This window comes from Empidonax traillii, unplaced genomic scaffold (genome assembly GCF_003031625.1).
Source record: "Empidonax traillii isolate 1590-97213 ecotype Southwest subspecies unplaced genomic scaffold, ASM303162v1 scaffold247:size2371522, whole genome shotgun sequence".
Classification (NCBI taxonomy): Eukaryota; Metazoa; Chordata; class Aves; order Passeriformes; family Tyrannidae; genus Empidonax; species Empidonax traillii.
This window is the reverse complement of record NW_020955440.1, coordinates 40771-170106: the sequence shown is the minus strand read 5'-3', so window position 1 is coordinate 170106 and position 129336 is coordinate 40771. Positions and strand designations below refer to the sequence as shown.

Sequence of the window (129336 nt, the reverse complement as noted above, 5' to 3'; positions counted from 1 at the left end):
AAATCTGAATGACTGTGTGATGGAACCTGGCCCATTGCAACTTGAATTCTCCACAAGCAAATGCCCCATGTGATTTGGCAGCTGGGTCAGAGGCTTTTCCCAACAGGCAGCTATCTTATTTCAGGAGCTAGGACAGGTTGCTTGCACAGAAACAAACTGCTGGGTACCTGGAGCTCACAGTGCCTGACAGCCTTCCCCATTGTGTAAAAATTCATATAATATAAGCTGTCTTAGATGCGGACTTAGTTTACCTAGCAGAAACCACTGTATATGTTCACAGCATGCTCAGTCCTTTTGAAAAGTTGGCAAGTTTTAATTTCTACAATGTCCTATAACTTGAACTCTAAGCCTAATTAGGCACTATGAAGAAAACAGGAATTTCCATGTTATTATTTACTTTTTCCACTTTTAATTTTACTGAATTAAAACTGAGCTCTATAATAAGGAGCAGGAAGTGGTTATCTCCTGTGCTCCTTTTTCTGGACCATTATTTCACAAAATTCAATAATATGTACTATTACTCCTTTCCATTCTAAGGACACGGTCCCAAGAATTTTAATTTCTTTGATATAAGATCTTCCATGCCTTCCCCAAGTTCTCACCTGCTTTTTGATAACCTTTCCTGCATTAGGAACCTATTCACAGTGCAATTCCTACCTTTGTGTACATCATCTTTTCTGTGTATTCTTCTGTTTTTGGCATCTCTCTATATCAGGTTGAATTTTTCCACAAACTATAGGGCTCTTTCTGGCACCAATATTGCAAACTTATGGCAGGCACTATAAGGTATAGACATTGATTAAATTTTCTGCTTCAGTGATATGCTGATGGGGTGGATTGACCTTAGCTGGACATCAGGTGCCCACTGAAGCCACTCCATTCACTTCCCTCATTCTAGATAGGAGAGAGAAAACATAATGAAAAGCTTATGGGTCAAGATAAGGACAGGGAAAGATCGCTCACCAAGTATGGCCATTAGCAAAACAGACTCATTTTGGGGAAAATTAAGTTAACTTACTATCAATCAAGTCAGAGTAGAGTAACAAGAAATAAACCCCAAATCTTAGAACACCTTACCCCTACGACTCCCTTCTTCCTGGGCTTAACTTTACTCTCAAATTCTCTACCTCCTCCAACTCAGTGGCGCCAAGGTTGGGGTATGGGGGCTGCAGTCAGTTCATCAACATTGTCTCTACTGCTCCTTTCTCCTCTGGGGAAGGACTCACACTCTTCCCCTGCTCCACTGTGGGGTACTCCCATGGAAGACAGTCCTCCATGAACTTCTCCAAAGTGTGTCATTCCCATGGGCTGCAGTTCTTCATGAATTACTCCAGTGTGGGTCCCTTCCATTCCCCTGTTCCAGTGTGGGCTCTTCCATGGGCTGCAGGTAGATCTCTGCTCCCCCATGCACCTCCACAGGCTGCAGGGGCACAGCTGCCTCACTAAGGTCTGCACCACGTGCTGCAGGGGAATCTCTGCTCTGGTGCCTGGAGCACCTCCTGCCCCTTCTTCTTCACTGGCCTTGCTGTCTGCAGAGCTGTTTCTCTTACGTATTCTCACTACTCTCTCCACCTGCATGGGTGACACACGTGGCACAGGTTTTTTCCTCCCCCTTCTTTACTCTCTTATCCCAGAGGTGCTACACTATTGCTGCTGGGCTCAGCCTTGGCCAGTGGTGAGTCCATCTTGAGCTGACTGGCATTGGGTTTATTGGACATGAGGGAAGCTTCTGCTGGCTTCTCATGGAAGCCCTCCCTGCTACCAAATCCTTGCCATGTAAATCAAATAGAATCAGTTTGGACATCTTGATGCTGACAGGCTGAGAAGGACTTGAAATTAGCTAAATGAATGGGCCACAAGGCAGCAAACACATCTCCTTGGGTTTTACTCCAGTTGTAGCTGTGATTTGCGAATTTTTCTACCTTGCTTTTCAGTAAACTCCTTCCTACATCACAAATGTACAGGAAGGTCACCCACTGTGAGCTGTTTGTGATGTGATCATTTAATCCTCTGTTTTACCTTCTGTTTCCCAGTTAATTTTAAATCCATGTCATTTCTTCATTCTTCACTTGCTACAGCTTAATTTTTTTCTAGTAACTTTGTGTGAGACATTTCAAAAGTCCCCTGAAACCTCTTGATAACACATTTCCTGTGAGCATGGAAGACACAGACAAAGGAATGTTGTCTAAGATAAAGCCAACTGCAGGTTTCATGCTGGCAAAAGGCACCTTTGCAACTCAGAGAGAAGGTAAATCTTGTGTACATGTATTCAGGTCCTTAGGGGGCTCCCAGTGGCTGTCTTAAAAGTACATATGAGCAGCTTAGGACCACCTGTTCTCTTGCTGACCTTGAGTTTTTTCTCCCCATTTCTCACTTTCTCAGTTTTGCAGAAGACAGAATTCATACTCCCTGCTTCTCGTTTTCAGGGCTCCTTGTGTCTGTAGGTTGAATCCAGCTTCTGTAAGCAGAGGGAAGCAGACCAGGGCAGACCAGGTGAGAATTTGCAGGTACTACAGAGAGTAGTAAAACTCCTCCTCTCCCTGCTGGAAATACCCATTTTGGACCATGTTATGGTTACACAGCCTGTTTCCAGAGTATTTCATCAGTGCACTATGTGCTCATTTAGCCCACCTACACATCCTTCTGTCTCCATCATTCTGATGAGTGGGCTCCTGGCTTCTAGGAGTGTGTAGCCACTCCCTGGCTGACAACTACAACTTGTGCCGCTCAACTGTGCCCCATTTCTGTTATTCCCTTCCTCACATACTTTCCATGCAGTGCCTCAAGGACTCCTCATACCCTTAATATGTTCAAACAACAAATTTAATCATGAAGTTAATGAGAAAGAGCATTTTCCACTCCCCCCTGAAGCTGCAAGCTTTCTTGAAATCCTCATCCAAAAACCCATTGCTTCAATCATCCCTCATTTAGGAAATGCAAGCTTGCAACCATCACAATCATCACAATCCTTTCACACGTGAACGTACACTTAAAATCTGGCAGCACATTGCTCTGTGCCACAGCAGTTTGTACTGGCATGTCTTCTGACATTTCAGTCTTTACAGATAATACCTCGACTTCATCACTAAGGAGAACAAGTAAGCCTGTGGCAGGTGCATCCCCATCAGTGAAAGCTGCTATCAAGAAATTAAGCTTTCCCAGAATACATTTATCTTCCCTCTTTCATCGATTGTTCCCTACTGATAGGGCAGAGGCAATAACACTGACTGTTGAGTGTAAACCCACTCTTTTTCCATAAAAATTCAGGCACTTGGCCGTTGAATGCTATTTTAGCACTTGTCTCTCCTGAACATTTGGTCTCCTTTATTGATTTTGATAGGACAAATCTCCAAAGTCTCTGGAGGCTAGTTGTTTAAGAAACCCCTTGCATCTTGGTGTTTGGTCACATTGCTTTGGGTTTAAGGCTTTCTTTAGAATATATTAATAATTAATATTAAAAAATTAATTAATAAAATATATTAATATTTTAACAGTTCATTTGCCATTCCCATGCATTACCTGAAAGTGTGTCCAAAAAACCTTGGATGCCCACACTGCCCACAATACCTCACCTCCTATACAACATGTGTACCAAACCCAAGCATTTGGTACCATCTCTTTGGGCTTGCCCTTTGCATTGAAGTGAAGACCTCTACAGTAAAAACAACTGTTTTGAACAAAGACCCTTTGAAAAGCAAACTTTGACTACTACTGCAAAACAGGTTTCATTAACTCTTCTAGCTGGTAGCAACTGTTGGAATTGAACACTCATGCTGTGTCCTGCCTCATCCAGGCAGAACAGCTCCAGCCAGCCTGCTCTCTGCTGAAGGGCATCCCCTCAGAAAATGGAGAGCACAACTGCGTTGAGGCAATTGAAATAAAAGCCTTAATTTAGTAAAATTGTTTAAACTCGGTCTTTTGAGTACGCTGTGCAGATGGCCCACTGTCAAAATCTGTGTCTCCCTCCACTAGCTGAAGCGGTAATAGCCCTAAAGTACTATTTGAGATAATGAACATGACAATATCCCAAGATACAGGTCATAGTCCCATTCGTGTCTTGAGGCTCTAAAAATCTGCTCCGTCTGTGTATCCCTTGTGGCTGCAAGAGCTGGGCATAGCGTTTCACCTGGGTGAAAGCCTGCTTCATCTTACCAGCACACACGGCAGCTTGTTGTTCTGCAGCGCCACGTTCCACACCGCACCTCAGGGATGCTTAAAACTAATTTATCATCCAACTAGGCACAGCATGGGCTGAGCAGCAGAAAGGACTGACATCTCTAATTTGGTACAGGGCCTGCTTTAAAGTTGCTGCCGCAGCTTAGACGGAGAAACTGAGTGGGAAAGATGCTTCTCCACATTTTCAGACTTTGAGCTGGAGCACACAGGGGCACTGAAGGCGCACATTTGGCCCTTTCCATGGCCTACTGCCTGAAACATTACAGGCTCCTGTGTACCTTCCTGAAGCCTTGCAAAATGTGAAACAGAATAAAACTCTTCCATGTACTCTTTTCCACACAAAATCAATCTAGGAAAGAAATGGGGAGAAAGGAAGATATGCAAGGGGCTAAAAGGGTGGGCACACCCCATCAGAGAAATGATGATCAACAAAGGGAAGGGGATGAGAGGCTCTAAAGCAAGGTAAGCAACTCAGACAAGTTTCATGGCTTTTTCTTAAACTGAGATGTGGGCAATTCTACTTTTCTAAAGTTATTGTAAACAATTGTCCTTTTCTTAAGACTATTGTAAAATTACCTAATGACAGTTTTTAACTTATATTCCCTGCAAACTAAGTATTATTTTTACCTAAAATGACAGAGACCAAAATACTCTTATATAGGAACTTCACACTTACTGGGATCTACCTGTACAGTAATTTCTGACAGGTGATGGAAAATGGCCTGAAAAAAAAGCAAAAATCTTAGTGCTTCCCACAGGAACAGCCACGTTTTCTGCCAGTACTGTAACATACTTCTGCACTCATTAAGAGTTGCAAATTGAATCAAAACAAAGGTGTGCAAGAGGCAATTTCAGCACTGTTCTTTGTATAATCCCAACAAATGACAGTACAGATCAGTGCTGGCTTCGACAGGACACTATCACTTCAGGAGATACTCAAAGCAGCCCATCAAACCTACTTTATTCTCCATTTTCTAGGGCAATGTGAAATATTTTTCTGCAAACTAAGTGCATATATACACCTTGACTGTTTCACAGGAAGAGTGTTTAAAGTAAGCACAGTGTAATTAAATGCCACACCATGAATCTATTTTGTGTACTGCGGTCTTAGATAAGGCTGTTTCTAGCTATCAAACATTTTTATGTCTTCTAGAGACAGAGATTAAAATAGGCCTTAACATAATTGGTAGCAATGATCTAATACTTTCAGCTTAAAGGTTGCATTATTGTAGCTATAAAACAGGTGAGAATGCATTTAAATGCTGAATAGAATTGGTTTGTTAACTCTTGCTCAGGTAATAGTGTTTTAAGACACACTATTTTTTAATAAGCATATATGAAACTACCAATGACATTAAAAATAATCGTTAGCAGATTAAAAATGTCCAGCAAGCGAAAAACAGAAGATGAAATTCTGCCCAAATCATATAGTTTAATAAGAATCAAACAAATGGTAGAGATTTTTCATGTAATTTATATTTGACACAAGTACTATACACTGGTGTGTGGGCACTTACAAAAATAGAAATAAAACCCATCTCAGGTCTTCTTTAACAATTCTTCAACCATTTTACTGAACACTTATGTACTAGGTGTTACGGAAAGCAGTATAAAAAGAAATCTTTGTATTTGAAGTGAATTGCTATTCACAGTTAGGCCTTTGCTTGAAGCTGATACAACTGTCAGTAATCACAAGAGATGTGAGACAGGCCTGCTATTCAACAGCACACTCAGCATCCCACCTCACCATGCTGGTTCCAAGTGATCAAAAACGTTAAAAAAACTAATATAAACCAACTGCCAAAAAATTTAGTGGTTCATAACTCATTTTCAACCTGAATGAGAACAACAAACGCAAGTTGCTTTGTAGCAAGCCACTATCAGGGCATAACTATGGATTTTTTTCTCACCCTCTACAAGCAGAATTCAAAGCAACAGTTCAGATTTAAATGCAGGAAAAGTATAGAGGTGCATACAGAGACGTAGTCTGAAGCTTTAGAAGTCTCAATTTCACATGGAGGACTCCACAGACTACCTAAACACACTCTAGCGGTATAATCTGAAGATCCCACACAAGATATTAACTTCTCAAACTGAAAACAATTCTTACAAAATTGAGCCAAGGCTTGATGAGTCTCTAATCAGACCCATGAAATGGGCAAAAACATCATTGGTCACTGGCTTTACATCCAAAACCTCCTGAAACTTATCAACTGTAAAACACCCCCAGGTTGCTGTATGGGATTGATCTGCCCTGAAAATTAACATAATGTAAAATATATGATAGAATCACAGAATATCCCGAGTTGGAAGGGACCCACAGCAGTCATCGAAGTCCAACTCCTAACCCTGCACAGGACCCCCAAGGATGCCTCACAATGTTCTCCAAATGCTTCTTGAATTCAGACACGCTTGGTGCTGTGACCACTTCCCTGGGGAGGCTGTTCCAGTGCCTGACAACTCTCTGGGTAAAGAACTTCTTCCTAATATCCAAGCTAAACCTTCCCTGACTCAGCTTCATGCTGTTCCATCGTTCCTGTCACTAGTCACCAGAGAGATCAGTGCCTCCCCTGTGCTTCCCCTCACGAGGAAGTTGTAGACTGCAATGAGGTCTGCCTCCTCCAGGCTGAACAGACCAAGTGCCCTCAGTTATTCCTCATAACAGTTTCCTCTCAAGGCCCTTCACCACCTTTATTGCCCTCCTTTGGACACTAAGAGCTTATTATCATTCTTATATTGCGGTGCCCAAAACTGCATGCCTATTCCAGGTGAGGCTGCCCCAGTGCAGAGCAGACTGGGACAATCCCCTCCCTTGACCGGCTGGCAATGCTTTGCCTGATGCCCCTCAGGACATGGTTGGCCCTCCTGGCTGCCAGGGCACTGCTCAGATTCAACTTGCCATCGACCAGGACCCCCAAGTGCCTTTCCACAGCACTGCTCTCCATGCTCTTGCCTGTACATACATAGAGGGTTGCCCCATCCCAGGTGCAGAATCCAGAACTTTTCTTAAACTTCATATGGTTTTTAATGGTTGATTGTCCAGCCCTCTTATTTCTCAAGGTCTCTCTGCAGAGTCTCTACATCTTCCAGAGACTCAAGAGCTTCTCCCAATTTAGTAGCATCATCAAACTTGCTTAGTATTCCTTCGAGTCCTGCATCCAAGTAATTTATGAAGATGTTGAAGAGCACAGGGCTCAAGACGGAGCCCTGTGGAGCCCCACTAGTGACAGGCCACCAGTCTGATGTCACCCCATCCACTGTTACCTTCTGTGCTCCACCCATGATCCGACTGCTCACCGACCACATGATGTGTTTATCCAGCTGTGTGCTGGGCATTTTGTCCACAAGGATTCTGTGAGAGACAGTATCAAAAGCTTTGCTGAAAAACAAAAAGATTACATCGCCTGGCTTTCCTTGATCAACCTGGTGGGTTACCTTGTCATAGAAAGAAATCAGGTTTGATAAGCAGGACTTTTCCCTAAGAGCTGCGCTGGCTCTGACCAATGACTGCGTTGTCCTCAGCTGTTTTTCCATATGCCCATGCTAGTACTTTTTGTAAGCTGCCAGCATTTCCAAAATGCAGTTAGTCTGCTAAATATAGGCACCTAAAACTGGTCCTAAATCACTTCCTGAAGTTTTTTGGGTTTTATACTTTCTTTTTTCATCAACAAGAAGGGGATCCTTAACTGACTAGACTACATTTTTGTGTCTGGAAATTACAGTAAAAAACCTATGTTAAAGATGGAAAAGAGCTAGAGTTTGGTCCAAATCCATACCAGAGGCTACTATGACAAGAAAGGGATTTGGAAAGTGGAGGCAGACCAACTCCTAGGAAATAAGCTGTTTAAGAAATCCCAGACATGTACTGAGGGACCAAGGTGGTAGTGTGATAACCCATTCATAATAAGGAAAAAGATACCCAGACAGTTTTCTTCCGTTTAATATCAGGTGGTGTTATAAACTGCTAAACCCAGACATCTTCACATTATTACACTTGATGCACCATAAAACAGGTTTATGTTACAGTGTAAGATTCACTATTATAAAAGTTGCAGAGACCTTCACACACAAGTCTTTATTTTTAACTCCTCTTATTCACATCCAAAGCCAGTAATTCTTATCTGTGCACAAACGGAGTATTTTCTTCTATCTTCTACAGTCGCTTTCCAACCAACCAGTTCTAAACAGCAACACCAACACTGGTAGTGAGAAATCAACTAGTAAGTGCCATGGCAGTCATTTGCTCAAGTCACACACACTTCTTGCTGGATAGCCGGTTGTGGAATTTTACTGTCCTCTGTCTTTTCCTGCCCAGGAACCTGGCACACAGTCTTTCGTTTGAATAACCGTAGACTTAACCGTAACAAGTCACTGTCCATTGCTGCGGAATTTGTGTAAGTTTGTTTTGTTGCACCCTGTTGAAATGAAAAATGAAAAATTAAAAAACAAAGAACTGAAAAAAATGCCTTTTAACATGCAAACTGAGACATTAACCTCAAGTACTCTCAATAATTAGAGGTTTAATCATACATATCCACTAGAAAAGGCTTTGAGAATTAATGATTTTTCTATTAGCATGCAAGATCATAAATTTACTGCAGTAGCAAAAATGGCTAAAGTAATTTTTCTTTCAATTTTAACTTGAATTCTTACAATTCTTATAAAAGTATATGGAATCTTTAAGTAGGAAAATTATTTAACAACCGCCTTTGAAATTGTATGTTATCCAATTACTTCTTCATGTATTCTCTAGATATAGAAAATGTATCTCCAGAATTTAAATGCCCAAATGAGAAGAAACAGCACTTACCTCTAGTCTTAAACTTAATCTCTCATTTTAAGTGAAAAATAAACACCCTACAACCTCTCTTAATAAAAGTCTCTTAATTATTTATAGGACTAGGTCTACTTCAGGACAACAAACACAAAAATTATCTCCCAAGAGAAATGCTCTGCTTAGTGGAATCCACGCTCTGACCAAGCACTTGTAAGCAAACTACTTGCCTTTTCATTCTTCATCAGCTGCTTACGAATTGCAGAATCTCTCCGAAAGCACAGCGCTTTGCAGCAGGGACCCAGATTACTGAGAAGACCTGCTCTCTCTTCTTTTCGTCGAAGCGCAGCCATGTTCAATGCCCCCAGTTCATGTTCAAAAAGGTTTTCTGCATCTAGAAAGAATTCATGGTTGCAGAGATTTACATATACATGGTATTTCTGAACAGCAATATATAGTTATATGAAATTTCTTAAAATTTTACTATTTGTATTTCTGCCCTCTAAAAAATATTGAGGTTTGGGAAGAAAGGATATTAGTTTATAAAATAAGATTAACAAATCCTTTGCCATTCAAAGAGAAGGATAAGCTTCAGCACTGGAAAGCAATATTGAGACAGCAATCACTGAGAAGCCTAAAAATCAAGTGACAGGTCTGGACAGAAGACAGGGTATGATTTATGGTCAGACCTGTGTGATGGAAGAAAGGTGTTTACCACTTGCATTAATCATAAAATAGTCTAATTTTCACTTCTCTGCAAGACATCAGATAACCGTACCACTATCAACACGGGGTTTGTATGACTTAACAGAAGAGAAATAGAACTATCTAGAATAATTCTTTTATATGTGGTGGATGAAACTGGAGAACAAGTCAAGAGATGCTAATGAACTACTCCTTCCTACCAGCTCACCTAACGCATTTGTTGACAATACTCAAAGTGAGAGCCCCAAAGCACATTTACCAGGAGAAACAGTGTGCAGATAGAACAGTTCTACAAGAGGTGGATCCTGAGGAGAATCTTGTTCTGCAACAAGTCTGTTTCTATGAAATGCAGACAAAACTGAAAAGAGTGGTTGGACCACAGGTCATTGATTTATAACTCTTTTACAATAAACAGGAAGATTATGATACTATAGAAAGGGAAAAAAAAAGGTAAGGTATGTGGCTAAGTCCAATCCAGCTGTCTCTATATAGTAAACTGGGAGTTCAGCAGGGAATTCAACACCTCACCAGATATGTCATGAAATCTGGGGAAAATATAGCATCTAAAAGCACAGACTGCTACAGCAGTTCAGCAATATACATACAAAAGAGGACAAAGATGCATTTTTAAACCACTCAGAATTAGGATGAAACTCAGTAAGACTAGTTTTTAAACAAGGTGAAAAGAAACAAAAAAGTTACACGCAATGAAGGGCAGGTTAAAGAGAACTGCACTGAAGTCATCAAGACAACCTCGATGGTCCATCAAAAAATGGAAATAAGTGACAAGACACAAAAAGGTCACTTCAAAGGTAACACAGACAGCTTGCAGAGACTTCCTGGGTGCCAGATGTTTGCTGAGCATATCTGGCAAGTAAGCATGTCCATATCCTTACAGAAAACAATTGCATATAATAGGTAGAGGGCAAGTCAGCTGCAAATCTCAGATCCATTGCATACTACAGATTTTTGTTTCCAAACAACAACCAAAAAAAGCAATTAAAAAACTACACCCCCAAACAACCTATCATTTCCTTTCTTTCTGCATTTCAGAGTATTAACAGAAACTTTTCATCATCAACAAGAACAAAGATGGGAACAGTAAACTCAGGAATAAGACAGGGAAACAAATTATACCACCATGAGGAAGTCCAAAGTGAAAATGCTGCATTTTCACTGTAAAACACACTGAACATATCTAGCTTGAATTAATTCACTTTTTAGGGCACTGTATTTGTGCCTTTCTTTAGAATACATGTGCTGTGGCTGTGTAATCACTACACAAAGAACATTCACCTGGCAGATTACAGAGGAAGTGCATAAACTTGAAACCCTGCTGGCAGTTCCATGTGTAGCAACTTCGATGCACGAGACACTGCACATACCAAAGGGGCATCAAACAGAGGCACTTTAAGTTCCCCTTCCTCTCCTGAACAAAGTTCTCCTGAATCCAAGTATACTTAAGACAGTCCAGCAGCAGTGCTGGAGAGCCTCCTATTACCATAGGGACTTTGTTTATTTCTAGGGAAGCATGCAAGGACTGCAGAGATTATTTCGGGTATCATTTTAAACAGCCAGGTACAGTGATTCTGTGCAGTTGCTGTTGCAAGGAATCCCTGGTAACAAGTGTTCAATTATAAAGCAAAATTAGAGCTTACAGGAAGAGAGAGAGACATAGTTTACACCTTTACCATATCCGTTTGTATACTCAGGAAGACTCAATACTTACTGACTTGAGAAAAAAAAAAAGTAGAAGCAGTAGCAACAGCCCAGGATTAACAGTTATACGATTTAAATGGCTCAAACAAGCAGTGGCATTGATGGAGATTAGCAGGGTTAGGAAAAGTTTTGGGTTAGTTGGTGGGTTTTTTTTCCCACTTATCTGAGACTGTGAGGTTAACAAGACAACTGCATGAAGAATAATGTAAAGAATTGAAAGGTATTGTTTCAAATTAAGAACTAGAATTTACAGCGTAAAAAAAATCAAAACAATACGAGCTCCACAGATACTATTATTTATAAACCATAATTTTCTAACATTTAAATCATGCAATAATTTGCACAGAGATCTTAGAGAAAGCAAATATTTCATACCCCTAAAAAAACCATTCTACTACGCAAGTTGTGGCAAGCAGCTCAATTGTTTTCAGCGATGCAAAGAGAAAAATCAATATTCTTTCTCATGCAAAAGTCCTGCTTACACTAGAGAATTGTAGGAAGCAGCACTGGTATAATTCATGTCCATCCCATCTCTTAAGCATGTCTTAATGACACACACTTAGTCCAAATTCTAAACCCGTGTATTGAATTTCCCACTTCTAGCAGAGGTATAATATACACATTTCACTTAGTGCCTTCATTCTGACCCCAAAATCCCTGTCTATGAATTCTAGAGAGATCCTCAGAATAAAAATAAGATGATGGGCAGTAGACCTTCAGAGAAAATAAGAAATTTTACTTTTTTTTGTTGACATTACTATTAGTTCATTGAAAAAGATATTTAGCTCTCTAAAACAGTACTGACACACTTTGGGCTAGGGAAACATGAATGGTCTCACAAAAAGAATATTCCACTAAGATAAAAATTTTTCGTTTTGGTTATTAGTCTAGACCTCCTCACCACTGCTGGAGTGCAAACACTAATTTGACTGACGCTGTTGTATTACATCCTGTAATTTTCACACAATACTCATTATACACTTTCTGTAGTCTTTGAAACCTAAAATAATGAACTAATGCACATTTCATTAGGACTTTTTCACTAAGCACAAAAGACAGTTTCATCATTGCAGAAATTACCTTTAGGTTTTTCTAACACTCTCTGGCAAGTCTCTTTTATTTTGCTGAAGAGCTCTGGTCCCGCCAATCGCTTGGAAATGCCAACTCTCAACATAACAGCACCTGGTGTGAATTTTAAAAGAGCAGCCCCAGGCTCACGTGGTTCTTTTGGTTGCTTTGGCATAAGACTGGACCAATCTACATCTATAACATCCACTGGATCTGCAAAGATATTGACAGAGAATAAGTTATCACATCATCACTCCTTTACCACAGTTGATTAATTTCACATGCTGTGTGTGTGTACATCATTGCCTCCTAAAAGAAATATATACTAGATGAACATTGTTTTAGCTCTCTTGGACTCTGAAGGTAAAAATATCAAAACTCACTTAGACAGGTGGAAAAAAGGAGCATAAAAAAATAAACCTTCATGGATTAAAAAAAACCAAACCAAACAAACCAGTCCTAACATCTGCTTAATTTTTATTGTAATCCCTTTGTGAAAGGCTGCTCAGGCCCTGCTTAGCCTGCAGATTTGGACATAGCATTGGCACGTTCACAGAAGTTACAGTACAACTAAACATGCTAAGACAAATTCAAATTAAATGCTTAAAAAGCTAGTTAGTATTTCAACTTTCGATGCAGGATTTTTTTTTTTTTTCCAAAGAAAGATATGCTGTTTATTGAATAACCACACAATTGTGCTTCTCTAATATATTTATCATAGAAAATATAAACACCGATCATACAGCCCAGATTACCCAACTGAACTTAGGACAATTAGAAGATTCTGTGCTTCCCAATGCATTTGGAAAACATTCAAGCACAGACAGAATCTGATCATAAACTGCACTCCTAATTCAGAAATACTGTCGACATCACAACAGCATTATATGCCAGCTGATCTGTTCTTTCTATTCAAGTAATTATAAAGGGGGGTTGATATACTTTTACCAGGCATCTTCTCATCCTCCTGTTGATCCTCACGCTTTTCAGCATCACCTGCCAGAATTTCATCCAGTTCATCATCACTGATTGGCTCGTATTCTCCAGCACCAGAACCCAGTGACTGTACATCATTAGTCTTTGTTTCATCCTCTCCTCCTATAGAGATACATACTGTCACTTTAGAGCAATCATATTTGTTTTCTAAACACACTTTAAGCTGCCTGAAGACAAAAAGGTTTAGCAAACTAAACTGTTAACTTTTAGGGACAAATATATTCAACATAAAACCAGGTATTAACCCAGAAGTTATTTCTCCCATACACAATGTGGCAGTTTGAATTTTATGTACATCAGTAATTTTTTTTTGGTGCAGTAGCAGTCAAATTGCACACAGATGGCCATATTCACAAGAAACATGTTGATTATCTGGTATCTGACACGTAATTTATAATACAAATCTAAGTTGCTTTTGTACATTAATACGAATTCAGGATTCAGTCCCACAGCACTAGAAGTAACAAAACTCCAAACTACAGAAAGGTAAGAGACATCCTGAATCATGCACAGAGTTTTTAGACTCTTTGTGGCAGTCACAAAAAGAGCTTCTAAGCCATGACAAACTTCCTCTAGTTGTTGTTATCCTCCCATCCATCCACACACTATATCTGTTCAGAGATACCAGTGCTGTATGTGGAAACGTTCCTTAAGACTTGTGAACACAAGAAACTCAAATATTGTATTTTACAGTTCACAAAAGGAACACCTGAAGGCATTCTGTCACCTCCAAGACTAAAAGATCTGACTCAAGCTTTCAAAAATCCTATTGTTCTAAACTCAGGCTTTCCTATGCTTCTGCACCATGGTACTGGCAAGGAGCTGTGCCATACAAACTGGACAGAAATTACAAGGATCCTCCCCTGTGGATGACTGTTCTAATATCTTCCATCTCCCTGAGCCAGAAGGGAACCTGCTTCCATTTTAAGTTCCTCTCCCCGCTTTTTTTTTTGGCTTGCCTTCATAAAAACTACAGAGGGAGAAGAAAAATATCACCTCAACTAACCTAAAAATCAGCACAGAAAAATCAAATAAAAGACATGCTATCAGAGCATAAATTAACTACTCAGACCACCTGGCAATGATTTGGAGGAAGCATATAGCGTCTTACTCATTATTTAAGCCTGTTCCCAGAGCAAACACATTAAGGTTCAAAACATTACAATAATTTTATTATATCCTGACGCATTTAGCTAGAATATATACTATAGTAATTCATCCAAGTAAATACCAGATACCTCCTTAACATCATCAGATTTGGAAACTGTATTTAGTTTTCTAACAAGTTTTTCCTTTTTTAGAAAGGAAAATAAGGTGATCTGCAGCAGATTTCATTTTGTGTCTTACAACTTGAAATATTCGCTGACTGTATGATCCATCTTCTGCATCCACACTGATCTACCAGATACACTAGCTCACCAGTACTACCTGTTTGGACCCATTAAAAAATTTAGTGTACTAAGCAATTAAAAATAATAATTCATAATTGTCAAGTAAATAAAAACTTTGATTTTTGAGTCAAAGCTTGATAATTTCTGGACTATAATCCTATCATTACCTTTACCACTCTTTAGTGGAGATATACTTTCATATTAATTCTGCATTAAAAACTCAGCACACTACTCAGCTAAAAGGAGCAATGTAAACAGGAGTTACAAACTAATGAAAGACAATGAAGTACACTAAACCTTAGAAAATCATAAATATGCTATATATATAGCATGCTTTAATAAAACAGAATGCCATCTCATATTTTACAAGCGATATTTTTCTAAAAAAAACAAAAACCCAAACATCCTAAATATAACATAACTTCCTGCAGATCAATTTTCAGAGAATTTAGAACACAATTTTTAAAAAAACAGACAAAAGAATACACATTAAAACACTCAGAAGTCTTTTGAAAGGCTAGACCTAAGAACACATTTAACATCCACAGCCTGTTTATGTACAGGTGCCCTTTTGGAAACAGGTGATATATCTAAGAATAGCCTTTATTATCTCTCTTCTGAAGCTACCACATTGTACTCTCAGATTTACTCATATACCACTCCTTTCCTCTAGCTTAAAAACAGTTGATCTGTCTATTATGGCAAGACAGAGCAGACTTTTCCAGGTTCACTCCAAATACTATCTTTGTCAAGTGCTTCCACTCCACAGGTAATCTCCATAAATGCAATCTTCTCAATTGTATTGGTCAACCCTAATGACCACTTTGTGACTACTCATGAAGGAGACACAAGTAACAAATATTCCTCATCATCCTCTTGAGATAGCATTTAACTGCCCAAATTAATAATTAACACTACAGATAATCCTTATTAAGAATGCAAACACAATGAGCATAACCATACCCATATACCAGTTACTCTGGGTTTAGACTTGTTTCTTTTTTGTTGTTGATTTGGGTTAGAAGTACTTCCCAACTGCCTATCCATGCAGAGCTCAAGCTTCTAATCCATGTGACAAACTCTTAGAATCTGTCACTTGTTTGCCCCTTACATACTTTATTTGTCAATCCTAAGCACATCTTCCGCAGGATCACTAGGGCCAGCAAACTGAAGCCACATTTACCTCGGGAAAGCTATTTTTGGACTGTTGTGCCACGCCATACAGATGTTTCACCTACTAATTAGACAACAATTTGTATGATAATAGGGTCCTGTACAAAAAAGCCCCAAAGAACAGTTTCAAGTCAACACTTTTTTTCTTCACTCATTACCTATCCCTTCCAAAATGAGAAATAGATTGTACAATGACATAACAGGGCAATCAAATGTTCATGGCATCCTTTAGCAAACTGCCTAATCAGAAACATTACACCTTGGTGAAATTATGCTTCTTTTCCTGTTAATTTAGAAATTAACAGACAACACTAACAACAATTAACACTACGGAAGACGCTCTTCACATTTCTCTCTTATTGTGTCTGCTTCCACAGCAGAGAAGCTGAAGCCAACAAACCTTTGAGTAGAAAATTATTCTAATATAGCTCAGTTCAGCACAATGCTAACAGAGAAAGAATAAAACATTTGTCAGCCCGGGTTCTTTCCCAGAATATCTCACCTTCTAAACTCTCTACCTTTTCGGCCTCATTTCCATCTTCAAAACCTTGTAAAGGTCCTAAATCCTTGTCTGCTTTTTCCTTCTCTGAAGCTGCTGAATCCCGACAAACTCCGTCAAACTCCTTTTCATGATCTCTGTCCATTTTTGTTTCACTATGCTTTGTCGACTCCTTTTGAGAGGAGATGTCAAGAGTTCTCTCTCTCTCTCTTTCAGCAGTATCAGGCAGTTGTCTGTCTCTCTCTCTCTCCAGCTCCCGTCTTTTCTCCCTCTCTCTCTCTCGCTCTCTGAGTCTCTCTCGTTCCCGGCTCCTTGGCCAGTCTTTGTCAATATCTCGGTCCCAGTCTCTCTGTCTTCCCTCTCTCCTGTCTCTCTCTCGTTCTCGATCGTGGTCATGTCGATCTCGGTCCTGAAGCCTTTCCCTGCTATCAAAGGACCCCGATCTGGAATGGACCTGACGATCTGATTCAGGAGAACTTCTTCTTGAACTGTGGCTTCTTGAATCTTGACGATCTGGATAAAATATTTTGAATATAAGCATGACTATGACACATAAATGCAATACCATTTTACTAGACCAAAGCATTTTAAATATTCAAGTATGAAAGTATATTTCTCAAAAATATCATCTTCAAATTAGTAATGCTTTCAGACTGCCTACAGATTTAGCATCACTTAAACATAAGGTGACTTCTCCCAGTTCCAAAAAAAGAATTGCAGTGGCTACTTTCTACTATGACAGAAGCCAAACTGAAGGTACACAATTTTAAGTCAGAAATTTAGGCCCGGAAAAAAAAAATCACCTCAAAATTCATATTTTTCAAAACATGTCTTCTAAAAGCTAGGAATGCCTTAGTTAGCAAATTACGAATTCAGAAAAACAATTTTAGGCATGTAACCATGAGGAGAATAGAGAGTAGAAATGCTTTAGGAGAAAGATATTTCCCTAGTGATGCTCTTTAAATTTTAAAAGACTTTACCTATTTTTTTATACATGAAGTGCACAAATAAAACAAGTCAACTGTCATTATTTTGGTTTGCAACAAAGACGACTTCCATGTGCACTGAAAGTATGCCTAACAAGAACCACAACAGATTTACCTGATTTTGCATAATTCAGGAAATTCCATATAAAAATTAATGCTAATAATGAATTTAAGCACATAATTCAGATGATAAAACTACCTTGGTGTTCTGTTAGCACAAGCATTTTCTCTTTCCATGAGGTTTTTTGTCCTACAAATTACTTTATTCCCCAGACAGAATGAACTGAATCTGAGTCAATGTTTTGGTATAAACAAAATGGTAATCCTGCCCGCTGAGGATCAGCTTTTCAAATGTGATAACACTTGCAGGACTCTTAATTCATTCAGTTTTACAGTGAATGGCACCTCCCTCTCTGTCACACTAATTAGAGCCGGGCAAGAATGATTTAGGATTTGTACACAGAATGACAGTCAGTCTCACTAAAATGTATCTTATTACCTGAAGATGTGCTGCGACTGGGTTCCCCTCGTTTCAACTGATCAATTCTAGACTTCCGTTCAGTGATTTCTAAGTTTTTCTTCTCTCTGTCCCTGTCCCTATCTCTGTCTCTAGAGCTACTGTGCAGGATCCTCTTCCGTCCAGTCTGGTCATCTCCACTGCGATGCGCTGACTCATTGGAAGGGGATCTAAGTCTGCTCGAGGCATGGCTCCGATTGCTACCAAGGCTGCTGCTGCGCTTCTGATCCACAGGTTTACGATGTGGTCCATCCTCTATAGTAACATGAGGGGCTTCCACCTTTTCTCCCCTCGTCCTGTGACTTTTTCTATGGGAATCATCAGTGCTTCTTTCTGGAACAACAATGTCACCACGTTCAGGAACATCTTCATCTGACCAGTCACTAAATGTTGTATCTTCTCTTTTTGTGGGGACTTCTGCCACAGCTTTCTCAGGTGGTGCTTCAACCAATTCATCTTTAGTTACAGGAGGGGTTCTTGGACCTTTTTTCTTTTTATGGTGTGGAACAATTTCTTCATCAGAAACTTCTGAATCACCCTTGGATCTCTTCCGCTTTTTCTCTACATTTTTCCTTTTCTGACCTTTCTTGGGTGAAAAGACCTGGCTTTCCTCAGTTGTTGATTCATTAGTGTACCTTTCAACCCCACTGTCATCATCTTTCTTCTTCTTTGTGGCCTTTTTCTGTACCTTAGACTTCTTCTTGCTGTCATCATGCATTCTATCAGAAGCATCTCTTTCTTCAGAGGGACGGTGTCCAAGATTTTCCTGAACCCTGGACCGGGAGCCTTCTGAAGCATCTGGTTGTTCCCTTTGCTTATCTGCTGAAGAAACCCTCTCTTTAAACTCTGGTTCTTCATAACGCCGGGAACTTTCCTTTCTGTCCGATTTTCGCTCTTCTTCTTTCCAGCGACTCTGCCGCTCTTCTGTAACATGAGAGGGGCTCAGTGACCGAGATTCCTGAGGCCGCACAACCTGGCTCAGAAGTCTGTGCTTTTCATCTACAAAATGTGAAAAAGAATGTAGTTCTATTGTGTAGGAAGGAGAAAGTGTGAGCATTTGGTGTCAATTAAAACATATAATCCATGACTTCAGTGAGATTTTTAAAATTTTTCTACTGCTGCAGTAACAGACTATTTCCATTTTGGTAAACATGCATCTTAAACAGTGGATGTGGAAGTCACAACACGTAATGACAAAATAAAAGACAAACAAAGATTCAGACAAATGGTAGTTCTCATAAAAATACGAGGAGAGAATTTACAAAAACTTTCCTCGTGTTTTTCTATTTCAGATTGCAAGTTATTTTCCACAGACACAGGGTAAGCTGGATCCAGCTGCAGAGATAGCCCACTCCCACTTACTTTTATCATCTCCACTGTTGTAAGCATCACTGTCAGGAGAGTGATCACGGCGACGTTTGGGTGACTGACGAGGACTTGGACTGCTTTCGTTTCTGTGACGCTTCCTGCAGAACAAATATGTACCATCGAAGTTCTTCAGGAATCTATGAATTTATCATCATTACAATCCCTGAAGTCTAAGCACCTCATACAGAAGACAACACATTTAAAGATGCCAGGAAATTTCATAGTTTTTTAAGCTGTCATTCCAAAACAAAGTGTGATCAGTTTTTTGAGCATAGTGTAAGACACCTTAAACTAAAATTCAAAGATTTAAGGCAACTACCTTTTCATCAAAAAGTTACAAAAGACTATAAAGGTCAATTTTTCCTGTGGCAATGATCCTTGCAGCAAGCTGATCCCAGCTGGAAACTAAGTTCCCACCCAGGTGCCTGCTTACTTCATCCCCTGTGGAACCCATATTAGATTACTTTTAGGAATCCACAATTCCCTCACAAAAAAGCTACTACTTATTTCCAAGCAAAGTAATCAGAAGGGCAACATTGTTTTGCTCATTACTGATGGAACAATGAGAATTTTATTGTACTAAATGAAAAAAAAAAGAAAAAAGCAAATCAGTGCTACACACTAAAGTAAGCACCACCCATGAACCTGGGATATTTTTCAGGCCTTCAGTGGTAGCCTTCTGGTATTGAAAATATAGTAGTGCAAAGGGTAATGCATGTTCCATAGCATTTTGATGAATAAAGTCACAAACCCTGACCTAGTTAGCTGCTATTTGACTTTCAGGCTTCAAAAGGTACCACAGTCTTCTATTATGTTTCCAAGAATGCAAGCATTACTAAAGGCAAGGCCATGCAGGCAGACTTAGAAGGGAAAATGACATTGTCTGACACCACTGTTAGCTCCTGAGTAGCTCCATGATTCAGCACTAACAAAACACCAGATTAACTTCACCAGCATAGTACCGATTTGGGGGCCACCAGTATGTGCCACACAGATGCAGAGGAGACACAGTGCCAGACCAGGCCTCTGCATAAACAGGATGCCTTCTTCCTTATGATACTCCCCTGTTTACTAACTTAAAGAATTCAACAGTAAAAGACTGTCCTTTTTTTTTTTTTTTTCCTTTGACTGAAGTAACACTTGGATCCACTCACTTGGATTTTCTTTCCTCATGGACATCTCTTGAGCTTCTTTCTTCTCGGATATCTTCTCTCTTATCCCTGCGGTCTTCCCTTCCTTTTTCCTTGTCATCCCAGTCTCTCTGGCGGTCTCTTTCTTTATCTCTGTCTCGACCTCTCTCCCTTTCGCGTTCCCGCTCCCGATCTCTTTCTCGTTCTCGCTCCCTTTCGCGTTCCTCACGCTCCCGTTCCCGCTCCTTCTCCCTCTCCCTCTCTCGTTCCCTTTCCCTGTCATGGTCCCTGTCTCGGTCCCGCTCGCGATCCCTGTCTTTGTCCCGCTCTCTCTCCCTCTCCCGTTCCCGAGCACGATCTCGTTCCAACTCTCTTTCTTTCTCCCTTTCTCTCTCCCGGTCTCTTTCTCTTTCCCTTTCCCGATCCCTCTCCCTTTCTCGCTCTCTCTCCCGGGCCCTTTCATCTCTCCTATCATCAGACCGATCCACCCTTCGCTCTTCTCTTCTTTCATCCCGCTCGAGATCATCACTTCGTCCTTGATGTCGTACTGGCGAGCTTGCCCTCTGGTCTGCCAAGAGAAGCAGGTTGGATTACCAAGTGTTAACGGAATACACGCTGCTTCCACCACACTAATAAAATCACAAGACCCTTTGTTTTGGCAATCTAGATATTGGTTTGCATTAACTGAAAAGCAACTCCCTGCAGAAACTTGAAAATTCCCTTTGGGGAGGAAAAAAACCAAAAAGCAGAACTAATTTTGAAAGACTTTTCAATATTTAGGGAGTGAGCTTTCCTCTGATAGTTAAAAAAAAAAAAAAAAAAAAAAAATTTATTTTCTACCAGATTTTTCTGGACGGCTTCAAAAGATAAATATATGCTTAAGAGTCTAGCTATTACTATTGCATTACTCAGTGATTTCAAATCTGATATAAGACCACAAAAAGCTGTGAATTGTCATATACGAAATGTTAAGACTCCTGCACAAAAATCTGACTTCCTAAACCTATCAGGAGTCATGTGCTTTACAAGTACTCAGACTATTTATAATACATAGTAAAAGCTTCTGCAAAGTAAGAAATAATCTCATTGCTGAAGGAGATCCAGCACAGAAATACACAACCAAACCCACAAAAAAGAGAGAAGCAAGGATAAGATACGGGAAGCAGAACTGAATTTTTTCATATGTATTCACTGCAGAGTCTTAAAAGTTTTAGAATCTGAGTTTTTCATTGTTCAAACAGCAGATTAGAGTCAGAGGGAAAACTAAACATATGTAGAAAATTACTGATCCAGAAGGACAGTGCAATCTGATTTAATTGAACTTACTCTCCGCAGACTTACCTACATATTATTAATTACATTTTGTATATTTTTGAGTTTTTCTCTAAGTTTTGACCACTTCATAGTAATTTCTATGCTTATGTTAGTAGTATTTGAGCCACAATAAATCAATAAAACTATTTTCCTACAATATATATTAAAAGCACTTTAAAAAAGAGCAAAAAATGGCACGAACAGAGGCTGGTATTTTTCGGTCCATTACTCTGAGGCTGAAAGTGCACTTTGCAGTAAATTGAGACAATGTCCACCGGGCAGGAGTAGGAGGAGTTTGGACAGGACTAAATCAATAAAATGTGCATTTCCATCAGTGTAATCAATTTTCATCTCTGAGTGAATTAACAATGATTTAGTGCTCCCCTGTTACCAGGTAAAATTAAAAGCCAACTTGAGTGACATTTCTGCCATGGATATAACACTTCTTTTTTAAAAAGGAAAATCATCAATCCATGCAATCAGTTCACTGAACAGGTTTCACATTCTTTTAATGGTGCCTATAACATTGTAATATGATTTACTGTGCATACTAAGTATTAGATTTTATAAAGAAGTCCTGTAACTCCTATTTGTTATGTCAGTTTTGTTGACAAAACATCTATATGAAAGTCTTCTATGAATCAAATACTGCAAGTGTATTAGACAACTAGATGTGCACAGTCAGCACTTCTTATATGACTTCACTTTTTGAAGTGCTGTTTCAGTGGTTGTTTGGAATACTTACATATTTGCCCTAGTTGAAGAAAGACAGCTCAACTTTGCAAGCTTGCATTTCAAAATCACACTAAAAAGATTTCTTACATATCAGGGAACTAAGTACCAACCAAAATCTATCTCAATTTTTCTTGGAATGACAAATGTTAGAACTGTGCTCTAATTATGGAAACTGTGTCTTAAATTGCAACTCTGTAGAGGATTTACTATTACAGAAGTGGTCTAAATTTTTAAGGAAGACAATACATTTTCAATTCAAGCTCTCTATATTCCCTCCCCCAGAGGGAAACACAACCCATTCAAAGCAATGAAATCCCTTGAAGAAGTATAGTTTGTTTAAAGACTACTTGGATGAATAAACACAGAAGGTTCCAAAATCTAGCCCTAGGGCGAAAGAACACAGTATTCACGCATACATCGCCCATGAAGATTTTACTGCAGAAGTTAACTTATACTAAAGGATAGGACTAGTGTCAGTGTGTGGTGTCAAATGAGTTATTTTTGAATCAGTGACATGGAGAAAGAACAAGAAAGGAAAGGGAGAGAGAAACATACACATATATATGTATACATTTAACTACACATGTACGTGTAAAAATGTACATTAAAATACCTCTTTCTCTGTTGTCACGCCTATCCCTTTCACCATGTCTTCTTTCAAAGGAGGAATCCCTTGCTTGATCTCTGCTGTCATAGCGATCCCGATCAGCATAGCTACTCCTTGACTCCCAGCTGTCATGGTAGTTTCCACTACTGCTGTGACCATCAACCTGGGATCCTCTAGTCCCTCGACTTCCTAATAGAGATGTAGCAACATAAAACATGAGCTTCCACATGTAAGGAAATCCACTGGTATTTATACCAACTAAAGCAGTAATATCTAATAAACTTGAATTAGCAGTTCACAGACAGGGTTTGTAGCATCAAACTCTACTTAACCAACAAATCAAATATGTTTTAAAGTTCTAATTTTCAAACTGCAAAATCAAGACTTTCTAAATCACCAGCCCCTGGTCACAGCACAAGGTCTCCTGACTAGAAATATAACAGTCCAAAAGCCAGTTCACATTTATTCTGAGTAGGATGTAAGCTTGCAGACAGCACAACAAGAATAATCAGAGACAGCAGAGATCCCTTTTCCTGTAAAAATTGCATGTCATCTCCCTAATGAAAATGTCACAATAAGCCTGAAGAAGCAAAATGTATTACAGAATGATTAAAAGGTGGTAAGTGAAACTATTTTTTAAAGTGCATTAGACTTCCAAAAATATTGCCAAAGATTAAAATCCCATTTTTTTGGGGATCAAGCAAGAAGGGGTGAAGGGGTGCGGCGGAGAGAGGTGGGCGTGTGTGAAAGATAGTTTTTCAGGTACCTAAGACGTGGTTGCTTTTGAAAGAAGACAAAAAACCCACTGCCCAGGGGAAAACCCAAGGTTGCAGAAACATTAGAGTGGTGTAAGGGTTAGGGTTTGTTTTAAAATGACATGGCAGAAAATCCATGTTATGACACTTTAATGAATGGAGAACACAAAAGTGCTATGAATTTCAACAGTAGTTTTAACAGCAATAGAATTGAACATAATTTTAAAAGCTTGAACTATCTGGCTTCCATATCAAATATTAAACAAGGCAGTATGAATGCAAACATTCAATCTCCAATGATGGGGACACATGAATTTTTTAAATTATACAATACCTTTGTCAGATAATTCTGGCCCTCTGCCTCGACTTCTGCCGGTTCTATCACTTCTGCTCTCATTTCTGGAGTCACTTCTGGAATCATTCCTTGCTTCAGCACGAGAGCTCTCCTCTCTGCCATGGGATCTTCCATAGCTGCGCAAGTCCTCTTGATACTGGTCATCCTTTTTATGGGCATCACGACTCTCTCTGTCTCTGTAGTCATGGGAATCCCGTGTGGAGCGTGAGTCTCTCTGATCACGACTGTCTTTGGTATCTCTGCTATAATCCCTCGTATCTCTGGAGTCTCGAGTATCTCTGGATTCCCTTGGCTCCCTCCGATCTCTGTTGTCTCTTGTGTCCCTCCGATCTCTTCCATCACGAGACTCTCTGTCATCTCTATGATCCCTGGAGCTACTCTGCTCTTGGTCATAATCACGATCATCTCTTGTTTCTCTTTCTTTTTCTCTTTTCCCTCTAGTTTCTGTAAAATGTTTAAGAGAATGTTATACACCCAGTCTGATGAGAGCAGGGAAAAATTTAACACACAACACTAAAACAGTATAGTAAAAAATACTTATCACATAGAGTGAATCAAAATTAATATGTAAATTGGAGAAGATCATGTTGGATATATATCTACACATTCAGTAGGCGTTAAAGATGTTACTGTGAATACAAATCTCTACAAATATCTGACTGTTCAAAAGATAGTAACTATAATCACAAAAAATTCAAAGATACTAAAGAGTAAGCACACTTCAACAACTTTAAGGCAGGATCATTACTTTTCCAATCACAAGTTTCTCTTATTTTCTACATATACACACTTTCAGAAAATTTGTGCTATATTTAGACCGCTTGAAAGGCCTCAATCCCCTGCCCAAGTTTGGGTTTTTTAAATACATATTTAGAATATTGCTACTACAGCAAGGTAAGTTTAGAGCCAGTCTAAAATAAAGCTGACATATGTACTCTTTGTAATCTGTCTCTTGAGAGAAACAGCATGTTTGTTCATCACATATTGCGCCACTAGCTCTACAGATTTCCTGAGGGAATGACTGTTTCTTTGCACACACCTCATTTAATGTCAATTAAAAAGACAACAGACAGCAATCACTGAGGACTGGATCTGGCCACCTCACAGAAAAGAGTAATAGTTACTTATGAGTATCCTGCTGAGAGAACTATTTACCTACTGACACCACCACTGCATTACATAAGAACAACCTAGACAGATACCTACAGTATTTTTACAATCAGTCGAGCCTACATAAGCAGTCCTATCAGGAATACTCCTATGCACTGTTCCTGAAAACAGCACCATCAGCACAGGAAGAGTAAGTACAGCTACTATTTTCTTCACCCCTAGCCATTGGGATGGGTGCAGGCAATGCTGCAACTTGAAAGTCAAATTTCAAAATGCAATTTGCCAACAAATAGAAATCATTCTGAAGTGCCATTTCTTATTCATACCATCCCGCCTTTCGTGGCGCCTATCGTGAGACTGTGAAGTCCGATCGCGATCATGTCTTCCCTTTTCTCTTCCAGGAGATCGGTGTCTTGAAGGACTTCGCTTCCTCTGAGGTGGGGAGGAAGAGTGTGGGGGATAGGGAGAAGATGATCGCCTTGCAGGTGGCGAAGTTGTCCTTTGATAGGACGGAGAAGGAGTTCTTTTGCGGTGTGGGGAAGGAGAATGTCTTTGTACAGAGGAACCTGACTGTGATGAAGAGGAATGATGTCTGGAGGATATGGGAGAATGATGCTGACCTGATGGGGAAGCAGATCTGCAAGGAAGAGTTAGAACAGGCAGGCGTGTAATAATTTGACTTGAAAGGTTCTTAACATACCATACAAAAAAGCAATTAAAATTATTTGCCTATTCTCTACCCTCTGATGTTTCTACAAAACTTCAAACCAGTTTTCCCTCTAGGTTGCCATGGATACCCCTCCAAAATACGCTTATCTTTAAATGATTATTATTTATTATTCAAGAACAGTTTGTCCAATCAAAATTATATTACATACCTACCAGAATGCTTTCCTGGGGAAGAGAGGAAGAAGTCAGGAAAAAAAACATTATTTTTGTTTACAACAGCATTGAATTTTTTTCAAAAGCAAAAGTAGTCTCCTTCCTACAATTTATTAAAAAAAAAAAAAAATCTTACAAAAATCTTTAACCAATTCAGACTTGGATCCAGAAAAACCCGTACACAGAGCTACTCAAAATTTTAGCAAACATGACTTTTTTCTCTAACAGGGAATATTCTATCTATCTGATAGAATAAAATGTACATGGAATGCCTCTGATCTTCAAAATCCCATCACTTAATTAAATATCATTTACACAACAGCAAACAAATTTCCTCATAATATGTTATTCCATGCACAGTCTAATGTGGACAAACACACACTTCCAGTTTTTGGGCTCAGTAGGGTTTTTTTTCTCCCCCTTATCAGCATCAAAATAACTTGCAAGTATCTTTTTCTCATGAAATATGCACTGCCCTTAACTCCCAACTTCCTTCCACTTCACCAAACTCCAGAGATTAAGCAGAGAAGAGGAGGAGTTAGGAAAGCCACACACAGACAATACATCTCCAAAAACTCCACCTAATTTCAAGTCCCTGCTTTTGAATGTCCTGTTTGGTGACTTTGGTGACTTCAAATAAACATCTAGATCCAAGGAGCAAAGCTTTGGGAAAAGAATACCAAGTGAAATCAGTGGCAACCTGAGGTAGGAACTCAAATCTGTAAGGATGTCTCTTTTGTGTAAAAGACAACACAGATTTCATTACAAAACCAGATATATTCACCAAAGAAAGCACCTTGACTTGACTGCTGAAGCATTTCAGACTTGTCAGTTTACAGAAGTCAAACAAAATTTTCCAGAGTACTCGAAGTAAAACTTTGTCAGCATCAGGCATGACTGACAGAATCCAGCAGACTTTCATGTCTTTAAACTAAGACTACACTTATTTTTCCCCATGAAACCATTATTTTGAAACAGGGAGTCACCAAAATTGGCTTGCATGGAAGGCTTTCAATGATACAAAGATAAAACATTTAAAAATATCCTTTCCTGCTTCTAGTGGAAGGTCCGTTTATCTTCTCTGCTTAACATTCCCTTGCACAACACTTGACAGAAGCAGGCAATGACAAGCAAAATACTGCATTTTGTGCACTGGTAGGGCATGGGGAACTGAAGGGTGAGCACTACTTAGCAACAAATAAAACATCATGTGTTATCAACATTATTCTCATGCTAAATCCAAAACACAGCACTGTAAGCAGCTACCAGGATAAAAACAAACTCTATACCAGATGAAAACAGAACAGTGGAATAAGTCAGTTCGACTCTGGAGTTAGCAAAAACACAGAGAAAAGAGAACTGAAGAGGTATTTTTCAGACTCTGTACTACTGCCAGCTGCAGGGGGAATGGGCTGCTTACTGTCTTCCCTATAAAGAATCCAATTATAGAAAATGTCCATCAGTGACATCTAGCTTAAAACAATTCAATGTTGTTCCAGCTGAATTGAGTCACCACAGCAGCAAAAGAGCTTGCTTACAACTCTTAGGATTGCTGAATGGATGGGTTTTATTTTGCTTCTTTAATCAGCATGCAGATATATAGGACATCTGGAGCTTCCCTCCCACCCTTCAACAGAAGTGCAGAAAGCAAGAATGTCTCCCTTTCTATTATTCAAACCCAGGACTACACTAGTATTTAGCACTGCCATTCTAAACCTAAGCTTACACTCTTTCAGGCCAAAATAAGGAGCCTGCTCCATTCTTTTTATTGGGTGGTAAATAATTTTTTCTCAAGTCCCTAGAACTAGCAGCATGTTATCTTCCCTAAAGCTTCTAGCAAGAAGCTTCATGTTATACTGCTTAGCCAATTGTGCCTGCTTCTCAAGAAAGATGTGAAGAGCCGGGGGAAGGTGTGGGGAACAAAAAGCTCCCAAAGAGTCACAGGCGGACTCTGCCTCATATCAGACTTCTAAGATTTTACCTGAAGACAAAACATTGGAGAGGAACTGATAAATAGAAGCCTGCACCATGACTTGTGATCTTGACATGACAGGTACCCTCAGGGTAGTAACTTGGCAAAAAACCCCTAGTCTCAGAGTTCAAGTGTTTGAGGCACAAAACATATTCACAACAGACACATATAAACAAGCAGTCAAATCACCAGAGAAAGTCTCCAAACTAGTACTAAGGGAAATAAAATCCATGCAATTGACCTCCCCACCTGCGAGAGGGTGAGAAATTATGTTTGTGAGTGGTTGACTTGGCTGGTGCTCGAGAGGTTTGTCTTCTCCTTGCAGCAGGTGGTGAATACTCCCTGGAAGGGGAAGAATTACTGCCAGAATGATCTACAGGACTAGGAGAACGCTTCTGTCTACGGGAGCTTTCAGAGGGATCCCTGGGAAACATAAACAGCAGCTTGTTTAACAGGTGTAATATGGCATTAGTACATTTCTGAGAAACTACAAACACCTCCAAGACAGAATCCGTGATTACAATATCGAGAACTATTTTATGGAATCATTTGTTCCACCTGTAATTTCACATATGAAATTAACTTAAGCTAGCAAAAGTAAAGAAAGCAAAATAGGCACTAAATTTCTTGCTATACTGGACTGTGAAATACAAAACTAGAATATGGTAAACCCAAAAATATTTTCTTGTAATTTTGCCTAATATTTCACATGACAATGAAACAGAACTATCAGTGGAGAAATATATTGCTACCTTATTTAAAAATTTCTGTAATATCGAAACTTTGAGAAGCCTCAAGCTCACTCACATTTTTAAAGGCTAATCCCAGCTGTAAATGAAAGCAATCTGTCAGAACCTTCAAATATTTCACTTACTGTACCTCAGGCAGATTCGACATTACTACTTCATTTTTATTATGTAGGGAAAAAAAAGAAAAGACAAAAATCCAGCACTGAAATAAAAAGCTGTAGTCACCACAGCAATACCTGATTACAGTAGTGACAAGCACTGTCCCAATCCTAGAATGTTCTTTTCTACTGCTTGCAACTTCCTTCCAGTAACAGTGTGCAAGCATGAGGGAAATAATATACTTTATAGTAAGTATTGTATAATTTATTTAATTAATTAAAAATACACCATTCACTGTTCTTCTACTCCTTAGGCTTTGCTATGTCAGTTACAAAGTAAGGCTTACAAATATGTATCCTATTTTCATCAAGAAAACACAAGACTTTAAAATGCAGATTATCTTTCAACTTAAATGGATGCTTATGCTTCAGAAAATTATATGAATAGTCCTAGCAGTCCACCATTTTTCTTAATACATAAATATGTATATATGCAAAAGGGAAGCAATTCTAAAATCCCAGTAGTCTTTGACTACTTCAGGAACTTTAACCTACTGAAGATTAGAGAGAGTTTAAATACACCACTGCCAACTTATAAAGATAATAGTCCTCTAAGACTTCAGAAAAGCAGGCAATCAGACAGGTGGATGGCTCTGACAAAGATTTTGGCAAATGACCTGCTCCACTGGTGAAGGTCCAACTTCTTGAGAAGTAATGAGTACTAAAGAGTAACTAAAATGTTGTTGGCAAAGCAGGTATAACTACCCTACTATTCAGTGTTCTTTTAAAGATAGCTTTAAAAGCAAGGTCTTTGTTACAATTAAAAGTTATTAATACTACACAACTTACCTCTGCTTCTCCTTTTTCTCCTTGTGCCTTTCGAAGTCACGCCCTCTCTCTTTCATCTCCCTTGCCTTTTCTTCTGAACGTTCTTTTGCTTTATGTTTTTCTTTGTGTTTTTTCCCTAGGGGAGTTTCCTCTTGTACTGGAGGAGGAGGGCTAGGGGTACGAGGACCTTTCTTTTTACTCTGGTTACTTTTAGAACTCCTAGAGATAAATTAAAAGGGTGCAGGGGTGTTAAAAAATAAAGAACTGACAACTATTTCAAATAATGATTTCTCAGATGTTGGCAGGAAAGTTATAAAAGGCCTTGAAGCTTTTGGATAGGATTCACCAACTCCATTAGCAAGCAGTGTTCAATAGCTGTGTTTGACTGAAGAGTGAATAGCGATGGTAAAAATTTATGTTGACCTTTTCCATTTATAATCTTTATTTCTGAAGCAAGTGAACAAAAATAGGAATTGCTGAATTGCTTCCATTCAGATAGAACCAGTTTTCAAAGACAAAATACCCTTACAAGGACTGCACACATTAGAGAACAAAAACTCTATAGAATACCTTGTCTGTTTTGTCTCCCATTTCTGCAATGCAATACCCCAATCATATAATATGTGTTTATGTTCTTCAAGTAATTCTGTATTCAATTTAATGTCAACACAGGCTAAAGCATCCAAATATTTTTGAATATGCATCTCAGAATACGAAATAGTGTATATTTTTCATATAATCTACCCCTAAGATCAACCCTATCAACTAGGTTTCACTGCATACTGAATGTCAGTACCATACCACCACATGTTGTTACATTCCTGTGGCAGAAATAAAATTGTTTTGTTCCTATTTTAAAGGGAATTTTTGCTTAGCAAATGCAGACATGTCTGGTAATTCCTTTCCTATCTAAAAGCTGCAAACAGTGATTCAAAATGTACTGTGGCCTTCCTAAGTAAGAACTTAAAAACAGGTTTTGGAGACTGATTTTGGCAGCACGGCACTCAAAAAAATCCTGTGATTTTTACATATCTTATCCTTAATTTTTCCCTCCCCCACACACCCATCACTTCTTATCCCCTCCTGAATTGTGGGAAATTCCCTGCCTTGAAAGTCAAACATTATTTAAACGTGATATATGTGATACCCACAAAATGTGCAGCTGCTCAGATTTTAAACATTTCACTTCAGTGTAGAAAGGCTGCACCATTTCATATGAAAGTGCTTCCCACTTTTTAATGGTTTATATTCATGCCCTCCATCACCTCCCAGAGACTCTAGACATTCAAAAAGAAAAAATCTGCTTGTAAACCAGAAAATTATTCAACTGGCAAGGATATCCATGTAATAATTTTCTGCATAAGATGATTCACAATACAAAATTTAGAGATCTTCCCCTAAGTTATATAATCAAGGGCACTGAAAGCAAGGAAAATGGAAAACATACTAATTATGAAAATCCTGGTAATAATTATCAGTGTGGTTCTCTGTTCTCAATATCTTGCAAGATGTATCTACATACTGACCTCTGCTGATCCAAAAGTGGTGAAGATACAGTAGATGCTTTCTTCTCTTTCTTACTAGTTGAAGAGGATGATTTGGGACTGGATCTTCGTTTTGGAGATTTGCTAGACTTTCGTGGTGATGGTGATAATTTAGATCTAACCACCTCTGGAGAAATCTTGAGGAAAAGAATTTAATTAACCAATAAGATATCGATGCTCCAAAGTGTAACTGTATGTCGATATATGAGTCAAATATATAAATACAGTAACAGTCTATTTCTAAGATCTTAACCATGCACACCTCTACCTCAAATAAACTATCCACACTGTTTGCAAAAAACCTCGTAAAAGAAAGACAACAGATAAAGTGCGGAGAAAGAGAAGGTGATGCACTCTGCAATAGATTAAAAAACTGTAACTAAAAGTTTAAAATCAGTACTCTAACAAGAAACACTCAAATTTGCCTGAAAAAGAAAAGACACCCTTGAAGGTTTTTTTTTAATCTTTCCCAAAATTTTACAGTTTCTAACACTTGCAGCTTTGTCTCTGTCACTCTATTTTACCCTGTTACTACAAGGCATGCTGGAAAGAGAGACTGCCAAATGTCTTGTGTTTTCTTTTACATGTCTTCTCTGTTTAAGGTCTTACTAGTTTTGTACCATTAACATGTATTAAATCCTATGTGTTTTTTAACAGCTGACTTCACAAAGGAGAAGACATGGTTATTGTGCTGGATGATTGACTGGATACTCACTACTAATACCTAAGTCACATACTAATTACATAGGTGCCAGTTTATTCACTGTTATGTAACACAACAGTGCATTTGTAGCCCGGGAAGCTTAAGTCTTCAGGAAACAGTTAGAAGCCTAGGAAGTGGCTGATGACTTGACCTTTTTATTTCACATTAACATAATACAAACCTCTTTTTTAATTACTATTTCCTCCCGTTTCTCCATGTTTTCTTGTTCCAATTTCATGAGTTCTCTCTGAATCTTTTGGCGCTTCATTTCCAAAGACAGCTCGTGATCATAATCATAATTAACATCGCCATTATCAGAGTCTTTGTTTAAAAAAAAAAAAAAGAAAAAGTAAACAGATTATCAAACAATTTCATTTGAAATAATTAAAAATAGTATTTAGCATACTGGATGCCAAGCATAAATATTTCCATGACTTTTAAGCACTGCACAAATGGATCAATTGAGTAAAGTCAAATCTCTTCTCCAATTATGTGTGCAAACCTGAAATAACTTGAGTTAGTTCCATAAAACCCGCAGTTGAACTCTTAAACTTCATTAAAAAAAGCACTCCAACTTCCTTCACGGATGTTCATCCATTACGAGGCTGATAGCAAGGAAAACAATAGTAAAGCACTTATTTATATTTAAATTACAAAAAACTCTAACGGTGTGTCTTCACAAAGACAAAAAATATGTAGCACACTACTTAACTGGGAAATCTTACAAGAAAGAGATATAAATATCGATGCATGATACTAGAGGGTTTAATACAGTATCTTCAAATCAACTGATACACTTATTTAATTACATCACACACTAATTTTAAAATAAGTTTTGTATGAACTCTCATCAGATAAACACACACTTAAGAAGTTTGTATCTGGTTTTAAAACATTATCACTGTTTGGTTTTCATATTTAAAAAAAAAAAATCTCATTTTTTTCATTAAGTTGTGGCCGGTTAATATCATATGCTTTCAACACTGCAACTGAAATCTTATTGAAAATTGAGTTTTCTTACTCTGCTGACATTTCTAGTTCTGGCTATTTAAGTCTAATGTTCAAAAAGCACCTAGGGAAAATGTGTCAAAAAAATGACTTCACTAGAAAGTTATTAGCTTTCACTCCTTTCCTTCACACAGGAACTATACAAAATGTTTTGCAGTAACTAAACTCAGTCTACAAATTACCTCCATGTGACATGAATTAATGGGAACAGTTTAGAGAAAAGTGCAGTTCCTAACAGCATAGGTTCTTTCCTAGTCCATCTGTCTTCTTACATAGCACTCATTAGAACTTTAAAGACAGTAATTCTACTTCATCCATATACCAGTGGCTGATCACTACTTTGAAAAAAAAGCTTTATTCTCAAGCTGAAAGTCTCAGTGCCTAAGACTTAAGACATTCACACTATATGTTTATACAGAACTTGTTGTTTTTATGTTCCAAACTTTTTTGACTTAGATTTTATTTCCATGGAAATATGTACTAAATCAATTTTTGTTAAATCATGTAAAAAAAAAAATTTACAAAGGAGTGAAGATTTATTATGGCTACTCTTCCATTCAAGTATTGTGCTCAAGACACAGCAAGCAGTATTGGAACACTTACAGCAAAGAGTATTGAAAAGCTACCTAGTTAATGAAATTTACAGGGAGCTCCATCCTACAACTTGCAGTATACTTTATTGCAAATACATTCATTATATCTGAATTACCTCGGAAGGGACCAGAACTGCCATCTTTTCTTGCAATATTGTAACTACTTCTGAAACACTGACACAAAACTACAGCAACACAATTTATTAGAAGCTTCTGTAACTTCACTTTGAGGTGAACTTGGATTCAAATGAAACTTTGGAAAGAAGAAAACTGCTGACACAGTAAAGGGAGGAGTATTATCAACAAGGACCATGAAATCACCTTGTAAGTATTAAAATGAAAAGCAAAACTCCACCAACCCATACAAAAGTGACCACAGAAGGTAATGCAAGACCTTAGCATTTTTCAAGTATTTTCAGCATATAAATAGGTCAACTGCTACCTTCAACTATTGTTATTCTAATGGAGCCCTTGTTAATGAGACAGCTCACACCATTACAAATTATGCAAAAAAACCTGCTAACTTCTGAATTCAAAAGAGTTACACTCTCCCATCAGACTGACCAGTTCCAAAATTACTTCCAGTGTATCCTCAATTCAACTACTGATCTAAATGTGAAAGATTCAGTCAAGGAGAACCTTTTTTTTTTTTTTTTGTCTGAGGAGTCAAAATAGCAAAATAAAAAAACAAAGACAAAAAAACAAAAACGTGTTTTTTAAGTAAGGTGGTTTAACTACTGTAGCAGTTCAACTCAGGTAACTTCTTTGCTCTCCTCCAAAAACAATTAAATTAATAATTAATGGCTGCTGCATGAAAGCATTCTGCTTAGAAACCAAATTTTTAAGCACTTTACATATAGCACAGTAATCTCACAATTCTTTGAAGTGCTGACAGTTATTTTCATTATACTTACCTTCTCTATTTGTTTCCCAATCCCCATTTTCCTCTTCGCTTTCTGGCGTTCGCTCCTTTGTAATTTTGATATCCTCCTTTTCTCTATGTCTTCCTCGTGAAGACTCTTTCTATAAAGGGAAAAATGCTACATTAGAGTAAACAACTTTACTCTAAACGAAGCCTGAAGAAGCAGATGTATTTTACATGGTATTTTGGCTGTTTCTTTTTCTTACTACAAAAGGCATTTTCCCCTTTTGCCTGTTGAACAAATACCTTCTTAAACAAGCAAAGACTCCACAGGCAACACGTTCTAATGTGATTTCATATAATCAGTATGCAAACAGCAGATGGGGAGAAGAGAAGAAAGTATTCATAAAATAAGAAGGTTTAAAGGCAGGGCAAGAGTTGAGCACGTATCAGAGAATAAGGTTTAAAATAGGCACTGAAAGAACAGATTAAGTTCTTACAACCAGAAGTTTAACGAACATTTAAAGAGTGTAATTTTAACAGCTTGAGCAAGAGTTCTCAGCTGTAAATAAGAGTATTTATATGCAAGGCAGATGAGCCTCAGAAGTGGAACCATTTAACTCTCCAAAGGATAAAGAATGTGGGGGGGAAGAGACAATGAAATAAGAAAAAACTGAAAGCCTTGGCAGGCATAAGGGGAAAAAATGTCTAAAGCAACACATTAGAATCAAGTTTTTTGACAACTTTGTGTTTGACTTTCACTGTCCCTAAGACAAATCTAACTAATGCAGTAGCACCCATTTTCTATGTGGCAGATGGTCCAGCGGACATCTAAGAAAGCCACAGACTATCCTTACAGGAAAAAAGAATTAAAAAAGTCAACTGATGCTGTGCTGCTCTTGTCCCCCTGCTAAATTCCAGTAATAAAGCTGCAGTGTTGCATCACTGCATCTGCTGAAGTGACATTCTCTAAATAATCTACCTGGGCTCAAGCAGAACAGAGGAAAAAGTTTCTTTGCTACTAGCAAAAAAAAAAAAAACAAACCAACATTCAAGCTTAGAAGTATCTCAGGTTAATTTATTAAGTAGGAAACCAGAAGGAGCAAATAATGAAAGTCTGCCCTATATCCCTTTTGTTCTCACCTTCTATAGTGCCTTCTCTGTTTTGGGGGAATTCTTCCATGTTGATATGTGGGAACCTTTGGTTTTATGCCAAGAAAATGAGATTCACTAGCTATTCCTTACTGGGACTTAGATCTTAATTTAAAATCTTAGCATCACCTTAGAAACACAGGAAGGAAATAACATTGTGGGTAGTCACTCTAAAATGAGTAAAATTCAACTATTCCTTTTTATTCACTAACTGTTTAAATCTTATCTCTAGTTTAATGACGTAAATGATCACAGAACAAATACTGCATTTATTTTACCTACAGAACTAAACCGGATGCTTCAATGCAGTTATCCTTGAGCCTTTTGACGCATTCAATATATCACATTCAAAGCCTTAGAAAGATTGGAAAAAACTGAACATTCGCTACATAACACAACGGAAGATCACACTGAAAAACTAATTTGTGCCATGTTTAATTTCAAGCAGCTTGTAGAATAAGAAAAAAAAATTATTTTTCTCCATTTCATGACAGGATCTCTAAATGATGCAGAAGATCATAACCAATCAAGTCAAGTTGGTTGCTGACATCAACTGCAGACAAGTCTACATCCACTAAGTCATCATCACAACACGTACTAAAGGCATTTCAGTGTAAGAGCAAGTGCTGTACTATGCTCCAAAGCAAATTATTTCAAAAGAAAAATGACTCTGATGAGACCTGAAAATCTGTAAGTATATCAGCAAGCCTCTGCTGCAGCCATTCTTTTTTTTCTTAAGACTATTCTTTTTTTTTTCTAGCCCACCCTCCATGAAGGCTGCATCTGTTCTAATAAATTGTGTACTTCTATACATTTCAACAAATTTCTACAACTTTAACTAACAAAACTATAATTTCCTACATACAAATACTAGTTTCTATTAATTCAACACTACTTGCTACTAGCAAACTGAAATATGAATGTTAGGACAACATCTCCACACGGATTTAAAAAAACTTCTCAGGGCCAACTCATCAAATAACTTGTCAACAAAGAACATGCAGTAAGTCAGATGCTTCAAGACCAATTTAATAACCCATGTTAAAAATACTACACAACCTGCATGTATCAGGCCTATCTCTTCAAACTTACAACCCGATATAAGCATCTTGAAACAGCCTGTATTTTCTCCTTTCAGTGGAAAGATTCAGTAGTGGCACAATCATATTTCTACAGAAGAACTGAGAATAAAAACAGCTATGAAACTGAATTATGGAATATAGGGGAAGGGAATAGGTAATTTTTATGCAAGTATGGTATTTTACACTAACTGCTATTTAGTTGTCAGGAAAAAGGGTTCTGGCAACATTGCATCTTGAAAAACAAATTTCAGTTCAGAAATCAAGTATATTTTTCCTAGGGGATGCAAACCAAGCATTTAAGTTATGATGGTTTAGAATATATTCTTAAAATTTTCTCACTGAAAAGTCTTCAACATATTCCTTTTATTTTACTTGTTATACCTATAACACATCAATTCCCTCATAATATGGGAATTAAAAATTTCCTTCATATCCTTGTAGACCTTCTTGTATTTTACATGTTTTTTCTCTCCCTTAACAAGCCAACTTAAGCTCCCAAAAGCATGTCATTCACTGGTATTTGAAGATGTTGTACCCACTTCAGCCATCCTTGTACACTATTTCTCTGCAGACTCTGAAAAAATGCCACTTACTAGTCAAGAAACATAAAACTTTCATAAAATGTAATTATTTACTAAAAAAATACATTGTAAATTGTCCAAAGAGAAAATAACTTAGTAGACTTTGTCTATGCTGTTTTCAGTATGTGTTCCCAGCTAAACTATTTACATGTGTTAGATAGATGATTGCAGTTTAATGTTGTTCAGGAGATGTTCAGGAGAAATGCCACATAAGAAAGGGGAAAAAAAATATGAGATTATGGCTGACTTCTGCGAGATTTTATTTTAATTTAATGTCTACTTAACTTGAAGTTCCATACCCCATGTGATCAGCACTCTACAGCAATGACTTGATGTCTACTTAAATAAATGTTCTCACTACTGCCAGAAAAGCCTGGCAAAGCACACAAGGACTCATCCAGTCTGTGAAACGTTTTTATAGCCAAGAACTGTTACTTGGTCAACACCGATGGAGAGAATACAAGAGTCTTACAACTGACAACTTTTACATGGCAGAAACTTCGGTTTCAGCCATATCAGCACATGTACATGCAGCAGCAAAATAATTCAAAAGCACAGATTCCTCCAAATCTAGAGTAAGCTACATGTATTACAGCCAGAATGGTTTGGGCAAACACAGTACTATTTTGCTCTAGGTAGAATACCTTTATAGTGTTAACTACTACCATGCTACGGAAGCATGTAAGAAAGTGAATCAGAAGTTCCCTTGACACGAACAGGTACTGTTTCCATTTCAGAGACGGAAGACAAAGGTGACTTCCATTTCCAGTGGAAACAGTCAAAAGCCACAGCGACAAAAAGCACAGATATGAAACAAGTCATACGCAATCCTTATAAAAACCTTTCCTAAACGTACATTAAGGTCCTCCCACTGTTTCTCCCAAATCACACATATGTTCCAGGTTAAGAGTTTAAGTAATACTTCATACACACCAGTGTAACTGACTTCTCACAATATAGAGAAAAATTCAATATAAAAATTTCCAACTAAATACATTAATAGCAGGAACCTCATCTAATTATTTGTACAATAGTTGATACACTAACATACAGTGCTGAAATAATTCTGAATGCAAATCGGAGAAACACAGACACAACTGAGTTCAATGTAAGTATCCACATAACACAGAGTATTTTCTCTGAAAATAATAGTACAAAGCATGTCGAAATAATAAGGGGTGTAGTCTGTAAGCTGTCCATATAGGAAGTTTCTTCCTAAATATATACAAACTGTACTAGTTATGCCTCCAAAGAATGAGAAATCTCTTCTAAAAAGGTTTTATACTAGTTATAATGTCTTAACTTTTTGTGGAACCTATCCAGGTTTTTAACTGTATCTTCTGGCAAATTGTCATGTATAAGGTGAATAGCATTTCCCCTTGCCACTTTCAAATTTGCCATCCTCTCTACTTGGATAAAGTATGAATATGACGCATCTAACTTACAATCTCCCAAACATACATTATATGCATTCATCCCATGTTCTTTCTTCTCTTCAGTTTATTTCTCACCTCCTTGCCCACTTCAAAAACACCTTTGACTGTAAGTATTTTCTTGCATACAGATGATGACAACCAAACAGCATTTCAAATAAAACTGGACCACAAACTTCTACAGAGCAATATTAATCAATTTCTACTCCATTTTTATATACCTGAGTGTTTGCTTCTGCAACTGTGACTTCACTTTAAACAGATGGTTTCATTGAGCTGTCCACAATAACTTATTTTTGTACTGCATAGTTTCAGTTACTTAAAAAAATTAATTCATAATTTTTTAAAAATATTTTCTTCATTGCGCATTACTTTGCACTTGACAACATCAAGTTTCATCTGCCATTGTACTGCAAAAAACTATCTTCCCAAACCCACATAGCACTCCTCATACTTCGGTAACCTCAGCTACTGTTTTCATATCTTATGCAAAGTTCAACATTTGAGATGTCCAACATTTTTTCTACACTCTTTAAAGTTATAGCTCTTTAGATGAAGCACCATAGCACAATTGTACCTGAATTTCAAATTAATCTAAAATTTTCTTTTTAGCTAGCTTCTAAACCTGACAATACTATGTTTGGTATTCTTTGACTACCTATACATATGCCCATGCCTCAAACGCCTTGTTTGAAAAGAAGCTATTTAAGGTTTCACCTGTGTCAGACAGTTCTCTCTTAACTACTGATTTTCAAAGTTTCAGGATAGTAGTCTGGTGAAGCACAAATTTTGTCTGCAGGAACAGTGCTGCTCTTTTTTTTTTTCTCTCTCCTTTTTAATCCACAATTATGAAAACTCTAAAAATGGAACAAACTACCTTTCATTATTTCCAAGTTTTCTTATCCAGCTCCTCTGTTATCCCAAAAGCTTTAATAAGAAGTGAAAACAACACATATTACATCTCCACCATAACAGTAGCTCTAACGATGGAGCAAGATTTTTGTTCGCAGTTCAGTCACTTGAGTCTTCTGTTCTTTTAGATCTCTTGGTTCTTTGCAAAGCAACTCTTGACGATTGTCCCTTTTTATCTATTTGTTCCAGAATATTTTCTTTCGATATCCTGTATTTTGAGACTTGCCTCCATCTAACAATACAAAAGCTCAGTGTTTTCGTCAGCCTTCTGTTTTATGAGATTGAAACAGACTACTTCTCACTCTGCAGTGTGTTTAAACGGTAAATAATTCTTCGGTGCTTTAATAGACCCACTAATTCTCCAGTTCCTTTAGATGCTCGCTTCCAGTTCACTTTTACTTGGGGCTTAGTTGTTTAGAATATTTTATTATTACATTAATAGAACACTATAAAAAGCAACGTTAACTAACCAAAAGCAAGAATTACATCAAAATTAGAGTTGCACCAGGACAGAAGTTACAGCAAATTTTTAATAACGGTTGGAAAAAAACAATTTTCCCACTAACCATGTACTCAATAACTGAACAGTTTATTCAAACTATTAGAAAATAAAAGAAACACACTTGGGAAAAAAGATTGAAAGCTTACACAAATTAACAGCAACTGAAAACATGATTGGAAGGTAAGCCATTCTGTTAATTTAATGATAGCAGCTGCTGTTGATTTATTTACAGCTGACATAAAAAAATTCATTTTACACAGCAAGTAGGAACAGACCAAGAGGAAATGATAGAATACTGTTAATACCCGCAGAAGTAAAACTGAGTTTTCACAAATAAAACTTTTTAATACTTATTCATCTCAAGACGGTCTTAAACACGATGCAGGAATACAGTGGTGCTACTGCTACACAGATACAGTGTCACACTACCAACTCTACCCCTATTTGTTTGTAACATCAGAAACAGACAACGCAACTTAAAAATAATGAAGTTCTGATATTTGAGGGGCATACGGTTGCACAAAGATGATTACAAAATGAGAATAATAATGAACGAATTTTTTGCAAAATCCAAAGGTGAGCAGTTGGGAAGCCTGATGAGTACATGAGGAGGAAGGCAAAATGAACCAGCACCACAGCAACCACATGGTCTCATCAAAAGCAAATTTGAGATGAATAATTTAAGTCAGGATGCATGTAAACATTGGATATGAATGTGTTGGGGACAAAAACAGTAGACCCCTGGAACAATGGTTAATACACCTTCTTGGTAATAATCAATGTTATTAAATATTTGTTTTTTATAACATATTTTAATCTGTGGGATTTATAAAATCTTTGGGAACCAGAAGATCAGAAATCGCTATAGAATTGCAAAATAATACAATGGTTAAGACATTTCATAACAAAGTATGCGATATGCTATGTACAAAATGAGCAGTTCATTAAAACATTTTAAATATTACAAGTCACCATGATAACGTTTCTGGGACACACTGCCTGATTGCTACTGAGGGATTCTGGAGTTCTGCAACCTCCACTCTTACCCTAACAGGAGAGGATGATTCCTCTGTACTTCGTTTCTGTGGCTCTGCCTCAACATCTTGACGTTTGTTCTTCATTCTTTCCCGAAGATCTCCAGTGGGTCTTTCTGGTGACCTGTATAATACAGAAACATAATATAACCAGTTCTATGGGACTATGTTTAAAGGAATACGATTTGTCTTTTAATTATTATTTTTATTAGTATATACAGAAATATCTAAACCTCCTGCGCTGAGGTAAAGTGGATGTGTAAGAAAATACTCTGTTCTAATGGGTTTAAACACTCTAAAACAAACCCACCTCAGAACCTCAAGGAAGATTTGACTATAAGAAGAAAAATTACTTGTATATATGGCATGACTCAATTACTACTCTAGATCAGTTCAGGTGATCCTATCCAGAACAAGTAATCTTTTTCTGGACATTGTGCAAATGTGTTTCACAATCACTCCTAGCAAATACTTCAGGATTTCTCTTCTCCATATCTTGCACCAATTTTGATAAGTATTATATATTATGTATGTTTTAAAAATATGTATTTTTTTAAACCACAATTAATGAAGAGTCAAACTACTGTAGACTAGCAATGACAGTCACAGAGAAGCACAACTCTGAATGCAAATAAAGTCTGCAAGTGGAGATAACATGACCCAGTCATCATCCTCCCATGGCCTCAGTGAGGCTGCCACACAGAAAAACATTGTTGCAAGACCATAAACCAGAAATTCACTCTTGGAGGCCTCCTCCATTATCTTTCAGTAAAATAATTATTTCATTATTTAATTACAAAATAGTGGATGAACTCTACTAGTCATGCAACTTAAGGGTATATTTTCCGTAAAAGATATTACCATGACATGGGATGGGAGGAGGAACATTCTACATTACTTTAATTTTGCCACCTCTTAGTATGGATTCACGAGTTCATATATTCCTTATGGATTAAAAGAGAACAACCCTTGCATTGGTGAGGCACTGTCACGGGTTGCCCAGAGAAGCTGTGGATGTCCCATCCCTGGTAGGGTTCAAGGCCAGGTTTGGTGGGGCTTTGAGCAAGCTGGTCTATTGGAAGGTGTCCCTGCCCATTGCAGGGGGTTGGAACTAGACAATCTTTAAGATCCCTTCCAACCCAAACCATTCTATGACTCTATGATTCAAACAAGTTCCTAAGCTAATGGGATGAAGGAACCGTTGTAGATGACCTTTCAGTTCAAGAAAACATATTTTCTCTTCATATACTTCTGGCTTGATACTGAGTTTACTACTTCTGTGATGGTTGTTAGCTGTAATTATAAATTCTTCCGTGAAATGGCTGCATGAAAGTACTAGATCTGTGCCCATCAGTTTACACTAAAGAATCATAAAAAGATACTGACACTGTCTTATTTGATTAGAAGAGTTTTATGTAATACATGAATAACAGAATTTCCATTTCTTTTGTTTTTCAGACTGAATCAGTTTCCACTTAGAAAGGTGTTTCTCCCACTCTTCCTCTGTCACATATATGAAGGGTAAACTTTCTTTCACAGCATGCATACAAAAATCTAAATTAATATAATTTAATTTTACACCTGCACATATTTGAAAAACAGTATTTTTTTTCATTTCTTCCTCAGCACTGTTATCTGTATTTAATTATTTAAACTGCATCATAAGGTTATCTGCATGAAGACCTACCCAAAAAAAAAAAAAAAAAAGACCAGTGACTGCTCTCGTTTTAAATGCATTTAATTCTCCATGAAGTTGTAAATACAGGTTAACGCAGATCAGAGGTAATGTACAAAACAGTAGAGCCCTGCTTCTTTCATCACTAAGGATCAAATAATATCCAGCATACAAATATAAACAATTTATCTTCTTTGCATGCATGACTATATAATCATTAAAGTGTCTCACTTTAGTAAAGGTTATGATTCAAAGTATTTTTGGCCTTCCCCCCATATTAGAAAGATAATTCCTTTCCATTACCAAAACCCTCTGAGGCATTCCAACCATCAGCTACCTCAACAAATAAACTGTCTTTCAACATTAAAGTGCAATTCAATGCCTTAATTTTTAATAATATTTAAGCTATGGTACAAAGGATTTGCATTAGTGAAACTAAAAATTAAGTTCAAAGGCAGAAAGATTATCAATAATGTACTAGTAATATTGTTCCTCAAGAGCAACACTTTCAGGAAAAATCCCAGTAGCTGAAGTAGAAAGCAAGAGACACTTTGTAGAGTGACATATGATATTTTATTGCCTTTTTTTTTTTTTTAAGTTATAGGTTGGAGCAAAAAATCCAAACCACTTCACCCTGAATTAATAAATTTTTTTCTTCCCTCCCATACTGAAAAAAGGTGTTTTGCTAAAATATCATTGCATTATATTTAAATACTAAAGAAGTTACCTAAAAACCCACAGAAATCTAAAAGGCTAGATTCTATGTTCAGGGCTGGGGTTTGTTGGTCTTCTTTTTGTTTGGTTTTTCTATTACTGGGTCAGCTTTAGGAGAATACCAATACAAAGTTATTGCAACCATCTTATCTCTCCTTCCCCCAAAACGTCATAACCCTACAAAACTTTTAATAAAATAAGACAAAGTTTGCCAATTTTAAGAAATAATTACTCAGGAAGCCGAGAATGTTTTCAGATGCCTTGGCTTAATGCACAGAAAAACAAGCTGGTCTATTAGCTGATTTTTCTTTTATGCGTACCACAGTTTTGATTTTTTACACAACAGTTTCTTTTCTACGTAACTTTCTGCCAGCTCCCTTCAAAAGGGATCTTTGGTTATTCCAGGTTATATTCTCTGCTGAGTTTCAACAGATCATGATAATTAACGTCTGCAGTTTAAGATGATGTGGCTAGACTGCAGCTGGCAGAACCTTTCACAAACTTTTCACACAAAAGACATTATACAATTTCTCTTTAATGACCTAGTATTTCGTGCTGGGTCCATCTTTCAAATAAGGCCTAAAATGCAGAATTTCCTCATTTCAAATTTTAAGCAGTGCAATCAAATGACTTTAAACAACATTACTTCCTGCAACAGTTCAGTTCTCCATGTTCAACAGCATTTAGGAAATGCACATTCATAACTATGCCTCCATTGCTTCTGTACCTCTTACAGTGTCAGAAACAATTACCCAGCAATAGGCACCCTTTGCAACACACCCACCTGTGAGCATCCATGTGTATGTATGTGACAGCACACATGTGTGTACAGGCAGATGACAATTACTGGTGTACCATTTACATATTATAAATGCTCATGAAACATTGTCCCATTTTCCAGTTTCCCATAGTACAATATTTGAACCATGCAAAATCCATAAATTCTTTCCTATTATTACTGCTGGTTTGGTTTTTAAACACAGCATGATGATCCTGAATAAAGATGATCAGACTATGAAAGGGACCCTGTGCTGGTACAGATCCTGACAATAGCATAAAGCAACCAGCAAGTAAGCTGGCAAGCAACTAACAATCTACAAGTGCAACAAGAGAGCAAAATTCCTTGTGGAACAGCATGTTTATGCACAGCTCTTTCCCTGTTAACTTCTCCTTACTTCAGGTGCCTAGACTGGCAGGTCTATTACTGAATTCTTAATATTATCATCGGCTAAGCTTTATATATAGGTTTTATTTTTATAGTAAGATTAAAATTCATGCTGCAAGAATTCAGCAGCAATAATGCTGAAAGAATCTTTGCCACACTGTAAAGTCAAGTTTTCCTACTGCCGAGTGATGTTCTGAACTATGGGACGCATTATGGTCAGATAAAACCATTAACAACGAGACTTATTGCAGACAGGTATGAAACAGAAGGAATGATAGAGAGAGGCAGCAAGACATGCTTTGTCCTACCAAACTGCAGAGACTTCCCCGGCAGGCCTGGCTAAACACATGTAGACATGCTGCCACTACATTATCCCAGATACTTGAACAAGAGTATTGCTTTAACTGAACTGATGAGGAAGCAGCATTAGCTCAGCTTGCGTGAAGCCAGTAAATTGCATTCAAAATGCCTGGATAACATTTGTGAAAAATCTCTCTAATGTTAAATGGCATGAAAATGCCAACATTTTTTATGTACATAAACCAGCTTTTTCTATGCCTGGCCAAGAGCTATCAGTAGAAACTTCTGAAGACAAGCAGGTTTCTTTCATTTGTCTGGTTTGGGGGGTGTGTAGGGATGGTGGGCTTCCTTCTCCTTTTTACTTTTAAGAACACCTTTATTAAATGTTGAATGTGTCAGGCAAATAAGCAGGAGGATTTGTCCTCTGACTTTTTCATACAGTCCTACTAAAAAAAGTCAGCAGTAAAAAGAAGCAAATCAATATTATTCTTAAATGTCAGTAGTGAAGCAGAAACACAGTTTTACTCATTAAAAGAAATGTCACCTTTCTTCAAATGACCAAGCAGAACTATGCACTGGGTGTTCCAAATGCTGAAAGCAAGGAGAAAGTGACATTCTATCAGTTTTAAAATTTAATCTCTACCAGCAAATCACTTACTTCATCCATTTGGAACATTCAGTACAGAACAGAGTAAAATCGTTTACACACCAAAAGAAATATTAAACTCAGTGATGTATTTTGTATCCCAGCATTACCACCTCAGAAGCAATGAAAGATCAAACAAGCAAAGTCAAGATCATTCTGAGATTATACCACAGGAATAGGAGAAAGAACCAGAAACAGAATCCTAAACTCATGTCAACCTTCCTGTTGTTGCTTTACGCTTTGATGCTTCAGTGTGCCCATCAATAACCTAGAGGTATCATTGACACTGGCATTATGAAGGACAGTTCTTTGTAAAATATGAAGCTTTCAAGCAAAGAGGTACTATGCTAAAACCATAATAATTTTTGTCCTTTATAGCAAGAATATTACAAACTTACTGCCACATTCAGTTTCAGCTAAGCAACGTGGTGTTATGCCACATAAAGGACAGTTGGGGAAAAAATTTAAACTGTAGTAACATATGAAGAGCAGATAATAAAAAAAATATTCTCTTTTGAAAAGTGAAGTAACTTTTTGGATCTCCTTATATGACACAGGATATTTTTTCTATATCTGACAGATAAAGTCACAAAACTATGTTTGAAGAGAAGTGTTATCTCACAACAGGAGAGAAAGGATAGACACCTTATTCATCAAACAACATAGCAAAGGCAGAAGGCTGTAAGCATGCGTACTGCTTTAAGTAATTGCAAACCAGCATTTTAGAAAAGGACAGACAAGTATAACAGAAAGCTGCAGTGACGCTACGCCAAAACAAAAAGTATTAAGGTACTTGAACTTCCCATTTCAAGTAATATAAGTAGTTAATCTGCACTCAGTGGACTCCATTTTTTTAAAGCTATATACACACAAAAGTCCTGCACATTGCCAAATAAATTGCTTTGAGCAGTTTCACAAGGCAATTGGTTATTGATAAAACAGATTAGGCACACCACAGCATTTCACTTTAATAAAAAAAAAAAGAAAAGAAACAAAAGACAGTTGCAAAAGCTATTTTCCTACAGCATGTGAAGAATTCAAAGTGAGTTCTTGATTTACCTTCTATAACTGCTGCTATAGCCTTTACCTCGTGGTGAAGGGCCATGTACGAATCTACATGTGTTCCCATAGAGGCAGTTGCCAGTCTTCAGCCAGTTACGGCACTGTGTCTAAGAGACAGACATTACTGGGTGAATTTCACACTCGTTTCTGGAAATACCATTGGTGTGAGTGTGGCAGAACAAACAAATGACTCCACATTAACTCCCATTTATCTGTAATTTCTGTCCACCAGTAATATAACTCATTAGAAAAAATAATCAACAATGAGCATCAGGTCTGGCAAAGAAAAATTTAGGTTGGTGGAAATACTACTGATATGTACAATACTACTGCTCCTCTCCAGAAGCTGGGACAACACATGTTATTTGAAAATTCTAGTATTAGTATGTTGAACATCCATGCGTTAAGGAGTTCTTTTCACCTTTACTTTACATCAGTGACATCTGAGCATTTGGTACTTGTGAGCTACTCTTTCCCACCACACAAATCCTGAAAAAGAAGATGCTGGGGTGGGGAGGAAAAGAAGAACACTTTTACAACTCACCTCTGCAGTACTTCCAGTGCTGGGTCCAAGCCTTTCAAACACACTGGGTCTTCGGGATGTGCTATCAGATATGGTCTTGGTATTTTCCACTGTGACCTTCCTTCTAATTTTTGACATTTTGTACTACTTCAACCAAAAAAAAAAGCAAAACTGTAAAATCCTTCAGTTTGGGGCCATTGACACTGAACTCACATGAATAAAATAGTATGGATATACATTGTAAGAGTTGCTGCAGAGGTGATGAAGAAAGAAAAAGAAGTCATAAATGAGTGAAATGTATCTAATAACAAGGAATGCCTCTGATTTGAACAAGTCAGCTGAACACCAGTAATGATTATTTTTCATTTTATTTTATGATCTGATATGTATTCTTCATCTTTCCCTTGGGAAAGATCACAAGACACATTATGCATTTAGGCAGCAAACACCACATAGGACAGATGCTTTCTTTCATCATGTATTTTTTGGGGCATGAACTCAAGTGACTTAAAGTGAACAGAACCTTTAATGTTATTTCACCAACCTCTCAGAAACCAGTTCCAACCACTAAAAATGTCTACCATTTTTGAAACACATTTCCAAAAATTAGAGCTCCATTTTCCCTCCTTAGTTGTGTAAGACAACCTACTGAAAATCACCTTGATATTAAACACAGTCTGTGTTTGTTATTGGTTTGATTCCTACAACTATTTGGAACCACATGAGTTTAGGAAAAAAATAAAAAACTCCACAACAGTGATACACTTCTTAAGCTTTTCAAGAACTAGCTCCTTTTCATTAAGAGAAACAGATTTTAAAGGAAATACAGCATAACTTTGATAAACAAGAAGTCACAACTTATCTTACCTGAGAAAAGGAGTTATTTATAGAAAGGAAAACATATTTTAAAAAAAAAGGAATATACACATTTAGCACTAGAAACAGGTTGTATACAAAGGGCAGAATGGGCCCCAACATCTATTGTCCATTCTTTACATGCTACTTGATCTAAACAGAAATAAAATCAATTTGGGAACATCTGTCAGGTGCGAGACAATTTATATACAGCTCAGAAAACCACCTCTTTGTTGAACTGCAAAGTGCCATCACTCTCTTTAGTCAGCAGAGCATGATTAGCCAAACACTAATCTTCCTACCCTTCTGCTCCTATCCATGCGTCACTGCATTTAGAACACACGCACACTCTTAAGCTAATTTCTCATACGCTAATAGATTACAAATGTCAAAAAGTTCATACATAGAGTCAGAATAATATAAATTTAAACTAACATCCACCAGAGTTGACTAATACACATTTTTACCATCTGATCGGCAATATGTCCCCACAGTATTCAGATTGTAAGATTACATTTCACAGGAAAAAAATATTACAATGCATAAACATGGACACTTCATTATCTGAACCCTACAGTTCCTTCCATGACAATACTTCCTTAGGATTCTGACACCTGTGCACTTTCTACAAACAGAATGCTGTGCTGAAGCTCTTGCTAAGCACTTTAGCTCCTTTATAAACAACAGAAGAAAGCAAGCTTACACCATGAACTTGAGATTTCTCAGTAGAGCTCTACTCTACTTCTCCAAGCCTCTGATTATCTGAAGAATTTTATCTCATACGTAAGGTTCAGATAATCAAGACATTAACCAAGATGCTCAGGGAGAGTGAAAGTTAACCATATGGTGTATACCAAACATTAAAAACAATGGTTAACATCAATTAGTGGAAGCAGACAGTCAAACAGTAGAATTTGCCAGTAGTATGAAATTATTTGGGTTAGTAAAAACTGTGGAGAACAGAGATTTCCAGGAAGATCTGAGTTAGAGAATTGAGTAATACAACAGCAGATGAAATGCAAATAAATATAATGCAATGCACACAAGGAGAAATGATTTTATCTAAATATTTGATGAGATCAAATTAGTCCAGTCTTCTGAGAAAAATAATTAGGAGTCATTGTGGACAGCTCAATGTGCAGCAGTAGTTTTAAAGTCTGACAGGATAAACCATTAAAGTTAGAAAGCAAAACAACACCATGTCTCACCTAGCTGAGCACCTTTCCATTTCAGGATTCTCACTGAATGTCAGGAAAAAACCTACTAAATTTCTACAGTTTCACCCAGCCACACCCTTTAGTAGAGGATATAAAAATCAACTGACACATGCAAAAGCATTTTTAATAAGACAATCATATAACAACTACTGAATTTGGTTTAAATATTTACAGTTAAAAGAGCCATATCTGAAATAAAAAGTGTTAGAAAAATGACACTGGCAATGGCATAAGGAGAGCATTCAACACAAGAAGGACAGATGAGTGCATCTAATACATAAGTACAGTTCACACTGATATGGTAGTAGTATACAGAAAAAATACATTCATTTTGCCTCTCCATTTGAATGTACTTTGATTTTCAAAGAAATAGAGGCAAAATTTTTGTTTGGAATGTTACTTTTTACTCAGCATATAGTTCCTTTTTGGAATTAACTTCTATAGGAAGTTATGATGATGACTAGGCTTAAAAGGATTTTTATAAGCACAAAGAGGATGAAGGGGGCAGCATCATCATAACTGAACAGATAATTTAATTCCAACTGCATTCTTCCCTGTATTTGGACAATAATTTCCCATAAGGAAATTAAGAAGAATACCATCCAACCCTCAATCTTCTAAGGTTTGTAAAATCCCCTATTTAAAACAAACAAATAAACAAAACAAGACTTGAATGAGAAATGAAAAAACATAGTGCTTCTGGTAGCGCTGTGCCAATTCTATTCTTCTGTTTTGGCCCATATCCACCAGTTTGCAATTAACAACATATTTTATTAACAGAAGGGATATTTATGATAGATTACTCTAAGCAAACAAAACCTGCATGCTGTGAGTGCACAGCATATTCCTTTCTGTATGCACATATCACATGAGAACCTCACTCGTGCAACAAGAACTGCAAGACATTTCACCGTTAAGCGAATATAACTGTTACCAAAGGCTGCAAGATTAGAGTCCAGACAGAGGCAAACTGAGGAATTTTCACTACGTCAAACACTGCATTTGAGAGACTGCACCTGAAAATGCAGATGCATTTTCATTCTTTGAAGACCAAGCAAGTTGGAAAAATAAATGGACTATTAAAACAATATTGAAAATTTCAGATGTATAATGACAGTTTTTGTGTTTCTGACAATCTTCTTTGCTCACAAACAAGTACTGTGAGGGGAAAAAATTTCCAAATTTTCCAAATTTCCAAATTTCTCAGTCTGCACATTAATGGACAGTCAAGAACACTTTAAACGGAACAACCCATAAAGATTGCCGTAACTCACTCAGTTCTCACACATCTTCACCTTACGTTGTTTTACCACTGATGATCACAGTCCCTGCTATCAATCCCACACTGACAGCCAGTGCAATGACTTTCCATCAAATGTCTGCCTCTGTATTACCATCTCCTTATCAAATATTCACATGGATTAGACAGCACTGAGTATCAGTGTGGACTGAGCCTTGAGACTTCTTAATAGTTCAAATAATTACTACCATGATTAAAAAAAAAAATTAAAAAAATGTCTAAGTCAAAAATTATGCACTTCAAGTACATGACATTAATTGCCAAATCTACTTAGGGGCACTGAAGTATCTGCAACTTCTGAAACAGCGTACTACCACTAAGTGAGGTTAATTTCATCCTCCTAAAATAAATTCTATAGCTAAGATTTTAACTGTAAAGTATCACTTTTCCATACATAAACAAGACCCATGATAACCTGTAGCAATAAATTAGAAATATAGTAACACTATGATCACTTACACACAGATGGTCTGTTACTCTTTAAAAAGTTACTCTTCAAAAAGAGTAACTGCCCCAGAGTGAGAAACAATCTGTTAATAACATTAATTATACTACCATTTGAAGGAAAATATATTTCAGAGCATTACTTACATGAATAAACCTAAAATGTAGACAGACTTGAGAGAAGTGAGTGCACCTAGTGGGCTCTAACCAAGGAACTGAAATCAATGAAGCATGATGTGATTGACACAGTGTTCACTGAAATGTTATGTTTTTATTATTAGTACTTCTACATTTTGGTGTCAAGCATGCTTAAGATTCTTCTTCAATATTAGTGTGATATTGCATAAGCCACAATCAAGAGACATCCAAAACACCTACTTTTCCATTAGAAAAACCTAATCTAGCCCCCTGCAAAAATGAATCCTGAAGGATTCTACAAGAAAACTAGAAACTGAGATGCAGCAGAACAAAAGCAAAATTAAAAAAAAAAAAGGGATAAAATCTTTTTAAGAAGTCCAAGACATCACTCGTAAGCATGTCAATGTCTGAGCATGCACACACCACACACAAGCTAAACATTATGTCACTTTAGAAAATCCTACCTGTGAAGAGATAAATAATACGCCTTTTAAAATAACAAGCAAAATTAAAGTCCTACAGAAGTTCAAATACAAGCTGATTATAACACTCTATAATAAACCAAATATGGGTTGAAAACTTAATAACAGCTTCGAGAATGGTTCCCTGAACTTTTCAAAATGAAGAGTTTTTACCTGAAAAGGTTTTGGTTCTGATTACAATGTTAATGTTTCCATGTCACAATACTAATAAAACAGTGATATTTGAAGGAGCTCCACAGGTTTACTGCCTAAAAGTAATACTAAAAATTATAAAACGTGTTCATATCGAACCTTCCGAGAAACTCATACAAAGCCTGTTTGACAGAAAACTGGCATTCTAAACTTACTGTAACAACTCCTTGCTGATAACCCATCACCATATTAACTTGAACCTGTTCCCCTAATTTAACATATGATATTTCTCCATTAGTAGAGACAAGCAACTGCTAGCTACGTTTGCATAAGCATAACATCATGGTTGGCCTTCTACAAGTGAATAAATAAAAATATCAGGCCCTAGTATCACATTAGAAAGTATATAGTGCTCCACGTCTAACAAAGTCCTCATATTCAAAGATGTTTCCCCTGACTAAGAGACAGTCTACGCAGACTGGTGTGGACAGGTCCAAGTTCACTCAGTTTTCACATGAAGCTTGCTGGACATGTGTTACCTCCAGTCTGTGAGCTGGATCACCACATTAGCAAGTTGTCACTCTCAGCAAAGATGCTGAGAAGCAGTGTGCATGATCTCGGGCACAGCCACATAGAGCCACAGTTTTCAGATACCTGGTTCATGGGCCGACCTTGTCCACTCCCGTCCGCACAGAAGCACCGTGGGTGCTTCAAAACCGGCACAAGATCCTTCCAAGTCCTGGCTGCTAACCCACTACATGCCAAAAACCTGTCCCTCAAACATTCTTGCAGAAGGTTGACAAGAAATCAACGGTGGAGTGAGAATCCATTGAGAAGTCAAAGGTGAGGACCTAAGTAGACCATCCCTAACATACTAACCCAAAATGCCCAGGCTACAGGTTCTGGAAGGGACTGGAGTTAGCCGTAGCCGCTACCTGAAGGAACAGAGATGGGGGAATTTATACGAGCGAAATTAGTAGTCCCTCTCGAGCGTATAAAGCAGAAACTATTTTACTGCCAGAAAGAAGGAGAAGAGCCCTACTGAAGTGGGGGGAAAAAAAAACCCAACCCCAAACCAACCAAACCACGAACAGGGAAGATCCGAGTACGTAGGGAGGCTGCAGCGCGGCCCTGGCCGGCGGGACGGCGCTCCAGGCACAGGGTGGGATGGCTCCGCCGGGCACCCACCGCCGCCGCCGCTGCCGGGGAGCCCCCAGGCGGCCCAACCCGAGGCCGCGCAGGGCGCTGGGCGGGAGCGTGGCCCTTCCCCGCCGCCGCGCTCCGCGGGCCTCACGCCGCCGAGGCCCGGAGGCCCCGCGCCAGGCCCGGCCGAGGGGAAAAGTTGCGCGGGGGCCCGTCCCGCCTCCCCGCCTTCCGCGCCCGCGGCCGCTCCGCCGCACTCACCTGCTCCTTGCGCTGCCGCGCCGCTCCCCGCCGCCTCCTCCGCCGCCGCCCGGGGCGGAGAGGGTGGGAGGGGGCGAGGGGGGGGTCCGTCCTCCCGGGCCTGGGCGCGGAGCGGCGCGGGCAGGAGGGGGAGGAGCGCGCGGAGCGGCGCGCGCCCCCGCGGACCCGCCGCTCCCGCCCCGCGCGCCGGGACAGCCGCCGAGGGAGCGCCGCCGCCGCCACCGCCCCCGCGCGCCCTGCCCCGCGGGCCCCGCGCCGCCCGCGCCGCCGCCGCCGGCGATGACGATGTGATGACGATGGCGACGGCGGTGACGGTGACGCCGATGACGATGGAGGCGGCGGGAAGGGCGGAAGCGGCGGTGCCGCCATCTTGGGGGAGGGAGGAGGAAATGGCCGGCCCCGCCTCACGGGGAGGCGACGGAGCTGGTTAAGGGCCTGGAGCCCGAGTGCTGAGGGGTTTAGCTGGGGGAGTTGGGGTTGTTTAACCTGGAGAAAAGGAGGCTCAGAGGGACTTATCGCTCTCTACAGCTGCCTGAAAGGAGGTTGTAGCTAGGTGGGGGTCGGTCTCTTCTCCCAGGCGACAGGACAAGAGTACATGGCTTTAAACTGCTTCGGGGAGGTTTAGGTTGGACATTACGAGGACTTTCTCCACAGAAGGGGCGATTAGATATGGAAATGGACTACTCAGGGAGGTGGTGGAGTCACCATCCCTGTAGGTGTTTAAGGACAGACTGGATGTGGCAGTTAGTGCCATGGTCTATTTGACACGGTGGTGGTGTTTGGTCATAGATTGGATTCGATGATCTCAGATCTTTTCCAACCTTATTGATTTTGTAATCCTGTGATCTTCAGTTAGTCCAGGTTGCTCAGAGCCTCATCCAACTTGGTTTTCAATGTTTCCAGGGATGGGGCATCCACCACCTCTGTGGGCAACCTGTGCCAGTGCCGCACCACCTGCATTGTAAAAAACTTACTTCATAATCTCAACCTGCCCTGTTTTGGTTTAAAACCATTTCCCCTTGTCCGATCACCTTATAAGGGTCTTATAACATCATATAAAGCCTAGAGGCCAATGTTTTGATGCACAAACCCTTGGCTGCAGCATAAATGAACTTGGCTAATTGTGGTGGAGGCGCATTTTGGTGGTTTGGCCACCTGTGTGTCCTTGCCTTTATTGAAACGTGCAGCAAGAAGTTCTCATCTGAACATCCTTTTTATTTGAGAGCAGAAACCAGGAGTAGAGTTGTTTTCCAGGAAGGAAATCCTTTAATAGCTCAAGTGACCGAAATGGAGGAACCCCTTCTATGGATGGAGTCTGCCCTATACGACACATGTCGGTCAGAGGCCCATTCGAGGCTACATCACCTGGAATTACCACTATCTAGTGGTACATCTGTGCTATTTTCCTCTTGCAGAATGTTCTATATGTATATATGTGATGCACTGAGCTACCATTGCAGGTATACGTGTATAGGTATGGTTGAAAACAACTGATATATCTTAAAATATTGGGGTTGCAGTCATTCCTTTTTTTTTTTTTTTCTGCATATGTGGAAATAATTTCAATAAAGCAGCAAGCTTTTTTTCTTACTTTTATAACTAAGTGCAGTAATGCTGGAATAAATTATATTCAACATCACAAATGTTGGAGAACATGTTTAGCTATCTCTTTCACAGCAGAAAGTGCTTCTAAGCAAGTTGGCTTAATTTCTTGAGAAGGAAGCAAAAATCCATAAGTTCCAGTGTCTCGTAGCTCAAAGGTAAAAGAATATTTAATGCCAAGATCATAAGCCCAGTCGTCAGACCCTCCAGGAGCTAAATCTATGTGAGGAAGGGAAAACAGATAAATTGCCTGAAGCCAGAACTTCAGTCTTCTGTTCAAAAGCTGTCTTCTGATGCCAGCAAGGACATACTGTCACGCCTTGAAAGTCATACTTACAGATCGTTTGTGCACCAGGACCAGGTCTATAAGTTTCCTTTGTTGTCCTCCTTATAGCTTTAACTGCTTTCTTTGCCAGGCTGTCCTGAAATGAAACAAAACAAAACATTATTAACTTTAAGGCCCTGTGATAATAGTTAATATGTATTCAGTTAGAATTTATTTACACTGTGCTCTGAATCTCGCATTAGTTAAATACTCTTATAAAAAAGTTCTAGAAAACCCACATAATGCGGTAAAAATTTTCAGCATATGCCCATGCTGCAGATTGCATTTCTGCTGTAGACAGGTAAAAAATATAGATAGTAGTAAACTGTTGTCAAACCACTTGTTCTCATTTGTCTCATATTTTTTCTGCCACAGTATTTAAGTCACTGACAATTTATATGGTATTGAGAAAAACAGCAGGAAAGTATTTTAATTGAGAGAACTCTACTCTTAAGCCATAAAGAAGACTTAAATACCCAGAATTAGGGCATCTCTTTCCACTTCTCAGGGAAAGAGTCACAAATGCATTATTACTGTTTACTCACAACTGCGCTTTTTAAATTGTGGTATTCAAAACAGTTTATTTCAGGAAATTAAACAGAAACCAAGACATCACAGAATATATATGTTATTAGGAGTTAGTTTGTTAAATATTTACATTACTGTTTTTTTTTTCATGTCTTCTGAACACACTGGCACTAGTTACCAATGGAAATACTGTATTGGACTGTATGGGATTTTGAAGTAGTACTTTTTACAGTTCTTTTATATATAAAACACTTCTTTTAAAAAAATAAAATGTTTTTTAAAATATTATTTTAAAAAATAAAATATGTTAAGTGACACAGTAGATGCTGACACTGAAAAGCAATCAAAATGACAGCAGTGTGTGCAAATGTCAATCGTCTATAAACTCTGCTACCGTCTGTCCTTATGCCATACATGAAATTACCTGTCAGTGTATGAAATTACCTGTCTACCTCAGACATGCACTGGTTTCCCAGATGGCAAATCCCAAAGCCTGTCCACCTGCTTTCTGGTCGCCTTTCCATGATATCTGCTCCTTTCGTACTTTGAGGCAGAAGCCCTTGCTGCAAATAGCAGAATTCATTGCCTCCACACTTGGAGCTTAGGAAACACTGAAAAGGGCTAGGAAGTACAGGAGAGGGAATCCCTTGCTCTGTGGATTTTGACATCTTTGCATAAGAAGAATATAACTAAGCTGTCCACCTGCTCCTATGGCTTGATTACTCTGTGTGAACATATCTCAGTTCAGCCTGGATATTTTCTCCACATCCAGACAAACCCAGAGTTTTATCATTAGTGAGAAAAAACAGCAGCTACTTTTTCTGCTTTGAATGCAGTCTGTCCTCAGGGTGACTTTTTACTCTGTGATTTGGTGGCTCAAGAATGTAAAATTCTACATAAGCAGGGTATGTTTTCCATCCTACCATTAGGACTATCTTAAGAAGTATCCCTAGCAAAAACCATAACAAAAATAGCAAGAGTCCACTAGAACAAGTAGCAAGGGTCCACCTCATTGCTCAGGTATGTGAAGGGTGTTTTTCAGAGTTACACACCCAAGTAATTTCAGAATTTGTGTAAGCCATATAACATAATGAGGAATTTGCACATATATGGGTTTTCAAGGTGTCCAAACCAATGTGACTGCTCTTTTAACAGCAGCTTCAACATATCAGGTGTTGGTGATGTGTTATCAATCTGGAATAAATATTTTCATTTTTCCATAATCTTCAGAAGCAGATTGCTGACTTACACACTACTAGACTACCCCAAATTAATGTGTTAAAAGCATCAAGAAAAAATCTCATTTTCTAATTCTTGATCCTCAGTGTGCTGTGACTCCCTCACTACAAGGCTAACCAAGCAGGGTAAGTAGTTCTGAAACTTCAGGAGCTGGGAAGACTTACCAGCTCATCATGGTCTTTGCTTCTGTTCGTAGTGTAAGAATATGGAAACAATACCAACTGGGAGTAAGAGTGCATGGTTATGTAGGCTTTAATGGTGCTTTTGTGGTCTCTCACAAAGCGAGCCACTGCTTTCACTTCAGGCTCAGACTCTGGGTAGGGTCCACAGTATGTCTCCTGACATTCATAGGGAGATGCTCCTCGACCTATAACAAAAAAGGTGCACAGTTTTACTGTTTTACTTCTTTCCTTCTGCATTTCTGTTCATCTAATAAAAGAGCAGAGTGTGATGCAAATACACAAGACATCATGGATTCTGCCATGCTATGGAAAGAACTTGCATGCTTGTAGAAACCTGTGCAAGCCTACTAGAATTTCTCATCCACTATGCTCTTGGAAACAATTGGAGAAGGTAGAAAAAAATTGTTCAAAGAATGGATAAAAAATCTAAGAAGAGAGGAAGAAGATGCTTCATTTAAAATCATCACATGATTGTGAGATCACATCTTAAAATCTAGAACTACAGGAAAAGGGCAGTTCTAAGTGATTATTTAATCTTGGGGGAAAGCAAGCTCGCAGTGGGGAGCTGAAGAAACACAAATAAAAAGTTCTTAGAAAACACCAGAACAAGTTATCAAGAAGACGACTAGGATTCACCACTTCTGCTATCTTCTGAATAAGACCAAATAACTTTCTGGAAGCAGTCAGGATTTTTAGTGTTTAGTGAAAAAATGCGTATTTTCCTATAGTAGCCATGGACAGTTTAGCAATGGACTAAACTGACTGAAAACCATATAGGACATTAGTGTCAGCACTGAGTGAAGTCAGATCTGATCTATAAGGTAACATTTAAGCTATTCTGCAGACTATTAAAAACTTTTTAAGTACTAAAGTGCCTGGAGTAAGTAAATGTGATACAGCCTTCACAAGAAACACTAAGACCCAAAAAAATCTTAGTCTGCTAGGCATTGTGGAAGGATGACTGAGGTGGTGAGTTTGTACACCATGGTGGAGCACCTACTCAACTGGATAGTGCAACAGGCCTTGGCTGACATGGCAAGGGCCATCTCTTCCCTCTTCCCACCAACAGCCTCCACCAGTGTGTCATGGTATGATGCAAGGGGCAGGATCCAGAAGCCTGGATCTCTGCTGTGCTGGGAAGAGGCTATTCCCTGGTGTGTCATCTGGGGAGAAAAAAATCCAGAGTCCCAACAAAAAGTATCTAAAGCTGGGAAACTTTTCACTGGTTTGTAACACATAGTTAGCTGCATTTGTCTTTATATTAACTTTGTGAAATAGTAAATGAAAACGTTCTCAAAATAAATTTTAAAGGCTAAAAGTGAGGCAGAGATACAATAGGAGGAAAATTATGTCCTACCACACCAGTGCGCATCAAAATTCCTGTTCATGTCAGTACCAATACACTTGCTGTTGCCATGCTTTGAGCGGCTTTTTCTCCATAGGCGATTCTAATGAGAGAGATACACAAGCCATGTTCAGGAAAAAAAGCTGAAAAAATCAGTGCACCGTCTCCCTGGTTAGTTAACTGTGACTTCCCACTTGTGCCTCTACAGTCATGTGCCAGTGAAAACCAAGGAAGATTCTAAAACCACAATCTGTTTGCCAGCAAGTCTGGATGATAAAAGGAAACGTTGGGTAGGATATGAAGTGGTCATATCTGGTCTCATTTCAGTGTGATTTGGACTGTGGAAGGAGGGGAGAAGACGTTACAGTTTGGCCAGGTACGTGAGTTTAAGAGCTCAAGTCCAACCTTCCTGTAGGCATTGCTACCAGCACATGGGAAGTTGGAAATTTGGTGTGCAGCTGTTGAGGTGATGGTGCATAGTTATACAAGTGTGAGCCAAACTGTGTTGAAGATTAAAACAGTAAGAGTGGAGTAGGAGATTTTCTTTTTTATATAACTTAAGTGAAGGATTTGAAAAATCAACCATCTCAACAGCTCCGGATTTCCAGCCAACAAATAAAACCCTGACAAAAGGTACCTGTTGTACCTTCATTTATCTCAAAGAAAAAGTACTCAGAGAAGAGGGCTGCCTTGCAGGAGTAAGGAGTGAGTTACTGGCTGTGCTGTAGGTGATGCAGGACACTCTCCAGCTTGTGCTGGATTGTGCCAGTATTTATAACCTTGCTTCTGAAGGCTGACACAGGTGTTTCCTGACATCTGGAAGTATTAAAATACCAGGATGAGATTCTGTCATTTCCAAAAGCATTTCTAGCAGATTAGAAGACACAAAAGTACTGTGGATAAAATGCCAAATAGTTGCAGTATTTGTTGTGATTTAAATAGGGCAAAGATGCAGAAATTCCAAGCACAGTTTTGGAGTTTGGGGTGTGCAGTTCCAGGATGAAAATGATGCTCTAAGCATGCACAGTGATAGTACCCATAAATAGCAAATCAGTACATTGCACAAGCTGTCAAAAAAGGTCTACATACGGAGGGATGGCTCCATGTGTACTCATAGCCATCCACATTCATCACAGGCATGACGTAGAAATCAAAGTGCTCCAGAAGCATTGTCATGGTGGGGTCTCTTTCACGCACATGGATTGCCTATAAAGCACAGGGGAAACTTATTCAAAGCATTTATAATAGTGTTTTTCTTACATTCCTAGAAAGGCACCTAGCGGCACATGTAAAATAATTGTGCAGTTATCAGACAAGTCTACCTCCTGATAAAGCACATCACATCATGGGAATTGCTGAATAGCAAAGCAACTCTTTGCTTAGAACTGCCATGGAGAGGGTAGGAATTGAATTGATACAGTCAGTCAGATACACTCCACTCCTTTAGTGTTAATGGGTGGTCATGAGATAGAATTGAAGCCTATTAATAGGAAAGTTCGAGCTTTTGCTGCTTGTATAAATAATAGGAACCCTCCCTCCCACCCATACCCAAAATACCACAAAAGTAGCACAAAATATAGCAAGACTGAAAAAAGCAAGTAACATTTCAAATGGCTTCTGTATATAACATTATTTCTCTGGTTGCATCGTGAGTTTAATGCAATTGTATGACAAGAGCCAGTAAGATCTACATTGCTAATTTTGCCTCACAGTTTATTTTGAAGGGTCTAGTGATACCTAACCTGGTTGTTGGTCCATGATGCAGGAATAAATTTTAACCCAGATAAGTGGTTTTGTTACTATTAGACTAGACTAAGTCCTTAATCATATATTTTCTTCTTTTTTTCTTTACACCTTACTTAAACCACTTTCTTTCATTTTTTTCCCAGTTTTCCTCAGGCAATGGACTTCTTTTGACTAAATGAGAAATGTCAAGCTTTCTACAATCTTGGCAACAAAATTAAATGAGTGGACCCATTATAAATAATGCCTAGAATTTGCCAGAGAGAGATGGTGGTTTTAATGTATGTGTGCAGATGTGTATTAATGTCAGATTTTAAAATGTTACTTCATGGAGTGATATGGAAATAAAATTTTAATTTAAAACACGTAAATTAGATCAAAGGTATGGAGAACCTAAATGTTCAGCTTGTTACTTCTGAAAAATGCTGCAGGGACATGTCACTGGCAAAGTGACAGCACAGCTGGTAATTATTTGGAGCAGCATGAAAAGGGCAAATGCATTTCTCTCCAATGGAACCTTGAAGGCTGGGATTATCAGTGTGTCACAAGGTACATTCAGCTGTATCTGTCCCTAACTCCTGTAATATCCTTTCAAATGTTATAGTTATTTAGGCTTTATAGTTGTGACCCATTATTATTATTATTATTATTATTATTATTATTATTATTATTATTATTATTATTATTAACATTAACATTATTTAGTTCCATCACAACCAAACCATAATTTATGTTTCAAGGACTCATCTGTGTTTTTTTCTGACTACAGTACTGGTGATTGTAAAGTCTCAATCTCATCTTGCTTATTTTTACTGTGAACTTTGCTTTTGTAAAAAGTAACAATAAATAATATCTCAGAATATTAACTGAGCAAGATGAACAACCTTGTCTGGGCCAGAAAGGCCTTAGGAGCCTTTTCCTGGTCCATATCAGGAACTGGACCAGCAGCTCAGCGCAAAAAGTAGAGCAGAGATGCTTTAGGTTCAACAAGACTAAGGCAATGTATGTTACAATCCAGGTGCAAACTGTAGATATTGTATCTTTTGGTGTACCTTTGTTTACTCTCCTGAGCAGTATAGATATCAAAGATATAAAGAGGGATGTGACTATTGGTCTGCAGCTGCACATCGAGACTGGTCTATCTAAGAGTGTTCTACAGGCTCATCCCATCAGTGATTTTGTGGTTCCCATGAACTATGTGCATGGCTAGCTGTTGCTGGTCATGTTCTGGGGGTCTGAAATGAGGGTATCTTTAGCAGGGCTAGAAGGTGGCTTGTGTGGCTTTATTCTCTGCATAAGGCAGATCCAGAAAGAAGCAGGAGCACAAATAAAAAACACAGAGGCAGGAGGAGCAGTAGCAGCAGGTGACGTGTGACAGCAAGTGATAAGTAGAGATTGCTGATGTGCATGCTGGTTTTGAGCTATGCCTGGAGTAGCCAAGTGTGGGGTACCTATTGCTCTAGAAAGGCATGTAGGGAGAGAGCCAAGAGTTGTAGAACAGCTTGAGCTCACTCTGGATGTCTTCTGATCTGCTCCAGGCAGTGCCAGATGCAGTAATACGGACCTGAACCACTGTGTGCTGCATGACCCAGAGCCACGACCATTCCTGGAATCCACGTAGCAGCAAAGACTTAGCCCTAGCAGATTATCAAAATGTGCTTTTGCTGCCATGGCCTCTCCTTCCCTGACCATTCATAATTATAAAAGTCTCTGTTGAATTTTCTGCGTAAGTTTTTTTCATACTTGAAAGTGCATTTGAGCTGATCTGCATTCAATCCCTGTGACTTTGTGTCTCTCTCTCACACACATCCCCTCCTATCTACTGACACACACACATGCACACACACTAACTGTTATGTATGCAGCTTAGACACAAATCTCATGTGTTGGTGCTGTGAAAGTAAATGGATTAAGGTTTTATGGAGCTTAGAGTGCAATTGGACAGAGGTAAATGGCATCAGGATTTTTTGCTTTGCTTTGACAACAGTAATCAGATGTGATTATCTACTCACATGGCCTATGAACCACAGGCAAAAAGCAGGAGAAATCCATTCTCTAGCGTGGATACCACAGTCAATCCATATGGCACTTTTGGATTTTTCCTGGCTTTTAGAAATCTGACAAAAGAGAAATTGCATTAAAATGTCACCGTTGTAAAGCAGAAATGAAAGGGTAACTAAGATGGAAGAAGAAGCATTTGTCTTGTAGAGAGAGCTCATACTGATCCTGGGCCAGGATGCAGCCACCAATTATGTTCACATGCAGTCAGACAGCCGCAGTCAGACAGCCACAGTCAGTCTGCTTGCAAGATCCTAACATAGACACCAAGATTACAGCAAGACCTGAGGTCAAGCGAGTCTGTCATCAGCTATGCAGGGCAGCAAACTAAATTGGCTTCATAGTCAACAGAGGAGGGTATCCATTGTGCCAGCATTTCATGCCTTTGGATGATGGCCAAATGTGACCCAAAAAGGAACTTCATGTCATCCAATGCATTTGCAACAGTAATGCAGCTTAGTAAAACAACTTTAGAAACTTCTAAAAAGCACAGAAAATATGCATGTAAGTACAGATTTAAGGAAGTTTTTAAGTTCTGTACAAGCCACATCACTTGCTTGCATTACTACTTGGCAAGTTTTTGCACTAAGTCACAGCTATACCTTCAGGACGTAAAGCGGTCGCTTTTCATATGATGATCCAATATATATTTTCTGTAGGAGATCAGAGTGGACGTTGACTACTTCTTCCATCCAATAGTATATCTGCAAGGGTGAAGTTAGTATATAGATACTCTGTTGTTTTCCTTCATCCCTGAAAGTGACTTAAATTCATTCTACCTCCCAAAATCCTGCCTCTTTACCTGATGGGAAAGAAAAATGGATAATTCAGCCCACTTGCCACTTGCCTGACTCTAATTTCTCTTAAAACAAACAATCAGATACAGTCACAACATAGTCCAAGTATAGGCCTGAAATTCCTCTTTAGTTCTATTTTGTTAAATTATTATTCATTTCATGCTTCAAATATTTACATGTTTGTGTCTTCGTTTTTCTTCTCTCTTGACTGCCTTTGAATGGCAGTTTGAGGCAATACATGTATTAGAGATTTTGTCTGGTGCTTATTTCTTTCTCTATGAAAGCATTACAAGAAATAGAACTCTAAATTGTTGAGTAATACAATGATAATTATTACCTGTTGATGTTTTCTTTCCCTTTATCTCCATTCTCAATCATGAGACAAATTTCACCCTTTGAATCTACAGATGCTTACAACAAAAATATCTTACTTCTTTCATTGAGTGGTAGTTTTCATAATAAGAAGAAGATCTGCGTGGGTTGACTGTGTCATTGACAGTCTGTTTTTCAATAAATCCTTGAACATCTCCTATCAAGACTCTGAATAACAAAGGAAAAGCACAACATCCTGTTAAATAAATGACAAACAACTTTACAAAAATATTCATGACAACAAATAAAAAATACATACTTGTGTTGGATGGCCAGTTGCCTTAACTGAGCTTTTGTGCTATTTATGTTGGATGCCCTGACATAGAAATGGACTTCTTGGTCCTTCTTGATGTTTTCAACCACAACAGGTTGCCAGAGAATGACCTACAAATTTTCCAAAAACATTTCATTTTTTTTTTTTTTAGCTGAGGAAAGAAAAAATATTCTTACTAACATTTAATAAGCATTTTGAAAATAATCAAAGCATATGTTTTCAATTTAAGAGACCCCTCGTAACAAGCAGTTTAATGTTGGCTGTTATGTGTTATAGCATTCTGCTACTGCTGGAAATGAAATGTGTGTATTTAAGAAAGGTTTCTAATGACTTCTGCACATAAATTCATAAATCAAGAACAAAGACGGGAACATAACCTTTGCTGAGATAGTATTTCTAGTATAATAGATATATTTAGGTTGTTATTATGTTACATGTTTTCAAGTCTGCTGAGAGTTATTTTCCCTGAGGGTATTTCGAGAATTAATGAAGATCAGACCAGTCTTTGTAGTTATTGTATTCTCTGATGACTTTGATCAGGGAGGAAATAAATGCCAGAAGGGGTTTGAATATAAGTCAAGTTGAAGCAGCAATACAGAGACTAGAAATGGGAGGAAAATAAGAAAATGAGATTCTTCTTGGTAAAATTAAATATTTTACAATAATGAAATCTGAAGCCAACATATTCAATAAAAGACTGAAACTGTAGAACTAACAATACAAAAAGATCTAGGGGTGACAGTTAGAGAAAATAAGGCATAAAAGTAGAGTGTGAAAAAATTAGCATAATTCTTGGATGCATTTTTATGGCATCATACAGAATGGAGTCACCAAACAGTAGGGTTTATTTCGTTTTCATCCTGCTGCAGTTAGTTGCACCAGGAATATTGTATCCAACTCAGGGCACCATGTTTCCAGGCATGTATCAGGTGTCAGCTGTTGATCTCATTTCTCAGAGAGAATGTGTCTGCAAAATCATACAGAAAACTCATCCATGCTTTTTGATCAAGACTTCTGAGCAGTAAATGGTAAAACATTTGGCCCCTGGATGTGTCACTGCAAGGTGCTATACAAATGGTTGAGCTAGTCTCAGTGTAGCTATCTCAGACATTATTGGCAGAGTAGTAGCAGCATCACATGGATCAGCATTGTTTGGAAAACACATCCTAGAAGCAAGCTGGATGTTGCTGTCACTGTTGCCCTGGCTAGCCTGCTGTGTATACTGATGAGCACAAGTTCAGGTTTAGTTTCTCTTTGGCACAGACATTCTTTGAATTGAGAGTAAAGAAAACTAAGGAACTCTGGATTAACACAGCTGAGGTGGCAGAGGAGCAATGAATGGGGATAAACGGAAAACTTTGGTAATACATATGATTATTGTTTTCTTTACCCAACATCAGCAACGGTCAGTCCTGCCCCATGGGCAGCTACCAAAGGTGCTCCTGTGTCTGGGTCTTCTGATGAAGGCTACATGCAATGTGTGTGCTGTAAGGACAAAGCTTTTGTTTCTTTTGGCTTATGTTTTTATTTCCCAACTTTTGCAGGAGTAGCACCTATAATTAGCCTGATAATTCCTCTTATAAGATGCTTATTTTCTATTGCTTCTTTTTTGCTAGGCTGTAGACATTACAATTTGTTGGGAGGTATTGTTTTTGTATTCCCTTTCCAATTCCCATTCCCCTTTCTGTTCTCTTCTATAACTTGCCAGAGAGAGAGAGACCAGAGAGACAGAAGAATCTGTTTACCTCAGTGGTGTTCAGTAAATTCTGGAGGTCTTCAACTTGTTCATCTGTTTGTGGGAGAGCCCACAAAACTTCATCCCTGAAAAATATGAGTATTTAGTAAAGCACAGGTATTTAGAAAAACTCCACTTCATGTAAAAGTGGAGAAGCAGGCTTGGCCTTTCTCATCTTCCCTGGCTTAGCTGCCATGAGCTCAAAGATGATTCAAGGATGAAGATGCTGGGCCCTGTTCCAGCCTTTGCTTCTGCAAATCAGTGAAATCCAGGAAAGAGGTGGTGCAGGGCTGTGGTAGTCAATATCTACTGCTGGATGCTGAGATTGCTACTAAAAGCTGGAACCAGCATAACAGCCACCAACCCAAGCCCCAGCAGCACTGTTGGAAAAGTAGCGCAGACCAGGAAGAGTGTCAGTTACTGTTTAAGCAGAGAAATCAAACCTCCCAGTCTGCCAAAATCCCTCCCAGTTTGGCAAAAGTCAAACACTTTGTTTTGTAGATGTGCAGTCCTACTCCAGTCAAGTTTTTCTTGACCTCCCTATTTGTGTATCTCTGCCAAGTAACATTTTAGCTGGTCTGCACCACTGTCCTCCCCACCTTTGCCCGATAACTTATATTCCCTTTCTACTTGAAAACCATGGTCCAGACATGCTGTACATGATATGGTGCTTCCCAGCTACTCCATGCTTGATCCCACTGTTGGTGACAGGAAGTGAAATTCTCTGTTTGGAAAGAAAAAAACACCACTCTGCATTGTAAATTGAGCCTTGATCTTCAGTGCCCTGCAAACCATGTAGTTCAAAATTGCACTGGATAGATAATTAAAATAATTAATATGTGTAGAAGAAGGAGACTCTAGGGAATGTCAGACCCCTATTTCCATTTCCATTGCTGGGGTGGCTCTCAGCCCTCTAAGTGCGTGGAACTGGTGGCACTGCATAAACCAGGCACCATGGAAGTCCCTGACAGCCCTGTCTGCAAAGACTGTCCTGAAAAGAAAACAGGAAGGGGTCTCAATGCTAGTGTTTTCAAGCAGTAGAACATGATTGTCAAAGCTCATTGTTGTGACTGATTTCAAGCAGAAACCTGACAACATCTGGCAACCAGGTGATTCATCTTTGCTTTTAGCCGGGCTCCAAGCAATCACTGTTGTTTCTCATGCAGAACCAACAATATGCCAACCCTGTTTTTGCCTCCATCATCATTTGACAGAGCATCAAGAAGCAATCAAGGATAGGCAAGGTTGGCAGTGTGCCTATTTCTTTAGGTAAGTCCACTCTGAAGTCTGTGTTTGAGGCTACTTTAAAAGTGAATTTGTCTTCTCAGAGCTGGGGAAGTCTTTTCATGGGGAGACCAGAAAAGGCCTGGTGCATCTGGTTTCATCCTATGATTCCCACAGCCTGAGAGTACTGAAATGAGAAAGCTGCTTTGTACTTGTACTCCAGTGTTTGCTGCAGAAATATTTCAGCTGGTACAATTCCTCTATAGCTCTTGTAATAGTCCCTAAATACACTGAACAAGCTGATCAAAATTCTGTCCTTGTACTTGTAGTCATGGGGAATATTAACAGCCAAAACTGTAGTTGTTGGGCTTCTCAGTTCCTTTGCTTTGATTTGGCATTATACCCTTTCATCTGTATTCTGCCCCACTCTTGTTAACACTCAGACAAAAGCTTTAATTACTGCCTTTATGCCAATCTCGGAAACAACCCTGCACCCGCAGCGTCCTTGCCCTGCCTGCTGCACCTGTACAGCTGGACATGGTTGTCTTGAACTCACCTCTTTTCTTTCACTTTCTGTTCTCCATGCCCTGCTTTCCCTGGTTGGTCTTTGAGTTTGCCCTTAAAAGGATCCCTCTCATTCTTCTCCTCCAACTTCCTGCCAGGGTTCCACTGGGTTCTGGCACTATTCCCCATTTCTTTTTCTTCTCCTTTTTACCTCTGGGAAGATAAAAGTCCCACTGCCATCCTCACACTACAGTGCTCAGGTCTTACTTAACCTGTAACTATGACAAAGTGAGCGGGATGCACTACAGTTCATTTTAGATGGATTTGATATCTTCACCTGAGCTAGGCACTGTCTTAATAAAGAAACAGGCATTTTGGAGTCAGGTTAACCTGAGCTAATTTAGATGTGTGTGCAAACCTGGAATGAACTGTCACCTAAATACACGTATTTTTCTCCGTTAACTGTACACTAAGGTGAAGTGGACTTGTTCTCATGCAGAGCTATGTAGAAATCCCATACAGTCATATGAATCCCACCCAGGGGCCACCATCTCACACACAGATATAAATCTGTGCCAGCTTTCTGCAGGAGTCTCAGTCTCTTCATCCCTCCTCTCCATTGCATTTCTCAGTCACTAGAAGGGCTGTCAGCATCGCATTACACAGGCCCACAAAAACAAGGCATCAGCGTGGATGTGTCTCTCTGTCCTCATAACATGGCTTCATTTAAACCTTGCATATTCTTTCTGACTAATGTCTCCAGAACAGGGGCCTCCCTGATTGTCTTCAGCTGAATGTCTTACCCTGACCCTAACAGGCAGTGTCACTAGAGGAGTGCTGCCAGCATCTTCTGTTCTCCTGGAACATGTAAGATGTTCATCTGCCTGGAGCACAGATGCCTTTTTGTGGGCTGTCTCTGCTCACACCTTGCTGACTCTCAGCCTCTAGCCTTGTCCCTTTCCCTACGTGTGAGGTAGGTGCCTTTCAGTGTTGTGAACTTTTCCACAAGTCTCATAATGTTGAGTATTTTTTGTAGAAGTCCAAATGCAGTAATCACACCATAACCTTGCAAGGGAGGCTTTAATACATGCCTGGTAAATCTCTCAACACTAGCATTCAAATAAAAGTCAAATAGAATGTATCACCTTTTAAATCTTGTTGCTTTGGCCATTTTCAAAACCAGAGCTGGGAGGGTTAGATTTGTGCTTTCCAGTGGGAAATGTCATATTCTTCTGTAAGGGTCAGACACTCAGTGTTTTATTTAAACAATAAATACATAAACCTTCAAGTAGCACACAGCAATACTGTTCCACTGAATTCACCCAAAACCACGTTTAAGTATTCTCCTACTGTAATCCTCACACCTCCATAGCAATCCACAAGAAAATATGACTGCAACACAGAGGTGAGAGGTCTTCTTTTTAAGGCATGAACTCAGTGTTGTTCATCAGAAACAGGTCTGCCACTGGCATGTGGTGCAGAGTCACAGAAGGGCTGTGAGACATAATTCACTGTTTTTTGTGTGGGTATTTCAGTCCTGAGAGCAGGTTATATTTAACCAGTTATTCAGCTTTCCTTAATATCACCACATAAAGAACTTTTAGTTTTACCTATTAAAACATGTCAGTTTCTTAAACCAGTTGTACATGTAGAAAATAAAAGTATTTTGCCTGTCTTCATCTCTGACATATGTTCTTGTGTTTTAAGAAAGCATTTGGTTGCAGGGCATTTCTGAAGTTTATCAATAGGTAACCACAAAGTGCTTCTGAAACATTTTACAAATACCAAATGGTTATTCAAAAATGATTTATGCTCGGAAAAACAATCATAAAAGCTGCTTTGGAAAGAAAACAGATTGTTAGCACTTTCTGAAATGGTTTCCCTTTCTACATCAAGAAGTAATTCATTTAAGATCTTGTTTTAAGGCAAATGAAGCAAATTATTTTTTCCCATTAAGTTTCAGAATTCCCTTTACTGGCATTCAAAAGCACTGAATGAACAGAATTGATTTGCACTTAGACCAAAAAGAATAGTTTTAATATGATTAAAAACATAGGATTTATGGATGCAAAGGAGACTTAAAATAATTCCATTTCCTCCACCATCTATATGTTAAATTGAACTACATATCCAATTACAAGGGCAATAAATAAATGTCAGCCTTTGCCAAATGTTTTCTTATGCAACTTGGAATTATTTTGCCTCAATACTTTCCCTGTCCCTCTCACCACTCACTAAAAGCTCAGCACGATCAGCAGATATTTACCTTGGAAGAGTGAAGACATGCTTCTCTTGAATCCAGATAAATAGGGTAAAAAAGAGCAGGTAAAACTTCATCTTCATGGCATCCACAATGAAATCAAATGCAATTGGAAAGCAAAGGGTTCGGGACCCACATTATTGATTTTAAAAATGTTATTTAAAGAGTAGTTAAAATTTAATACTCCTTCTCACCTCCTCTCCAAGCTCCTGGTGGCTTAGTCAATATGGCAGAGCTCCCTAGGGAGGTCCTGCCTGTATTGATGTCATTCATGTATGAGAGTATAAAATACATTTTGGACATTTTCATATTGACAAGTCACTTTGTCATCTCGGTCTTTGTGTTGCTTCATTGTGGCTATGAATCACAGACATAAGAAAGAACACAAAGCACAAAGCTTTTGTGAACCTCTAATATTTGTGGAAGTCCAGCAGCATGCTCTGCATCCAGCACTCCTATAAGACATCACAGCCAAGCATGAAGCCGGGTCAAAGCAGTGGCAATGAGGTTATTAAGTCCAAATAGAAAAATCCTGAGCAGGTAATCTTCTTTTTGCTGGCATATGCTAGCAGAGAAAACAAGGAGCAAGTGGGACATATGTTTCTGTGATGTTCTGACATCCATGTTATTTTCATATGTCATACTGAGTTAGCTTCTCAAAAAAAAAAATACAAATGACTCTTCATCTCATTTTTAATTTTTGCATGCCCCAAGATTTGCTTCCCATATCTGTATCCACAGGTGTCCAGACAGGACATGCTTAAAAGCTGTATGAATTTGACATGTCCAGAATAGTTGATGTTCTGTTCTTGAACAGTAAATCCAAACCTGACTACGACACAGTTTATTATCACGGTCCAAGTCCTCTTCTTCCATGCACCAACATAACAGTTCCAGGCGTGTTTAGAAAACACCGCAATAGCAGCCTTTTGAGGAGGAAACTTTACATCTCCAGCATCAGATCCACCCTGATGTTAGCTCTTGGCTGAGTATGTTGTACAGGTGCAGAATGAGGGAATCAAAGTGGTAGTCAATATAAAAAGTTTTTCAGGTGAGTGGTCCCCAGAAACACAACATGGCTTTCTGCCAGAGGGAATTCATTCCAGAAGAGAACTGAGGAGTGAATCAACATGCACACAATGGGGTTATAGCTATACACCTGGGTGAAGAATTCCTGAAAACAAGCCCTGGAGCTGAGGTTATGTAATGTGGACTAGATTTCACCCATAAATATCCTCTAAAACAGCTCTGGAGTGGTCTGGATCAGAGCCAGGTCTCCATATAGGTGGGCAATCAAGACTTTGGAACTCAAAAGCAGTCCTGTCTCTCTCTTTTTTTTTTTTCGTTCAGGGGGGCAGATCTGTCCTAGGAAGCCAGACAGCTAAGATTTACATGACAGCAGAGGTGAATCATTCTCCCCAGTGAGTACCCTGGGGTTAATGTCTCTCTGAAAATACACCAACACTGAAAATGCCAAAAGTAAAGCTGTGCACAAAACAGACACCAAACAGAAAGGGAAAAGAAAGGAAAAAAAAAGAGAATCTATACTACTGATCCCTTACCTAGATTTTGTAGTTCCTATTTTATCTTTCCCAAATGTTGTTCAAACAAACAGAAAGTTCTGGTAAGGTACAGAGGCCATTCCCGAAAGGGCAGTGGGCAGCGCTCTGCCGTGAGGGTTGATGTTTAAACCAAAGGTTCAGATGCTCTTTCCTCATAGAGGCAAAAGGAAGCTGCCAAAACAGGATAAAAGACAGGAAACTTGGTCATCCAGACACTGTTTTGTCTGGAAATGTCTGACGCACAGATATAAAGAAAAAATTTGATCTACTGAGGTAGGTTTAACAGAAGAGATTGAAAACCTGATAGAGCTGGGCTGCTGGTATTGAAGGAAGGAAAAGGATGTCTTAAAGTGATAATTAAGTGGGAGAAGGGAACACTTTCTGGTATCTACCTGAGAAGAAAGTTTTGGACAAATGGTAGGTGTAAGGTTTTTTTGGATGTTGACTGCTTTTCCAGTGGGTTCTCCATCTTGTTGTAAAGAGACAGTTCACACAGGGTTTGAGAGCTGCTGATTTCCCACTTGCTTTTGGTTTCTGGAATGCATTTGAAATATTTCATACAAAAAAAAAAATTGAAAAATGGGTCTTTGAAGAAACTAATGGCAATAGAGGAAATTCTGAGGGAAGGACAAGTCACAGTCTTGTTGTGGCTAAGACTCTGCGCAGGTTAAAACACAATAAACAGTAAATGTAGAATGAAAGATCTAAAAATAAAAAAAATAAAATGGGTGATGTGACTGGGCAGGAGGAAGAAATGTGTATCCCCAGGCCTCTTGCTTGTCTGAAAGCCTGAGAGTTCTCATAACTCAAAGTAGCACACAAACCCACTGCATTTGAAGTGTGTGTTGGACATTGCTTATTTGGATCTGTCATCTTCCTCCTTTTTTTACCTTTGCATTAGTATTTAAACAATGCAGTCAATATCCTCCTCACCATCTCTGGTCATTGTCCTTGGCTGGCTAAATGGCAGCTTTGCACTCACTAGAGCCCCTGGCTCCATCCCAGCACCACCACCCCAGCACCAGAAGCCAAAATGTTTGAATCTGGTTACCTAAAATGATGTTCCTGGTCAGCAAGCACCTCCATAAATTGAGCTGATTTCCAAAAGCATGGAGGTTCCCACTGCAAAGATATCTGTGCTGTGACACATTCCACACACAATTTCTATGACAGTTCAGTCTTCGAGCAGGTCAGATTTCCTTTCCTGATAATATCTAGTTATTCTGTGTTGATGTGGTTTGCTCTAATGAACAACCAGATGTACACTGATTACCCCCAAATCCTTGTGAGCTGCTGAGGAGCGCTCTAGGTGGGCCCAGGCAGAACATCAGTTAAAAAACTACCAACATAATAGAAAGGGGTGGGAATGTATTCAGGCACCAAATTTAAGCATTAAATGCCCTGCTTCCACCCAGCTGTTAGGGGTTATCATTTGTGCTTTGACCTATGTCAACATTCCCACTATCTCCTTGTCTCATCCTTTAGGAAGAGAGAATCATCTCCTCTAACATTAGCCCTTCCCACTGCAAATTGCTACACCTGAGCAAGCCATTTCATGCTGCTTATATAGACACTGCAGAGAAGGGGGCATTTTTTGGGAGCAACTAATCTGTGACCTCTTGTAGACATCTCGTAGAGTAATGAAGCATCTGGTCTTGTTCATGGCCACTGGAACTGGGGTGATTCACTTGGAGGTAGGAGGCTGCATTTCTTCCAGTGTATCCCATGGATTCTGTCTATCTCCCTCCCTCAGCTTGAGCACTTCAGGTCCTTATTATGGTCATAAGCAATATGCAATGTTCTAGACTTGCAAAGTCATAAATTAAGGTTTACTTGCTCTACCTACAGTAGTAGCCTTGATTTTCTGAGAACCTGGGAAGTATTTTCGGAAAGAAAAGTGCAGTCTTAAAAAACACTGTGAAGGACAACTATAAAAGCAATTGAGTTAACAAAAACATTTCATTTTGATAATTTCAACTGTTGTTTGATTCTTTCTTAGGTTTTTAAAATAATTTTATTGAAAACTAACTTGCATTTCCATGCTCTACTTTTTACAACCTGAGGGAAATAAAACCGAAATTAGAAACTGTTGCAAGGAGATACTTTTGTTGAATTTGAGATTTGAAACCTTCCTTTCTTGAACAAATTTATTTTTCTCTAATTTGGAAATTCATCAAAACTGAGCCTTTCCAGGAACCCTTTTCACTTCTGCTGAGTCAGCATTCCCTGGTGAAGAGCTGCTTGATCAAAAATTCTGTCTGAGTTCAAAGGTTTTGCTGCACAAGGATTAATTATTCCTTCTCCACTGGGTAGGCCATGGGCTATGCTGGCCTGGTGCTTGCAAGTGTTACCACAGCAAATGTGAAGCCTTGCAGTAATGGGAAACGGTCCCATTTGTGCTGGTTTCTCTTAACTTTTAGAGTAGCTTTGGGAAATGCATAGGCTTTTATTTAAAAAGGATGAGCAGGTCTTAGCTTTCAGAGCAGATAATTAACAAAGTATTCTCTTGATTTCTTGGTTGAAAATTAGGCATCTGGGAATTAGGACTGGCAGTATATGTAGCCTTCTGATGCCATTATTATATTGTTTTTAAAAATATAAACACTCTTGCAAAGCAGTTCTACAGAGACATTTTCACTCTTTTAGCTGAATGCTGTCTCTCCTCTCCCTCTGCACATTTACACGTAACACCAGTGTCCTCTGGGCACAGCACACCAGACCAGGCTCTGGCACATCTTTTTGTGGTGGCTTAAGATGTCAGTGCTCACAAAGGTGGCAGCAGAAGGCCAGGCACCTGTGTCCCTGCTAAGCCAGGGTATCTATCATTGCTCAAGCATCCTTCTCATCAATCTATGCTGAGATACTGGGCTGTGCCTGGCCGTCATGCTGGGCTCCTGCAGCTGCTCTTTCTGGTGAAAGAGCACCAGACTCCAGAAAGCTTTCACGTGAAACATATACACGTGAACTGCTGCAGCCAGATGGTCTTGAGCAGTCGCAGCACTGCCACTGAGTAATATCTCCAGTGACTTTCATTAGCAGCACCTTTTGTTTTCAGCAACTAAGTGTCCACAGGATTTCCTTTAAACTCAACCAGGACCTAAATATGGCCATCCTCTTTGATCCTGGGGCTTGCACAATATCCAGCAGTAAGATTTTAAATAACAAGTCTCATCCTGCATCAAGATTCTCAGATCTGAGTCTGTATTTCAGCATGTGCTAAAGCACATGCTAGGTTGCTGCTGTGTCTTTGTAACAGCAAACCTGTTAACAAGCACACAGAAGGGGCAGAAGGAGGGGATGTCAGCTGCTATCAGCAGCCACATGCCTCAGATCATTTTCCTTGCTTGGGATTAGCATGGTCTGTTATTGTTTTGATCCTCCAGAATCCTCTTGTTTCCAGCTGATCAGGTAGTCCCTTCAGGGATGAGTAGTCATGCTGATGCATCCATGGGACTGAAGCAGAACATAGAAGCCAAGTGAGTCTGTGCTGTCCTTCTTGTTTCTTTAAATTCAGATTCAGAAGCAAAATAATCTGAAAACCATTTATAGGCTCTTGCCCTTTTTTTGTGCCTTATCATTACTGATGAGGCCAAAGGTAAACCCGTTAGCATCCCTTCCACATGAAGCAAAAGATGACTAAAATCTAACTAAACTCTGATCTCTGTTGCTTACTGTGTGATGCAGCTGAGTGCCTTTGCTCATGAACCACACAAGGATGCAATTAGTGTAACAGCTCTTTATTATGAATGCAGCAGAACAGAATTAGAACTCAATTTACAAGTCCCCCTTTCAAACCCATTCAGCCGTTAAGGCTGCATCATCTTTCAGTTTTCCAAGGCATATAATTGATAAATGATTTGTCCCTGCACACCTCAGCTCCTCATCTTTATTCATGAACCAATTAATCTCTGTAGGACACTGTGATCATTTACATATATGGCCAATGTCACCAACCTCTGTCATTTCATTCAGGAAACAATTTTGCAGCCTGTGAAACCACCAGGAGGGGAAAATCTGGACTATGTCTAAATTTCTGTGGTTCTGGCATTTCTCCCTCATGTTATTCTCAAATATAAAAATCAGATGCTATGTGTGCTGGAAAATTATGGCTTAACCTGTGAGGAAACAGACTTCTTGTCCCTGGGTGAGTGCTGGCAGGCAGTGGCTGAACCTGTATTAGTAAGCTGTTTCCACATGTTCTAAAGCTTGACAAGCCAAGAAGGCATTTGACAGTCCAGGTCCCATTTATACAGTTCACAGCCTCTAAAATTAGCAGAACTGATATTTCTAGAATCTGGCTCCAACAGCAAAGTTGGGAAGTTTCTAGAGACTATTGTGCAAGGTCTGATCACCACATGGGCAGCATTACCCCATGTGGGTTTGAGAAGCATTATGGGACACTAAGGCCACATTTCCCTTATGTCAAATGTGATTTGACAACAGCAAACAGTGGAAGTAGAGCAGGGCCTGCATCCCTCCTCTGGAATCTCTGTAACTTTTCACTACTGTGGCTGATTGAGCCTTTCACTGTCATGTTACTTAACCACAGGACAGGTTCACTGGCACCCAAGCGAACACAGGTCTTGAGAAGGCATGTAGAGATTCATGCTCCTAAGGTTTATCCTCCACCTCTCAGAGGTGCAGGGTGTTCTGCTCCAGGGTTTCAAAATCAAGGGCGAGCACACTGCTGACCAGAAGGGGCTGACCAGAAGATAAGTCCCCGCTTCAGTGATGAACCAACACGTGCTCTGAGTTTGCTTAACTGCATTGAAGAACCAGGATAACTTCATAGGCTGCCAGAGGTGCCTGGCAGCGGGACATTGCTTTTCTGCCTATGTGAATCAAAGCAGCACCATGCTTGTCACTCACCTGCTAGGAGATTTCCCAAGTGGATGTGTGGAGTTCCTCTCCATGATTTACAGATTTTAATTGCTGTATTTCTTTAGATCCTTAACAAATGCACTGAATGAGTGCCTGTCCTGAGGGAGTTGAGTACATCTATACATGATTGGTTATGTAGATTTCTGCTCTTGTCACAGATTTTAGACCTAGCATTACCTGTGAACACATGGCCTGTGTGAATTCTGGCCTTTCTTAGCTTTGGACAATTTATCATGAGTCTGTAATAGTAATAGTAGTTTGCATCCTCAGAACAAATTAGGTTTCCTGTAAAGCACTGCTGCCTTTAAAATGTTATAAGGGCACAAAAAGTAAATAAGGTTCAGTGAAAAACAGTGCTTTAAAATATAGTCATTTTATTTAGTGAGAACTAAGACTCAGCTGTGTGTTACTTTCAGAGCAGCAAATGAATTGTCAGGGGAATGACACAGTTTTCCTGATGGCGGAAGAGAACTGACACTGAGTGCTGACTAACATAAAAATGATAAACAAAATGAGAACATTTTTAAGTGATGTTGGTCCTAATTCAGAGTTTTCTCACACTAAGCTGTGCAAAGTCCACAGATGTCACCTTACACAGAGCTCCTTCATTTTGTGTCTTACTTAATGAACAGCTTCTTAGGTTTGTGGATAAATTTTAGCTTCAGTGTTGCTCACCAAACAGCATGCAACAAGAACCAGGCATTCAGTGGTGGTGCTAATCTCTGCTGCTGCCCTGTCTGCTTGCCTGAAAAGCACTGGACTTATGTGACCGAGCAGCCTGGAAAAAAAGTCTCCCAAATTCTTGTCAAGTCTGTTCTTCAGACAGTGGAGGAGGGTGCCAGAAGTGGCAGAAGATAGAGAGCTGGAGAGTCACATTAGCAACTCAGCACATAAGTTTTCAAGATCAGAGGCACCAGTATCCATTTCTCCATCAAGCTGAAAGTTGCTGTAGGACCAGCGCTGCTCATGTGCTTTTTGCAGCCATCTACCAGAGACAGGGCTCTTTTTTGCAAGCAGAAGCCAGATCAAAGCTGCTAGTCAGTTAGGCAGCAATGGATACCAGGACTTGAAGTTTGTGATTAGGCTCACGACAGAATTAGGCTCCATCTAGAAGGATGAGTGATGTCAGGTTGGGGTTTTAGTTCAGTTCCAGCTCTGGAGGAAGTAGAAACTTATCTTTACCTGTACAAAAGCACACAGCAGCCAGCCATACTACTTGCTGACCCCTTTCTAAGGCCAGAACAGATGATTTCTAGCTAGGTTAGATGATTTACAAGAAGGTGTAAAATCCTCATCATGCACCTAATTATATTTTACTACACTGTGGGGGGATATTTCCTTCTGAGTCCATCTGGTGATCAGACTGTACCCTGAAGCATGTGGATTGATTGCCCTCATGTTTTTTTCCCCTAGTTACTCTAACTGCTGATGCTTTATTTTTATTTGTATGAATGTCTAAGCCTTTTTTGAAGCATTGAAAATTATGATTAATTGTGCAATGAAAATCAATAATGGAAGTGCTTACAAAGCCAGCTTGATTTGGGAATGAATCCCAAAGACAGCTGCTTTCTCTAAAAGTGATGGAGAAAGTTGGAGAAAAGCAACAGCAAAAAAGTCCAGATCCTGATGGGGCTTTTTGGCTATGCTTGTCATAGGCTTAACCCCTTCAGCATCTGCTGGGAGCTTTATTACCACTTCATGAAAGCAAAACCTCGAATCCATCAAATACACAAGAATACCCAATTAAACAGAGATGCACTGAAAACTGAAAATATTTACACTCCTGCACCAGAATGCAGCCCCACACCTTTGGGTCACGACAGATCCATTTTTTAAGGAAGATTCCAGGGATAGGGCAAGGCATTTACCATAGTATCCCTGCCAACAGCACTTACTCCCTTTTGCACACTGACAGGTGCTGGCGTCTTGCCTAGGTTAAGTATCCAATTTTTTCTCCATTCTCAGAGAGCACATTGTCGGAGCTCGTGCCTGCCAGTTTCTAGAACTCCATATAGAGTGAGTGCCATCTCGTGGTTAGCTCTCCCTGCTGCGCTGGGCCAGGGCTTGTGCCGGGGATCTCAGCGCTGCTGCAGAGCTGCACGTTGGGGCTCAAAGACAGTGCTCCCAAAGGCAGCTTGGAAGCAAGAGACTAGATATGGGAGAGCTCTGTGGCATGCGCCCGGTTTCCTTTCTCTGGTGTTCCTCTGCAGGGCTCCCAATCAGTTACAAGAGAACAGCTGCTTTTTCAGTGCCACCCCTCTTCTCTGGCAGCAGCAGCTCCTATCTCCAAAAAGTGGAGTGGCATAGGGACCGTAGATAAATTCCCCTCCCTGGGCAATAAGCTGGGGTGATATCTCCATCGTATAGTACTTAAGATGTTCTCCTCCTTTATACTGTGACCAAACAGGATGGTCTTAGGATGCTGTACCTTTCCCACCCTGTATTAAATACACAGGTTCGTAAGAGGAACAGGGCAGCCAGATCTGATCAGGAACAGGATCTGGCCATTACTGCAGATACAAAGCAGCATATTTGCATTGCAGAATTCCTAAAGAAGTTCATCGGTACATGAGCAAAGGAGAGAACAGTGGGCATGGTGCCAAACAGGGAAAATTATACTGCGGGTCCAGTCAGCAAAATGTCCCGCCTTTGGCAGTGTCTCAGAGTGGCATGTTCAGAAACAGCCTAGGAAATAATCCTTCCCACTTTCTGCAATCTGTGGTTTCGACAACAAAACAGAAGACATATCCTTAGCGAGCCCACAGATTATTTTTAAATCTGTCCCCATTTCAGCTATATGATACACACCTCCCAATTAACACATGCACTACTAAAAGCAAAGACTACACATTTGGCTTTACAGAACATTTTATTTGGAGAGACACATCACTGAATATTGTTTTTTTAATTAAGGCAATTCTGAAAGGCGGGAGGAGAGGAAGGGGGATAGGGAGAGAGCTAAGACTCTGTCAACGGGATTGCATTAAGGCAAAATTCCCTCCTTCTGCATTTCACCACAGTAAAATCCATGTAGAGGCCAAAACAGTAAATGTCTCATGCCAAGGAAGAGATTCAGTGCAAATATCCCACTGACTATCTGTAGACATGGCTAGGTCCTCATCTGAGGCAAACTGACAGTGCTCTGTTAGCTGCAAAGCTAAGCTGATTTAGCCCTGTTGAGGATCTCAACCTGGGTTCAGGGAAGCATTTTAGTATGTGTTTCAGATGCAAGCACAGATTTAAATGCTCTCCTGAATCAGAGCTGCAGCCCTTTGAGTGCAAGTCTGTGAAGTTAACAGAGTTTAATTTTTATTGGCTACATAAATATGTCATTCTGCATCCCTTTGGTTCACTTCTTACAGTATTGCTACTAACAGAGTACATTCCCTTAGCTTCTTTATTATGGTTTTCATTTCTACCGTGCTTTGCAATCAGTTTATGTTTTAAATATATTATGACATAAAAATGAATTATCCTTTGGAGAAGGTTTCTTGCAAAGGTTCCAGAGTTTGGAGGTCCAGGCTGCAGTATGTTTTTTTTCCATGAGCAGTAATGTAATCTCTCAGTAATGCCACTGAGAGCAGAGGCAGGGAAAAGTACTGCTCAGTTCACATACCAGCAACACATCGCAGACACCAAATACTTCTCTCTTTCCAAAAGGATTTCCTAAGAGGACCCTACTATTCCAAAAATATAGTCACTAATATTTGTATTGGTTTGGGGAAACCCCTTGAGTTATCCCAGGTGCAAACTCAAGGTAAGTATGGCAGAAATGCTACGAAAAGCATGACGATATTTTCAGGCAGAAGCAGCATATAACGTTTCATAGTCCTAAAAGCTGTCTCTACCTCCCAAGACAAAGATCTCCAGGTGACCTTTGACAGAAAACCCTGGTATCCATTAATAAAAGAATGTGTTTACGCCTCGGTACTGAAAGCTTATTCAGGAATATGAAATGGTTATATCAAGCAAAGTGGAAAATAAGGCAAAGAAATCAAGCATATATTACTGTTCAAATCAAAATATTTCCTGGATACATGTGAACACACAACTTCTGTATGATCTGGAACGATGTGTAACATTCATGCCTTAAAAGCATGAGCACCCTGCATATTTCTTGGATACAGAGAAGAGCATCCAGTTTGAGGGAATCTAAAGGGTGAATAACAGGCACCAGTAAAAGTCTTTTGTGCTTTAAACTTTCTTCATGCCTTTTCCCATAAGGCAAGCAAAGACTGTCATGACCATTTTGGGTTTTACTTCAACCAGGTCTTCTGGAAGGGCATAGACTCTTGCTCCAATTTTTCTTGCCATAGAGATGGCATATCTGCATTGCAAGGAGAAAAAAAAAAATAAGGAAAAAACAAAGACATAAATTAGAGCAGTAGCATTAATTTTCCCTCTGTTAAATGTTTTACATGATCAATACCAAAGTGTGTTTTACTGATTCACCAAGGTTAAACTTTTCTATAGGAATGTATGAGACAGGTTCATAAAGAACTACATTTCTAGCAACAGGTAGAGTGTATTTCCTGATGGTAAGAGCACTGATTACCCAGAGGATGGGAAACTGCAGGTCAAACTCTGGTATGAAACATTTAGTCTCTCTTCCCCTGAAGGATTATCCTCACAACCAGCCATTCTGGTCTTGCTCCTCCTCAAACCCTGAGACTCAGTCTTTGTGCATAAACAGGCTTGCAAAGACAGAAGCAGAAGGCTGATGTCGATGGAGATCAGTGTTGCTGGAAATCAACATTCAGGAACTTCTTCTTCAGTCATACCCAGGATGTGCAAGTTGACATTCCCATCTCCCTGCTCAGAGTGCACTGATGCACAGGTATTGTCTGTTCTTCAGAGAGTTTGTCTCTTCTATTTTTTCATTAAAAAGGTAGAAAATCTCAGGTTCTTCCCCCTTCAGAGCACACACATTTGTGAAATTTGCCCCAAAATGCAGAGAAACATTGGGAGGGTGAGGGGGATGGGGGTGAGAAATGAGGAAAAGAACAGCAGAAGAATGAGTAAATACAGAGAAAAACACATAGTATTGCAAGGAAAGAAAGAGAACAAATGGTAGGAAATGAATGGGAAAAATAAGAGTGGGAAAAGTCTTCAAAAAAATGATGGCAGCTCTGACTGCCTTACAGTCATCCTTTTCTCTTTTGTAGTTCCCAACAGAAAAAGAGAAATTAAACTGATGATCAGACCAGGAGGTGATCTGTGTAGCTCTGAAAGGAAAGGGAGATGCCCCCAGTATTGACTCTTTGCTAGGAAATCGTTGGCATTCAGGGGAAAAAAAAAAATCAGTCTATATCCACAGAATCAACTTTTCAGGCATGAATCCTGTCCTCCCCCTTCTCTCTTAAATATGCTTTTGTTCCACCTGTATGCGCCTAAAGAGCTATCATGACCTCTAATCACTGTTTTCCATGGCTCACTATTGTTGGCATTGTTCCCTGATCTCTGAAAGAATTTTAAATTCAATATGAGAAAACAGAAGCTTGTGAAGCCAAGTGCTTTTAATCCCTTCAAGGGATTTATAAAGCAGGAACTACAACATTACACATTTCATTTCCATTTATAGTCTTTTTACTACCGAATTCCTAGCCTTCATGCTTCTAACTCTGGTGGTATTTCTCAGCTGAGGTTGTGCCAGATAGGAATGACAGAAGAGCAGTTTTCAAAGACAAAGTTAGGCAAGCCTGGGCAGGAAACTCATGTTAAGTGTCACTTGGCACAAACGTACTTAGCATTATTTAGTTTCTCCTCATCATTCAGGTCCTCTGTTTTCAAGAGGTCATACTTGATTGATCCTGGTTGAATGGCATCAATGAGATCCAGGACTGGCATGCTGGTGCTGATTTTGCTATCCTGCATAGATGAAAAATAAAATTAGATGCAAGAACTGGATGACAGATCTCCCACAAAGTCAGAGCCTAGGCTCAAGAGCAATGCACAGTTCAGTGAAATACCATTTAGATCTTCATGAAGGGCTGCTTAGAATAATTTTTTATCTAAGGCAGACTAGAAACTCTTTCAAGGATCATTATTTACTCGATGGATGAGACATCATAGAATCATTTAGGTTGGAAAAGACTTTTAAGATCATCAAGTCCAAGCTTAACCTAGCACTTCCAAATCCACCACTAAATCATGTCCCTAAGTACCACATCTACGTGTCTTTCAAATCCTCTAAGGATGGTGACTCAACCAATTCCCTGGGCAGCCTGTTCCAGGGCTGGATAACTCTTTCAGGGAAGAAATTTCCCCTGACATCCAATCTAAATCTCCCTTGGCCATTTCCAAACTTCAGGCCATTTCCTCTCATCCTATCACTCATTACCTGGAAGAACAGACCCCCACCTGACTACAACCTCCTTTCAGGTAGTTGTAGAGAGTGATAATGTCTCCCCTCAGCCTCCTTTCCCCCAGGCTAAATATACCCCAGCTCCTCCAGCCCCTTCTCATAAGTCCCTCTTGTGCTCCAGACCCATGCCCAGCTTTGTAGCCCTTCTCTGGACACATTCCAGCATCTCAACATCTTTCTTGTAGTGAAGAGCCCAAAACTGAACACAGGGTTTGAGGTGTGGCCAAGTACAGAGGGACAATCACTTTCCTGGTCCTGATGGCCACATTATTCCTGATACAGGCCAGTGTGCCAATGGCTTTCTTGGCCACCTGGGCACACTGCTGGCTCATGGCTCTTGACCAGCACTCCCAGGTCCTTTTCCACTGGGTGGCTTTCCAGCCACTCTTCCCCCAGCCTGTAGCCCTGCATGGGATTGTTGTGGCCAAAGTGCAGGACTCAGCACTTGGTCTTGTTAAACCTCATACAACTGGCCCTGGTCCATCAATTCATCCATCCTGTCCAGGCCCCTCTGCAGAGCCTTCCTCCCCTTCAGCAGATACACACTCCCACCCAACTTGGCGTCCTCTGCAAACTGACTGAGGATGCAGTTGATCCCCCTGTCCAGACCTTCAATAAAAATGCTAAACAGGATTGGCCCCAATAGTGAGCCTCAGGGAACCCCTCTAGTGACTGCCCCCAGCTTGGATGTAACTCCATTCAGCACCACTCTCTAGGCCTGGACATCCAGACAGGTTTTTACCCAGGGAACAGTGCACTCATCCATGCCATGAGCAGTCACTTTCTCCAGGAGAATGCTGTGGAAAACTGTGTCAAAGGCTTTACCAAAGTCCAGATAGAAAACACCCACAGCCCCCCCCCCCCCCCCCCCCCCCCCCATCCTTTAAGAAGGCCACCTTGTCACAGAATACAGTGCCATAAAATCAAAAGACAAGGTGCAAGTCTAGTGAATTTGCTTCCTATGGGGAGAGGACATTGATACACATCTACTGACGGGAGGTGCCAGGGGGACCATCTGTGTAATTTCTGAACTCTTTACATGAAGTTTGATGGATCTGTTCTTGCCTGGTGCAAACTGCTGATTTATATCCACCGAGTGTCCCCTAGCTTGGGAAGCATCATAGATTCATTAGCAGAATTGGAAGCTCTCTAGAACTGGTCCACCTCTGTGTTTCTACGGTACCTTGCAAAATAGGGTAAGGTACCCCTGAATGGTAGCACCAGATTATAAATGTATTGCTATTGTTCATTTTAATACTGTTATTTGTAATTGCTGTGAACTTAACAGCACAGCAGTTCTTGCTTAATTCCAGTCATCATTCCCAGCTTCATACTTTGATTTCCCATGTCAAACTGGAATTCACGGCGTTTTCTGTTATGTTCATATCATATTTTTATTACCTTTTCACAATAAAGGCCCTTGAATAAAATCTGTATATTTGAACATGCCTTTGAAAGGGATTACTCAAACTATGTAATTAGTTATATCATAATGTAGAGTGTGCATATATATGCACACATACGTGTATATACAGGCAACGTATATAACATACACACAAACACACTGAGTAAGAGATTCCTAAGCAGATACTCCTAACAAAAAACTATACCTTGAAACTGGAGATGGTTGAATCCTTCCTGGCTGCGGTCAGTGTTTCATTGACCCAGCTGACAATGATTTCATCATTGACCTTCTCTCCGCCACCAATGTCTTCAAGGATATTCAGGGTGTACCTTAGAAGCGAAGCCAGGATATTTTCTCAAAGTCTGTTGTAACCTCAGAACTGTCCTGTACTTGACTGGGATCACCCCAAAAGTCCTCTTTGACCTGATATTCCTCTGCCTCCCACACACTCACAGTGCATATGAGTGATATTATAACAAAATAATTAATCTAATAAGTCTAATTCATCCCCAATTGTTTAGTCACTGTTTTGGGAATGTTAAAAGGTTTTGATACTCAAAATTCCTAGAAGGTCCCTCTTAACGGATCTCAGTGTAAATGACTCATTCTCATAGTGCTTAAAAAATAATCACTGACGTTAGGAACAGAAGGGAATCATTCTGCTCACCTTCTGCATAAAAAGAAGGCTGGAAAATTTTTTTATATGTGAGCATGCATCTTGGAAAGACATCCCAATTATGGAGCTCTTAAACACATATACACCCACAAAAACTGCATTAAAATGGGAAGAGCTACTGAGTTGTACCCACTTCAGATAGCGGGTTACAAAACTTCTGCATCATTTCCTTGTTTCCAGTATATTCTCCCCATTCCCTGATACTAAGACCTTTCAACTTCTTTTCCTCTCTTCCGTGCAATGAACATTTATTCATATTATACAGATAGTGACAATAATAATCTTCTGCATGAGCTGACTGTAATGGTCTTGCCCACAAGATATGCTTCCTGATCACATTCGTAACTAGGATGTAATCCTAGCTATGAGTTCTGCCTTTGTATTTAAGTGCAAACATAGGAGTGATAAAGATGTAGCCTGTAGAACCCTCTCAGTGATAGCATCAGGAAACTATTACAAGGCAAACTGAGTATACCAAAATGCTCTGAAGTTTGTGGCTGACTGACATACCTTCTCATCAACTGCCAGATTAAGGCCAGGGTGAGTGTACGGTTTCCTTCATTGAGATCTTGCCCAGCAATGCCAACGAGGGAAAATTTGGCTTGATTCTTTCCCAGTTCCACTGCATAGTTGCAGTTTTCAAGCTGTTAATGGCACAGTCGGTGTGGTTCAAAAATATAGGAAAAAAAAAAAAAAGAAGACAAGACACTGTTACTTTAAATTCCTTGGATCACTCAGCCCAGATCTTCCTGGGGAAACAGGAATTTTGGGGCTCTTGAAGTAATACAGCTGCTTGACTACACGCAGGCAGTTCCACCCCAAAAATACCATGGAAAACAGTTAACATTGAAGGAAATGTTCTTCTTTGTCGTCAGGGTCTGAAAAGCAGACTATTCTGGAAAATAAAAATTTATGGCTCACAGGTACCTCCAGCATCAAGGCATTGCACTGAGACAGAGAGTTAGTGTCCCAGTCAATATTTTAGGTCAGTAGATTGCTCTGATTTAACTGGATGGAATTACTCATCCAGATAGTTGCAAAAAAGCTTTGCATTTGGCACCAACTGTGTGATCGGTTCTTGATGCATTTGGTCAAGAATGCTTATCATCACTGTCTTCATTTGATGTGGAGGGCAGTGATCCAGACAGCTGCAATTAAGGTGGTGCCATATGTCTCTCAGTGCATATGTATTATAATTGGTGTTTAAAACAGTAGCAAAAGTGGTCTGCAAATACAGATTTTAAAGACTTACGAAGCAGATGTCAAGTCTTTTTACTTTACAAATATTTTTCACCTGTCAACAGAGCAAGTGAGTTGGATGTATGTTTATTTCTCAGGATGAAAAATTATTCACTAACTAGACAAAAAATCATTTAATGTGCTTTAGTTGGCACTGGAGAGCAATATGATTACCCACACTGCTGTTTAATACTATATAGACATTGAAACTATATTCTCTGAGGACAAGGCTCACTACTGGAGCTATTCCAGGTTTTTTTACCTTCTTCATGTTGCCACCCAGTTTAGGATATGGTGGTTTGTTCACTCTGTTCCAGTCTACTGGCACTTTGATCTTTTCATAGAGCTGGAAGATAACCAAGGCATCTGACAGGTCACTGAAAACAACAACAAAGATACATTATTGTCCAAAGAACAAAGAAAAGAAACACAATTAAACTTAGCAGAGGTAAAATTAGTTTCCTAAAATACAAAAAGCAGCATATATTCTGTATATATATTCTGTAAGCAGTTTATGGCTGTGTTTATCATCTGAAGAAACTGTAATATCTTGTCTTACCTATATAAGTGATTTACACGTGGATTAACACCCAGGGAGTTCATCCAGTTCCTGAACGTCCTCTCTTCCCTTGTCTCACCTAAAACAACAGATATATCAATCAACAAGCCTGCAAAACAAAACACTCTGCTAAAATAAGTGTCTTGTGAAGAAACCCTAACTCTGAATTTACAGTGTGCTGAAATAACAAATGGAGACACTGGTTGACATGAGAAATAAGAAAGCATGGTACACCATGCAAAATTTCTTCATGGCCTATATATTATAGTATTTTGGCAGATTGGCCTTTAAATGCCTTCAAGAAATCAAGAACAGCCTGTGCCCCAGCATGAACAGCTTCACTGTGAGGTTGAGACAGAAGGACCTGAAGTGCAACCAATGATCCATACAGTAGTACTCCTGACCCCAATCCAGAGCAAGTAGGCAGTAGGTTTATGCAAGATCTGATTTTTAATTTACATCCTCAAATAAGAGAATGCCAGATCAACTTGAATTTCAACTAAAAGCATGCTCAATAGTCCATACTGGTTCAGACATCCCACAAACCTTTTTGTCTTTAAAAGTGTAATCCACAGAACAGAGCCCCAAATTATGAGAAGCTACAAGCAGGTAAGGGACAGCTTCTGCTTCCAAAGGCTGCCTGTGTTAACAGGGCAGCAAATACATGTCAGAAGGACATAAGATTAGGTTGATGTATCATCAACTCAGAGCTGGGGATACGGTGGCACGGGTGGCCAGTAGCATCTTTTAAATGCATTTTCCTGACCTTCAATGGAGCTCCAGTCGATGTCCTGGTTCTCTGGCTTATGCAGGGCAGGGTATTTGTTGAACAAGTTGGCGATGAAGGCCAGATTCAGCTTGGGGTTCCCCCGGACAACGTCAGTGGCCGTGACGAACTGCCGGCAGCCCAGGCGCTCCGCCTGCTGCAGCATGCACTCCGCTCGCTGGACATCGTCCTTCTCCTGTGCTGGCACAAAACGGGGCGTCAGCCTCACCTCACTGCCTAGCACTGCATGCAAGACCTACCTGGGGTCTCTGCATGTGGATCTAGGTGTGGAACTGTCAAAGCAGGTCCTTGATGGATTTATAGCTATTTCCTTTCCCACTTCTACTAATGGCAAGTCTGTGTTTTCAAATGGGCTTTGCCTGTAATTCAGCCATCTCACCATACTGCTTCTACAGTCTTATTCCATACAAAATGTGATGGTTTTATGAAGTTCCCAAACAAATTTATTTAAATACACTTGTTACATGCTAGTAGTTTATCAGTGTGGTTGAATAGTTGCTAAAGTTTTAGAGATAATATCTAATAAAAATCAAACCACAAAATTTAATTCTTTGAAAGCTTTGATTTCTGAAATACAAGATCATGTTGCAATTCTAAAAAGGATTTGCTTGTTCCAACATCCCAGTGCAACCCTATGTTGACCAGCAATGCAAGTAACAGACAGAAAATATCGGCATTTACTCTAAACTTATCTCATCTTACCCTTAATCCTGACATGTCAATAGTAATAGCTGGAATGCCTTCTTCATCTCCCTTGGGGGCAACTTGGTTCAGCAAATGGTAATAAGCTCTTGAGTCCTGTGACAGACAGAGAAATTAAAGGGAAGAAAAATTACATCTAAAGCTCAGCCTCTGCATGCCAGTACTTCCCTGAACGATGTGCCTGCGTGCTTCGTTTTTATTACATCAATCATTGGGCTACATAATTAAATTAATTAAGCTGGAAGCACTTAGTAATTCCTACTTTATGCTGTGCTTGCCAGATCTATTTCTTCCCGAAGCCAATATATATGTGTTGCAGAATGTTCAACACATGATACAAAACACTGTGTGCTGCACTTACTAAAAGGACAGCAACAAGAAAGAGACATTAGAATTTACTTAATCGGAACATAAAATTAGAGATATGAAAATGCATACCTTTATAATGTTGTAGAAGTCGGGCTGCTGAGCATTTAATAGAAGAAAATGCAGAAGGAGAAAGCAGATGTTTAAAGAGGATTTCTAAGCAATGCTTGAACAGTTATGGAAGAGAAAGCATAGTTTTCAAGGACAAAAGTTAAAACTAACAACAGTATCAGCATTTTTCAGGAAAAAGGGCAGGAACAAGACAAGAATTTAACATGCTGTGTCTTTAATCTTTTGTGAAGTATAATGTTGCTTACATATGTGAAAAATGTTAATCAAAAATAGCTGAAAGAACTGAAAATAAAGCTACACGGTAATATCTAGGGACTTGACTAACTCAACTAATGTTCTTCAAAATATAAAGTAGATTACATGGAGTATATTAAATATTTTACATCTACATTACCACCCAGCATATCTAGAAGTGGTTATTTATAACAGAAGTGAGTTGGGGAAACAGACTTAGAGTATGGCTGTAAATGCTGAAGTCTTGTAAGTGTGCCTTATTTTCCAACTGTAACTACCATAAGTGCAATTTAGCTTTCAACTGCAGATAGGATTTAGTCAGCTGCACTATAGCCCTCTTGCCTTGCCTACAGAAAGATGGGAAAGACTCCATTCCCTTCCCTTTCTGTGATATTCTCCAATTACCTCCACCCAGTGAACCAAAAACCTGTTACAATAAAAATTGGACTGTCAAATTTGACTCTCCATCCCTCCTGTAGCATTTCCCAAGTTTCTTTCTCTATTTCAGGTAAATGCTTGTGCTTATGCTTCAGTCCCTAGTGAAACCAACAACCAAGTATCTCTGGAGCTGAGTTTTTCACTTGCTATACTGGCAGCAGTCAGGTCAGGTTGTAGCTGGTGAAGTCAGTATGCTGGCCAGTACCCTGGCTTTCCTGAAAGCCAGCTCAGACACCCTTCCGTGATATATCCCTTACAGCTCTGGGATGCTAACTGGGCCTCACACTGGGTTTTAGTGTCTGAAATTCATCTGTGCACACCACTGAGGTTCAAATACATCTGGGAAGAATGAACATACTAGAAGAAAGCTCTGCTGAAATCTGCACCCATGAGCCCATGAAGTCCCAAGTATGTGAAATATGCTGCGTGGACTCGAGACCCATCCCTAAAAGTGTAGGGATATATTATTTTGGATAGCCCCACTGAACTAAAACCTTCAGGTCAGTGCATTCTGGGCTACAGCAACGCTTGGGGCAGAGGTGCAGGTAACCCAGGTGCTGTACTGAAGGGAAGATCAAGTGTGGGAATTGGAAGAGCCCCATCCCCTTCCTCTACATCTAGTTACATGTTTGAGTAAGGTCCAGGCTTTTCCAAACCAAAGTCAGGTCAAGAGTCACTTAAGGAAATTTAAGAAGGAGGAGAGCAATAGAGGCAAGGAACTGAAAAGACAGTGGTAGAGTCTATATGTCCTGTCCAGAGCCAGCAGCCATTCCTTTTCCAGGTGTTTGGTGTGCTGAGGCTGATAGTGATGACTGGGAGGGTGGGAGGAAGAGCAATACTACTGAGTGGAAAGGTAAACCCCACTAAAAACATTCTATGCACCCAGCTCCATGTCTACAACAAAGCAGTCTCAGCTGCTTGGATTGTTACAGTGTTCAATCCCTGTATGGAAGACAGAAATTTGGGTGGGAGCTGCTGTTTTGCTGTTGTTGGTCAGTGTTTCTCATACCTTGATGTCTGAGCTGAAGTTGTTGACTTTGTTGCATCCTGCATTTTCCAGATGATAGTTTGCCCACCTCAGCAGCAGGTCCTCTGGAGACAACTTCATCAGATCCTCCAGGCTCTCTCCTTCTCTCAGAAGAGCGATTAAGGCTAAGCGGGGCGGAGGGGCAAGAAAAAAACAATGATGTGAGTACTTTTTGAGGAGAATGTATGGCTGTTTTCTCTCTAAAGGTGAGTGACCAAAGTGTTGCCAAAATTGAAGATGGGTTAGCATGACAGAGGACATAAACAGACAAAGGGTCTCATCAATAAAATGAGAAAAAGGCTACTATTTGTGTGTCTAGCTGTGGACCACATAGAAGACAATTTGAGTGTGGTCTAAGAACTCATGAGCAGGGACATCTTCAACTAAATCAGTTTGCTCAGAGTATGACCTGATCTTGAATGTTTTTAGGGATGAGGCATCAACCACCTCTTTGGGAAACCTAGGTCAGCATTTGACCACGTTCGTCACAAAAAATGTCTTCCTTATATCTAGTCTAAATCTACCCTCTTTTGTTTAAAACCACTATCCCTTTTGTATCACAACAGGTCCTGCTAAAAAGTCTGTCCCCATCTTTCCTATAAGCCTCTTCAGGTACTGCTATAAGGTCTCCCTGGAGCCTCTTCTCGAGGCTGAAAAATCCCAACTTTCCCAGCCTGCCTTCACAGAAGTGTTCCAGCACTCTGAGCATTTCTGTGGCACTTCTTTGGACATGCTCCAGCAGGTCCAAGTCTTTCCTGAGCTGAGAAGTCCAGAGCTGGACTCAGTGATGCTGAGCACAGGGGCAAGATTGTAATGAAAATATGAACGTAGACTTTCTGCAGCTTAGATTAAAGAAATCTCAGTGACCTTCACACTGAAACTGGATTCACACAGGTATTCTGGAGTACTTGCACATGACTTCATGGGCTTGGGCACCAGTAGTGTTAACTTGTCTGTCATTTGGAGAAGGCACCCTGTTTTACAGAAAAATTAATATAGTATTCATAAAAGTAGAAACAGACAGGAGGGAAGGACTGACTCTTGCAACTGCAGTATGTTCAGCTGATCCCTGTGTCGTGGTTTTGCCCAGTCGGCCAGCCCCTGGGGCTGAGAATGGTTTTGTCCAGGTGGATTTCCGGACAAGAAGCCAATTAAAACTCTCAGTAACGCCTTTGCTAATTACATATTTAAGAAAATGGAAGAGAAGGGTTGTGTCGCAGTTAAAAATTAGGCAGCCATGTAGGAGAGGTGGTGGCGGGCCCCAAGGTGGGCCAAGGCCCTCTCCTCCCCTGGCTTGGGCCGGGGGCAGGTGTGGCACTGAAGCCCCCCCTTTTGTCTTGTAAGAGGGTGAAGAAAAAAAAACTTTAGAGAAGAGCCTGGATGAGAAAAGCTGCAGAAGGAATTCCAGCAAAGAAATAACGGAGTGTCCAAGGTCAAAACTGGCAGTCGGAGGAGAGAGAGAAGAAAAGCAGGAAAGGAGGGGCTTGCTTCTCCCCGCCTTTCGCTCTCTCCCTTCAGCAGAAAAAAGACTGAAAAATAAAACCCTGCTACCTGTGAAAGTTTGTTAGGGTGAGGAGACCCCCGTGCTACTTGTAAAAGAGCCTATACTGGAGTAAGTTGATGCATGAAGAAGCCGAGACTTCATGAGAGACCTAAGATAAGGCAGAGTCCTGTTGGAGATTTTGTGACCCTGAGGGAAACCTATACTGGAGCTAGACTGCCCAGGTGGGATGTTGGGATTCATGTGTAGAATCCATGCTAGACCCATGCTGGAGAGGTCTATCGAGGACTGTTCTCCCATGGGAGGGACCTCCATAGGGAACAGAGATGGACTCATAAGCCATTATCCCTTGTAATCCCATGGAAGAAAATCCACAGTAAGCAAGTGTCCCCTTGCAAGACTATGGAAGAAAAAACCCTCAGAACCTGGGTAACGCCCAGCCTCTGGTCTTAGTCCAGAAGGGGGGTAGGCGCAGTCCTGGAGGCTGACACAGCGAGAGAGAGATGAAAGAACTCCAGCTGCAATGAGAGTGCTTCAGAGTTATTGAGGAGACCTGGAGCCCCAAAAATGGAGAATGAGACTGATTTTCCTCCTTGGACTGATATAAAGGAGGGAGAAGTATTTCTGTAAATACATAGTACTTTTACTTAAGTAGAATTGTTGTAAATATAGTTCTTTAATTTTAGCTTGTTAGTAATAAATGTTCATACTATTTCCCCCAAATTCAGTCTCTTTTGTCTGCATAAACCTTCTCTCAAATAATAGTAATTGTGTGGGAGGGGTGTGAAAGCAAATTGATCCAGAGCAAAACCACGACACCCTGCAGCATGAAAGGCTTTAGAACAAGTTTTGAAAAGAAGAACTAATAACATGGAAACTAGTTATTAATGTGATAAAAAGGAAGAGTGTGTCACACTACTCTTGATCTTCTTCCAATATCTTTTGTCAATCCTTGAAAGAAATATGGATTTGCTACATAAAAGAAATGTGGAGACATACTATATCTGGAGTTCCATAGATAATTTGATATAGGGTGCAATGGGGTTAAACTGAACCAGAGGAGGATAATGGAAGCATTTGAAACTAGACAGAATATTCTATGAAGAGAATGGTGTTAACTGTAGGCTGGTGGAAGGATTCTCGTGGAGTTCATCATGAATTGATTTTTGGATTAATGGTTTGGGGGTTTTTTTTGCATCAATTATCTTGGCACAAATACTAGCACTGTGCTAAAAATGTGAAGATGATATTCACTAGGTGGCATAGTCAATACAGAGGACGATCAGGAAATCAGACAGAGCGAACTAGATGACAGTAATAAAAACAGAATGTAATTTAATAGTGCCATGTTCAAAGACATTCACTAGGGAATTGATATGAATAACTGCTATGAGCTAAAAGCTCATATGAACAGAGGATGAGAATAATTTGGGTGTATTAGATGTCTTCTGAGCTACTCTGAGCCACCATTTGATATGACCATAGGAAAAACAAACATGGTATTAAGTGTATCCCAGGTAATTGCCATTAAGGTTGGGATGTACTACTATCTTGATATCATGTGCTCATGAAAGTTCATTGGAAATACAGTGTCCTATGTTCATGAAATGGGAATTTTTCCTGGAACAGCTGCAGAGAAAGGCTATCAGGAAAAGAGAGAACTTGAAAAGAAATCAAAATTATCTTGGCTTATCTACCCTGACAAACTGAAGTTTTAGATGAGAAGTGAAACAGAAAGTACCAGAAAGTCAAAAATAGCAATTAAGCAAGGCAAGGCTACCTACAAAGGAATGGAAACTCTGGGAACTGGTGGTTTTGGCAATGAAAGGGATGGAAATGTGAAAGGGGTGAGGCAATGAAGGTAACACCTGTATGGAAACTAGAGGACAGAAATGTCACTCTTGGTTGAGCAGACTATCCAGAGGCATAAGGAACAAGGCAGCAAGATGAGGTGCCATGTGAACTGCATGTACACACCCACACCCTCACCCTGCAGCTACTTCATGGAGAATTTTGGCATTGGTGAGACACATCTGGAGTGCCAGTTTGTGGCTTCTCAATACGACAGAGACATTGACAAGCTGAAGCAAATTAGTGGAGGAAGACCAAGCTGGTTGGATTGCTGTATCTGATATATGGGAAGAGGATGAGAAAACTGCATTTGTTTAGCTTGGAAAGAGGTTTGAGAGAGGAACAAGTATTGTCTTCAACCATTATAGAGGAACCAGGTCTGCATTTGCCCAGTATGCACAGCAAAAACATGAAAAGTTGTGGACACAAGGTGCGGGAAGGGAAATTCCAACTAGATATAAGAAAAACAAGTTCAGTGCAAGCGTGGTTGGGCTCTGGAATAGTCTGCCCAAAGAACACTGGAGAAGGCCCTGAGCAACCTCATCTACCTGTACTGCTGTAAGCAGGTACCTTGATGGCTGAATCAGAGGACCTCCAGAGGTTCCTTCCAGCCTAAATTATTCTGTGATTCTATAATTCTGATTTCACAAAGAGGAGATGTTTGGCAATCAAGAGTAAGAATGAGCAAAGCTCTCTGAATGCAGATTTCTTTATCCCAGATTTAATGCCAAAACATCAATACTTGGGTGTAGATCATCATTCCTGGTCCAATGAGCATGAAATGGCTCTGAACATATAAGTCTACAGTCAGCCGTGGACTTTTGATTGCTGAAACTTGTGAAAAGCAAGGAAAACTCCAGCAGTCAAGAAAAAAGGCAACAGAAACTTGAAGAAAAAAATGTATGGGTTTTTTTTTTTTTTGAAAGAGCTTTATCCTAAAGACTGTTCAGTGATAACAGTAGAGCACTGAAATTAAGAGCCATACATACCTTCATTCCTACTGATCTCTATGTCAGCAAAGAGTCCAATTTTGATGACTTGCCATAAAAGACCCAGAACCAGGTAAGGTTTCCCTTCTTTTAAGTCTTCAGCTCCAATGTTAACAACATGGCACCCAATGGCTGAAGCAGAGTTCAAGGCCAAGTTCAGATTTTCCTAAGGAAAGAAGAGATGTTTTGAATGACGCAGTAACTGGAGAACTGAGGATACAGGAAGGGAGCACAGCCAAAACTAGTGAAATTTGCAGGCAGCTTCACTGTGGATGCATTTATGTACACAGAACCGTGTCTTTCCTGATGCAATGCTCTGGGTGAGGTCTCATCAGAGTAGAGGGACTGAATCACCTCCCTTGACCTGCTGGCCACACACCTTTTGATGCAGCCCAGGATACATGTCTGACCACAGGGAACAGGGGAATGCAGTATCTCCTGGGGAGTACAGGTAAGTTCTGGATGTCAACATGAAGACAGAGAGAACCATGTCACAAAGCACTGGAGCTCAGAGCATATGTTTGCATTCACAGGGATGTCCTGGCTCAGTCCTGGTTACCAAACTCAGGCTCTCCCTACAGCTACTGCTCAAGCACATGCTCAAGTACAGACTTAGCTACAGCATGGGGCAGGCTCTCCTCTGCTCAGTCTTGCACACATGGAGGAACGAGAGAGCTACAACCCAAGTGACTGGCAGATATTCCAGGCCCAGCTCTCCCTAAGCACTAGGCAAAAGCCCTGATGCCTAAGTTCCAAGTTGCCAGCTGTTCACAAAAAGCACTCTGGTAGAGGAATCAGTATGATTCCTGTTAAGTTTTTAACCTCGCAGTTCAGCCAAGGTGAAGTCTGGATATTTTCTTTCTGAACTTCAGAGAATGGACTCCTGAGAGTGTTCAGTGGAATCAGAGGGATACAGAGATTCACAGTGAGGGGCAGAAAGCAGGTGATATTTCAGGAACATGATGTTCCTTCCCCATTTCCATTTAAAACAAAGTGAATAAGAAAATTTGATCCATAGGTCTACACTATTAAAAAAGGTGGCTTGGTAAACAGAGGACAAGTAAAGTGGGTAAAGAAGCCTGGAAAATATAATTTATGATACAGATTTGCAATTTTTCACGTGGATTTCAGCACTGCTGGCATGACAGGGAGATCTGATTAGATACAAAATGCAGAGAGAGACACAATGTAAATTCTCATAAGGTAGAAAAATTGGACCATTTCAAATTAATTACCTTTTCTCCACCAGACAGCTGTAAAAGAGTTAAGTTAAAGTGGAAGCTATATTGATCAAATCATGTCTATCTGTGACAGGGATTGATCTAAGCTGCATCATTAAGCTATGCTGCTGACCAAAACGATTAGAACTGAAAAATGTGATATACAGCATAAAAATCCAATTTAATGGCTTCTGAGCTTACTTGAGTCTGGCTAATGTTCCATCAAATCAGAGTAGCTGAGGGCTAAACTGGGTTAGATTCATATGTATTCCATATATCTATTTATAGTCTACACCCAGATACATAGGAGTTGTTCATATAAAAATCTCTCTACATAATGCTCAGTGAGAAACACAATAAACTTTAAATAGGTGAAAATTAGCATCATTTTTTGTCCAATTTTAAAGTCATACACATGTGCATGTAATAGAAATACAGAAGGGCTTCAGTAATCAAGGTGAAATAGCAAGGCAGGCAAAGGCTATGGTCCCATTTCAGGCATGTTGCACACCATGGTACTTCCCGGATCACAGTTAATATTTTGGTGAGGACATCAGACTGCAACACAGCAGTTGTGAGGTCAAGTCCATCACCATGCCTTAGATGTGGGGGTTCAGCCTTTTGAGAGCTACTCCAGCTGGAACTGGTCACTGTACTATCTAGCTGCTCTTGCATATGGCATCTACCAAAAAAGTATCTAAAGCTTTGATCTGGTAAACATTACACATTGTGTTTGGTTTTGTTGTTGGACTTCTCATATGTTTGGAGAGAAATAGAAATATAAGTCTCTTAAGTTTTTATGACATGGACCTCAGCATCTCACTTTACCACAAACAACTTTGCCTGATTGTGTTGGGCAGAACCATGGTATATCTAGCCTTTGTTCTAAGTGATTATATGAAATCATCCTAAGGGAAAAAGAAAAGAATCTTTTTGCACTTTAGTACCTGTATTGTGAAGGGCGTGAGTTTCTTTTTGTTGATTGTTCTCTCATCAATGGTATCTGGCACTGAAAAGTTGATCATCTTACTGGAAATATAAGAAAAAAAAATAACAAGAAATACACTGACAGCTACTCATGCACAAAATACAAATATAGCTTTTGTCACTACATTGTAGGACAAGTCTTGGAGCTGGAGAGTTACTTTACAAATACAGACAGTCACCCTCTGTTTCTACATATACACACAGAGGCACACACTCAATACTTGAGCAATTCTTTTGGGTCGCATACAGATTGTGCTACAGGTGTGAAGCCAAGAATGCCACAAGGTGAAGTCATGTGAAAAGGTTTATTGTGCAGAAAATGTCTGTGAAAGCACTCACTATTTTGTGCTGCTTTGTGTGAAACCCCAAAAGTCCTTGGGCAAAAATAAAACCAAGTAGCTCCTCAAATTTCACTGACTTCATCTAATTGTAAGGGTCTAGAGGCAAGAAAAAAATCCTCACTAAACATGAAAGATGCTTTATATTTTTGAAGATAAAAGAAGCAAAAAATCATATTATTATTATTAAGGCCCTGAGTCTGCTAAGGTATGTGAGCTTAATGTAAATTCAGCAGCTTCTGTTTAAGCAGATGTGAGTTTTTGCAGACTCATGGTTCCCATTTGTGAGAAAGATAGGAATTATTTACCAAAGCACTATGCCATCGCCGACTGCCTGGAAGAGGTCATCTGTTTCTGGATTCATTGGGACCACGTGCTTACAGTCAGGGTCCTTCTCAAGGGCTTTGTTAATCCAGTTGACAAAGGCATATTTCTCTTCCTCTGTGGACACAGTGTCAAATCCATCAGTTTGTTGTGCAGTACCTCTACCACCATTTTACTTAAAAAGACAGACCTCCCGGGGCAGACGTCTCTCCCACCAGTGTGACTGATCAACAAAACCCTTTAAGGAAGAAGGGTCTGAGGAGACAAGCAAATGAGCTGAAGACAGCAATGGGCTTGAGCTGGTTAATGCACCCTTGATAGGCCTTCCCACTCACCAGGGTTCCCTGGTGTCATGAGGGCAAACATAATATAGAAACTGGTAGTGAAGTTCATGTGATTCAACTATATGGTGCAGATGCTAAGCTCTGCAAAGAGTATTTTGTACGTGCGCCATAATTTGAATGCATTTTTGTACCATTCTGCTAAATAGAAATCCCATATAACTTCAAATAAATTCAAGTAAGTCAATTCTGTACTGTACTTTACACCCTCTTCATGTGAAATATCTAGACTGGATTGGGCAATAATTTGAATGTATTTGAATGGATCACTCTGCTAAATGGAAATCCCACGTAGCTTCAAATAAGTCAATTCTGTATTGTACATTTCGCTCTCTTCATGTGGAATATCTAGACTGGCCAGTATTGGACTCTGACAAGAAGCATTTAGTGGGTAATGGGCAAATGTTGCCTGTAGTTCAACAGGGCTGTAGCATAGCTGTCCTGTACAGCAACAGCTCACGCTGCCCCAGCAGCTCAGAGAAGGAGCCCTCTGTGCTCAGGCGGGTGGAAACATCGCAGGAAGCATCCTCTGTTCTCGCTGCCCTGGAGAGAGTTAGCCTCCCACTCTTGCCCCTGGGGAAGACAGCCAAAGGTGAGACCTCCTCTCTGTGGAGCTGCTTCAGTGTGAGCTGTGCCCAGGAGGCAACAGAAGCCACCATGGGTGCCCCAAACTTTCAGCTTGGAAAAAAGGGCTGGGATAAGAGCCCTGATGGTGTTGTGCCCTTTATAGAAAAAAAGTCAGAAACTATCTGAGTTTACAGAATAGCTGATAGACTACTGGTAAAATGTATGAGGAAATGGGTTAGAAACAGTGGTTTGCCTCACTGGTGAGCAGGGAAAGCAACAGGCCAATCCGTGTGCTGCTGCTGCAGCTGTGCTGGGAGGCTGTTCTCCAGCAGGACTGCAGGGCATTTAAAGTAATGGAAGATAAACAGGCTGGAGCTTCCTCCTGTAGCCACAGCTGTGTCCACCCCAGTAAACTAGCTCAGACTACTTTTGACAAAGACCCTGCTCTGGTGCTTTGGTCACCTTCACAGCTCTTTGCCACACACCAGCCTTGACAGAGCAGCCATCGAAGGTCACTGAGGCCAGAGCACCTGGGCTTGCACTGAGATAAGGCGCATATGATCTGTGAGGGCTCACTTGTTGCTATCAACACAGGACAGCTGTACCTACCTGAGTAAGAGTGTTGTGTGCCAGCACTGGACTGCTCAGATGTCCCACCAATAGCACAGATCCCCTCCTTCTTGTTGATTTGTTTTCGGAATGACTTGGCAACATCATCACTCTTCAGGTTTTGGAAAATCTTTCAAGTATGAGAGACAATTTTAAAATTTTAGAGAATTAAACCAAGATAAAAGAGCTCTTGGGCCAGGAGACACATTCTCTCTGTTTCATAAATAGGAAAGGACAGCTTGAGTATTTTTCAATGGGTTTCTGTGTACAATCTGTGTCTCTGCTGTGGTACAACAGGATTATGCACAGATTTTATGCTTTCAAAGCAGTGAACAAGGATCAGCTAAATAACAGAAATGTTGCTTTGGAGGAGAGCAGTTTGGGTCTGAAGAAAGGGCAAGTAAAAACCTGCTTCTCCATCACAAGGGAAATCCCTCTGTTTTAGCATTTGCTTTTGACCCAGTTCAGACAAGAAAAAATGCCTCATAAAGTTTTCGGTTTCAATCAGCGAAACTTTTTGTAATCATCTAGCCAGAACATAATCTTTTTGCATATTGCAACTGAAGAACTTTATCTTGCTGCATCAACCAAACAGAAACATACAAAGCCTATGCAATAAGCAGCTGCATTCATGTAACTTGTCCCAGGTAATTGCAAGCTTTCTAGTTTGGTTATCTTCTGCTTTCAGCTTTTCCAGTGTGGAGACTCCTTGGATTGGTGAGGCGCCCATGAGACCCTATGCTTGTGCCTCTGCTGTGCCCTGGAGGCCACCTTGAGTACCCCACCTGGCATTTTACGTACTGAAATAAATAACATTTTACTTACTGAAATAAATTCATCAAAAGTGATCCTGCCATTCCCAGTGGTTGTCACATTCTGAATGAGTTCTCTGGCTTTATATCCCGGGAGAGGGAGATTGGCTGCCTTTAACACTTCTGTTAACTCATTGGCATCAATGAAACCATCCCCATTGATATCTGCAAAGGTTAAAGCAAATTTTACATTCTACATCAGCCAAATGAAATTTTCTGCATGTAAAGGGTGTTGTTTTTATTTTACCCAAGGCACATTACATATAAAGATTTACTGTTTTGAAATCTGGTATTTTCAACTGCTCTGGTGTCATTCTCAGGCAAGAAAAAATTACAATCACCTTTTAACAAACCAAAACTCGTAGTGATGAATTTATATTTTTGAGACATATAGTAGTACTATCTTAACAAAGCTAGGTTTAAATGGATATAACTGCCTTTCCAAGATTTACACACAGACAAATGTGATTTATAGAGGAAGCATCCTTTCTACAGAACAACTAAAGAAAAAGAAATTGATGCAATATGCGTGTGCATTTATTATATAACTTCTGATTTTGACCTATTTTCTGCATCTAATATCATCAGAAGAAATTAACTGAGAGGCTTGGAACTGCATATGGTCATAATAAATAAAATAAAAACTTAGATGTTTCTTTGTGATGGTGCTAACATGAATAGTCATGCTGAGCTTCCTGCTAGATCCGGGGTAGTATTTTATGAAAAGATCACAGATACAGGTTACACAGTCCTTTCTTCTACACTAGTTTGTGCAAAAATCCACAGATAAAATAGCAAACTGAGTTTATCACAGGTTTTTCTTCTCCCGCCTGCAGGCTGAGGTGATTTCAAAGAAGTGTGTGCTGATTTCCTGCATAGTAAGTTGCAGTTTGAGTCACTTGTTGCATGCTATGAAAAGGAACTCAGCTCTCAGCATCAGTAGCACGGATTAATACAGATTGCAAAGAACATCCTATTAATTTCTGAAGTCATACAACAAAAGGATCTTGACTTGGAGAGGGAAATGTCTATAAGAGGAATGAGAGCTGCTTTCTAACATTTTGGGTGAGCAACCTGAGCAACCTGGTGTGGTGGAAGATGTCCCTGCACATGGCAGGGGAGTTGGAACGAGATCATCTTCAAGTTCCCTTCCAATGCAAACCACGCTAGTATTCTATGATTTGTCTTGTCAGTGCATTCGGTGTAGGGGACACTCACAGAGACCAGATTTTTAAGATTGCCGGCCTAGACCACTGTGTGATCAGAAATCAAATGATCACCACCTGACAACTGATCAGTGCATAATCCAGCAAGGCTGATAGATCTGCTAAGAAAAGTTAAAAGAGCTGTAAGAAGAAAAAGGACCTTTTCCTGCAATTTGGGTAGACAGTGATGCATCTGTGTGATGTGACTTTGCAGGAGACAAATCAGATGAACCTTTAAAGATTTGGAAAGGAAACACATATCAAAAATATATGGGGTTTGAAAGGTCACTGTAAAGGGATTACAAATGTTTTAGCCATTTGCACATTTGTCCTCTCCATACTCTTCCTTTCCGTAGGGAGTACTCAATTCACACTAAAATACAACCTTTTTGCTTCCAAATAATTTGTCAGGAATTAACAATATTCTTAGCAAAACATTTGAGCATATTTCCAACATGGTTTTCTGTACAGCCTTTGAGTTTTTTTTCATAAACCCCTACGGAGCCCCAACATTCACCTCTGGTAAGAGGCCATTGCTTGGCAGTGTGCTGATGTGGTTTCATCTGTAAGACCTGCAGTGGCAGGAAAAAGACTTTCTGTGGTTGCGGTGTCACAGCAGATCAGTGCTGGAGCAAACTCCATTTCTTCACAGGTGGTCAGTACATGACAAAAGAGCTTGCTATGGCTTTGCACTTCAGCTGTGTCTTTCCTGTTTGCTGTACTCACCGACTTTGCCGAAAGCCTCCTGTAGCTCTGCCATCTCCTCCTCTGAGAAGTGTGCTGTTGACGCCATTTTTTATTTCTCTGAGTGGCAGGTCTGCAAGAAGAAAACGCTTCTTTTAATTGGTGCATTTTGGGTTTGCAGTTGTGATGAAAAAGAGAGTTTTTCACTTGGATTTTTCCAAGTCCCAGAGCAGCTCCCCATAGCTGAAAACCCAGATTCTCTCTGTATCCTGAAATCAAGTGAAGGGGTAAAATCTTTGTTGTTTTGCCAGGCCCTGCTCAAAATCCCAACAGCTTTATTTATACTAATTTATCTGGAATTAAATCCTACCTCTGCAAACTTTTGTTTCTCAAGGAGAAAGCAGACCAATTTGTGCTGGCTCTTGCTATTCCCCCTTGAAAACGCAATTCACCATGAATTTCTTCAGTAGTGCTGGCAGAGAAGCAGTAGCCCTGGGTGCTTCCCAGGGCTCTGGGTTGCAGTGACAACCCCAGGGGATATTTGCACCTTTGGGTACCTGATGAGGAAGCTGGGTCACCCTTGCAAGGTGGAAGAGTGGAGAGAAGCTCCTTTGCAAGGTGTTCAGAGCACCAGGTCTGGCTTCCCAAAAGTCAGCTACTTCTTTTAAGGACTTTCCTCCCAAGATATCCAAGTACCTGAGGTTGGGTAGCTTTGGGAATGTGTGGCTAGAAGGAGTTTTACCGCCTTTTCTCTCATCAAAGATATAAAGCAGGAGAAAGGATTGGACTTTCGCTTTCTAGACACCTTTCTTAATAATCAGAACAGGAAAGTTTACTTCCTTGTATCACATCATTAAATACACTGCCAGAAGATGCACACTATACCCCTCTGGTTTTTCATGTACCTTCCGTCCCTTGCATCTATTCATGAGGAAACTATTCAGGAGACAGACTATCTATTATTCTATATTTGTGAGAATGACTCTAGTGTCCTATGTCTCTTTAACTATTAATTAACCAAGCAACTATTTAAATAGAATAGAATAGAAACCTGAGTTGATCTTGAGAAGTGGTTGCTGTAGCTACATTGTTCAAATGAGAGGGGAAAAAAAATCAGAAATACCCCATTCCCGGACTAAAATTAATATTGCAAAATTAGAAGAAAAATTACAGATTTGCTATAGCCCTATATAAAAATGCAGAGTTAGGTACAGCCTATCTGGGCTTCAAATTCAATGTGCTCCAGACCTCATGCATTGATTCCTTGTCTCTGTGAAAACCAGTATGGACACAGCTTTGAACTAGCCCAAAGGCAATCTAACGGGGTTAGCTTCTTGTCTGCTGCCTCCCTGTAGCATTATGCATCCTTTTTCTGCCTAGTCACTGTGGTTTTAGGATGAGGACAGCAGTGAAAAATCCATTTGTTGACTCCAACCTTCACAAGTACAGAAATGCAGAAGAATCCACAATGCCATCGCTCTTGTGGCACAAAAACCCATGTGCGGTTTTCAGCACAATGGGGCTGGTGACTGCTATTGAAATACAATATTAAAAGTGGTTCTAACCACCATACTTTCAAGGATTACCTTTAAAAATCACTCTGATACACTAGCAATGTGGGTTATGTATACTAGGGTAAAATTAGATCCATAGTCTTTCCCCATCGTCCTGGCATCCTTCCTGCCTCTGATTCCTCACTATCAATCTTTTCTGTTGCCTGCTGTGTGTTTTTGCAAATTGTGGATTAACTAAAATGCACCTGGACACATGAAAATCTTACACTATCAGCAAGAAAATCCATATGCTGCTGCACGATCATCCCTTCCAGTCCAGTCACTTGATCAAGAATTATAATTTGCCACACAACTTTTAATAGCATTAAGACTGTTCTAGGCTTAACGGGTAAGAAACACCACAGGTTGTTGCCTATAATATTACTTTTGCAAAGTAACCTTGAGGAAAAATTATCACCAACATAAAACTGACTCTTCTTGATTGCATGAGAAGTTGTGGCCTCTGATAAGTAGCCAAGTGATTTGTTAAATACAGAGAATCCTATTAATAGTACATCTGTTTGCATGTGTTGGCATTTATACTAATAATACATAATAGGATGAAGGGCTTTGCTGTAATGACCCCTTCTGACATGTTTTTTAGGTCAGTATTATCCATTCCATTGTAAAGGTAACTACGCTTGGCTGAGCAACCAGATGCATCTCTGCACCAAGAATGAGAACTGGTCCTTGATCTCCTGAGGAGTACTTGTACCCAGGCAGCAGAAGGATTGTCACTGCCTGCTTCAACACACAATTGAGTTTCTTCTACATTTTCACCTCCCTATTATCTCTTGATTTCAGCCTGTCAGCTCCAGCATCTAACATCACTGGCTATTGCTGAGTAATACCCCGCTGTTTTCGCAGCAGGGAGATTTGGACAGGCACCCTGCTGCCATGTGCACCGCTATTTCGGCAGGTCAAATGCATCATAACCCATCATCTCTCTGAGGGCTTGACACTGGTGCTCGCCACTGTATGTAAAATCCATACCAACAAAAAAAATCCATACCACATAATGCCATGTAAAATCCATACCAACAAAAACATCCCTTTATAGCTACCACCTCTATACAGTTTCAGGGTTATCTCTAATGCTATTTTCAGCAAGAGACTGCAATAAAGGCAGGGAAAAAGTCTTCACTGCAGATCTTCGAGGCTCACCTGCAGCCAGAAGACCTCTGCCAGCCCCCCTGGCAAGCGTGTGAAAGCCCTTAAATTTACACTCAATTAATTAAAACCAGAATTTTTAAATTAAAGTTTTCATAGCTATTCCCAATTAAAAATCACTGTCATTTTTTAAATTGTTCAGGTAGTAAAAACAAAGCATGAGGAAATCAAGCAAGTCAAAGTCCAGAGCTTTAGCAACACATGGCAAAAAGGAGAAAATCCACTTTCAAAAAGCTACTTTTCAGTACATAAAATGGTTATTTTGCTTAGATCATTAAACCATGATATTCAGACACACAGAAATGTAAAATGCTTCTGGATAATGCTGTGAGAGGTCAGGCTCAATATTTTCCTTCTGATTTTATCAGCCAAAAGCAGAGCCATTTGCTCCTAAGGGTCAATCATTTCCAGCACTTCACCGTCCTCAATGCAAACTGAAAATACTTTGGGCATCCCATCAAGAGGGCATCCAACAATCCTGGGTGAATAGTCCAGTTACTGACAATCCACAGGGCATTGCAAGCACATGGTGTGCTGCTCTGCTCCAAACCATTTGCAAAATCAGTGCGACAAGACAGATGCAGAGAAAAAAAATGCAGAAGATAAGAGCAAAGAAGAATATGTGGAAATGCTTAGAAACATGAACAAGTTGAAAAAGCTAATTTGAAGGGAATGGCTGTTGAGGAGCTATCTGAGGGAGGTGCAAAGGGAAAATCAGCTGGTGAGACCCAGGCAATGGCTTTGAGCACAGCGATGTACGTCAAGAAGCAAAGAAAAAAGCTGGCAGGGGAGAGACATGGCAACACAAGTGGATACTTTAATAAGGGCTGAGTGCAAACAGCTTAGCTATCAGCACCAATGAGATACTGAAGATCAGCAGCAGCTAGGAGGAAGGATCTTGAATTTGGTGTGATGGAAGATCAGTGAAAGAACTGAAGTTCCTTAAGAGAGAATGAGGTGAAAGTCTGCACATGCTTGGATGCTGAGACAGGATGCTGAGGAGGGGAAGACAGCTCCCCAGGTCAGAGCAAGAAAGACAGTGGAACTGCCAACAAGAAAGAAATGGAAGGTAATGAACATTCAGAAGGAAAATAAAACAGTCCATGAGACACTCTGAGACTCAGATGGCTTCAGGACATCCAGATTACAAATTGCCTGGAAGAGACATTTTGTTCTTGTTTGCCAAACAGGATAAACCCACTATTGCAAAAGCGAGAAATAAAATTGTGCACACGCACTCTTTCCTCCTCAGAAGACTATTGAGTTACAGATTAATGTAAATAAAGGGAAAATGATCTCACCTAAGCTGCTGAGAGTCATAATAAACTGATACCAAAACAGCCTCTAACGAATCACTCCCTTCCCTGCCATCATTTCCAAACCAATATTATAGCCATGCTGTAAAGCCTCCTTTTATTTGACCTTATCCTCAAAAGAACCGATGATCACACTGATGTCTTAAGAGATCTAACAACAAACTATTTTCAGACTGGAATATAAAGGAAGAGCTAAAATAATCCTAATACCTGAATGTTATTGCTAAATTGAAACGAAGTGATATTGATGTTCTTTCATTTCTTTTCGATTTTGAAGCCATAGTCTGAGAAGCAGCCTGGTTATGCATTGCTTGGCAAAGTGTGCACCCACCATGCAATATAAATAATAAATGGCAAAGCCATTATAACCTCAAGGTTTTCCAAGAGTTGTACTAAATGGTTACCTTGTTTCATATTTTCCTCTGCTTTTCTGGTTTTTAAGCTTTATTGCAAGCATGGCAATGAAAACCTTGAAGGTGTGAAATGGCACTTTACAGCTAGACATAAAGTTGTACTTTTTCCCAAAGCAAAAAAGCAAATTTAATGGGACAACATTCACAAACACATTTAGTCAGGAACAACTTAACTGTGAATTTGGTGCCAAGGAAGTTGAATTAACTACTAATATTTATGCACTTTATACCATCAGGGCTTTGTTTTGTTAATGTACCCTAACTTTGTTAATTCTATGACAACCTCTCTAGCTGTTGGGAGAGTGACACAACACATGTTCCCTGTCATATATAAATTTCCCTATTTCTCCTGCTATTTTCTCTTCAAACTTGCTTTTTTTCTGAAAGTGATGAAATAAGAGGCACTCACTGTTGCAAAACACAGCTGTTAGAGTTGGGTAAGACTGTCCCCCTCCTCGCACAAAACTCTGCCTTTTACTTTACCAGAGCTCACAGCTCTAGTTCCTTTTCTCTTTCTTGTCTCATCCACAAATCCATTTTCCAATGTCCAGCTTTCTGTAAGGGTTGGGGAATACTTTCCCAGCTCTTGTCTGCATTGGACTTTCCCTCCTAGCTGATATCAAAGGGCACTCCCAGCAATCCTCCCCCAATGCACATCCTGCTCTGGATCATTCTAGCAGCAGGAAGGACTAAGAGAAGGGGCCTCAGAATTGTTCGCAAACTCTTGTGATAGTAAGCATCTCGCAGGCCAGAAAAATATAAGGGAAAAGGGAGTATCTTGAGCATATTCTATCTTCGTCCCGTATTTATTGCACCATTGTGTACCTGCCCATTTCTGGTCACTCATCAGAATATCCCTGATAGGATATTCCTCTCCAGAAATATTTCCCTCTACCTTTCTCTCATAAGTTACCACACATAAGTCCATATATTCATATGTATTTCTGTTCAAAAAATGTGTCTCAGCTGATTTTCTATGGCGTGGAAGGGCTGAGGAAGAGACAAGAAAAGATTTTTGAGTTAGGCTCTGATATTTTCCTTCTGGAGACAAGTTTTTGCCATTTTTGTTGCCACAAAGGGCTGAGGAAAAGACAAATTACTCAGTGGATCTCATGTTGAAAGAAGAATCAATGCTACAACCACAGCAATGTGGCCTAGAAGTTCCTCAATTTGAAGTTTCATCTTGTGCTCATCAGCAAAATCCTTCAACAAAAATGTAGCAAGCAAAGCCATCTTGTAGGCAGTCAGCCAAACATGTCCTTTTGTATAATCTAGAATACTTTATCTCCCAGTTAAACTTCACAGTCTCAGAATATTTGCTATTATCATGCTTTTCTCTCATATAGTTATTATCTGTTGGTTTTCTTACAATTCTGGTCAAAATAACATTCTAACATCCCTGGTCTAGCAGCGTGATCCATAGTGCACCCAAAGCACAACAGGACAGTAGGATTAAAGCTGAATTTCCAAAGCCTTTCAGCCAGTTTGGAGCTGCCAGTGATTCTCTGCAGCAATAGCTCTGAGATATCCAACCATCTTAGACAAATGAACAGTGTCCTTTATTCTTGTTTGTCACAGCTTCCAAGCAGATTGAGTGGATTTTTTTTTGTGATAGCTTTTTTTTTCTGCTAATGATGTAAGACAAAAACTAGAATCTGTATGTCTCTTCCTTGCTGGTGAGTTAGTCTCCAGCTAATCAGCTACTCACCATGGCTGACAGTATCAGCAAATATCATCAGATTGTGAACCACATGTCAATTACACACATTTTTTACACAACAACTTTGAAAATCATTTAAGCGCAAACTGCAACATCTTCAAACACATGATTTTACTCATTAAAAAAAGTTAAATTTTCAAGTTGTGCACTTAGAGATATGACACTTTCCCTTCTTAAATAGCTATAGATGAATAAGAGAATTTTCAAAATTTCCTCAAAGATGCTGAGCTAAATTTTAAATCCTAAAGTAGACAGAAATATACTTGACTCAATTAGTAGTGTGTAACTTGGATCACAGTACTTTCAATTTGAGTGGAATCTTGCTGTTTAAATCAGCAGACAAAAAAGAGAGGAGTCTTTCTGAAGTTATGGCAAACACTTCCTCCCTGGTACATTATAAAGGTTCACAGTTTATCCCACAATAAATTACAATCTTTGCCTCAAAGGGTTTTTAAAAGATTGGTGTCTGCAACAGCAAATCTCACTATGTATGCAGGCACTGGAATTATTAAACTGTTGCACTTCACCTATTTTATTTCGTATACAATTTGAAAAAAAAAAAAACGCAGAGGAAAGACATATATCACTGTTCAGAAAGCAACGCGGTGATGTTCATGAGTTATTTTCTTAATGTTCTGTTTTATAAAGCGCCTTATTTGTCAATTTGATGCCTGAGTCCTAAATCAAATACCAGTAAACAAGGCTTAGGAAGGGAAAATCCACAGGGTTTGGAGAGAGATGGAGATCTCTTTCAAATACCACTCAGTGGCAGGGGAGGGCTAGTTCTCCCCTGGATTGAAAAAGCAGAGCTGTGAACCTATAAATACTCTCCTTATGTGTCTTTTATCTGTCATACATCCTCCCTACTAGGGAGACAGTATATAAGTGCATATTATTTTTTAACAAAGTCTGTAGAATTTTTCTTAAAAAATAAGATCCAGTATACTACACTTTTTGTTGGGTCACTTATCTTTCCTATCCCTTTACCAACACCAACTAGCTAGCTTTAAAGTGTCATTCTTCCACAGATAAAGGAAAATTTTGATTTTCAAATGATGTCCAGTCATTTTTATCATTTTTTTTTGTCCAAAGCTGTTTTCAAACCAAGCCAGATTGACAAACAGGTTCAGTTATTCACCAGATGTCCCATTTGGCATGGAAAGCACTGCCCAACCCAGTTCCATCTGCAAGGGCTGCTTTGGCTATGGGTGTGAGGAGCTACCCCATCTTTGCCCCACCACCACTGGGGTGGCAGATGGGCACAAAACTCTGGACAGATAGATAAAATCTTCTCTTTTTATTCCTGTGTTCTGCAGTCTGACAGCAGTAGGTCAGGTCACAAAGTACTGACTCAGTCCCAAATGTCCCATGGAAGCCTGATGCAAGAAAAGGAGAAGAGGACCTGTGTTTCCAGCTCACTTGCAGGAAAACTGTTCCTCTGTGCATGGAAAATGTATAAGAACATGTTCCAGCTGTAAAAAAAGAAATTTTTAGATACAAATCTGTATTTGCATTTGACTCGTTCCACATGGATTTATGAATCTGCTTCTGTCGCTCCCATGACGGGAGCTGTAGTCTGCACTCAGCTCTGCAGGACACCTCCCTGATTTCAGCAATGACCTGGCCCTGCCACTCCCTGAACCAGACCAGAAAATAGAGAGCACATCTAAAGACAGCCTCCCTTACCAGCTGTCCTGCTGCTTGGGCTCCCATCCTGCAGTGGTGCCATGCTGGGAGCTGTAGCATCTCTAAGGGTGCAACAGGGAACCGAAGTAGAACCTGAAGCATCAGGAGACACAGTCCTCCTAAGCCCCCTTCCCCTGAAGAATGATTTGGCCTCATGGCATGGTCGCTGAGCCTTGCCACTGGGCATTTCTCTCATGCCTCTTACATGCCACTCTCCTCTCTGTGGGCGCTGCCTCCATGTCCAGGACAGCCCACGGGTCTCACACAGGGAGAAGGGATTTATTTCCTGCCCTAGAGCTTTCCCCTTTGATAACTGCAAAAATGCATCGAGGGACCAAAGCAGAGTACCGTGCTTCATCTCACACCACCTAAATACTGTTTCAGATTTTTCCCTCAATATTTTTCATTTTCATAAATATTTTATGCTTTGTATCAGCATTTCACTGAAGTCTGCTCTTTTGCATGAAAGGGCCAAGAGTATGAAAATTAGCTACATTTCTGAATGCACTGTACTCTCCTGAACTCCCTCATCTCCTTACTTGCCCTTTACTCAAGCTCTTTCTAAAATTCTTTTATACTTTATAAAAATCATATGGTGATGACTTCATGGTAGGTTTTCTGTCAAGATAACTCTCCTCCGTGCTACAGAGGTGCAGATTCAAAACCAGTAATATAATGCATCCCTTTTTTGATCTATAGAGTGAGCACCATCTTCAGCTTCTGAGCTAAATAAATCTGGACCTCATGGTCAGGATTGAAGCAGAAACCCCTGCTCTTGTTATCAGCAAGCGGGCATGTTACTTCCCAGTCCCTTTTGACTCCAGCAACCCTCCTTGATGGAGTTTCCCACCACAGAGGGGGTTTCCACATCACCACTCTACTCAGAAGCGCTTCTCCAGCTGCATCTCCGACCTTCCGCAGAACCTCTATGCCCATCTCAGAAGGCCAAACTTCTCCTGTCACACAGTAGAAAAGTGATACATGCTGGAGTTACTCTACAGGAGAGGCTTCAGAGTGTGATTTGCTTTTATCAAGATAATCAAACAGCAACCTGCTGAGCACCCAGCTGCATTTTCTAGAGACCATCTTCACTTGATATCTCTAGCAAAAACATATCAATCAGCCAACCCTGCCTTTGACTTTGGCTGTGATAACAAAGACCCGAGGTCCCATTGGGTCAGTTGTACAGTATTCAAACCAAATCCATGCGCTGAGAAAATCGTCATATGAAAAAACCAGCAAGGCTACTGCTGTTACAGAGCAAACAGTTAAGCCTAGAGACTGCTGCTCACCATACTACCACCTAAAATATCTGTAGGCATTTGCAAGTCATAATTCATCTGCTCCCTGAGCAGAAATCCCAAAGGTGACAAGGGACAAACCTGACCAGCTTTAACAGTCAAGATCTTAAAAGGCAAATATAACATTAGGACCACCCCATATTGCTATTTTTAAAGCAGAAGACGCTACTACAATCAGGCTCCATACTGAATTAGTTTTACTTATCCTCCGGAAAGTATAATTACCTTTACAAAAGCTTGATATAAATATCCTAACAGCCAGCAGATTACATTGTAAACATTATGAGCCAAAATGCATTATCTGTATGAAATGGTGGTTTTGATCACTGGAATTACATTTACTTTCTTACAGGGATGCCCTCTGCAATCTAAATAATGGCTTCTTACTTTATCATGCCCTGCCAAGCTGATGTCAAGTCAAAGACTACTATTCTACTCAGCCAGAAACCACTTTGCCCAATTAAATCCATCAAACACTTTCCTGAAGGTCAGTAGAAATGCCATGCACAAGACTACTGGAAAATGCTTCACACTAATACAGAACCTGCACTGTTTTTCGTGGTGACCACAATTTCCTGTGCAGTTAAACTGCTTGTAAGCTCAGTGAGGGCAACTTGCCAAAAAAACAGCAGATGCTGTGATCTTACCTCCTGGGTTAAGCGGTGGGTCCAAACTGCCAGAGCAACAAACACCTCAACAGCTGCAAATCCAACAGAAAGGGAAGAACTTCTTACAAAACCAAACTTTGAGTTGAGGAACTGCAAAGTAGTATGTCGAAATAGGTCACTGCGTGATCAGGAAATTCTTGCTTTTCTGCAGAGCAACTAGTCAAGCCCAAGACTATGAGCCCAAGACTGAGTCTAGAGTGGGAAGTGACTGGTGACAAAACATCATAGTGTCATAGATTTTGTCTTTATAAGGAAATTTAGCAGTCTCTAACCTCATTACTCCTACAATAGGTCCACTGGTGTGTACCACTTCCTCTCAGTTCTGGTCTTGCTCACTAAAACATGCATGTGTGCACACGCACACAAAATGCCTCCTCTCTTTGCTGATAAAAGCAGCTGTGGCTGAAATGTGTAACAGCAAGGTCTGCAGTCCCACCTCATGCTCAAGGCAGGACTGTCTGCAGAGCCAGTATGGCATCCCTGGGACAGTGTTGTCAGGGATGGAAACTCCTCAGCATCTCTGGGCAACCTCTGACAAAGTCTGACTGTGCTCACTGGGAAAACTTTTTTCCATGCATGTAGTTGGAATTTCCCTTGATGCAACTTGTGGCCTTTCATTCTCAGTGTGCAACGCTGACAAAAGGCTGGCTCTATTTTCTCTATAACCTCTGGTTAGGTAGGTGTAGACACCAAGAAGATCCCTCTCAGCACTCTGCTCTCCAGGCTGAACAAGTTGAGCCCTTTCTGCCTCCTCTCTGATTTGTTGTGCTCCAGCCCAGGATCATCAGGCATTGGAATGGACTGCCCAGGGAGGTGGTGGATTCTCCGTCCCTGAAGGTATTTAAGAAGAGACTGGATGTGGCACTTAGTGCCATAGTCTAGTAACTGTGGTGGTAGTGGATCAAGGGTTGGACTTGATGTTCTCAGAGGTCCTTTCCAACCCATCTGATTCTATGATTCTATGATTCTGTGATCCTGCTGTCTCTCTACAGTTCATCCAAGCCTTTACTGAACAAGAGAGCCTCAAAAGGACACGGGCAGTCCTCACACCACCTCATGACTGACACAGATTTCAAGGACAGGTTTCTCAGCTACACTGAGGGTCAAGTGTAAAAGTGTTTAATGGATGCAAATACAAACTGTCTTTCAACCCTGATAATGCAGCCTTGCAGAAGCCTTAACAGATCTGAAAACACATCATCGAGAGAGGAAAGTTATTCATCAATCCCAAAGGGATTTTAAGAAATGTCCTGCCTTAATAGCAAAATTCCTGCCACTTTCCACAGGCTTTACATCCTTAAATTTTTTAACAACTTCTATTCTGACTTTTAACTCTGAAAACAGGCAGCTGAAAACATTACCAAACCGAATGGCTTTAATAAAAAAACTGTCATGCCCAATTCCTTAGACCAGTTGGAACTATCAGCTACATGCTATCATAGAGAGCTTCAAGAAAACCTTACCATGAACAAATCTCTGTAGTTAAGATCCACCTTTGAAGCACACATACATTTGCTGTATTCAGAAATACACTGAAACATGTTCCAGGCATTTTTGATTACTTACTTCTATTAGAAAAATACCTCCTCTATCGTATTTAATTATTTGATAGACTGTGCCACAGCTCCTCTTTGTTTTCTAGGATATTTTACACCAGCCTGATGGTTTTTCCCCAACATTTTTCTTACAGACCTTATCCAAATCCTTAACTATTTCTGTTGGTCTCCATGACATCCTAACTAATGCTGCAATGCCTTTTCAGAGATAGAAAAGAGAGCACCAAAGGGACGTATGCTTTAAATCCTATATCTCATTTGCACAGGAAAACTAGGGGTGGGTGTTTTCTTAACAGAGATGTTTGCTTAACACCTTTAACATCCTCTCTTGAGTTATCACAGCTTATGCAGAAGATAGGTGAGCGATTCAGATTTTCCACCCTACCATATGGCATTTTATATTCATATTAACCAGACTGAGATCAGTACTGTGTCATCAGCAGTGATTCATACCAGCACAGACCAATAGGCACCAGCTGTGCTAAAGAAGTGCTCAAACAAGCTTAGAAATACAAGGACAGCAGGGATATGATGGATTCATAAGGCAGACATAAAAAAAAGATTTTGATGTATTTGCCATGTGAACCGTGAATCCCTTTCTCTGCCTCATTTCAAAACCTACTGGAATGTCACTGTGTACACCTAATAATGCTGTCTCACCAAATATTATTAACTTAAGTAGTTTTTAGACACAGTCCCAGCTGAAGTCCTGTCATGAAAATACACTATTTAAACCCTGCACCGTTCACTCTTGAAGTTTGACACTGGTAGTGATTTTACTGGGCAGCACTGAAATACATTTAAGTGTTATGGTGCAATAGTTAACATCTACCTGCACCTGGTTAACTTGTACCTGCGTGATGGTTGCTTGTGGTACAGCTGATAATGTATGATTCTATGACAATGATCTCTCCAAAGTAATTTCTTAAACAGGGCAGGATATTGCAGGCTATTGCCATAGTACTGATTTCCTAGAAGGGTGTTGAATTGTAACTCTTCAATATAAATAGCTTGTATTTTGCCATAAAGTATGCTTATGGTTAGCAACAGGCTAGCTGGTATTAGGATAGGATGTACTATGATACTGACTTAAATGTCCATTACTGTCCTGCATTGGAAAAACAGTACACTTGACCTACAGCTTCAGTCTTAGGGCCAAAAATATCAGTGCAGATACCTTGAGATTTACTTGAATGAAAAGTAAAACAGTTAAAAGAGAAGTGTTCCTCCAGTTGCAGAAAAAGACATTAGAAAAAGGCATCTGATTGTCTAAAAATTAAGTACCATAAATTAACATGCACTGTGTCCAATCACTTGCAGAGGGAGGACTATAATTATAAAAAGATTGAGCCACAGCTACACAGGTCAAAACCAATCCTTCCCCCTCTGCTGTCACCACTAAAATACTTCAAAAACCTTGGTTCTTATTGTCCCTGTGCCTGAAAGACCTTTCTTTCCACATACCTTTTGCAGCCCTGACACTCTCATCCTCTGCCCATGTAACACAGCCATGCTTCACCGCAGGTCAGCCAGACCGTGTCACCACAGGCTTCAAACCCTTCCACGACTTTTCTCCTCCTCTCCTTACCTCTCACTCAGCCCTGCAGCTTTGAGTGGCAGAGTTCTTTCAGTCCCACCTCCTTACCGGCCAGCAGGCTCTCGCCTTCCTCCCCTGGTGCCCTGGGAGCCTTGGAAGGGCGGCAATTGCCTGTGCTCTCCTGCCATCAAACTCGGATATTTCTTAGCAAGGTAAATGACAACCCAAAAAACACGCAGGAACCACTGATCCCACTTCCACCAATGAATGGGAATTACATTTGAAGGATCTGGGGCATCTTCCTAAGGATAGGTATAGCAGCTTGATCTTACTTGAAAACATTGTGTTCTGGCGGCCCTGAGGGGCTTGCAGGGGATCCCCAAGTGAGGAGAGAGTTTGGGTCTTCTGCAGATGAGCAGTTTCCTTATGGGAACTGGGGAAGCATATTCCTGTGGTTGCCTTTCCTGGCACAACGCCCTCTGGGCTCTCACATTTTTAACTGCCCACTGCAAACTCCCAAGACCTTTGCCCTCCTGCAGGCTGCTTCTGCTTCACGAAACGAGTTTCTCCAAAAGCCACTACTTTGCAAAATTGCATTCATATAATGCAACATCTGCCTTGCCACTGCAGATACAGTCATAGGTTGTAGACATGCCCTCAATCCAAGAACATACACCGGATGGGAAGAGCGTGGTAGGCAGCAGAGCGGGCACTGCATTACAGATCTCTCAAGCTGACAATGGAAGGTTCTTGTGGACTTTGCAAAGTGTTTTTAATGACAGCACAATTTTAAATGAACACTTTGAGGGGAACATCATGGTCCATGAAAAACTGGGGCAAATCAAAATTAATGGAAATTAAAGGTGATGTCATTTAAACAAATAATACCTTACCCTTATATAAGTAGAGAGGATCCAATCTAATTCCCACTGCAGTTTGATGCAATTTGAATGGCACCTTTATTCTGTGTGACCCTGTCCTTTTTTCTGTTAAAGGCCGTGACACTTCTTGGACCCACATGATTTCAGTACTGAAATGCCTCTGAACATGGACCCTGAGAACTCAAATGCTGTTAAAAGGCAGATGAGTTTTGTGAAGCAGGAGTCATTACTCTGATGGCATGTACTCAGGTAAAAGTTGGTAATTTGACCCACTGCTGGGACTATTTTAGCAATGTACCCTGAAATGCCACCTGTGATCTCTGCAAGAGAGAAAATACTAAAGACTGCAGACTTAGCAGAATACATGTGAAAATAAGACCTTTTACACTTTCTTCTCACATTACATTTACTGGAGAAAGCCTAGAGAATGCAAAGGAATGCTGGGAGGTCCCATTGAATCTGTCACAACATAGATACTCGTGTCTGTTGGTGATGGACTCATGATCTAATGAAATCAGATATATGAATGGATCATGAATTGTTGGTGCAACAAGAGCATCTCACTCTTTGTCTAAATATGTTCAATGCAGGAAGAAGTGGGGCTGACGTACCCCTGCCAGGACTTCAACTGGAGTCCACCACCGTACTCTCCCTCCCTAAGAAATGTGGTCTCAGGCCCCCTTGCAGCCACCACACTCCATGTCAGGACTCACTAGCACCCCTGTACCTCCCTGCCCCCACATTCCCCATGGCACTTTGCATGGCTGCTGCGTGGAGAAGAGGAGAGAGAAGTTAGGGTGGAGGGTGATGGCTCATGCCTACAGGTGTGAACACAGGGAAACCTCTGCCACACAGCAAGTACAGCAGCCTCAAGTGTGAATCCACAACAAGACATTTGCACTTGGGCAGGGAAGGACATCTATGCTTGTATACTGGCACAGCTGGAGGTAGAAGAATGTAGAAAGAAGTTCTGTCATACTGAAAAGCATTTTTTTGGTGGGGTAATTCTCAGAAGCAGCAGCTCTCCGAACCTCACCCTCTCCCCTGGATCTTGGCACAGGAACAATGAGGAGGATAATATCCTGTTAAACCTAGGGTGGGAGACTGGTTTATGGTTTCACGTGCTTGTGCAGCATTCAGTTTCCAAACCCTAAACCCTGAAACCTGTCTTAGAGTCTTCTAAAAAAAACTTTCTTTCAGTTTTACTACAACCTGTCTTATTTGTGAATCAAGATGAGACACAAAGATCAAATAAGCTATCAGAGGGCTGTTTCGACAAAGCAAAGCGAAAGACCACTCCTAATCAGAGGATACAATCTGCAACCACTCCAGAAAGATTTACACTCCCCAAAAGCTGTGTGCAAGGGGCTTTGAAAGAAGAGTGTCCACTGGCAGAGGAGAAGACAGGGCAACAACTGATTGCTGGTCTTGGAGCAGGTTGTTCCCTCACCAAAAGAAGCCAAATATCCCTGTGAAACAAAAAGCAGACAGCTCTGAGGCCACAGATGAACTTTGAGCTGTCAGACCAAATTCCCCAAGTCATTTGTTTCGAAGAGATCTCCTGCACCGAAGTGACTGAGTGGGTCTGCAAGTTTTCCTTATAGCTCAATCTCAGGCCCTCACGGAGAGCTTAGCCTTATTTAAAAGTCAGAAGGAACAAGATTAATTTCCTGCAAGCAGTCTGAACTTTGAAGGAGAGGCATTTAAGCAAGTGAAAAATGAAATAACAGGGAGAAAAAAAACCTGTAAAATGAAAGTAATGATAAATAAATAACAGGAAAGTGTACACCTCACTTCAAATTTAATAGGCTACACCCATCCATGAATTATTGATCAAAACCATCCATTTGCTGCAATGGGGAGTACTAGTGAAATATTAATGACAGTGCATGAGCTAATCTTAGGTTTTACTTGGTGGGAAAGTGACAAGAAGAAGCTGGAGAAGCCTGGCCACTGTTAACCCCCAGATCTGGCTGGGAGAAGGGTGCATGCCCCTGGCTGTCTCAGGAAACCATGCAAATCCCACATCTCCAGCAGAGAATGTCAGTGACTCCCCCAGCTGAAAAGCCTGTTACCAGACAGATATGTGTCTAGAAGTGTAATTCACGGAGACAATTGCAACAATACTGGCTATCCTGTTTCTGGATGATTTTGGGAGTTTTTCTGAACTCCCAAAAAAACAGTCTTGATTACACCCTGACTGAGTCCAGAATGTGTTTCCTGGATTTCTTTCAGGAAATTCTTCATCTTTGGGATTGGAGGAAAAGTACTAAAACATGCCTTTGGGGAGTCAGCTGGCTAGAGGCTTACAGGAGTAAAAAACCTGGAGAAACAGATGGGAAAAAAACCTTTCTTTTTAGTTATGTCAGTTTTTGTCGCAAAACTGGGAGGAAACAAAGTGCTGATTTTTGAGAATCTGGATCTGGCAGAAGCTGTCTCACGGTTAACCAACCTTCTCATACACTTTCAGCCTCAATCTCACTGAGTTTTTGGTAAGCGGAACAGTAGGTGGCTTTGACACGGTAGAAAAACAGGCTTCCCCAGGCCCCTCCCCGGCTGCCACATGAGCGCAGGGCTCCGCACCACGCCCAGGGGCAAAGATAGAGCTGTTCTGCTGGGAGAGCGGGCGCTGCCCGTCCACTGTCTTCTGAGGCAAACCATGGCAGTGAAAAAAAAACACAAAACAACAAAACAAAAACAAACAAACAAACAAACAACACAACAACAACAACACCCCCCTCCAAAAAAAAAAAACAAAACAAAAAAAAACAAACAAAAACAAAAACACTATTTCAAATGAAACTGCTCTCCTGAAAAAGAGGCAGCTTTTTGCCAAGAAAAGAATAATTCAATTTCCCTTGGATCCAGATGAAGATTTGCACACAAATACCTGTAGGACTGAACAAGATGATGTGTGCACATAGGCTCACTCGTATATGTGCCTCCTTGAATACTATATCATCATGTTTTGATGTTCTATGTTTTTAAATGTTGGAAACTTCACTAGGCTGTCTGCTCTGCTTTTAGCTTAGGGTTTTTTTTTTCCCACTCAGATTTTTAAAAATATGTATTCTTGTATCTCTTCCTCTTCGTTTGGCATGCTTCCCTTTATTGTCTCATTTTCCCTTTGCACATTTTCTTTTTTTTTTTCCCCTTCTCCATCTACCTCTTGTCATTTCCTCACTCCCTTACTCCTACTCTAGCAGTTTCTGCTTGCTTGCTCTCAAGCACTGAAGCCAGTGTTCTTCATAATATTTCTAGAGGTATTCAGCACAGAATTCCCACTTCTGTTTTGCAGCCCCTCTTGTGCATTTTCCAAGCCTGGGGATCAATGGGACAAAGTTTTGCACAGAAACTGCTGCCCATAAACCCTTACAAGCAGTTATTAGTTCCCTGTCAGGAGGGGAAGTTTGCATCCCCCAGGAGGAACTTGCGGAGTTTCTACAGCACATCTGAAAAAAAAATATTTCCCCCCACACTGCTGCACTGAAAGAGGTTTTTTTAGCAGCCTTGCCATGGTTGTGTTTGCAGAGCCAGTCCTGCATCTGGACCTGCATCAGGAGGACCTGTCACCTTCCTGCAAGTGAAGGATGAAAGCCAGCACTAGGTTGTCTGTGCCCTGTGGTGGGTGTCAGCCTTTTGCTCAGAAGGAACATGTCCTGTATCAACTGAAGCTGCAGGAAGACAAAAAACAGATTGCATGGGTTTTCTTTGGTGTAGACATTAGTATGGGGATCAAACACAGGAGGTATCTCTCTACAGCTACCTGAAAGGAGGTTGTAGCCAGGCCAGGGTCAATGTCTTCTCCCAAGTAACAAGTGGATATGACCTCAGGTTGTGCCAGAGGAGGTTTAGATTGGATGTTAGGCAAAATTTCTACCATCAAATAGTTGTCAAGCATTGGAACAGGCTGCGCAGGGAAGAAGTGTTTGAGACACCATCCCTGGAGGTATGTAAAACATGTAGATGTGGTGCTTTGTGACACGGTTTAGTGGTGAACTTGACAGTGCTTGGTTTACTGTTGGACTTAAGAGTCTTTTCCAACCTAGAGAATTCTGTGATTCTATAATCTGAGTCAGGCTTTTCTCAAACAAATCCAAGAAATTCTTACTTCTGAGTCAGAGCTTGCATTTGGGATTAATCTCTTCCGTGACATATAAACTAACAGATATGAGAAGAAAAAGCTTGGGAAGGGGCAGACATTTCTGCCCCTCTCTGCTCTTAACAATCACTAACACCAATTACAGCTGGCCCCACAAAAACCCAGTTATCCTTCCTTCATGTTTTTAGTATCAGCACTGCTTATCTCAAGTAAGCAAAACCAAGTTTTTCCTTGCATTTTGGTTTCTTTTTTCTCATCTTTCTGGTCAACCACCTTCCTCTCCAACTGGCTGACACTGATAGCTCTTGGAAGCTCAGCTAAGGCTAGAAGAGATGTCAATACACCCTGCAAGGCAATCACACAAAGGCACGTTACTATTCTCGAAGTCTCTATAAAGCAGTAGCTGGGCTTTGACAGTAACAGTGGCCAAGACACAAATGAGCAAAAGTTTGAGGCAGCCTGAACAAGTTTTAGCAAACAACGTATTTAGCAGCTGACTAAAATATAGTCAGGAAGACCCTTGATATTGGAATAGTAGTTAAGTTTAAAAATCCCATGGAAAGCATGTGCTGCAAAAGAGAACAACAGACTTCTAATTTTGCTCTCTGCTAAAAGTGAAAGATTTTTGAGGGAGCAGAGCGAGATGGAAGATCCACCACTTGAAAGCAAGTACTGACAGTGAAGTGTCAGATGCTTATCAGGCAGCATGAGTTTGCTCACACAGATGTTGCTTGTGTTGCTACCTGTGGGTATCATACAGGAGCTGCCTGCACTGCTAGGGAACAGGCAAAGCACATCCACAGACAAGCGGAGGAGTTTCTTGTTCCTGCATCCTCACTTCTCTGCTCCATGTTCTGTGCTGCTGTGGTCATTGCACACTGAAAGCTAATGAGGCAATGTCAGCAGGTGTGTTTTCAAATGTCAGAGGACCCAACAGAGCCCCTAAATGACTGTTTTTGAAAAGCAGAACAAAGCAATAGTTGGAGCGTTACCTAAAAGACAGATAAACTTGAAACAAACATTAATTGCTCTTTTGACAAATTATTCAAGAGGCACAGAGGAAACTGAATTGTTAAACAACTCAGTAGCAAACAAAAACTCCACAACCATATTGATCTTGTGTATGTGTGTTTGTTGATGGTGTCAGGAATTTAGAAACCAAGGCCTTCCAGGAGAAAAGCCCTGTGCTAACCCAGGTGACACACAGACTGGTCACTTTGCCCTCTTTGCTCTCACAAATCATGAAAAAAGAACAAAGTCTTCCAGAGAGCTGCCCAAAAATCCCCTGCATAAACAGCACAAGGATCAGCAGTGTGTAGCCCTATTCAGCTCTGCATCCCACCAAATAAATGCACAGACCAAGGAATCTTTGCAGGTCACCCCCAAGTCAACAGTGAGGTCCATTTTCCCAGGCAATCACTGACCCCTACGGAGCAAGTGTGCACAACCCATCCACTAAACCAAAACCCCAAAAGGGACAGTGTCACTAGCCCTGCTCCCAGCTGGCTTTGCTGCACAGTTTCAATCCCTTATTGTATAGCTGAGCCAATGAGCAGTATGGCTTTGGAGATGATCTTGGGCAGATCTGTTTAGCCCGTTCTTGGATATTTATCAGCGCTTCACACAGTGAATAGCAAACTCCATCAGCTGTAAGTTCAGCTATTCCCAAATACCAGGGACTTAGACCCCTGAACACATTCAAGGTGAAGGAAGCCTCTGCAGACGATACTACTGGCCAGCGTATGTCGTGATCTGTAAGCAAACAACTGGCCAGGCAGCTGAAGCTGTGCCAAAGACAAGACACAAGCATGCAGGGAGCCTGAACCTGTGACTGCCCCAGTGAGGTAGTGCCTGCTCTGTGGCAGCAGGAGGGAAGGGGGAAAGCAGGTCCTCCATGGACAGGAAGCAGATGTCATCAGACCAGCTTCCCAAACAGCTGAGAGCCACTCCTGGAAGCATATACTCTGCTTTGGTCTCCTCTGTATGCCCCATTCAGGTTAACTGAGGGTGCACAGAGGAGGGATTAACATTTGAGCAGTAGGATTTCTTTGTGTACTGTCAGTATGAGATGATTTCCTTCTGCAGCTTCAAAACCCCACATTGCTGATGGCATTTTGCATGCTCCATGGATGCGAGGACCCAGCCAAAGAGGCTGCACTGCACATCCTCTGTAGATCTCCTTAGGCAGGAGTACCTACACATCCACCCGGGGGCTGCCAGTCCCATTCCTCTGGGCATGTTCCCACTGAAGCGCCTGGCGAGCACTGCCATGGGCAATATGTACAGACTGGCTATGGAGTTCATCCCAGAACTTCAGACCAGGTACACAAAGTTACACTGCTGCTCAGGGATGAAAATGGCCTCAGTTACTGTGAAGTGCTGGCCAGAAACCATCCTCCCTGGCACATCAAGTTTGCATAGAGGAATGTTTAATGTAGCTAAGAATTTTTTTTTTTTCCAGACTGCTCCTGGATGTTCAGCTTTTTTTCCTTCATATCTTTGTGTCTTCTTTTTTTCCTAGGTCCAGCTTCTACAAAAGTTCCTGGACTCTGCAGGCACTGTGGTTCCAGGAATTGAAGAAAGATAGAGGAGAAGAAAGTAAGTTTCCCCAAAGGTCCTGCACTCTGAGAGATGACAGAGAGAGAAGTAAGAGAAACCAGACATAAGAGACAGACAGAAAGGTGGTTTTCTCTACCACCATAATTCAGAGACTTGCAAAGGTGTGGGAGAAGAAAGGAGCATCCTCAGGTTTTTTTCAATCCCCTTCACTAGCCAGGGTTGAAGGTCAGGCACACCTGAGGGCATCCTCAGGTTTTTTTCAATCCCCTTCACTAGCCAGGGTTGAAGGTCAGGCACACCTGAGGAGAAGTGAAATGAGACTGAAATAAAAGATTAGCACAAACCATCAAATAGCTCAAGAGAAAGAGAGTTCAGTGTCAGAGTGGCAGGAGCAGTCTGCCTGCTGGTTAACTTGCTTTTGCTCATTTAATGCTCCTTCAGGAATTTCTGTGTCTTTTCCCACATGGTGAGTTATGACCTTCACCTGAGCAGCAATGAGTGTCTGATATGACAGTAACTTCAAATCCTTTTCTAAGTATTACTGTGGAAAGTATCCAAGTTTCAGCTTTAACTAAATATGTTCTTCAGCTCTTCACAGCATTATATACTACATGACTGAGTATTTCATGAATGAAATACCCATTTTAGCTGTCAGAAACACTGGAGAGACAAATTGTAGAAGAGCCGGGCAAAGATCTCACATTGAACGAAATCCCACCAATTCGCCTGGTTCTCCTCCCTCCTATGTATGTGAGCTGGACCTGCAACTGCATCAGGAAGAGGAAGAAAAACGTGGGGTGGCTCTGATGGCCTGCAACAATCCCCTACAAACCACTCTTCTCCTGATTCCTTTTTCAGAGAAGTAAGACCTTCACAAATACTGCAATGCACTCTTAACTGCACCATGCAGAATCTGGCTTGCACATCTTTTAAATCACATTTAAACAAGGGTTCACAAGTGCCTTTGTTAAGAGTAGATTTAGTTCATCCTGTTTACGTTTCCACTGTACTTTCAGCTGTATGTTGTAATCTCTGTTTCCCCCATTGCTGAAGAGCTCTTACCTTTCATTTTAAAAGTAAGTGCACTTCCCTTTTTGTGAGATTTCAGCACTGTGGGCCGTCTCTGCTTAAAGCCTAGGGACACTGGCAAGTGCATTTCTGGCCACGGCACACGAAGACAGCTGGTATTTGAACCAGGATGCTACAGTTATACTATGCCTAAGGGTTTGTTCCAGCAATGAATGCAAAAGATGTTGAGTTATGAATGAGAAAGAAATTACTGTGCATTTCTTAAGATCCCATGCACAAGCTGCTCTGCATCCTCCCCGCAAAACTTCATGGTTTTCCTTCTGTCCCAGCACACACTGCATTCTAAACTGACAACTTTATCTAAAAGACCTATTTTCAGCAGGTCTTCCTACTTGCCCCTGAAAAATAAGTCAGAATTTAAGCAAAGGCTGTATTATTTTGACTTGCATCAAAAGAAGTGTTGATGGAGGTTACGTACGCCCTGTACTCTGCTGCTATGAGGCTCCCCCATGAAGTGCTGTGTCCAGCTTTGGAGCTGGGACTCCAATATAAAAAGGACATGAACCTACAGGAACAAATCCAGAGGAGGGCAATGAAGATGATCAGAGGGCTGGGGCACCTCTCCTACTCAGACAGACTAAGAGGGTTGAAGTTGTTCAGCCTGGAGAAGAGAAGGCTCAAGAGAGACCTTCTAGCAGCCTTCCAGCATCTAAAGGGGCCTAAAATAGACAGAGAATTTTCACAAGGGCATGCTTTAAGCTGAAAGATGACAGATTTAGATTAGATATTAGGAAGAAATTAATTACTGTGTGGGTGGTCAGACACTGGAACAGGTTGCCCAGAGAAGTTGTGGGTGCCCCATTCCTGGAAGTCTTCAAGGGCAGTTTGAAGGGGCTTTGAGCAATCTGGTCTAGTAGAAGGTGTCCCTGCCCATGGCAGGGGTGTTGGAACTAGATGATCTTTAAATGTCCCTTCCAACCCAAACCATTCCATGATTCTGTCCATAATTTCTGTGACAACACCATTCATGGATTCTGTGCCCCTGGGCCAACACAAGAGTGCCCTCAAATCCCACCGCAAGAAAGTGTCTGAGAGGAAAGATAAGAAGATAAATACATAGCAGATACATGGTGGTCACAGTCTGAGGGGATACCTCTCTTGCAGCTATTAGGATTTTTGGTTCATTACCATTGGTTGCATAAACCCATTTAACTCCAGGCGTGGAGACAATGAAGGCAGAGTAGAGTAGACATTCTGTGATTCTGAGAAATATTTGAGTCTACTTAAAGAAGTCTAGCACAACCAAGCTGCTGCTGACTAATGTATTCTACTTCTCTTATTAGGAAAAAAAACCAAAAAAAAGAACATATATATAACATATTTGTCTGAAAGAGCTCTCCCACATTCTGAAATAGTGGTATAAGCCCTGGACGGTTGTTCCTCTTCTGACCTTCTGCTTGTTTATGTGGGACACGTAGTTCTGAAAGTAGATGATGAAGACTGGACATCAGGATGCAAATAAGAACTGCAAGTTGGACATTTACAGCTTTGCAGCAAGGGCAGCCAACAGTGGCTATGTGAAAACCAGTGTAAAACACCAGTCCTTATCTAAGGGCTGCTTTTGGATATGCTTGAAAAGTTGTTTTCTCACCTATGTGTGTAGCATTTACACAAAATTACTGGGGCTCACTGGTATATCACAGCATTAAGACTGCACTGCCTTTCTAACAAAATAAATGCCCAAAATTAAAAGAAGGAAGGGGAGGGGTGTTATTTGTTTTTAAAAAATTTATTAATACTAACAACTCTTTTGATTCCTTCTGATACTAGAAACCAGATGTAAAAACTGTCAGTTACCCTATTACTTACACGAGGTTGAAGGTGGGTCTAAAGCATCTCTGGTAAGGACATTTTCCCTCTCTGATTGACTATAAATTTCTTTCTCATTTTCTGGGAAGTATCTGTCTTTTGGCATCTCTTTTATGACCAAGCAACCTCTTTTTGAGGCAGACAGACAACACAAGAACTGTGTTTGTAATATAAGAATAAAGAAACTGATTACTATCCCATCATGTTCAATATTTACAATTGTCAAGAAGCAAAATGTGCAAAATAATATTTTCTCTTGCAGGACTTTATTTATTTGGCCCGAATGCCCTGTGCATACTGACAACACATCCAGTACTACCCAAAACCCAACAACTTTTGCAAATATCAGGCTTCCTACTGACATGCATATTCAAAGACAGCTTCTCTTAAAAGAGTTTATGGTTGATGATAGTTCTGAGACACACTCTTTCACGAGCATGGGAAACCTTCAGTGGCTGACAACGACACCTCACCAGGAATGGAGTAGCATGGTGTTTCTTTTTCTGCCCCATTGTCCCCTGGCACCATCTATCCATGCAATTCTATGTTATTACTGCACCACTTCATAGGCACCAGATGCCCCCAGGCTCATCAACTGATGGCACCTTAGGAATCCCCCACCAGACAAAGGGGAGTCTGTTCCCACACACAGAGATGATTTCTTTGAAGGGTCAACCCCATCAGCCACCGTGACAAGGCATTTGGCTTTGGCTACCTGGTGAGGGGGATGCTTTCCTCTGATTCTTGGCCTTTTAAGCAAGAGGAGCTCATCCAAGCTAGGAGTTATTCTGCCTAGCCTTACAACAGAGTAGTTAGTAAAAGCCCCTCCTGATAAGCTGGGTCCAAGAAAAGAGCTCTTAGGAGAAATTAAGGTTTTTTTTTAAGAATGTTAAACTCTTTCATTTTAATTCATAGGCAAAAATAAATGCACTGATGCTGCTCGTTTCATGTCTCTGCTCACGCTTCCTGTATTAATCACAGTTCTGACTAACTTTGCTCATTAAAGCCAAGCTGATCAAGTCACTAGCATGCAAATGACCTCACTGTGCCAGAAAATGTAATTCAAGCTATTTCGACTTACTTTGTGTTCCTTTGCTGTTTTTTCTAACTCCGAGTAGAACCAGGAGAAATCTGAGATTCTACAATGCCTGGACTTCTTAAAGTGGGTAATCTGAAATCTAAGTTTTACTTTGAAAACTATGACCTGGATACACAGGTGAAAAAACTGAAGAGTGAAGTCATGACACTCACATGTACATAAAAGCAGCAAACATATGGGGAGGGGAAGAAGAGAAAAATCACTTCTTTACCAAATGTCAGGAAAGCAGGTATTGTATAGGAAATAACAGGGCAAAAGTACTAGAAAAGTTTGCTGATAGTTGGTACAGATGCTGTTGAATTTAAAAGTAGGGTAAAAGATGTATACTTAGAGATTTTTATTTATGGCATAAATTATTTTCTTGTAAGTGCAAAGAAGCATTTGTCTGTAAGATACACTGAAATCTCATTTCTGGAGTCCTTCCCATAAGCAAAAGACAAATTACATTGGCAACTTCCTAGAGTTAATCATTCAGAAACTGTTCTATATGAAAATCAGAGAATGTTCTCATGTTTCTTCAATTAATCATGAAAGAAAGAAGTCGCTTCTCAAGATACTATTTTTAGGTATGTTTTCAGTGATTCCATTTGAGACTTCTGCTTCAGAGCAGACACTGGGGTTTATTTCCTTGTTAACTAACATGATGACCATACAAAACTATATATATTAAAAAAAAGATAGTAAATGGCGCTTTTTTTTAATTTTTTTTCCCCACTCAATTCCTCTCTTACCCAGTACACTGGCTCTCTTTTACCAGTACACGAGACAATGAAACTTTTTTGTTTTACTTTTCTTCCCTGAGAGGGATAGGCAATTCAATCCCAATGTGGCAACAAGCATTTCTAAAAAGTTAACAAAACCGCTTTCATTTCGATGTTGGGCAACAAAACAGCACGGTGACAAGAACTATAATGAGGAAAAAAATCCACTATGATAAGAAATACAGCTATTTCTGTCTAGGGGAACAAAAACATTTTGTAAAGTACCCAGTTCTCTGAAACAAATATTTTTTACCGCTGCATTTACAGTGCTTTATCTTTGGGGAAATCAGTTCCAGAACTTTGCTGACTTCCTTTTCCAGAAGTTTTGGACTTTCTGATTTAAGCCTGATGTAAATGGCATGTGCTGCCGCACTGCTGTCCCAAATGCACTTTGACTCTACAGTTTTAACCATGCTTTTCCATCTTGTGGTACACAGTTTAAATAGACTGTGCATATGTTAGTTGGATGGGAACTCTGGAGTTCACCTACCCAAATGTCACACTCTGAGGGTTAGATTAAAATTCAATGCTACGAGGAAGGAAACTTTCCTGACATAAAAACATGCTTACTTAGCTCATACTTGTGAGGGTTCCCAGCTAAAACAGTCCACTTTCTGCAGGAAAGGGGCTTGCAAGAACAAAATGAAATGTGTTGACCTTCTTCTGAGATTTTCTTTAATGAAAAAACCCTGCAAAACTTCAGTGGCTTCCTGAAAACCCCACAACTTGAGTGGCTTCCTGAAACAGTAGCAGTCAAGGGCGTACATTCACAATCTATTAAAAGTTCTACTAGCACCAAAATATCACAACAGGAAAGGAAGAGTAAATATTGAAGGTTCAATAATGAAAACGAACAATAATACATAAATTTTAAATTAGGGAAATATGTTAAATATTGATTCAGAGTAAAACTTTAGGAAAAAGAACTATAAGGACGATCACAATGTAAACAGATTAAATATGACTAGAGTAGATTAAAAAACCAAGTCAGGCTTATTCAGAATGCTGAGTAAGTGGGCTGCTTTCTTCCCATAAGAAATAAAGGGACTAGCGGTCTTCCAGTGAGAAGGAAATGAGTGCACTGAAAATACTAGGGTTTGGGTCACTAGGTAAAGGAGAGAGGAAACGAGCAAGCCTACAGACTGCAGATATGTACATGGGGAATATTCCCCTCCCTTACACTGAACATCCAACTCAGACTTTTAAGCTGCATGCATTGGGACCAACTTCAGGGCTCTTGAGAGATGTCTGGGTCAGGGGTTCTGCTCACAGGCAGCACGGGGAGAGTCTGAAAAAAAGCAAAATACTGAGAGAAAAAAAGTAGATGTTTTCTTTGCAGAGTCTATGATCAATTTAGAAATCTATCCTTCAAGTCCAACTTGTAATACTGTTACCAATTTGTGAATCTTCCAGTTGTGTGCTCCCTATGTTGACAATACTAAAGGTCAGTAGAAGGACTAACAGCATTTCTTCTTCATGAAATTCATTCCATTTGGTAACCAACACTGTTACAGCTGGTACTCAAAACTGAAACATGGATTCTCTAGTAACAAGGAAGAGATTATAATTTCTGATGAATTATTGTGTTTTCCTGAGAAAAACCTGCAGGTTATCTTGAAAATATATAAATACATAAATAAATAAATAAATATGGTTATTTAGTAATAGTACAGGTTACATACGTGCGTGCAAAGAGAAAAGGACATTTGGCTCTGATTTCCTCCCTTCGATCTCCCAGCATGTGCTCCCACAAAACCCTGTCCATGGTTCCTCACTACTCCTTTTTCTGATTTTGAATGGATGATCAGAGGGCATGAATTTTCTGAGGGCTTATTCTTTATCAAGGGCTGCCTGAAGTGTGAGTTGCACATGGGAAAATTCAGGAATTGCAGGTCTGTCATAGAGATGGTGATGGGATGTGAGGGAGAAAGTGTTAGTGGTGTGGAAGCAGTGCATGATATGGTAGTGTGGTAAAGGAAGTCTCATCTGAGTTTCATCTTGTTTTCTAACTCAGGAATAACATGTATAACATACTCCATTGTTTGACTGCCACTACTGCGGACCTTCTCACTCACAATCAGTACATCTTAACCATTGTTAAAGGAATAGAGGTGATAATTTTGGAAGCAGCTGATGGAAGAATCATCCTACCAGTAACCCAAGACAGATCTCTGATGGAGATCAATGACAGACACTGCTGGGGACCTGGGCCACACACTCTCCCATGTGTCTTGTCACACCATCCAGCTGCTCTCTTGGCCCCTGCCATCACTGTGGGAAGGGTCTGGAAGAGAAAATGGAAAATGGCTCCTTTCCCATCAGGGAAAACTCACACAAGCCCTCTGAGTGAGTTTTAAGCATAGTTCTTGTAATTGTCTTCTATGCTGAAATGAAAGAAGACAGGCCTTGATCTTGCAAACACAAAGGCCATTTTATTCCTCTCATTTGAAAAAAAAAAAAAAAAAAAACAATCCCACTGCTGCTTGCAAAAGTTTTGCCAGAAATACCTATAAGACAAAAATGTCATCCTCCTTGTAAAATACAAAATGGAAAACTTCCTCAGGAGAGGAAGCCTAAGTCACACTCTTGTATTTGATGAGTAGACTTTTCAGTCTGGGATCCACATACTCCCTTAGCTCTGGCCCATACAGGCACTCAGATGCAGCTGCAGAGCCAGGAGTTGGCACTGTAGGAAAGGCTTCCCCTGCTACCCCTTCCAGTGGGTACCTGGCAGGACCTGGCTAAGCCTAAGCCCAAACCTGATCCAGCCTAAGCCCAGACCTGGCCAAGCCCAAGCCCAGGACCATTATCTGGTATA

The 129336-nt window shown here is 40.1% G+C and overlaps 3 protein-coding genes across 10 annotated transcripts; all 3 read right to left on the bottom strand.

Annotated features, from left to right (window-relative positions):
* Window positions 1-8101: 8101 nt before the first annotated feature.
* Window positions 8102-53483, bottom strand: ZC3H13 (zinc finger CCCH-type containing 13). 5 transcript variants are annotated; one of them, XM_027888901.1, is made up of 21 exons: window positions 53371-53483; window positions 47420-47545; window positions 46873-46982; window positions 41326-41437; window positions 34670-34778; window positions 32336-32475; window positions 31434-31588; window positions 29929-30126; window positions 28482-28655; window positions 25705-26015; window positions 24248-24712; window positions 23165-23347; window positions 21759-21765; window positions 20527-21081; window positions 19367-19470; window positions 17987-19003; window positions 16505-17014; window positions 13385-13540; window positions 12455-12655; window positions 9181-9344; window positions 8102-8591 (listed from the first exon to the last, which is right to left on the bottom strand). In XM_027888901.1, the coding sequence occupies exons 2-21, from the start codon at window positions 47534-47536 to the stop codon at window positions 8421-8423; spliced, it is 4959 nt and encodes a 1652-aa protein (XP_027744702.1). In that variant the 5' UTR covers window positions 47537-47545; window positions 53371-53483; the 3' UTR covers window positions 8102-8420. The 5 variants fall into 5 exon arrangements, with proteins under 5 accessions (XP_027744702.1, XP_027744703.1, XP_027744706.1 ...); XM_027888902.1 differs by having other exon boundaries at window positions 47420-47542; window positions 53371-53467; XM_027888903.1 differs by lacking the exon at window positions 53371-53483 and having other exon boundaries at window positions 8226-8591; window positions 13391-13540; window positions 47420-51186.
* Window positions 53484-54587: 1104 nt separating this feature from the next.
* Window positions 54588-69704, bottom strand: CPB2 (carboxypeptidase B2). 3 transcript variants are annotated; one of them, XM_027888882.1, is made up of 11 exons: window positions 69565-69704; window positions 65581-65656; window positions 63821-63945; window positions 63621-63729; window positions 62995-63096; window positions 62347-62451; window positions 59681-59797; window positions 58604-58694; window positions 57229-57431; window positions 55310-55394; window positions 54588-55191 (listed from the first exon to the last, which is right to left on the bottom strand). In XM_027888882.1, the coding sequence occupies exons 1-11, from the start codon at window positions 69639-69641 to the stop codon at window positions 55007-55009; spliced, it is 1275 nt and encodes a 424-aa protein (XP_027744683.1). In that variant the 5' UTR covers window positions 69642-69704; the 3' UTR covers window positions 54588-55006. The 3 variants fall into 3 exon arrangements, with proteins under 3 accessions (XP_027744683.1, XP_027744684.1, XP_027744685.1); XM_027888883.1 differs by lacking the exon at window positions 62347-62451; XM_027888884.1 differs by lacking the exons at window positions 63621-63729; window positions 63821-63945.
* Window positions 69705-78862: 9158 nt separating this feature from the next.
* Window positions 78863-124030, bottom strand: LCP1 (lymphocyte cytosolic protein 1). 2 transcript variants are annotated; one of them, XM_027888881.1, is made up of 17 exons: window positions 123906-124030; window positions 106034-106037; window positions 101341-101431; window positions 99423-99574; window positions 98598-98727; window positions 97065-97197; window positions 96379-96460; window positions 94212-94377; window positions 89853-89995; window positions 87734-87829; window positions 87011-87206; window positions 86245-86323; window positions 85948-86062; window positions 84957-85090; window positions 83976-84099; window positions 81745-81869; window positions 78863-80328 (listed from the first exon to the last, which is right to left on the bottom strand). In XM_027888881.1, exons 3-17 carry the CDS (start codon window positions 101405-101407, stop codon window positions 80196-80198), a joined length of 1875 nt encoding a protein of 624 aa, XP_027744682.1. In that variant the 5' UTR covers window positions 101408-101431; window positions 106034-106037; window positions 123906-124030; the 3' UTR covers window positions 78863-80195. The 2 variants fall into 2 exon arrangements, with proteins under 2 accessions (XP_027744682.1, XP_027744681.1); XM_027888880.1 differs by lacking the exons at window positions 106034-106037; window positions 123906-124030 and adding an exon at window positions 111105-111317.
* Window positions 124031-129336: the final 5306 nt, after the last annotated feature.

What these genes read in the sequence shown, in the direction of transcription:
- ZC3H13 (XM_027888901.1), bottom strand. Translation starts at nt 47,536, where the DNA reads ATGTCAAAAATTAGAAGGAAGGTCACAGTGGAAAATACCAAGACCATA. An exon ending in TATAGCAGCAGTTATAGAAG is followed by an intron (nt 41,438 to 46,872) that starts GTAAATCAAGAA and finishes TGTATTATACAG; the next exon opens with GTCACCAGAAAGACCCACTG. An exon ending in GCCAGAATTATCTGACAAAG is followed by an intron (nt 23,348 to 24,247) that starts GTATTGTATAAT and finishes CATCTCTATTAG; the next exon opens with GAAGTCGAGGGACTAGAGGA.
- CPB2 (XM_027888882.1), bottom strand. Translation starts at nt 69,641, where the DNA reads ATGAAGATGAAGTTTTACCTGCTCTTTTTTACCCTATTTATCTGGATT. An exon ending in GACCGCTTTACGTCCTGAAG is followed by an intron (nt 62,452 to 62,994) that starts GTATAGCTGTGA and finishes CTCTTTTGTCAG; the next exon opens with ATTTCTAAAAGCCAGGAAAA. An exon ending in TCCTGGTGCACAAACGATCT is followed by an intron (nt 55,192 to 55,309) that starts GTAAGTATGACT and finishes TTCCTCACATAG; the next exon opens with ATTTAGCTCCTGGAGGGTCT.
- LCP1 (XM_027888881.1), bottom strand. Translation starts at nt 101,407, where the DNA reads ATGGCGTCAACAGCACACTTCTCAGAGGAGGAGATGGCAGAGCTACAG. An exon ending in GGAGGCTTTCGGCAAAGTCG is followed by an intron (nt 99,575 to 101,340) that starts GTGAGTACAGCA and finishes TAACCTTTGCAG; the next exon opens with ATATCAATGGGGATGGTTTC. An exon ending in CTTTTGATGAATTTATTTCA is followed by an intron (nt 98,728 to 99,422) that starts GTAAGTAAAATG and finishes CATACTTGAAAG; the next exon opens with ATTTTCCAAAACCTGAAGAG.